Genomic DNA, 127,500 nt, shown 5'->3' with positions numbered 1-127,500 from the left:
AATCCTGTAACATCTCAAACATCCATAGCCAGCTCCTTAGTCTTCATGGATACTGTTAGAATATGGATATTATCAGTGATGGGAATAACCGCGTTACTTTTTTCAGTAATGAGTAATCTAACAAATTACTTTTTCTGTCGTTACAATGCCTTTACTGTTACCAACACACATTAGTGAAGCTACTCACTGATGCTGTGATGCTTGGCTCACACCATAACCGTGACCCAATTTGAAGGGTGCAGCTTCTGAATTTTATTACTTTTGTATAATGACAATAAAGTCTTTCTACTGTATTCTATTCGATTCTACTCCGAAGGCTGGTTTTAAGGCCGCATACATCACTTCCAGTGAAACAAGGCCTGTCCCGTTGAAGTGTTTTAGATGACACAATTTGATTCTGTCAGCTTCTCCTGGAGGCAGCCTGAACAGAGGATGTTAAGAAAGAGGCTTGGAGAGTTAGAACAGTTCTCAGACATGTCTCTTTATTGGTTCAGGCAGGTACAGCTCTCAAGATTCAAGTTGATTCAGCATGATTCTGCCTACGCGGCGTCTCTGTGTGCGTCGGTCATCCCTCGACAACGCGGTCGGCGTTCCCCCACTTATGCACAGAAAAACTGGGTGCCTTTTATACCAGCATAACTGTTGAGTTAACATCTTCATGGAAACATACACAGCAGTTTTGTCCCAACACGTGTCCCATAACAGACTGGCATATGCTAAAGGTTGGAGACACACCCCTTATCTGTCCCATATACATTCACAGTCCATATGACATCATATCCCAACCCCATTGACACTCCAAGGTCCAAAAACATACACAGCATGTAACAGGGCAAATTAACATATGAATGAAACTTTAAAAACACAGGGTAGAAGCCCACAATTCCCTCTCTTGATTACACTATCACGTGTAATCACATTTAAAAATTAAAAGAGACATGTCATATGAGTAAACATCAACTTTAGCCTGAGCTCTCTTTTATTACAACAGATCTCATCAGAGTTTTTGTTATCATAATGCACTTGAACATAATGCATGATCAAAACATGACGCTCGGACAGCAGAATAAGAGGCAAGGAGCACATACTCAGGAAGGTTTCATCTCTATTTAAGTCAAAAGTTAAATCTGTAAGGTTTTAATCAAACCCAGTCATCTATTCAGACCTGAGAATTGAAATTCAGCAAAGAGTAATAAAATCTAAGAAAACAGGAGCATGTGTCAGAGCAGAAGTAAGCAAATCCATTGTATCTGTGTTCTGAGACATGGGATGATGCAACATCCAATTTAACAAAGTATTTTCTTCAAAATGTGTCTTGTTTCAGTTTCAATTGCTTTAGTTGGAAAAATTAAATCACTCTCTTAAGTGGGCTTATCAGTTTAAAAATGTCATTTGTATGTAGCCTTCAAAATTTTACTTTATTTTCTATTGCAGGGTACAGAAGTAGTATAACTTTGGCAATCCCAGTTGCATAAGTATTATCTCTTTTGTCAGACAAGTGTCTCTTTCAGACAACTTGAGTAATATATAACAAGCTTGTTCCTTATAGCAAAATTTACAAATTTTGGTGTTTCTCTTTTGTTCCTTTTGTGCTCATTGTCTCTTATCATATTGTTGGTTGCCAATTTGTTGTATCACGGCTTGTCAATTTGCTTGTCGGCTGTCGGAGGCCAGTAGTAGTATAGATAGAAACTATAACAGAACAGACAAAACAGACAAAATTAGCATAATCAAAAATAAACACTGAAAATTAACATTAAGAATTTCTCAAAAGCATATGGCCTATACTCTCCTTCTATGTTTTTTCACCCTCTCTTCTCCTCCTTCTCTTCTGGAGTCCTAATGGCGGAATATAGTCAGAGTTGTCTCTCAGGGTCTCCGGTTCCAGCAATGTCTGGACTTGGTTGACTTTTCTCCATCTTCATCCAGACTAGAACATGAGTGACATGCCAGTCACTGCCTCAGTTGGTTCTCCCATTACATCATGGTGTAGGATGGTAGCACATTGAAGCACACTGTCCATAGAGAAGACATGAAGTTGACTTGGTACTGGCCTGGGAAGGCTCCACTGCGACCAGGTGTCAAGCGTGGACATAGAACCAGCACAGGCATCTCCAGTCGAGGCGCTCAGATGGGCGCTCAGTGCAGTTGTGTCGAATGATGTGTCCAAGGCAGAACTGTTGACAGAAGTTGAACATGCACTGTGTCAGCTGGTAACAGAGTCGTCTGCAGAGTGGAACCAGCAAACCACAATAGATCATATATGCAGAGCAATCAGTCACATGCTCTCCACGAAACAGCCAAATCTTGACAGGTGAGTGGTAACACTGGGAATGTCCCCTGACCGTGCACTCGTCAGGAGTGTATCCCCAGAGCTCGTAGTAGGAGAGGAACTCTCCAGATCACAGCTGTATAAAGCTGTCGTAGTACATGGGCAGCAAGACTGGTAGAAGACAAGAACATTGGGTGGAAGACTGGTTGTTGCAGAGACTAGTGCAGCACACTTAGTCAGGATGGGGTTAACAGCACTGTCCAGCACAGTATGAGTAGTGATCACAGGCAGGCCACGTCTCTGTGCAGCATGAATGGCTCTCCTCGTGATGGTGAAACCATCTCGGACATGGATGAACTTCATGTCAGGGATCTGACCTTTGAGCAAAGAGTCATAGACCTGCTGACCAGACTTGTCCTTCACAGAGTGAGCAGTGTCCCATTGCTGCTTGGAGATGGACTGACCCTTCAGTGACTCCACACTGAAGTCGTTGGTTTTAGGGGACATGATGAAAAAGACCACCAGAGTCACATCACTGCAGTGCAGCTTCTGTAGGTAGTTGAGGTGAAACAAAGACTCCAGGCAGATGTCAGCTCCTTTGTTGAAGAACTCGTAGCATCTGGTGATAAAGAAAAACAGAGTCTCGTCCAGGTTAAAGTTCAAATGTCCACAGAAGTGTCCTCACACAACTTCTGGGTTTGCTTTTCTGGTGACGTGAAAGTTCTGGAACTTGTGGATGGCTGAGAACTTCTTTGACATTTGAGACCTGTCAGCCTCTTCTTCAAGCGCTTTTCAGAAAACCATCAATTGAATTAATGAGACAAATGTGATACATTGGGACATTGTGGCATCTCATAGTATTCTTTCATTAAATTGCATTTTCAAATATTATTTACCATGAATTGAATATTGTGTAAGTATTGAAACATCAAGTCTGTTATTTTGGTAGAGTGGTATCAAATTTATTCTCATTTTGCAGTTTGTTTTCTCTTTTTCAAAAATAGCTAGAATGATTTTATTTGAGAGGGATTGTTTCCTTCTCTCATGTTATCACTTCCTGTCCTCAGATCAATTTCTAAAAAGAAAATTTAACTTAGCTGAAATTTGAAATCTCAATTTAGAAGCCAGCATTGCCTCGTTGCAGTTCCAATGAAGATAATTTATTTAGAATTAACAATTTTAGTATTCACTTCTAATAACAGTTAATATCGCAATCCTCAATCCTTAATTAATTAAAGCAGGTTTCATAGGAAAATTCATGCTCATAAGAATAATACTGAGATCAAAAAAATAAAAATGCGAGTGAAGTCCAGGTTTGGATAAACTAAACTAGGAAAAGCAGAAATAAAACAAAGCTAAACCAAGAATAAACTAGGATTAAATCAGAACTAAACTAGTACTAATTCAGGATCAAAGCAGATCCAACTCAGACCTAAACCAAGACCAGATCAATTGTAAACCATATTTAAATTTGGATTGAATTTATAAACCAGCATTGAATCAGAACCAAACCAAGACTAGACCGGGTCCTAATCAGAACCAGAACACTAGTCGCTTCTGTTCAACACTACAAAACCTAAATCTGATCCATGGAAGCTACAAAAATATGAATTCATTTTGGCGGTAAACATTAAGAGACTACATTCAGTCAAATAAACTTCTGTTATGAACCGTGTTAACTGAAAACTTCTAAAACATATGTATAAAAGTAAGAATACACAGAGCAGGATTGGTGCTAAATCCGGATTGAGAATACATTTAAAAAATAGGCAATTTATTAGGTATAGCAGTTTTTAAACAATTCATAAATGTATATCCTGTAGAGGTGATCTCAGATAATAGCCCCTTAGTTTTTTTTATATCGAAAGTGATCTAAAAAAGTGGGAAACAAATTTTTGAAACTTATTTGCCAGGATGTTTCGTCTCCTCTTAGTGGAATAATTCTCATTTAGAAATGACAGTAATTCAAAGAAATCAAATAGAGATGTACACAGTTGACTTTTCCTAATCCTAATTTAAATTTTAATATCACAGAGGATAAAGTAAAAAGGCCAATGATAAATCAAAAGTTAAAAAAGCCACTGGATTTTAATAATTGTCTAATAAACTGCTGAAACAGCTTGGTATGTCCCAGTAATCTAAAGTTTTTTATTTACTTGTTTTAGGTTTTGTACTCTCTGACTGGCAAAAATCTATTATCAAACCAATTCTAAAGTTTTCAACTGCAGATCCTCGAGTCCCCATGAACTACGGAGGCATCAGGCTTACTAGTTGTATGTATAAGTTTATTCTAATGTTCTTTACTGAGAAACTGGTCAGTTATCTGGAATCCTTTAATATATATATTGGCAGAGGAGCATAACGCATTTTAGGAAAAAAAGAACCTGTATAAATCACATATAATATTAGAAAACAAGAGGGAAACCCTACTTTTATTTGTTTTATTGACTTTCAGAAAGCCTTTGACTATGTAAATGAGAACCTGTTTTATTTTCAGCTGTTACATATTGATATTGACGTCAGATTTATGATTCAGTCTAGGCTATATTTAACATTTATTTTGATAAGCATAAACAAAAGTAACACAATGAAACTTTATAAAAAACAAAATTAAGAACATATATCTTAATTAAAAACAGTTTTAGACCTAAGATATTTGTCACTGTGAACCTTATGTGTGTGTCTGTGTGTGTACATATGTGTACATGCTCAGCTGAAGTGTGGGACTTTGCCCCTGGCTCTCCCTCTCTGGAGCAACACACATGCTCTGTGCATTGTCTAATGTGTCTTACTGTCTGTTTACTGTCTGATGAGGAGAAACTGAAGCATTTGTTTAATTGCAATGTTTTCAAATTGGCTTGGTTTATATTGAAAGTCTGGGACCTACATAAGAGGACACTTTACGTTTGATGCGCAAATCTGTCTGCTTATTGTTTTACGTGTCTTATAAGCCCATGTGAGCTGGGCACCAACTACACAGTGTATGACACTAAAAGTAAACTAACTCTAAACTAAAAACTGTATAAATGTAATAAGAGATTACTGCACGAGAGACCTCAACTAATATTGGAACTGTTAAACAATGTACAGATTATTAATTTCAAGAATGTTTTTTCTAATTTGGACTCAAAATAATGACAACATTTTTGGTAACATTCTATCCCAGGATGCACTCATCAACCAATCACATCCACAAAATATATGTCTACCTGCTATCAATCAACACTCATCCATCCTTCACACACTTAAGAAGATGTTGAATTTAATAAAAAATGTTCCATCAACTGATTTCACACATGCCTATTGTTTAAACGTGAAAGACTTTATCAATTTAATCGTAACAAAGGGTTATTACTAAATTCAAGGCAATAATGTCAATTAAATTCAAAGTAAATTGTCACGCCCCTGCCTGTGACCTGAGTCTTCCTTGTGTGGATGTGGGCGGAGTCTGCTGGGAGCACCTGCTCTCCATCTGCAATCAAGCCTGCTACAAAGGCCCAGCTCTCCAGCCAGACTCTGCCAGATTGTTTCGTCTACCTGATGGTGATCTACCAGTCGGCTCACTTTTTGTTCTACGTCGCTTCCTGTTACTTACCTGCATTTTTGTATTTCCTAGTTCCCGCTGTGGAAGACTCCGGCATTCCAGCTCCTGGCTCCTCGCTCCTCCACTGCCTATCCTGCCTCGTCAATAAACCTTTGTTTCCTTTTTGCATTTTTGCCCTCGTTCTGAGTCTGTTTTTGGGGTCCACTCCAGTGGTACACAACATAAATGTTGTTTTATGACTACTCAAAGCTTCTCTTTTACCAATTAACAACATTATTTGGAATTTCTCGACAATATTATGTTTCTTTAACCATAAATAGAATATAAAAGCTACAAGGAATTTTAATCAGTACTAAGTTAATAATACCAGGTTAGAATTTAGAAAAACAAGCAAATTCAAAAGAGGTTAAAGTTACTCTATTACTTGAATACAATTAAACATACTTAATAACTTTTAAACAGAACATTTTCAAACAAATCCAAGGCATTTCTCAAGAGTGTATCAGTCTGTTATCTCCCTACACACCAACTCACATCACACGTCACCACGTCACAAGAACAGCCTCACACAACAGCAGTAAACAACAAGCACCGACAGGAAAACACATACAAAAATGTCCTTACAACCACAACACAACAACGATAGTTTATACTATGCCAACCAACGGGCAACTTAGAATGCATCCCAAGACAAAAATGATATAAAAAATACAGTGTCTTTAACATTTTAGCAATATTTAGTGTTTTATCTAAAATCATAAGGGACAGAAATAACGGTGATTAAATGTAACCTGTATCTAATACAGACTTTTATTTTAGTGGACTTTTATTTTAGCAACTTTATTTTGGAGACTATTTGCTCATAATTCATCTTTGCATTTCATTTTACTTTTAATACATTTATAATAATCAACATATTTGACTGCTGGTTGTTATTATACCCTGTGCTCCTTTAATGAACTTTTATTGTCTTATTTAACATCCTTAGCCTAGCCTCAAAATTAACAGTTTTAAAGCATAGCCAAAACTTCTCTTCCAGATATTTTAACATGCCATATTCATTTTGATCCTTTAATATTTTAGCGACATTAGATTAATTTAGACGGACACAGGTTGACTCAGTTATTTTAGTGTTGGGAGGGTCACTTTTAAAACATATTCCCCTACAGATTACAGATTACAGATTACATAGCCCAGAATTTTAGTTTGTAACGTGACCCTTTTAAATTACTTAAAGTAACTTTATCTGAATACTTTGAATTACTTGATATTATCTTGGTTTTAAAACTACATAAATGGAGCAACCACATCCTGCAAATTCTTTTTTGTTCTCTTTTAATTGTTGATCCTAAATTTCCACAGATGAGCAACTGTTTTCTTATAAAATAACAAGAGACCAGAATATCTTGGCGTGGAATGTTTTATCTACTTGAAGACAATAAAACCTCAGTTTTTCCTTAAGCCTATTGAAATTATTGATAGAAAAATGCTTCCTATGTGAGTTTACTGCCGCTTCACTGTTATTGTACTGTTTGGTATCTTATCTTTGTTTAGACCTGGTCTAGTCCTGATTTAGACTCGGTTCAGTCCCAAATGTAAAAACAGGAAAATACTGCAAGTCATTTATTTCATTTTTAACAAAGTAACTGTAATCCAGTTACCACTCATTGAGACAGTAACTGTAACTGAGCACAGTTACTCATAATTTGTACTCTGATTACATAATGCTGGTACTCGTGAACTGGTTACTTCTTTAACTATTTCATGGTTATATCAGATTCACTAATAACATTTATTAAAGTTATTAAACTTATTTGACTTGTTTCTTGTAAACGTGGCTTTTAGTGCTACAAATTTTAAAGTTAAGACAGTTACAATTTTTAAAGGTTACTTATTTCTTAGTTGCTCATGTGTTGCCAATGGGGAGGGCGACACACTCTCTGCTTCGCAGGGTTCACTTGTTCTATTGACCTTCGGTCAATTGTCATAATTTCATGTTCATTTGAACAGGCTCGTTTCTTTTAGACCTTCGGTCATTTATAATTTCATGTTCATGTTATATTTTACTTGAACAGGTTCGGTTTCTTTTTAGAGCTCATAATTTAAATAAAAACCACTAATACTTTTGTCATAACAATTTAGATTTTATTTTACAGTAGGCCTACTGTTTTTTAATCGGTTCTACTCTTTTGTCTCTATATTAAATCTGACTCCTTTCCTCGCGTTCTACTTTTTGTGCGCAACTTAAGTTTTTTATTCTTTTTTTAATATAAATTCCATTAAAAGTTTTGTTTTTCTTCTGCGAAAAAGTTTAACCACAGACATATATTTTCTTATAAAACAGCCTTTTTTCTCTCTTCGTGAAGGCATTTTCCAAACACGGGACTTTATCAATTACTAACTTTGTTAATTATGCTTTATCTGATTAAAGCCTAAACATACTATTAATTTTGTTTTCAATCTCAATTAACATACTTCTGGCTTATTTTCTATGTGAAGCCTTTTAACACGGATTCCAGCTTTGCTTTTTTTGGTCCATGAAGCTTAACATGCTATAATTAGTCTGTATTATTTACTCAAATTAATATTACCACAAAAGTCCCAATAAGCACATCACATCAATTCAAGAGACTGAAATTCTGACCTTTTCCTTGAACCGAGCGCTCTCTGTCACGTGCGTATTAGGATTTCCGTGAAGGGGAACGTCTTGACCTTTGGCCTCCAGGAGTCTCTTCGGAACCACATCAGGATCACGTCGCGGGTCACCAAATTGTCAGCTTCTCCTGGAGGCAGCCTGAACAGAGGATGTTAAGAAAGAGGCTTGGAGAGTTAGAAAAGTTCTCAGACATGTCTCTTTATTGGTTCAGGCAGGTTCAGGTCTCAAGATTCAAGTTGATTCAGCATGATTCTGCCTACGCGGCGTCTCTCTGTGCGTCGGTCGTCCCTCGACAACGCGGTCGGCGTTCCCCCACTGATGCACAGAAAAACTGGGTGCCTTTTATACCAGCATAACTGTTGAGTTAACATCTTCATGGAAACATACACAGCAGTTTTGTCCCAACACGTGTCCCATAACAGACTGGCATATGCTAAAGGTTGGAGACACACCCCTTATCTGTCCCATATACATTCACAGTCCATATGACATCATATCCCAACCCCATTGACACTCCAAGGTCCAAAAACATACACAGCATGTAACAGGGCAAATTAACATATGAATGAAACTTTAAAAACACAGGGTAGAAGCCCACAATTCATTAAAGGGTTAGTTAGGGAAGTTAAGATAGCAGCGGTTTCTTTGATTATGATCGAGGAGAACAACCCCAAGTTAAGTCACAGTTCTTTTTACAGGGACACCATACATTTCAGAATAACCAGACACCTCTGAGAAATCTCTGACACAATTAATCAAAACAAATTGGACCAAAAAGATCATAAATTGGTCCTTTTGAGATATGTCATTTGTAAAAGTGAAAATGATATGGACTGACCAGACAGCATAGCTTTATTCCTCGTTGGATGCTAATCCTGGGGGGTGGTGCATATAACATTTTGACAGAACTATTACAGTGTTTGTATAGTGTTTGGATTGCAGCAATAAAACGCTTTCCAAAGGGAAATGTTTCCAGACTTTTTATCATAAATTGGTGAGTGACCATGTCAAACGCCTTATAGAAATCTACAAATAAAACAAGAATGACCTCTCTGATATATTCATTATAGTCCATCAGGTCTAACATGAGTCTAACATTATTTGATACTTCTACCTGTGTAGTAGATACATGTTATACCTCGTGTAGACCACTAGGTGGCAGTATAGGCTGAAGGTTGAGAAAATGTGTCAGTTGTTCCCGGTTACTGTTGAACTGTGATCGAGTAACGTTCAGTAAAAAACAAAGTCATCTACAACCTGTTGTCCGCTCATCCTTCATTAACAAGGATATTACAACCTGTCATAAAACTTGACTGTTCTTCAACAGTGTACCTGCAGTCCTGACTTAAGCCTCTTGGCAAAGATTGATGCAAATATTTTGGTGTCATTGTTTCACAGAGTGACTGGCCTCCAGTTTTCTAGATTTAGTTTATTCGTTTTGGGTTGAATAAGGCTTTGGGGGGCCACGTGATGCAGCGATGGTAGACAAACGCTAGTTTGGAGCCTCTCCGGTAAATTTCCTTTGAAAACACTTATACAACTTTGTAATCGCGGTGGTCTACACCTGTTTACGTTGATAAGCTGCACAATGGATTTGAGATTGAAAAATAAGCAAGCTAACTCCACAAACGTGAGCGATCCACCGTCCGAAGACGACTTGCATCAAGACGCTAGCAAGATGGCTCATGAGCACGTGTTATTACCTATGGACATTACACTTGTACTCCAGGAGATACGTATTGGAAATCAAGCCCTGAGCGACAAACTAGACATCAAGAAGACAGAGATCAACGATTCAGACGACAGAGATCAAGGTCACTTGATGTCATGTCTTATAGCTTGGTATGATGTAATAGGATTACATGCGATACTTGCCTCCATGGATAGGAATGTCACAAAATAGTTGAAGCGTGGAAACTGCTTGTGCTCCAGTTGATACTCTGTGGCCTTTCTGTTCCATCTGTTACTTAACCAGTCCGGTAGTTTAGCAGCAAGTCTTTGGTTTTCTATTCCATCATCAAGGACGTTCAGATTATTATTGTGAACCATTTGCAGATTGAAAGCTTTGTAAAAAGTCCACAAACTTTCTTAAATCTGCACTATCTTTGCCTGTGATCTTTGGCCAAGAATGCAGCTTGTCTCTAAATGCATTTGCAATGACAAATGGCTCACCATAATGTTCATTGAGCATATGCCATGCTGCCTCATATGAGTTTTCAGAGCCCAGAAGAAAATAACCATCTAAGGCTTCTCGAACAGATCCACCTACATACTTCTGTAGAAAGAACATCTTTTCTGTGGTGGGAATGTTCTTTCTCTTTATTAGAGTCTGAAAGGATCATTTCCAGTGCTTAAACTTGAGTGGATCTCCACTAAATATTGAAGGCTCTGGAATAGGTAGTCTATTTGCTGACATAGCTTCTGCCAAAACCTTCACTAGTTCACCTGTACTCTCAGGAGTAACATCAGAATCTCTTGGTGGGTGTAAGTAGTGCTCTGTTACCTCTTTTTGTACAGGATGAAGGTTATGAGTGGCCGACTTTACTGAAAAGTAGTCTTCATCATAAACTTGGAGCCTGTCTTTAGCTGCATTGAGTCTTTTCAGGTTTTCCAGACGTTCTACTTCTCTTTTCAAATCCTCAACTGACCTTTTTCTTGCAGTACTCTCTTCTTGTTGTTTCTTTAAAATAGCTGCTTTCTGTTGTTGTCTTTTAATCTTGCATTCAGTTTCCTCCTTTTCCTCTTGGAGGCGCTGTGACAGTGCAGTTATTTCTTGTTCTGCAGTTATGTGCTTGTCTTCTTCAAGCGCTAGAATCTTCTCTCTGTGTCTCTCTTGTTCTGACATTATTTATAGTACAGCCTTTGTAGCTTCATACTTTGCAGCTGCTTCTTGTCTTTTTACAGAAGATGCTTGGGAGAGTACTGTACCAGCTGAGAGTGACACACTTGTGGTAGAGGCTGCAAATATTGAGCCGGCATCAGGCCATATAATCTTTTCTTCCATAGCTCCTTCAATATGAGGTTTGGTGTTCTGCAAAACAATCTTGGTTACTGATGTGCACTTGTCTAACCTGGAACGCATTCCATAAGGTGGACCATCAAAGGAGCGATATTCGTCATAAACAAGGTTCAGTTCGTCCAGTTCTTTGAATAATGTTCATTTGTGCTTGGAGAACATCATCTGGATCCTTCTTGAGTACAGATTTTTTAGCAACTTTACTCAGTGCCTTCCATCTGTCATAAATGCTGTCAAATCGAAGTTGCAGTCCTTGTTACTTATCTTTGTGGAATTCTTTTCCCTTTTCTTACAGTGTGCGAGGCCTTTCACTTCTCCGAGGCTCCATCTGCACAGTTGGCTCTAAGCAAGTTTCATCTACTGACTCTGTCTTTGCTACCTTGTCTGCAACAGTTCCTTCATTTTCAGTTTCACTTATTTCAAACATGTTTAATCTTCTTAATACTTTACAAACTTAATACTTGTGGTTTTTAAACTTGTAAACTTGACTTGGGTAAACTTTGAACTTGTTATGCATGAAGTCCACCTTTATTATTTTGTTGTGCAGTTGTTGTCTGGCTTAACACAGTTCCTTGTAGTTTCTCCTTAATTTTTTTCCCTTTCCAAACATAAACTTTAATGTCTGGCTTCTTGAACGTCTTCATGAAGAGGAAACTACGGTGGCCGACGGGGGCCAAACGCACTGCAACAGCTCAATGCGTCTCATTTAGAGAAAACAATTTCAAGTACAGAAACGATGCAAATTCACAGGGTCAAACACAAGTTTAAACGAGGTACAAACAAAATACGTGGTACAGATGAAAAAAACGCGCTGCAAGAAACAAAGACAAATGCATCGTCATCAAATGCGCTGCAAATAGAGAAACGATGCAAAACGATGAAAACCAAGAAAACACCTGCAAAAGAAAAACGCTGCATAAAGAGTCGCCACAACGGAAGTGCTCCAAACCTGCAGGGGGCGCGCTCAGTAGCAGTGTCCGCGGACCCCAAAGGCCGTGCTGAAATGACACAGGTGTAGTTATTTTATTAGATGCTAACGCTAATGCTAACAACACGCACCACGCAAATTACGTACACGAATCGGTAAAAACATTACTCAAACTGTAGGAGATCAAGTTATTCTAATAATTCTCATCCAAATCTTATGGTTAAAAGCGAAAACTTATGTTTAACTTTTGCATAAACAAAATGGCTTTATTTCTGGAATACATCTAAAATAGACTAAATGACCTTAAAGTTTCAAAAACTGTGATGGGATATGCATTATGAAGTCTGTTTCTATTGATAAGGGATTACATTTATACCGGGCATGCATTTACGTCGGTTTATTAAAAAAGACATCTCTCCTTTGAGAAAAGATGATTTATTAAACAATCATAGGAACTTCTGGAAATAGTTTGTCATAATGTGAATAGTCGAACATTAAACCCATTACGCACACACTGCATTAATAGGTTTGTACAAACAACTGTATGTCAGTGTACTCTCAAATTGTTACCTTTTTACTGAACCAGGTGATAATTCAAAATGGACAAATTATCTGCATAACTGCAGTACAATAGTAAATTCTTATAGTGCATGTAATCAGTTACTACCAAAAAGAGACACTAAATAAACGGCACATTTCACCATGAAACAAATGTCAGTATAGACGAAAAACATCCAGAAAAACTTATGAGTAAATGATATGTTTTCAGTTTTGTCTCACACACTTGGTAATATCATATAAGGCCACATTTATCATGGTACACTGCCTCAGTGATGAAGTTGTTTAGGTGCTCCTCAGCTAAGATGAAAAGGAACCACCATTTTACTGTTTTACTTGTGCAAGAAATTAGAAGTTAAACCTAAACTTTAAGGACACATCATTATTAACACACATTAGAGACAGCAGGAGGAAGGCCTGATGCAACCAGAGGCCCTACAGATCTGCTGCAGTCTGGACGACCTCCTCCTCAGTGAGTGTGGACATGGACAGTGAAGGCATGAACCAATGTACTTGGGCCACTCAGTCTAATGTATCTCTCGTCTTCTGGAGGAGGAAGAGCAGAATGGGCCTTATGTCTGATAGGTTCAAAGTCAGGTCCTGCAGAGTGAAAACCAGTAATGACACACACATTAGGAAAACTACAAAATGATTACAGGAAAATATATAAATTGAAACAGCTAAGTTAATAGAAGAATCCCACACATTTGAGAAATGCGTATTTTTACTCTTTGAATCATGATTTCAACATGAGCATGATTCATTTGCAGCCCTTATTAATACTGGAGTTTTCAATGCAACATGCACCATACCTAATCTGTGGCAGGAGTCTGGTTCAGCACCTCCAGTGCAGTGTGGGCTTTACTTTGTCATCTGCATTTGACCCATTTCATGAATCATGAGTGTCTCATCAGCCAACAGTTCTGTGGCCCCAGCAGTAAGTTGTGTCTTCATACAGGAGTCTGCAAATGAGAAAAGAAAATGAATATGAAATATTTCAAATAGTTTTCTCTTTACCGTTTTCTCTGTTAGTAGTAGTTTACTACTGTACTTGCTTGGATGTATTGTGTTTAAGTAATAGTCAAAAAAGAAAAAAAATCCTTACAGTCACCAATCAAGGATCCCTTCAGAATACGTCAACTACCTCTGATATTATTATTTGCCAAAAATATTTCATTAATTATTGACTGTGAAGGCCCGGACTAGACCAGGTCTAATCTTGGACTTGAGAGAGAGAGAGAAACCGCAAGCCCATGGAGGTGTCCGCAAAGCACGATCAGACGACAGCTGCTTTAGCGCCGTGGGGCGTGGAGCTCTGCGCCAGTCCTTTTGCCCACAGTCACCCACACTCAGTCCTGATTCAGTTCTGGTTTAGTCCTTGTCTAGTCCGAGCCTTAGTCCGCGTGTGTCACGCCTTCCCAGTGGCTCTTTGGCGCTTCCCAGGGAAGGCGAGCCTCACCTATTGAAAACCGCTGCACTAAAGTCTCTCTCAGCCTGGTCCATCGTTCCAGGCAAAGACCCAGAAATGGCACTTATTTGCAGGGCAACGACGCTTTCTGTCCAAATATGAAAGTTTGAGCGGACTTTTCATCGCGTTAGCTCCAAATCAGTAGCTAAACTTTTAGCTCAAAGCTCCGAGGTTCACACAGTTAACACAGTTTAAAACAAACTTATTTGACAGTTTTGTGGGTTATGACCGTAACACAGTAGATGAATATAATCAAATAAAAGCCACATTACCGTAACAATCATAAGTCCCCGCTGTAGTTTATCGTCAGTCAGCTGTTTTCTGTCTCTCAAAGGCAGATCCTTTCTCTCTGTCCAGCCGGTGTGTCTCTCCATTGAGCTGTTACACTGAGCGCCCCCTGCAGGTTTGGAGCACTTCCGTTGTGGCGACTCTTTATGCAGCGTTTTTCTTTTGCAGGTGTTTTCTTGGTTTTCATCGTTTCGCGCTTTGCATCGTTTCTCTATTTGCAGCGCATTTGATGATGATGCATTTGTCTTTGTTTCTTGCAGCGCGTTTTTTTCATCTGCACCACGTATTTTGTTTGTACCTCGTTTAAACTTGTGTTTGACCCTGTGAATTTGCATCGTTTCTGTACTTGAAATTGTTTTCTCTAAATGAGACGCATTGAGCTATTACAGTGCTTTTGGCCCCCGTCGGCCACCGTAGGGAAACCGATGAACATGTGTCTTCATTCACAATTGCAGCAGCAAACTCTTATAATGATGGGAAGTCACCACCAGGAGGCCGGGAATCATGCAGGTCCGAGTTCGACTATCACACCACCTCCTCGTGTAGTCAATAAAGAGTTCTTTTTCTTCTTGCTTAATCTTTATTGTGGCTTGTACAATCTTGAGACTTATTGGTGGCATCAAAGGCATCCTATATCACCAACGCCACCGTCGAACTAAAATAATTAACATAAATTACAATTAGAAAAGGTATAATATAGAAGACACAAAACATAAATAGAAGAAAATAGAAGACATGAACAACTACAAAAAACACACCTCACTGGCTGACCCATACTTTGGAGGTAGAATGACCTTTTAACATTTTAACTTTATTCACTTTATTTTAACTTTAATTGACTTCTTTGCTGACCCGCCACACTACTGTTTCTTAACCAGGTGTGTCTCTATCAATAACAGTTCCTACCTGCTGACTACCAAAATAAAAGCACGAAATCTTCTTATGTGTATATAACATATTATTCAAGAATTAAATAAAAAGTAGATCAAAATTATAGCAGTAAAATCCATGGTAATTTCACGTAGCCTACATGAGGTGGAGGACCTGAGTGTACTGTCCACTGCTGTGAGGATAGACCACTGCTGCTGTGAGGACAGACCACTGCTGCTGTGAGGACAGTCCACTGCGGCTGTGAGGACAGTCCACTGCTGTGAGGACAGACCAATGCTGCTGTGAGGACAGACCACTGCTTCTGTGAGGACAGATCACTGCTGCTGTGAGGACAGTCCACTGCGGCTGTGAGGACAGTCCACTGCGGCTGTGAGGACAGTCCACTGCGGCTGTGAGGACAGTCCACTGCGGCTGTGAGGACAGTCCACTGCGGCTGTGAGGACAGACCAATGCTGCTGTGAGGACAGACCACTGCTTCTGTGAGGACAGTCCACTGCTGTGAGGACAGACCACTGCTGCTGTGTGGACAGACCACTGCTGACTGAGCTTCTCAGCATGAGCTCATCATCAAGGCCAAGGTGCTCCTACAGTGCTTCCTCGGGCTGGCGACAGGGGGGTAGTGTAGTCAAAAACTGTTCTCTAGTAAAAGTACCAAAGTAAAAGTACAAAGAAGTGGTCCAAGAAATTACTCAGGTAAGAGTAGGCAGTATTTGGGGAAACAACTACTCAATTTACAGTAACTTGCAGAGTAAATGTAATATCTGATGTATAATTTATAATATTTTAATATATAAGTTAATGTAAGGACAAAACATTCAATAATGCACGCAAAAATAAGAGAAACAAAATCATATCTGAAGAAGAAACAGACTTACTATAGACTTACTGTAGACTTACTCACAGTGCTGTGCTAGAAAAGTACCCTGAACAGTACTTTCAGTAATGTCTCTAAAAAAGTGGAATAAATGTAATTGAGTACTACCCACGTCTGACAGTAATAGGATTTAAGTAGCAGAATATCAGGCATAAAAAGAGATAAACAGATTTGACTCTTTTTTTTATTTACGTTTTTTAATTACTTGTTTTTTTTTTTGTTGTTGTTTTAATTCTTTGACACTTTGCTTCTTCTTTACAAAGATTTCTTATTGAGAGCATTAAATGTGTTTGTGCGTGCAGTCGGCCATGTTGGACGAGGAACAGGAGAATGAAGAAGAGCCAGGAGTCTTCTACAACAGACCTGCAGCACAACCTGGCTCAGAGGAAAGACACCAAGCACTGTATGTCCCTGTCAGCCAATCACAGCCTTTAAGGAGAGATTCCTCCCCTCTTTTTCCTTTCTGCAAAATCATTGACCCCCTCAGCCTGTCCGGCTCTTCTTCACCACAACCAGTGTCTGCTCTGTGTATGAATCCATGTTTGTGTGACAGTGTTAGTCTCTCCTGTTAATGTTTTTTTTTTTCTTTGAAAACATGTTAGTGAGTTGGAAGCTGAGGCTGGTTCAGAAAAGCAAATGATGCAGTGAAAGGCTGCACGGCCACAGTGAAGCAGCTCTCACACTGAGGAGGTCCACATCCAGAGAATGAGCTGGTGGACAAGCTGCAGAGCAATGTCAAAACCAACAACAAACAACGTCAAGATGGATAGAAAGAGATGTTTTGTTATGTTCCTGTATTTGGACTGAATTAGACCATTTTGAGTGTGTTTTGAAAAAGGTAATTCTTTCTTTTTAGTTTAGTTAATAGACTGTATAAATGGACATAACTAACCTGCTAGCCACTATGTTCAAAGTATGAAGTAAGCATGGGGGTGCTCCATCAACTCTCACTCCAATTCACTTTGTATTGGGGAAAAAAAGTTACCCCTCAGTCTGTTACTGCTGCTGTCATCATTTTGAACTTAAAATATTTGTATTAGCCTGCTGTACATGAGCCTGGAGGTTTTTATTTTTATTTTGCTATTTTGTCTGTAAATCAATAGTTCCAAATTCGCCTCTTTAACTGCTGTGGTGGTGAGACTGGAGTTGAACGCTACGGGTGACATCTCACTCCCTTTGTGCACTTCTTTATACAGTCTATGGTTTAGTTTAACAAAGAGAACAAGGTGGAGTCCTTGAAATATTTTCATACAAATAAGGGGCCGCTCGTCTCAAAAGGTTTGAGAACCCCTAACACAAAATATTCATAACGTTTTATAAAATAAATAGTAACATGAAAATAATATCTCTGGTTAGTGTCTAATGCAAGTGTGGCCTTTTGGTACACTAGAGGGCGCTGTTTACTAGATAATCAAGAGGATGACGCATGATGGACTTATTGTAATAACAATAATGCCATTGTAAAATCAAATAATACAAAATAAATGTGGATGTAATTTGAGAACTCATGGGAACCAAACACAATTAACTTACATTTCAACAGAAAATTATCCATGTATGAAATCCTGACTTGCCAGAGACCTCAATATTATAAAGTAACTAGAGGTGGGTAGCTTTCAGTTATTTACAGTAACTTTTGAAAGAAATTGTACTTTTCCGAATACTTTTCAAGCAACATACTTTTACTTGTAACAGTAGACCTACTCATAGTAAAAGTTTTGGTTCCCCTTCCCACTGTGAGTAAGCCTCCAAGTGACAAAAGCTTTATGTTGACATGAAATTATTTGATTTAGTTTGTCTCATTTTTGTGTTTATCCACAGAAAGCACCAGATTTTGTGCAGTATTTGATGTTTACATTACGTTCCCTTTAAATTATAAATCAGATGTTACGGCCCAGCAGTAGGCTACTCAATCAGTTACTCTTACTTGAGCCATACCGGCTTATCAAAGCCTGATCTCGCCAGATCTCGCCAGAAGCTAAGCAGGGCCAGGCCTGGTACTTGTTTGGGAGAGTCATCATCGTCAGAGTTTATGATAGAATCTTGCAAACCCCTCTGTACACAGGCATGTTGACATTCCACAAAAACCTCAGCCCACGTGAAAAAGTCAAGTTACATAAAATGAACGAACTAGTACTGGGGCTGCGTACGTCTCACAGCAAAGAGAAGCGTAATGCCAGTAGACTGGAAGAAAAATATAGCCTGCTAAATGTTGATTTGCCAAAACTATAGTCACACAGTTCTAGTTTAGACTTAATGCTATGGTTGGATAGTGCCCTACGTGGTTTTATTTTGTAGCGTGTCGTACGTTTCCTGCGCGCTTTCCCTTGCTGGGTACGTGTGCTTGTGGTGCGCCTTCAACTCAGCCCAAAGAGCGCTGGGAGGCTGCAGACACAGACAGGCGTGGACAGCCCTTGCGTAAAGACGAACACAACTCTGTGCTAAACGATCCTTGCGCGTCGCCTCTGGATCTCTGTCGCGACACTTGGACACAACTTTTACGGACTACTTGTATGTTTTAGGCGGAGAGAGGAGGCTTACAGCGCGGGTCATGTCCGGATCTTACTGTCAAAGTTTGTACCCGTTCAGCGGGGAGCAGCACCAGCAGGGTCTGAGCTTTGACGCCGGGGATGTGATCCGTGTAGTGCAGGCGCTTCCCGGAGGATGGTGGGAGGGAGAGAAGGAAGGAGCCCGCGGATGGTTCCCGTCCAGCTACGTACAAGTTTTGGAGGTAAGAGGAGAGGTTAAGGGCACCGGTGAAAGGGCCGGGGCATTGTCCGGGGTTGGGACCGTCACTGGTGTTGATCACAGCCAGTGTTGGGAATAGATATAAATGTAAATACGTACTCAGAATACTGACTTCAAGTATTCTGACTTTAAGTATTCGTCCCATCAGTGACCACTGCCTATCCCCGGTCACTTGTTAAAAATACGTGAACACTGGGAGTGCTTCGAACAAATATATGTAATAAATGTATTTCGTTGTTTAAACTGCCATAAAATCGTCAAACAATCATCTTTTTCAAACTTTTTTTAGGTGCTGTTTTTGCAACATACCACCTACTGCCAATGTGAACAAAGTGATAATTCCTTTATGGGCGTTTTCTTTTTTTTTTTTTTACTCTACTATGACCAGTGTAACTTGGTCTATCAGTGTGGATGTTCAGTGTAAATTTGTGAATTTTTGTTTATGGGAAAAATCAATTTGGAAAAAAAAAAAAAAGTCACACTGGGCGTGTTTTGTACAAATTGTGCATTTTGGTTTTTAAAACTGCCATAAAATTAGCAAAGATTAATCGTTTGCAAAAATTATGATTTTATTTTATTTTTTTTCAAGAAGTGGTTCTCTTTTCATTGACAAGTTGATTCTTTACATTACCATAAATGATTAGCCCTTTATTTGCCAGTTTGTGCCCAATACCACGTACAGTAAATTTGAATTATAAGCAATAATTCAATAACAATATATGTACCGAGTCGCACTGATAATAGCCAGAGGAAAGAAACTGGCTATTATCCGTGCGACTGGTTAGGGTTAGTGTGAATTCTTGGTGAGAAGATTGACTTTGGTGCTTTTTTTTGTTTGTTGCTCCTTAGACTCCTATTATAAAATGCCCATTTTGACAACCCCCTTTTAATAAAAGCCTAAAAAGGTTTTGGGCTTTTATTTTATGTTTTCCTGTTAAATTTGAATTTACAATTATGTAAAATGTAAGAATTTTCAAATTTTTTCACAAAATTACAAAATTTTCCATGAGCCCTTAAATCCATAGCTGAGTTATTGTATAATGTGATATACTGTCACTCCATAACTCAGGATAACTCCTGATATCCTTGTGACTGACCCACCCAAATGAACAATCAGTGAGAGGATTGAATTTGTTGCATTTTTTTTGTGTTTTGGTATGCTGTCATTTTAAACAAAAAGGGTTTTCCCATGCTGATTTCTCCCATAATAGAAGTCTATGGGAAATGTTTTATCTTGCCAATAATTTATAGAGAAAATAAACAGTTTTTCTTTTAATGGATATTTTCTAGCAGAAATAGTCTCAAATTTTGTGAAACTGGAGAGATCTTTACTTTCCCAGCTCTAAATAGGTTCCTAAATGCATGTTTTTGATGAGAAGTTCATTTTCACATACATTTCCTGTGCCCATTACACCACTCCCACACAGCCCCAAACCAGGCTATTTTGGACTAAACATGCAAATTATTTTCACCTTGATTTAGAATATAGCCAGAATTGGGAATGAAACTCACACATGTCTAAAATGCTGTAAAAGTACACGTCACTGTGAATTTTCATGGCAATCGAACAAACACAGCCAAAGTTGTCTTGATAAACGTACCTTCAGACACACAAATTTCCCTTAATAAGGCACCGAGGTTAACTTGTAACATTTGTTAGTTGCTGTCCTCAGTGTTTTATGCTATTTTCTAATCTCTGTTATAATGTTGTTTCCTCATCACAAACATAGCTGGAATTGTTTTTGTTTCAGTCACACATGTTTAACACACAAACCCTGCATTTTTAGAGTTCTTCTCTCAAACTGAAAACACTCAGTTCCCCCATGTGGTAATACAGGAAGTGCTCCAGTGCTCTCACTAGAATCATTTGGGTGATTTCAGCCTTGCAATTGACCATCTCTAATAAACATGAGCATTTTGAGCTTTGGAGTTGTAGACAGACTAATAATGCAGGGTTACTCAAACATGGGTGAATGAAAGAAAACACAACTCTAGGTATGTTTTTAGTAAAATCTTTGTGGTATTAGGAGGTCCTTTGTAACTCTTTACTTGCATAATGACAATAGGCTGTAGACAATAGATCAGTCTGAATGCTGCTGCATTTAGCATGGGGTTGTGAATGAGTTATGAACCCTAACCCTTTTTTTTTTTCTTCCAGATGACTTAGGCCTACTTTAGTAAATAATAGTAACAGCAGGGTGTACCACATGCCTTAAAGCAGAATATCTTTAAGAGTAAATGTTTCTGACCTCCTTCAGTTTTGTATGGTGGCTTATAGATGGTGTATGTATATCTGATGTATAGATCACAGCCCAACTTGTTAAATCAAACACAAAGGGCTTTACAGTCATTAGAAACAACAACAATATGTAGTGTGATTGTGGTGGAAGTGTTCAGCAGTTGGGTGCTGCCCTCATTTTAAAGTCTATGTTCTGGTTAAGCCTGTCACGATAATTAATTGTCTTTTTGGAACCATTTTTAGGGGGGGTCAGTATTTATCATGTGTATATTTTCTTTGCACAACTGGGAAATGTTGGGTTGTTATTTTATGGCTATACTATAAGATCTAAGCTATAAAAGTTTGAAACTTCTATGACTCATTACAGATGCAAACTAAGTACTTAAGTGTCATTCTACTGTTGATTTATTACAGCTCATTATTTTTTTAACAATATTGTAGATTTAGAATAGTTATTTTTTGTGGTTTATAGGTTTATATCTGCTCTTGTTTGTGTGTGTGTGTGTGTGTGTGTGTGTGTGTGTGTGCGTGCTTGCGTGCGTGCGTGTGTGTGTGTCAGTGGTACAAATTAGTTTATGTGAAATAAATATGTGACTAATTGTACTGTTGCTCCAGTTAGAAAGGGGCTATTATGAATGATGTCCATATTAGAAAGAAATTCTAAACATCTTCTATAAACTAAAGCTGAAAATAAAGGTCCTATACTACTCCAATAGATTCCTGTGAGCTTCATAATGTTGTCACCTCCTCAAAAAATACCCGGTGTTTTGTTTCATTCACACATTTGAGTAATCCTGCATTATTAGTACATCTACATCTCCAACTCTCAAAATGTGTTCCACGTTGTGATGTCATGAAGCTGTAGTTTTCTGGTTAACAGCTCCTTTTACCTTTTGTTCAGTTGAGATTGACAGTTACAAGGGTGAAATTATCCAAATGATTGTAGTGAAGGTGTATGGAGTTTAAAACACAGTGGTGCACTTTCTGTATCACAAGGTGGAGTGTTTTCAGTTTGACAGAAGAACTCAGCCTAAATATGCAGGGGTTGTCTGTTAAACATGCGTGAAAGAAACACAACCCAATAATAGTAAGTAAGTAAGTCTTTATTTATATAGCGCTTTCACAGACATTTTCTGTCCCCAAAGACACTTTACACAGCATTATTCATTCACTCTATACCCTGGTGACGGTAAGCTACTATTGTAGCCACAGCTGCCCTGGGGCACACTGACAGAGGCGCGGCTGCCATGCCACTCGACCACCACCATCACTCACACACACACACACACACACACCACTTTCATAATAGGCAATGTGGGTGAAGTGTCTTGAATAAGGACACAATGATTGAATTGATTGTATTTAACTGACCTTGACTATTAACTGTTTTATGGAGACCTATGTAGCATGTTTTGGGTTGATGGGGGAAACCAGAGCACCCGGAGGAAACCCATCCAGACACGGGGAGAAACATACAAACTCCACACAGAAAGGCCCAGGCGACCCAGGGATCAAACCCAGAACCTTCTTGCTGTGAGGCATGAGTGCTAGCCACTCAGCCACCGTGCCATCATATAGTGTAATATGGGTCCTTTAAAGATTTTCAGAGAGAGATATTGTTGAGACAAAAAAATATTAAAACAGAATAGTTGTATTTTATGGAGTATAAATACTATTTAATACCCATATTTAATCTATAAATTGGTATATTTGATGTATATAAATACTTCTATGTTTCACTAATTAATACTAAAACTAGTATCAAAACTAGATACTCATTTTCTGGTATCAAAACTAAAAAAGTCCCAACCCCACGAAAGTAATGAACCTTTCCTGAATATCTTGAAAGGCTGAAAGCTTTCCAGAATGATCTTGAGCTGTATCAAAACAAATATAAGACCATAAACACTAGTATACGCCTTTGGACCACTATGGAACCTACCTGGGATTACACAAATATGAGGACACATGGGAATAGAGAAGAAAGTACTACTGAATGTTGAAAATACATACTATTGTTTATCGAAAGAGGGGTTTTTTTTGGAATCAGTATTGAGTATCAAGTCTATTCCTTTCGAAAATCAAAAATTGAGTTTGAAATTTTACTATTGTGACAACACTATGCTTATGTCAATACAATGAGCAACTACGTGTGATTTTGTGATGTCAGTGTATAGTGTAAGTTGTTGTTAGACCATGGGGAAGGACTTTATACTACAGGGGGTCACCATAGTCCTTTGTTATTGGGAATTTTATTTGATTTTGTATTTTCACTTCAACTAGATGTTTAACTTTGAATGATAGTAATAGCAGTTTGCTTGGACCCCATGTTGAGGACCACAGCCTCAAGCAAAATTCCTATAAGAGCAAATGTGTCTGACCTCCTTCTGTTGTAATTGTGTTTCCCAACCTCAAAGACTGTTGTCACTTTGCTGTCAAACATCATGCTAGAAATGTCATTGGTAGTGAGAGTGCATACTGTGACAAATCATTTAAAGTATATATTTAAAGTTTATATTTAAATATTACACTTCTATGGAGTATAAAGTGCTAGCACATAACATACAGACCACCATGTTACCTTTTATTACAATGTACAAATTGGCTCTTGAGAGCTCTCTTTCATGTTATAATGTGTAACTCCTCATAAACATACCCAAAGTTCTGTTTTATTTTATTCACACGCAAACTCTGCTTATTTAGACTGAGTTCTTCTCTCAAACAGAAAACACTCTGTTCCACCTTGTGATGTCATGTTTTAATACAGGAAGTGCACTCCACTGTATTTATAAACTCCATACATCTTCACTGGAACTATTTGGATTATTTCAGCCCTGGAATTTCCAGTTTCTACTAAACTAAAGGTAAAAGGAGCTATTAACTTGAAAACTACCACTTCATGACAACGCATGAACAGAACAGAAGCATTTTGAACTTTGGAGATGTAAACAGACTTAAAAGTAGAGGCACAAATGAAACAAAACACAACTCCAGATATATTTTTGATGAGCTAACATAATAACATGGCTTAATGTAAATTTTGCAAAATATAGGACTTTTAAACTCTAAGGGAGCACCCAGCCACCCTGTGGGAAAAAACTCATTTGAGCTGCCTTGTCCTTTCGGTCATTACCCAAAGCTCATGACCGTAAGTGAGAGTAGGAACGAAGATTGACCGGTAAATTGAAAGCTTTGCCTTTCAGCTCAACTCCCTCCTCACCACAATGGTCCAATACAGCGACTGCATCACTGCCGATGCTGCACCGATCCGCCTGTCAATCTCACACTCCATCCTCCCCTCACTCGTGAACAAGACCCCGAGATACTTGAACTCCTCCACTTGAGGCAAGAACTCTCCACCCACCCGGGGAGGGTGCTCCCTTTGAGACACGGGAGGAGCTCAGAGTAGAGCCGCTTCTCCTCCATGCCGAGAATAGCCAACTGAGGTGGCTCGGGCATCTGTTCCAAATGCCTCCTGGGCGCCTCCCTCAGGAGGTGTTCTGGGCATGTCCCACTGGGAGGAGGCCCTGGGGAAGACCTAGGACATGCTGGATGGACTATGTCCCAGCTGGCCTGGGAACGCCTTGGGATGCGGGGGCAGTAGTCTGAGCCCCTGCTCAGGCTGCTGCCCGCGATAAGCGGAAGAAAATGGATGGATGGATGGATGGGAGGACTTTTAAACTGTCACACTTGGCTGGGGGTTCTGTGTGTGAAAGGCTTTTATTACTTCACATATGGATGGCACATTTGAAGCACTGACTACAGCATAGCTGCCTTTACTCCAAGTGACCTCTGTACCCTGTTGTAAAAACCCTCACTAAAATGGAGTACTCCTATAATACATTGCCATTAAAAATCACAAAAAATGTGCACACTTGATTTAACAATAGTCTCGCAAACCAAAGTAACTCTCTCTCTACTAGAATTTTTTTACTATTTAAAAGTGAAGGGCCAGATTTTTTCCCCATATATTTGGGCAAAATGTGTCTTGCCCCAGTACAGATATATCTGAGCATTTTTTGCACAAGAATTCGGAAGGGTGCTGTTAGCATGCTGTTTGCATTATCCTGACAGTAATAACATTGTCAGGATGAAAAAAAATTCTAACTCGATTTCAGTTTTCAACATTAAATCATAGTAGTTGTGGCCTTATTGTATGAGTAACTCTCAGTGGTCCAGGTAGGTTCCATAAAAAGGCAGTTTGACAGTGTGCGTTGAGTTGATGCAGATCTATAAAAGTCATTTTTGATTTATGGATCTGTGTCCAGATCTATGCTCTGTGAAGTAATTCACTGCCACAACCCTTCATGTACACAAAATGAAGAGGGAAAGCAGAGTACAGCAGATGTAAAGAGGATCAGTCACAGCCCTTATTGTCTGTGGCGCTTTCCCTTGCTGTTTGTGTCGTAGTTACAAAATTTCAGAGGTGCACATCAGTTGACATAGGCGCAGTGCGGAGGGGGCTCAAGGTGACACAGTCAATTTGACGCTGTTACAACCCAGGTTTGGGGTGAGGGAAGTAACAAAAAAAATAACACCAAGATGTAAAATGGAATAAATTAAATAATGTTTAATTAACAGGATTGTAAAGGTAAATTAACAACACAGACTAAAATATACAGAATACAACCTAAACTAAGAAACAGAACAACAAAATAAACAGTGTTTTGTGCCACAAAAGGGGTCATGCAGGCTTGCAAAAAATGAGTGGTAAAATTAAGGGACACACGAAACCAAAACACAAGTTCCCCAAATTAAACCACATAAGCCCACAAACAGAATCGAGTGACCAAATCAAAAAAGGCACAAAACAGAACTAAACTACACACACGAAACCAAAATGGCATACTGGCCACCAAGGCTAGCAGCCCCGAACATGTGCTGGTAATCTCCTTAAAGAGGGGGAGGTGGCTGCAGGTGAGGTGGGCGTCGACCTGCCCCACCAATCACGGACCAGGGCTCCTGCAGCAGGAATCAAGAGAACTTGGTAAAAATCACACAAACAAATTAGATCCAAGGCCTGGGGTCATAACAACGCACAACCATAAATTGGGCTTAAGTGGTCCATGGGTGTACTAGTCTCTGTGCTCTTATACTTATTCTGACACAGCTCAAGATCATTCTAAAGCTAGTGCATGGTTAGCATGTTAGTTGTTATTAGCATTACTAGCACTGCAAAACTCCACTGTGGTCTCTGAGAGTGGTGAAAAGCACGTCAGTATATACTCATCCCTGTGAATAATTAGGATGCTAAGTGAAGAATAACTTCTGTAAACTGTATGACCACTATAAACTGTTGAACAAATTTGTTTGTTTGTTTTTCTGTTTTCAAAATGAGCTACAGAGACTTTAAATTATTAGTCATTGCCCAGGCCTACCTCAGATGCCCTCCCCTGCAGTGGTGATGTGTTGTCGTTCTCACATACTTCCTCATTCCATTCACATTCCTCTCACATTCTCAGGTGGGATCAGTGTGCATGACTGCACCCCCTCCCTCCCCCATTCTCTCAACACGTCTCTGTCTTCCCCCTTTCTCCACTCTCTTCTTACTATACTCACTCTCTCCATACTTTCTATCTCCACTTTCTCTCCCTCCCCCGTTCTCTCAACACTTCTCCCCTTTACCTCCTGTCTCTCTCTCTCCCCCCCACTCTCAATCTCCCTCTATCTCCCCTCTCTTATTATTGTTATCACTCACCCATTTCACCACTATCTTCTCTATTTTCCTTCCATCCATATCTCTCTCCTGCTTCAATCTCTCCCTTTTCACTCTATCCCAACTCTCTCCCCCTTTTCTCTCTCGCTCTTTCTCCTCCCCCCTCTCTTTCATCTTTCACTTAACCCTTCTTCCCCTTGCCTCCATCTCTCCTCCCTCCCTGCATCCTTTACCTTCCTCTCCTCTCTCTCCACACTGTCTCTCCGTCCTTCCCTTGCGCCCCCCACTCATTGCCTTGTCTCCTCCCTTTCTCCTCAAATGGTTGGGTCACATGTGCTCACATTTGGAGGCGACTCTTGTCTGTGTGTATCTAGCTTGTGGCTGTTGTTGACACGTGTGTGGATGAGAAGAGAGCTGTATTGGATGTTTCCACTGGGGATGTTCAGACACTTACACATAATGAACTATTTTGGGACATATGATTGCTGGGTGCTTGCTAGAGCTGAATGATTTTAAGAAGAAATTGACCTGCAATTTTTCTGGCAGATATTGTGATTTCAATTTCATCCATGATTTTTTTCAAATCAAGTTTTAGTGCACATGAACATTTGCAAACATCACAGAAACTTACATCACACCAGAGTCCTGTGCCGACGATGACAACAAGGCGATGGCGGCAGTATACACAGTATAATAATATTCACTTTATCTTTTCAACTTGAAAGAATTACTGCTCCATACATTTTTTTTTAGGGATGCACTGACACCTTAACTTGGCTTTCACCAGACTGATATGTGTTACCCTCTGAATAGAGTTCTCCATATCAGTCTGGGATGATCAGAACCAATGACCAGTGCGTTCAATCTAATACTGCATGTTGAGTGGTAGAAGCGCCACAACAGCGTACAATATGAATCAACCCATTTTGAAGTACACCAATGCTCTGAAAGTAAATGTTCCATTGATTATCCCCAGAGATGCTATGAAAATACTCATCAAAGACGCTTTACAGAACACATATTAAAAAAGTAATAAGCAAATAATACAGTAAAGATTAAAACAGCGAATCATATTAAACTAATATTAAGACTTCTGATGCCACAGTCCACTTGCAGCTCCATACTTGCCCTTGGCTCTAGTCGACATTGTATTGAAATTCCAGCCATCTCAGAGCTGCTGTTGTCCTCTGATGGAGACTAGATAAAGAACTGAAGTGAAGACAGAGCTTCTTATCAGATTTAAGCTAGTACACACACACATACACACACACACTAGCATAAAAGGGAAAGTGAAAAGCTTTGAGATTAATCACAATGAAATCAAAATCGAATAAATTGAATGGATGCAGTTAGCAATTCATAAAGGCTACAATTTTTAAAGTTATCATAATTTCCTCCACAAACAACAAAATTTCCTGTCTTATTCTGCATAAAAACTGCCAACCCCATAGTGTAGCTCTGTATAGTCATGTTCTGAAATGTGATTCTTATGATTTTTTTATTAGTTTGTCAGTTCATATTTCAATATTTTTGTCATTTCTTCTGGACGCTTTTAAAATGTGAAGAATATCCCAAAATATCAATCAATATCACTTTATTTGTGCCAAGGGGCAATTTACTACTTTGAACAGTAAAATAAAAGGATAAAAGGAAAATATACTCAATATAAGACTCAATATATAATAATTTCCAAAAAGTAAAACTGGCCTGGCTTAAAAATTTGAAAAACAGAACTACTTATTTTTAAAGAGTTTGCAGTAGTCCTATGTTATTTTCGCACTTACCTTATGCTTTCTGAACATCCTAATTATTCACTGTTGAGTTGAAGTGCTTTTCACAACTTTTCAGGGTGGAGTTTTGCCATTACGGTAAAGCTGGGAGCTTATATGACCTCAAGAGGCAGAGGCGGCGCGACCATTAGGCAACAGTAGGCGGCCGCCTAGGACCCTTAGGCGGGTTCAGGGGTTATTCTCTTGTATTCGAAATGTCATTGCTCCGGCATTGATATGAGGCCACTTTAACGTATGCACCAATTTCATTTTCTTAACCCGTGGTACATGTAGGCTATGGCAGCATTGTATTGCTATTTTGGTGAAAAAGTGAAAAAGCTATATACACTGTAGCTTAACAGCATCATCATGTCGCGATGACGTTTACAGTAGGGTTTTATATGGTTTTTTTTACCGATATGGGTTTTGTTGTGGCCGATATGAAACTGATATAATGGGAGTTGGAGCTGCCGGTAGCTGATATAATCGCCGATATATTTAGTGATGTAAAAATTCACTGTAAATCTTGAATTGTTTAAAAAAAACTTAGGTTTGGCTCTTGTGGATTTTAAATTGGGTTTATTTAGGCAACATTTATTGTTATTCTGCCTCTTTACGTCATATTTACAGACAGTAGGTCGGACTAATGACATTTTTGCATCACATTCTAGCAGCTAGTGATGGGTATTCCAGTTCTTTTTAGAGAACTGGCTCTTTTGGCTCATCTCACTAAAAGCAGCTGGCTCTTTTGGCTCCCAAGCGGCTCTTCAGATTGTTTTGTTGCAAGCAGGACTAAAGCACGACTAAAGCAGGTCTAAAGCAGGACTGAATCAGGACTGAGTGTCAGGACTCAGTTTCTATCTCTCTCTGTCTCTCGAGCCCAAGATTAGTTCTGGTTTATTTATTTTATGCTGAACTACAGCCAAACACGCACATTTTTCTCTCCTATGCACACGCTGATTTCTGAAAGTTTCGTTTTCAGCCGCTGCCGCTGTCAAACTACCACATGTCTGCACACAGCGTGAAGAGAAAAAAGTGAGAGAAAGAGAAAACATGGCTCCCAATTAGAGCCCGACCGATATGGATTTTGTTGTGGCCGATATGAAACCGATATAATGGGAGTTGGGGCTGCCGATAGCCGATATAATCACCGATATATTTAGTGATGTAAAAATTCACTGTAACTCTTGAATTGATTTAAAAAACTTAGGTTTGGCTCTAGTGGATTCTAAATTGGGTTTATTTAGGCAACATTTATTGTTATTTTGAGTCTTTACATCATATTTACATACAGTAGATTGGCCTAATGGCATTTTTGCATCACATTCTAGCTACTGTTACTGTCACTGCTAGTGATGGGTATTCCAGTTATTTTTTTGTTTTTTTTTGGAGAACCGGCTCGGCTCACTAAAGCAGCTGGCTCTTTCGGCTCCCGAGCGACTCTTGACATTGTTTTGTTGCAAGCAGGACTAAACCAGAACTGAACCAGGACTGAGTGTCGGGACTCGGTTTCTATCTTTCTTCTTCACTCGAGCCCAAGATTAGTCCTGGTTTATTCATTTTATGCTGAACTGCAGCCAAATATGCACTTTTTTTTATCATATGCACATGCAGATTTCTGAAAGTTTCATTTTCAGCCGCTGCCACTGTCAAACTACGGGTCTACATGCGGCTTGAAGAGACAAAGTGAGAAAAAGAGAAAACACGGCTCCCAATAAGAAACATGCTCCTGTTGTTCGCTTCAAAGAGCCGGCTCTAAGAGCCGCTTCGATCGCGACCAACCCGTAACTCCTAGCTAGTAAACTATCGCTATTAGCCTTAAGCCATAAAAACGTGCGCACCGCGGTAATTAAATATATGCATAAATGTGAATCATTCACACGTCTATTCACAGCTCATTTACATATCAATGCTGGTCCAGTAGTAAATATACGGCCAATATAATCACTTTACAATAGACCAATAGAAAACAGCCTGTTTATGTGTGGGAGCTACAGCAGCTAATCGCTAACAGCTTCAAAGTCGATGTATTTCCAACACTCAGCGCTCACACAGGCTCCTCCTCACATCACAAGTCTGCACTAATAAATGTCCTTTTAATCCAGACTCAAACCAATTGTCCGAAAAAGAATATAATCTCAGTGTTGCGCACCACTGCAGGTGTAAACAAACACACGCGAGTGAAGTGACGTCACTCTGGTGGTGTGTTCAGGGACAGTACGGACACAGATAAAGTAGATAAATACTGAGCCACATATTAGGACATTTATCTGTCTGTAAATTGGATTAAATGAACATAATGTAGAGAGTCTAAGCTTTATAACGAGGTATAACATGCCCACGTGAAATATCGGCCCATATCAGCAAGCATATCGGCTGATAGCCTTATATGTCTCCAGGTGCCCATATTGGCCGATATATCGGTCGGGCTCTACTCCCAATAAGGATCAGGCTCCCGTCGTTTGCTTCAAAGAGCCGGCTCTAAGAGCCGTTTCATTTGCGACCGACCCATCACTACTAGCTAGTAAACAAACTAGCGCTATTAGCCTTTAGCTGTAAATGCTGCACACGGTAATTAATTATATGCACAAATGTCATAATTCACACGTCTATTCACTGCTCATTTACATATTAATGCAGGTCCAATAACAAATATACGGCCAATACAGTCACTTTACAATAGACCAACAGAAAACAGCCTGTTTATGTGTGGGAGCTACAGCAGCTAATCGCTAACCAAAACTAGCTTCAAAGTCGACATATTTCCTACACTCAGCGCTCACACAGGCTCCTCCTCACATCACAAGTCTGCACTAATAAATGTCCTTTTAATCCAGACTCAAACCGATTGTCTGTAAAAAAAAATATAATCTCAGTGTTGCACATGGATGTTTGTCTGCGAGTGTAAACAAACACACGTTAGTGACATGTGTTCAGGGACAGTACAGACACACACACAGACAAATGACTCCGCAGATAAATACTGATGTGGAACCACATATTAGGACATTTATCAGTCTGTAAATTGGATTAAATGAACAAAATGTGGAGAGTCTAAACTTTATAATGAGGTATAACATGCCCACGTGAAATATCGGCCCATATCAGCTATCGGCCGATATGTCTCCAGCTGATTATATCGACCAACCTATATATTGGTCGGGCTCTAGTTTACAGTGACATCAGCAGTTTAAGCATGGGTGCTTATAGGTCTGTAGTCGATTAACCGGTTGATGGTGTCTTAAAGGTTGTATAGAGGATTTTCCAAGGAATGAGAAATCCAGCGACTGTTTGTCCTTTTTCAAATGTTGGGCATGCGTGAAACCACCCCCCCACCCCCACAGCTCCCGATGTAGAAACGCCTCCTCCCTCCTCCTCCTTACGCCAGAAACAGGTTTGTTTACAGCCGGTGCGCTGCACATGACTTGTACACAACTAACTACAGTGTTGGTTAGGCAAGGTGGAGAAGTGAGGAGCGGGGGGAGCGGGTGTGCGGATATTTCGTGCACGGAAAAGAGGTGAGGAGCAGGGAGAAGAGGGGAGCGGTGCGCGGAGATTCCGTGCGCGGAGATTCTGTGAGGAGCAGGGAGAAGAGTGGAACGGGCAGCGGGGTGAGGAGCAGAGAGGGGTGCAGAGAAGGGTGCGCGGAGATTCCGTGAGGAGCAGGGAGAAGAGTGGAACGGGCAGCGGGGCGAGGAGCAGAGAGGGGTGCAGAGAAGGGTGCGCGGAGATTCCGTGCAATTGAACTAGCTACTACTACAACACGCAGCAGCAAGCGGACTCTTTCCTTGCCTTGAAAATTAAGTTTTCAGACATAGGATATCGCATTCGTGTCCTGAAAAACGTTTGTCTAACTCTTGGAAATAAAGTAAGTTTTCATAATAAGCAGAAGTTACCTGTCCAGGAGTAATTTGGCGACCAGTGTGTCAGTCTTTAGACCCTTCGTCTGCTTCAGTCACGCCATCGCTGGAATGAATCTACAAGAATCACCTTAGTTTGGCTTCGCTGCTTTTCCCCTTGTCTTCTTCTTTCAGCGACCTCAAAAACGGACTTTCTTTTGTGGCTAACTGCTCCTGGATTCTTGTCTGCCATTGCAACAAACTTTGTGCAAACTGCGAGGAAGATATAGGTCAAAAAAGCTGCTAAGAACTGTTGCGTTGGTGGAGTAAACAGCGTCTGTGCGTCTGTGGACTGCGTGACAGGCGTACGTAAACCACGTAACGGCAGCGTGCAGGCAAGTCAGTTACGCTAGAAACGTAGGGAGTTTGATTGACAGCCTATCAACTAACAGATAACGAGGCAGTGTCGTTATCTATTGGCAAATGTTTAGCTGGCCCCACCACGTCCAGAGTTGATGAATTTTTATTCTCTTTTTTTTGGTCATCATAATTACAAGGCTACTGCATCTCTATAATGCTATCATTGACAATTTGAAACAAAAAAAAACCTCCATACAACCTTTAATTGACCAATTATTTTATTTAAATTCTAGGATTTGTATGGGAAGACAGCAGGAAGGAGAAGTTAGGGAGTGGATTAGCTTTTGATTTGGAAGTAAATGATGTGTTTAATCTCTTTTTTTTTTCTTTTTTTTATCTGTGTTATTCCCAATAAATAGTTTTTTCATGAACTCCCTGCAGTTGAGAAAAGGATCTGTTTGACAGTTTTTGTCATGCCACTGTTTAAGTCAGTTATTAATCAATCAGCAGAACATGTCTTTGAATGACTAAGAATTGCCATAGATGCTTGGGCACAACCAGGACACAGTGTGGACACAGCATGAGCATAGCCTGGGCAGACTGACCAGAGCGGGTGGTGTACTTCTCTTTTACGTTTCTGAATGTGTCACTCACTGTGAATACAACCCCATTCCTGTAACTGTGCTGTGGAATCTATCATTACTCACCTTCACTCAGAAAAAAGAAACAAATCAATTTTAGAGAAATATTCCTTTTGTTTTGTGAAAAATGTTAATGTTCAAGGAGCAAAAGTATTACCCTATCCATATATTTAACTTATACTTTTTTTTACTTGTAGATGTCAGATGTGAAACCTGTTCCCGTCTCCCTTCACCTGCTCTCTGGTCTTTTTCTGAAAGGCTAGCAGACAGCAGTAATGTAGATTGCATCTACTGGTAAAGTGCGACAGGGCTGAATCAGCCAATCTAATTACAAATGGTAGCTTTAAAAGGCAGATTTTCCTCATTGTTTTCCATACTAAGTCCTCATTTAACCTTGATTTAATGTTGTTTTTGTATATTTAATTTTTGTTTAATTTATTTATTCATTGTGATAAGTGAAGGCACAGTTTCATTACAAGAGATTGTCATGTTAAAAATACATTTAAATATCACAATGATGCCAGTACTGCAGTAACAATGTCACAACTAGTCTATTCTTTAGCCACAAATAAAATAAAAACATGGTTTGCTTGGTTCATTTATACTTTTTCATATTTTTAGTCCTTGAAAAACATGCATTTTCACTGTGAGTGGGCTTGCATCTCCACAAATCTGATTCATACTTGTCTTGAAAATGTTGTTCCTTTACCTATAATCTTTGATAATATGGAATAAGGAACTATGTGTATACATGGAGAATGTCCCCAGGTAGTTTTAACATTCTATTTCCATGAAATCATGCAAGTAACTTGCCACCTCTAGACAGTTACTCTGTTATTTTCACAAATAAAGTGAATAATTAAGAGCTGTGTGCATGCCATTTGTCATGTGGTTGGAGCTTAAGTTATTGGATCATGTTTAGAGCCAGTGTCCCTATGGTGAGTGTGAAAGTCACACCACCATGACTCATGTTCATGTGTCACATCAGCACAACATTAAGCTAACTCCAAACACAGGCAAAACAGGAAATGTAAGCTGCAGAACTATGGTGTTCTGCCTCATGTGGGGAATGAAAAATATGGTTTACTGGTATTAAGTGAGAATCTTCTCATCTTAGTTCTTTCAGTACTTTAGTTTAGTGGTTAAAAATGTATTGTGAACTCACTGCACCAGCTCAGAGAAAGATATAATGCTGCCAGGTTTGCCTAATTATGTATTATGAGTATAGCAATTTTAATACCAATTTGACTATATAAATCAGGGGTGCGCAATACGTCGATCCCGATCTACCAGTCGATCGCCAAGGTCATATGGGTAGATGGCCGTGTCTTAGTACTCGTCTCGGACTCGATCGCGTTTGGACTCTGTCTTGTCTCTCACTCAAGGTATGACACTCAACAAGTATGATCATATTTCATTATGGCCACTGCTGTTGGTAATAAACTTGTAGCGGGGGCAGGAGCGTGTGGGGCATCTCAGTGCAGCCTATGCGCTCATTTGAAACCCGCGGAGACTCTACGGCACATCACAAATACACACGCTCCCTACCCATATGGAAAAAACAGGGAAAAAAATATAAGAATTTACCACTGTCTTTGTAGTAATCTTTATATAAGGTTAGTATGTGTCATGTGTGGTTTACTCCTGAAAGTCACCCCTTTTGCTTTTTTCTCATACAACTATATTATGAAAAACTAGTAAAGATAAAGTGAACATTTTGGATGACATTTACAGGTAATGTGCATGATAAGCTACATTTTCTGTGTATGTTCCATGTAATGTTTGTATTCTTCATATGTTGTAGTTAAAAAACCTAAACAAAATATGAGTCAGAAGTGGGATTTGAACCCAGGATGCCCATGTAAAAGTCCAATGACTTACCAGTGGAGCTAATCAGCTACAACCTATGGAGGGAACTATAGCAGATATTGAGAACAATTACAAGTACTGTGGTATCACACAAGCAAATGACAACCTCGAAGAGACAACACGGAAAGCGGCTACAGGATTTTGCAGAGTAAAAATCTTTTTACAGCCTGTATGTTCACTGTGATATCAGTGGAAGAGTGATATGTCTTATGTTTTTAAGGTTGTAATGCAATATTTGCATTACTGTATTTACACCCATGCTGCCCAACACACACACACACACAAACACACACATATAAACACGCGCACACACATATACAAACACACATACAAACACACACACACACACACACCCCAACACACACACACAGACACACACTGTGATAATTTTCTTTCTCACTCTCATACACACACAACACATGACCTTTGTCCAACACTTGTGAGGATATTGTTTGTGGGATTAGTGTCATATTCAGCCCTTGTAGGTTACAAAGTTTTAAATGTTTCATGCTGCACATATTTACCAAAGATCTTGTAACTGTTTTCAGTGTCATATACAAATCTTTTAAGATTCAGATAAACCTTTTCCATATGGGTATGCATGGCTTGTCTGCAACAGCGTGTGCCCTCGTGTACCAGCGTGCATCACAGGGCAGGTTCAACTTCCTAAACATCCTACCTGTCCATCTGTCTCACGTCAGCACGCCGCCCCTCGCATTTTCACGCTCTCACTCATTCCTGCGTACAGCGAACACAAGCCCCTTCCACAGTGCGCGCTGATTAGAAGAGCAAGATGAAACCTGAAGCAAAATCGAGTCTAAATTTGTGTTAGTGTTGGCACAAAGCAGGTCTACAGCATAGAGCAGACCTACAGAACAGACCTACTGCCACATTTGGCTGAAGTTTGCCTAACAAAAGTGCACAAATGCATCTGTGTTTGTCACGATTTGGTTTGGTAAACGTGCAGAGGCTGGTAAATATCACTGCAAAACCAGAAAAGAATGCAACTCCAGTTTGGAACTTTAAAAAACAGGTTTAAAAATCTTCCTTCACTTTTTTCACAGTTTTGTGTAAAGTGCCAGAGGAAGTTCACTTAAAGAAGGGCTTCTCAAACTGTGGGTGAGGGTCCAAAAAAGGGGCACAGAGTGTTTCAGTGCAGTTTGCTTGGCTTTGTATTAGGTTGATCATTTTGACTTGGTCATTTTGTAAGTAGCTGGCATGCTGAAAAAGTGTGAGCACCCCTGATATAAATGGTCTAAGGCTACGTTCAGACTGCAGCCTGAAGTGACCCAAATCAGATTTTTTGGCCCCTATGTGACCTGTATCTGATCTTTTAATGACAGTCTGAACAACACAGATCCGATTTTTTTCATATGCGACTCAGGACACTTGGATATGTGCTCCTGAAACCGATACATATCTGATCTTTTGACATGCGACTTCAGTCTGAACGGCCAAAGCGCATTCATCCACCTACACATTATCAACAAGCCAGAAACTTCACTATTCTGTGCTGAAGTAGGCAAAAATTGTTAATGAACTCCGTGTCACTGAAATGAAGCACATTGCCACTCACCACTCTTGGCTCCATCTCCATATCCACACGTTCATTTCAATGGACGTTGCTGCCACTGTCCCACAAAATGACATGGTCAAAAACCTCATCCTTCTCCTTCTCAGTCTCCTCCTTAAAACAAGTAAGTTGTACATGTTCTGGCTCCGGTACGAGAGGAACTTTAAAATTGCCAGGTGCTCAATGCTCATGTCCATGTTTGGACAGCTTCCGTAAACACAGAGCACGCTCGCTGTGGTTGACGTCGTCATGTCTCCAGTGCTCATGCGGGACACTTTTGGGCTGTTTAATGTTCACACTGGAGATTCACATACAAGTCACATTTAACTGGAAATGTGAATGACCTCGCAAAAACATTGGATTTCACACAAAAAATCCGAATTGAGCATTACGTTGAGCGTTACATTACTACAGACTGCCCTGCAGTCTGAACATAGCCTAAGATGGTCATCTTAAACCTGCTTTAAAGATACTCTGAGACCACTTCACACTGATGTCTACCTCCCCTCTCTCTCTTGAGTAATAATTTGTCTCAAAATGTAATATTTGTAGTTTACTATCCAATGTGGAATATTATCACAACATTTATTACATTTTGGACTATTATTAATGTGGCTGTATAGTGTCTCCAACATTTGTTTAATGGCATACTGTGGAACACCACAAGCTATGTAGATAAGGCTGTAGATATCAGAATAGTTACAGTGCACCTTTAAATGCCATATTGCAAATGAGTGTATATTGCCAACGCAATATCTATATCTTAAGAAACTAAATATGATCATATTGTCCATCTGACATATTTCCTCTTTTAAAAATAAAACTCCTTAAAAATCTGATATCTTTCATTGTTGTCTTAATTTTGACCCAATTATGCCTTATTTATCTCTATTCTAAGTACACTGTGATGTGCAAAGTTGGGCCCAACCGATATGGATTTTGTTGTGGCCGATATGATACCGATAAAATGGGAGTGGGAGCTGCCGATTGCCGATAATCACCAATATATTTAGTGATGTAAAAATTCACTGTAAATCTTAAATTGCTTAAAAAACTTAGGTTTGGTAGGTTTGGCTCTAGTGGATTTTAAATTGGGTTTATTTAGGCAACATTTATTGTTATTCTGACTCTTTGTGTCATATTTATAGACAGTAGTTCGGCCTAATGGCATTTTTGCATCACATTCTAGCTACTAGTGATGAGTATTGTTTTGTTGCAAGCAGGCCTAAACCAGGCCTAAACCAGGTCTAAACCAGGTCTAAAGCAGGACTGAACCAGGACTGAGTTTCAAGACTCGGGCTCTATCTCTCCATCTCTCGAGCCCAAGATTAGTCCTGGTTTATTTATTTTATGCTGAACTACAGCCAAATATATGCACGTTTTTGTTTTCTTTTATCCTATGCACACGCAGATTTCTGAAAGTTTCATTTTCAACCGCTGCCGCTGTCAAACTCCCACGAGTCTGCACACGGCGTGAAGAGAAAAAAAGTGAGAGAAAGCGAAAACACAGCTCCCAATAAGGATCAGGCTCCCGTCGTTCTCTTCAAAGAGCCGACTCTAAGAGCCATTTAGTTCGCAACCGATCCATCACTACTAGCTAGTAAAGAAACTACCGCTATTAGCCTTTAGCCGTAATATGTGTGTGTAATTAATTATATGCCCAAATGTCATAATTCACACCTCTGTTCACAGCTCATTTACATATCAATACAGGTTCAGTAACAAATATATGACCAATACAGTCACTTTACAATAGACCAACAGAAAACAGTCTGTTTATGTGTGGGAGCTACAGCAGCTAATCGCTAACCAATAACAAATAACCAAAACTAGCTTCAATACATACATATTTCCAACACTCAGTGCTCACACAGGCTCCTCCTCACATCACAAGTCTGCACTAATAAATGTCCTTTTAATCCAGACTCAAACCGATTGTCCATAAAAAGAATATAATCTCAGAGTTGCACATGGATCTATGTCTGTGGGTGTAAACAAGAGCACGTGTGACTCTGTGGTGTGTTCAGGGACAGTACAGACACACACACAGACAAATGACTCCGCAGATAAATACTGATGCAGAGTCACATATTAGGACATTTATCTGTCTGTAAATTAAATTAAATGAACATAATGTAGAGCAGGGGTGCTCACACTTTTTCAGCATGCGAGCTACTTACAAAATGACCAAGTCAAAATGATGTACCTAATACAAAGCCAAGCAAACTGCACTGAAGCACTCTGTGCCCCTTTTTTGGACCCTCATCCACAGTTTGAGAACCCCTTCTTTAAGAGAACTTTTTCTGGCACTTTACACAAAACTGTGAAAAAAGTGAAGGAAGGACTTTTTGCTTCACGTTTGGTCTTGCTCTTCTAATCAGCGCGCACTGTGGAAGGGGCTTGTGTTCACTGTACGCAGGAATGAGTGAGAGCGTGAAAAGGCGAGGGGCGGCGTGCTGACGTGAGGCAGATGGACAGGTAGGATGTTTAGGAAGTTGAACCTGCCCTGTGATGCACGCTGGTACACGAGGGCACGCTGTTGCAGACGAGCCGTGCATAGGGAGCGTGTGTATTTGTGATGTGCCGTAGAGTCTCCGCGGGTTTCAAATGAGCGCACAGGCTGCACTGAGACGCCCCACACGCTCCTGCACCCCGCTACAAGTTTATGGCCAACAGCAGTGGCTGTAATGAAATATGATCGCACTTGTTGAGTGTCAGACCTTGAGTGAGAGACAAGACCGAGTCCAAACGCGAGTCCGAGACGAGTACTAAGACACAGCGATCTACCCACACGACGTTGGCGATCGACTGGTAGATCGGGATCGACGTATTGAGCACCCCTGATGTAGAGAGTCTAAGCTTTTTAACGAGATATAACATACCCACGTGAAATATCGGCCCATATCAGCAAACATATCAGCTGATAGCCAATATGTCTCCAAGTGCTCATATCGGCCAATAATGTCAGCCAACCGATATATTGGTCGGTCTCTAGTGCAAAGTAGTTAATGGTGTCAAACATGTATACAATAGATCTTTGTACTCTTGTAGAAGCTAAAGTGCTTATTGAACAGGTCCCATGGCTGTGTGTCACCCTGACTGCTGATGCTTCTGAAATTCAGATTTAATCATTGGCCTGAACTGTGACCAGTAGAATTTCTGGCTGTGTCCGAATGTCCACACTCTTCCCTACTTAAGGCACTATTTATGGGTCATGCTATTTTTGGGGGTGTCTGAATATCGAATTGGTAAAAAAGTAGTGCACTTAAAATTTCCCACAATGCACCTTGAAAAGTAGTGGGCATCAGTAGACTGGTCAATATAGACCACACTACATTGAGTCAAGAAAACAACAGCATACAATGATAGGTTTTTACCTGGACACAACACGACTGAATGAGATAAAAGTGCTGGTTTATTGCACTGCTGATCCGTAACTACAGTCCCTGACAAAAGTCTTGTCGCTTATCCATTTTGTAGAAACAAAAGCTTATAACTTGACTTTAAATTAATCGATTGGTTTTAGAAATGTCTGATATGAAAGCTAAAATCCTCCCAAATTATGCTCAATAAACTAAAATAAATTTGCTTCACTGAAAAAAGATTGATCATTTAAAGGTTGTATGGAGGATTTTTTTTGTTTCAAATTGTCAATGATAGCATTATAGAGATGCAGTAGCCTTGTAATTATGATGACCAAAAAAAAAGAGAATAAAAATTCATCAACTCTGGACGTGGTGGGGCCAGCTAAACATTTGCCAATAGATAACGACACTGCCTCGTTATATGTTAGCTGACAGGCTGTCAATCAATCTCCCTACGTTTCTAGCGTAACTGACTTGCCTGCGCGCCGCCGGTACGTGGTTTACGTACGCCTGTCACGCAGTCTACAGACGCAAGCCACACAGACGCTGTTTACTCCACCAACGCAACAGTTCTTAGCGGCTTTTTTGACCTATATCTTCCTCGCAGTTAGCACAAAGTTTGTTGCAATGGCAGACAAGAATCCAGGAGCAGTTAGCCGCAAAAGAAAGTCAGTTTTTGAGATTGCTGAAAGAAGAAGACAAGGGGAAAAGCAGCGAAGCCAAACTAAGGTGATTCTTGAAGATTCATTCCAGCTATGGCGCAACTGAAGCAGACGCAGGGTCTAAAGACTGATGCATTGGTCGCCAAATTACTCCTGGACAGGTCACTTCTGCTTATTATGAAAACGTACTTTATTTCCAAGAGCTAGTCAAACGTTTTTCAGGACACGAAAGCGATATCCTATGTCTGAAAACTTAATTTTCAAGGCAAAGAAAGAGTCCGCTTGCTGCTGCGTGTTGTAGCTAGTTCATTCGCACTGAATGTCCGCGCAACCTTCTCTGCACCCCTTTCCTGCTCCTCTCCCCGCTGCCCGTTCCGCTCTTCCCGCTGCTCCTCACTTCTCCGGGCACGGAATCTCCGCGCACCGCTCCCCTCTCCTCTCCCTGCTCCCTGCTCCCTGCTCCGCTCTTCTCCCTACTCCTCACTTCTCGTCCGCGCACGAAATGTCCGCGCACCCGCTCCTCACTTCTCCACCTTGCCTAACCAACACTGTAGTTAGTTGTTTACAAGTCATGTGCAGCGCACCGGCTGTAAACAAACCTGTTTCTGGCGTAAGGAGGAGGAGGGAAGAGGCGTTTCTACGTAGGGAGCTGTAGGGGAGGGGGGGTGGTTTCACGCATGCGCAACATTTGAAAAAGGAAAAACAGTCGCTGGATTTCTCGTTCCTTGGAAAATCCTCTATACAACCTTTAATGAACACAGAAAGGTCAGATTTTGGCAAGACAAAAGTTTTGTCGACTACAGAAAATTTAACAAATAATTTACTTCAAATACAAAAATATGTTGCATAACGTCAGTGAAATAAGTAGTGGTGCTGTGAGATCCATATTTAATATCTTGTATGACTTCCATGAGCTTGAAGGACTGCATCCATGCGGTTCCACAATGATTCATACAATTTGTTGATGAAGTCATCAGGAATAGTAAAGAAAGCAGTCTTACATGCCTCCCAGAGTTCATCAGGATTCTTTGGTTTTGCCTTCCATGCTTCCTCTTTCATTCTACCCCAGACATGCTCAATGATGTTCATGTCTGGTGACTGGGCTGGCCAGTCGTGGAGCACCTTGATCTTCTTCACCTTGAGAAACTTTGATGTAGAGATAGAAGTATGCGATGGAGCACCATCCTGCTGCAAAATTTGACCCCTTTTATGGTTGGGAATGTAAGAGGTAGCTAATACTTCTTGATATTTTAGGTTATTGATATTGCCTTCCACCCTGCAAATGTCTCGCACACCCCCATACTGGATGGAACCCCAGACCATGATTTTTCCGCCACCAAACTTAACTGTTTTCTGGGTGAATCTTGGATCCATGTAGGCTCCAGTAGGTCTCCTGCAATATTTGTGGCAGCTGTGATGTAATTCAACTGAGGATTCATCTGAGAAATCCACCTTCTGCCACTTTTCCAGTGTCCATCCTTTTAGCAGGCTGTGGGCCTTGGCAAATGCCACACGTTTTTTTAATTGCCTTTTGTTTAGTGCTGGTTTCTGTGCACTGATTCGACCATGGAGGCCATTTCGAGACAGAATTCTACAAACTGTTCAGGTTGACACAGGGACTTGAGGTGACCAGGCCTGGTGGAGCTCTGCTGCAGTGCAAAAGGGGCTGGCCGTGGATTTTCGAATCAACAAACGGTCCTCCCGAGCAGTTGTCTTGCGGGGTCTGCCGGACCTGGGCTTGTCAAAAACATCTCCAGTCATTTCAGATCTTTTTCTTATTCTTTGTACTTGACGCTGAGACACATTGAAGGTGTCAGCCACCTCAGCAGTGGATCTGGTCTTCAGCCTCTTGATAATTAACGCTTTGGTCTCAGGGTGGATCTTAGGCATGTTGTCAGAGGTCAAGTTGCAGTTGATGTGAAGGTCTGGTGTGCTGGGGTTCTTTTTATACACACCCACTAACTGATTGATCAGTAACTGACCACAGGTGAGGCTGTAATCTAGGATTTGGTGCATCATATGACAAGGCGACAAAACTTTTGTCTTGTCAAAATCTGACCTTTCTGTGTTCATTAAATGATCAATCTTTTTTCAGTGAAGCAAATTTATTTTAGTATATTGAGCATAATTTGGGAGGGTTTTAGCTTTCATATGAGACATTTCTAAAACCAATCGATTAATTTAAAGTCAGGTTATAAGCTTTTGTTTCTACAAAATGGATAAGCGACAAGACTTTTGTCAGGGACTGTATGTATAAAATTAAATAAAGTGTTCTTGGTTTTGTTTTCAAAGCATTTAAGTCTCAAATTTTGAAGAATACAGTTGGACTGTAAGGCCAATTTATCGGTCAGTGGTGTCTTAGAGCAGGGGTCCTCAACCTCTGGGCTGTGAACCGGTACCGGGCCATGGGACTTTTGGTACCGGGCCACGAAAGTGCAACCCCCACCTCCATATACCGCTTGGACTGTGCCTCTAAACCAAAACTAAACTAGAATTAAAACCAGGACAAAAAGCAGGACTAAACCAAGACTAAACAAAAACTAAACCAGGTCTAAGCCAGATCTAAAACCAGGACTAAAACAGGATTTAAACAGGATATAACCAAGTCATGCTGCGCGAACCGTGCCACCTCCCATGCATTGTGTCTTCTTGCGTACGGCACGTTGACTGCGCCTCCTCCTGTACGCCGATAAAATAAAATAAAAAACAATAAAATTTGCAGTTTGACAGGGAGCGAGAGACGAGGGAATGAAGAGAGAGACAGACGAGATGAAGGAGCAAACAGCCACAAATTCATCCTCATCCTTCAAAAAAAAAAAAAAAAGACAGGGAGAGGGAGAGGGAGAGAGAGATTTTTGATTTCTCTCTCCCTCTCTACTCCCAGTTAACTGCACTATACTTTTGTGTGGGGCTGAAGTCTCTGTTTCTGTGTACCATGTGTTCCTCTGTGTGTTCAGCTGGAATCTGTTTGTGCTGCTTCAGATTCATATTATTCTGCAATGCTCTTAAAAGGCATTGCACAAAGTAATTCCATAATGAGGCAATAGCAGATCTGTGAGGATGGGCTAACAATCAGTATTTTTGAACCAGGGCATGGCTGGTGAGGACATTACTGCAACTAGGGGACTGTGGTTACTTTTACACTGAAATTGGTGCTGATTTGGTTTGTACTATCAGAACAAATGTTATATTTAGTAATGGTTATTAAGAGTTATGACCCCCAGCTCCATTTTCTACAGTTTACTAACTAAATGCTGAATACACTTTTCTGGGGCACGTAACAGTGTATATGGTATTTTAAGTGCATTATCTACAGTTCCTAGTCATTTTGGTCAACTTTAGTGTAAACTTGGGACATTTGCAGCTTTCTGGTCAAAAAGCCAAAATCTAAATCTTTGTACTGCTTTCACTGGCCTCAGCAATTTCCGGTAGTTGGCAGCATCATACAGAACTGCCTTGATTACAGCCTGGTGTTTTTGATTACAAAAACCTGACTGCATGGTCGGAGTTTGCGTGAATGGTGTGGATACCACACCAAAAAAAAAAAATAATAATAAAAACTAATAAATAAAGTTTTCCCCTACCACTCATACACACTCACTGCATGTTACCCTTAGCGGCAGAAACACATGCACGCGCAGTACCGCTATCAAGAGAAACACGTGTGATGTCCGTGCGCTAAATGAGCATTTACGTTTCACTCATGAATGGTGAGAAAACAGTTGTTTACTTTCCATAACTTGGATTATAAAGATGAGAAGCACCTGAGGAGAGAAAGAGGAGAAAAGATGAGGAGCTCGGGGTCAATCAGAGAGGGAGGGGGAGCAGACCGGGGGAGCAGAGGGAGAGGGACACTGGACTTTTAGTCAAAAGTGTGCAGAATTAAGTGAAAAAAACAACAACAAAGGGACACACTGTGTTTTTGTTTTGTTTTTTTCCTTAAACAAGAGAGTGTAACTCCTCATGAGTGCTTGGAATTTAACTTTATTTAACTAAAATGTACCCCACCCTGAACCGCCACCTTAACGTGGTGGAGGGGTTTGAGTGCCTGAATGATCCCGGGAGTCAAGGGTTCGGAGGTATGTTCAGAAGCCCCTTATGATAAATAAACTCAGAAATCAGTGATGTCACCCGGATTGGCATTACCAGGGCCCCACCCTGGAGTCAGGCCTGGGCTGGGTGCTCGCCAGCAAGTGCCTGGTGGCCGGGCCTCTATTTTTGATGTGGCTGCTCGTGGTGCCTGTCGCAGCAGCAGTCCCCGAACTCGGTAGTGGACACTGGAAGTAGGGGATGCTGTCAGGCTGAAGAAGTGAGTCCTGTCAGGTCTTGTTGGCTCGTGGGACTCCTGAAGCAGCTGAGGGGTTCGGGAGGGCCAAGCATGCTGTAGCCCATGTGGTCCAAGAGGCAAAAACTTGGAACTGGGAGGAGTTCGGGGAGGCCATGGAGGAGGACTATCAGATGGCTTCAAGGAAATTCTGGCAAACCATCCAGCTCCTCAGGAGAGGGAAGCAGTTCTTCATCAACACTGTTTACAGTGTGGGGGGAGAGCTCTTAACTTCGACTGGGGATGTTGTTGCGCGGTGAAAGGAATACTTTGATGATCTCCTCAATCTCACCATCACGTTTTCCGAGGAGGAAGCCAAGGCTGGGGATTCGGAGGCGGACTTGTCCATTACACTGGCTAAAGTCACTGAGGTGGTTGACAAGCTCCTTGTTGGCTCCGGGGATGGATGAGATCCGTCTTGAGTATCTTAAGTCTCTGGATGTTGTGGGGTTGCCCTCGTGGTGTCCTGTGGGGGGGTGCTCTGGGAGTATGGGGTTCGGGGCCCTTTGCTATGGGTTCTCCGGTCCCTATATGACCGGAGCAGGAGCTATGTTTGCATTGCTGGCAGTAAGTCAGACCTGTTCCCGGTGCATGTTGGACTCCGCCAGGGCCGCTCCTGTCACCAGTTCTGTTCATTGTATTTATGGACAGAATTTCTAGGCGCAGTCAGGGGCCGAAGGGGGTCCAGTTTGGGGACCACAGAATTTCATCTGTGCTGTTTGCAGATGATGTTGTCCTGTTGGCTTCATCAAACCAGGACCTGCAATGTGCAGATCAGCTCTTCTGAGTCTGAGGACATGGTTCTCGACTGGAAAAAGGTGGCTTGCCCTCTCCAGGTGGGTGGAGAGTCCCTGCCTCAAGTGGAGGAGTTCAAGTATCTCGGGGTCTTGTTCACGAGTGAGGGGAGGACGGAGCGTGAGATTGACAGGCGGATCGGTGCAGCGTCAGCACTGATGCTGTCGCTGTATTGGACCATTGTGGTGAAGAGGGAGCTGAGTGGAAAGGCAAAGCTCTTGATTTACCTGTCAATCTTTGTTCCTACTCTCACCTATGGTCATGAGCTTTGGGTAATGACCGAAAGGACAAGATCACGAATACAATCAGCCGAAATTAGCAGGGTGGCTGGGCGCTCCCTTAGGGATAGGGTGAGAGCTCAGTTCGAGAGGAGCAGCTGAGGTGGCTTTATGTATGAAATATTGCCATGCGGGAAAATTAATGATGTAGGCTTGTGGGCGGAACTTTGTACAGACTCTTACAATTAACCGTAAGAAGGGTTTGAATAGGGCTCGGAACCACTAACCATTTCAGGCATTTTTTGAGGGAATAACATTATAATAGAGTAGAAAGTCCCAAAAAGTTGATTTTTGCATAATACCCCTCTTTAAATCGTTTTACATCAATATTGTAGTTTCAAGTGAACAAAATGTAAAATAATGATACACCCGTGTCATAGATCATAACTAAACACCAACGCAATATGTCTTGTTTAAATATATTTAATCTGAGAAACTTAATTCTGTTGTATGTTGTATTGTTGTGCTTCCGCCCTTCCCTGGACAATGGAGTCTTGTGCTGAAACAGTTCTGTTTTTGTCTGTACTGCTGAGGCTGGAGCAGATCTATACAGATAAAAATAAGTCTTCTGTGACTTCAGTGAAGAGACTACATAAGGTACCTTCTCTCCCAAACTCTGAGCAGGCTTAGACTGCTGCATATGGCACACTGGTACTGCCACTTTATGGGAGAGTTCAATACCAAAACAGAGGAATCAGTGAGAGACAGACAGACTCAAAGAGTTATGTTATAATGTTATTCCCTCATCAAAAATATGCCTGTCATCAATGCATGTATGAATAATTTAGGCACTATTCGAACTCTTCGAACCCTAAGCCGTAAGATGTGTCCACATGCCTAAATTCTCCCACATAACAATTCTCCGTAAATACACAAACATTATTGAAAACAACACACTACAAATTTACAGACCTGCTACGATGTGCAGTAGTTTCATTAACATCAGTTGTAATGTGATAGCACTCCAGAAGTAGTGACTTTTGACTCAGAGCATCAAAAACAAAAGGGAAACATACACAACAGATATGTTGTTTTCGACAAATATAGCATTTTCACAACAATAAAAGATAACATGATAATCTAAATATACTATGTGTTAGCAGCTAATACACCATAGAGGTCAAATACCCCCACTCCCACCCCTCCCCCACGGCGTTACCTCTATACATTTCTGGTTTTGTCTCCTCAACTCTCGGCTTTTCTATAGAACTCCCCAGCCTGCTCCTCTAGCTTCATATTGGAGGCCCTCTTCATAATGAGAGTGCGGTGATGTCTTTGAGGCATGTTGGAATTCACTATACTCGTCAAACCAGAATACCAGAGTGCTGTATCGTCGTGCCACACCATAAACGCTCGCAGATGCATTCCTCACAGTTTTCAGTGTAGTGTGTGATTTATGGTCTGGGACAGGCAGGGGATGAGACCAGAGCTGTGTGATTAGTTAAAGTTCAATACAGAGGGAAGAATAAACATGAATGTTGGTTAAAATACTAACACTACATTGTTGTCAAAAGGATAAAAAAGAAAAAATCCTAATCAACACTAAAACTAATATCAAAACTAGATACACATTTGAGCAGGTATCGATACTAAAAAAATGACATTCCAAAGGCAGAAATGAACCTTTGCTGAAGCTTTACAATGGTATTAAGCTGTATCAAGAACAAGTATAAGAGCACATAGACTAATATAGTCCTATAGTCCTCTAACCTGAAACCACTGTAATTTTTTTTTTTTTTTTTGTTGAAAAGACTAACTTATTCAAGTTATGGATTAAAGTTACTCTAACTTAAATTATCTTTTAAATTAATCTTTCATGTTTTCATGGACTTACTTTTATTTGTTAGAACAAATAATTTTTTTTTGTTTGTATAAGTTATTACTCTTTATGAGCACAACGCATTTTCTTTTGCTTCTCTGAGTTAGTAAATGTGTTGAGCTAATGATAAAAACTATCACAATCACAATGCATTTTCTTTTAGTTCACATTATTTTTTAATGTTTGCAGAATGTATTTTCTGTCATTTGCAATTGTTCTTATTAACTGAGTATAAATAAAGACATAACCAGCTCAAGTAACAGACTTTATTAATAATTGCACAACTATTGATGCAAATTAAGATGTAGAGTCCAAAGACAAATTGCATGTGCGGAAAAATTTGACTTATTAGAACATTTCTTCACCATTGTTAACTGTAAATGGAACTGATCACGATGCAATAGGTGTGCACAATTGATATCATAAATACATCCAACCAGAATCTTAGGAATAGGCTGCTTTCTAGAATCTAATTTCAGATTCTTAACAGCTTTGAAAAAAAAAAAGAAAAGAAAAGAAAGAAAAGGGTAATAATACCTTAATGTAAAATTGTTATTTGACATCTATAAACTTTTTTTATAGATTTTTTTTTTTATATTTGTGCATATGCTATGGAAACTTTTTCACTGTCCAAGCTAAACCCAATATTGGACAGCAATGTATGTTATTTTACCTACCAAACTAACAGATTTCACAAAGTCTTTGAACAAAGCAATGCAATTGTATTAATATAAGCAATGAGCAATGAAATGCATTTCTATCAAAGGACTTTAGACTAAGAGCTTAGTTTTTAAGCTTCTCACTCGCTGGGAGCAAGTAGGAGTCAGTTCCATGAAAATGTGTTGAATAGCTCAAATGTGTACCTGTGCTCCTTTGGAAATTCCATATGTAGTCCATAAAGAAGTCCAAAAAGATAGGCACAGGCAGTGGGAAGGTCTGGCAAGTCAGCGAGAATGATGTTGTCTTCTAACACAAGACCAATGTTGACAACAGTGGGCTCTGAAGCAGGTCCAGTGTAGTCTTCCAGAACAGCAAGAATGCCCACCTTCACACCTTTGGTGGCCCTCTCAACTGGGTCTGTGTCCTGTTAAAACAAAAGGATTACAGGATTACAAGATAAGGACAGACAGGGGGACAGACAGCGAGACAGACAGCGAGACAGACAGGGAGACAGGCAGGGAGACAGACAGGGAGACAGACAGGGAGACAGACAGGGAGACAGGCAGGGAGACAGACAGGGAGACAGACAGGGAGACAGACAGGGAGACAGACAGGGAGACAGGCAGGGAGACAGGCAGGGAGACAGGCAGGGAGAAAGGCAGGGAGACAGGCAGGGAGACAGGCAGGGAGAAAGGCAGGGAGACAGGGATAGACCTACCTATACTTACCCATATTTACCTATATATATCTATATAACAGTTATAGCAACTAAGTAAATATTTTAACTCAATTTAGGCATAATTTGTGTGAATTTTAACTCACCAAGCAGGTCAAAAACAGTTTGCGCTCAGTGTCCTGAACAAATATGGGTAATCCTTCAAGACAAATGGTTCGCCGATGCTGGACTATGTTTGACACCTAAAAGAAAATTAATATTAAATGAGACCCAGTCAGGCCCAATTCTCAATCTAACTCTTACAATAAATTATGTTCTCTTAAGTTCAGAAGCAGGGCCACACCTCATGCCCGCACTATTCCTATTATACCTATTGGTTATCAAACCTCTGTAGGAGGAGATCTCGTTCTGTGGGTAGCTCACTAATGTCCATCAAGTTACAAAGTGCATTGTCAAAATCAGGATCCTCGTATTGTATTGTGAATTCCTCCTCAAGTCCCAGCTTTGCATCTTGAAGATGCTTTACAGATTCTGGTAGAGTGGTCAACTTGATTTTTCGGATGAGTTTTGTATTGACTCGCAATAATAGTGCCAAAAACATTCAGAACAAATTAGAAGAGCAAAAAAAAAAAAAAACACGCTGTAAGCACCCATAATAATGCACTTACCATGATTTTCTCAATTCAGCAGGCACGTAATGGGGGTCACCATAAATTTTCCAGCCACACAGTATGCAGTCAGTGGGTGGTGGTCATTTAAGGCTTCTGGTTCAGTAGTTGAAGATCTGTGTAGCTGCTGTCAAGCTGATAAGATCTGAAATGTTCCATAAACCAAGATGAGAGCTTTCCAGCGACAAAAGACACTTTCTCTGAGTCAACCAAAATGTTCAGTATCTTGTAGAATTCAGGCAGCCCACTTAATTGTCCTGCAGAAATAATCATGTCCTTGGCATACTCGGCCCCATGAAAATAAACACACTTGGCAAATGAAACAGTGTCCTGATGTGGATATTTCTCTTTTATAAGTTTCTGGAGTTTTTCTTCCAAGCAACAGATGTCCATTGTGTCAGCATTACTAACTTGCAGCTGTGGTTTGAACAGAGTTTGTCCATCTAGAAAGTACCCCATCATTTGCTGATGCTTTGAGGAGAGTGTTAATAAAATATTCTTAAAGCACTGGACATCATGCACAACTCTCTTTAAAAAAATTGTGCTTGGATTCAAATCTAATGGTCCACAGGTCAACTAAGGGTCCAAAGCAGCGGACAAGATGGGAATAGTGTTCAATAAAGTGATGTTTGGGCTTTAACTTAAAGTTTGGAAAAGTCTCAATGAGCAATCTATAATGGTCCAATATTTTAGAGTCCAAGTAAAAAAGTACGTCCTCCGTTACAGTTCTTGATACTACAATCTCAACAATGTCCATCAGTATTTCCCATGAGGGCTCATTTTCAGGAATTTTTCAGTGCACAAGGACCCCTGACACCACAGACACCTTGCAAAAGTCCCCAGGCCAACCCGTATGACCAAAATGGTCGTTTGTGCATGCGTGCACATGTGCAGTAAAGGTTTTTCAGCTCAACAAATATCAAACTGTGGTTTTTTTTTTCATTTTCTCAACAAAAAATTTGATCTGAGGCCAACTTCTGGTCATGAATGCATTTATATTTCTTGAGACAAATAATATAGTATAGTTTGTATGACAATGTACATTTTTTGCTATTGTAGGTCAAAAACTTTAGTTGCTTCAGCAACTTCAAGTTAGATTTTTTACAGTATACCTGGACGACTGAAGGATTACACAGATACCAGGCTACATGATAATATAAAATAAGATATTACCATTTAATTTTGAAAATCACATTATAATGGCCAAATTTTCTTTATAAAACTATCACCGTTGTATCAGAATCAGTATTGAGCATTGAGTCTATTCCTTAGCATCGAAATCAAGTTTGAGACAACACTATAGGGCAGTGTAATTTCTTTCTTGTTGTGACTCCCATTAGACTGCAGCTTCCGTCTTCAGAACAGACACAGCAGTAAAATGTATCAGATCCATGGTCTGAGCTGGGGGGCATTTTGGATCCTGCTTTTCATGGGACAGTATAAAACATTACATTATTCACCAGTGCACATGGCCCACAAGCTGCTGCAGACATCACATTCTCAGCTGTCCATGGGAAAAATGCACTTAGATTAGATTAGTGTCATAAATATTCCTACATATTTTTTAGTCTGGGAGCCAGACTGTTTCTCTCTGTGTAGACTCTACAGAAGATCTCTCTGGTCACTGTCTCCTCTATGTTCCTGGCCAGACTCAGACCGAGCCATCCAATCAGGATTATCGATTATTTCAGTGACAGAAAGAAAACAGAGCTCTTTGGTAATCTATTATTTATTCATCCATCCATTTTCTTCCACTTATCTGGGGCCAAGTCGTAGGGGCAGCAGTCTAAGCAGGGACTCCCAGATTTCCTTTACCCCAGACACTTCTTCCAGCTCCTCTGGGGAGACCCCAAGGTGTTTCCAGGACAGCTCAGAGACCCTCCGGTGTGTCCTGGGGCTTCCCTGGGGCTTCCTTCCAGTGGGACATGCCTGGAACACCTCCGGAGGGAGGCATCAGAACAGATGCCCAAACCACCTCAGATGGCTCCTCTCAATGTGGAGGAGCAGCGGCTGTACTCCAAACTCCTCCCGTGTGACTAAGCTCCTCCTGGGAATGCCCAGCCACTCTGTAGAGGAAACTCATTTCGGCTGCTTGTATCCGTGATCTCGTCTTTTCAGTCATTACCCAGAGCTCTTGACCATAGGCGAGGGGAGGAACGTAGATTGACCAGTAAATCAAGAGCTTTGCCTTTTGACTCAACTCCCTCTTCGCCACAACAGTCTGATACAGCGACCACATCACTGCCGACGCTGCGCAGATCTGCTTGTCAGTCTCACGTTCCATCCTCCCTTCTCTTGTGAAAAAGACCCCAAGATACTTGAACTCCTCCACTTGAGGCAGGGACTCTCCACCATCTTGAAGAGAGCAAGACACCTTTTTCCGGTCGAGAACCATGGCCTCGGATTTGGAGGAGCTGATCTTCATCCCAGCCGCTTCACACTCGGCTGCAAGCTGCCCCAGTGCACATTGCAAGTTTTGGCTTGATGAAGCTAACAGGACAACATCATCTGTAAACAGCAGAGATCCTGTGGTTCCTAAATTAGACCCAAGCCCTCACTGCGCCTAGAAATTCTGTCCATAAATACAATGAACAGAACACGTGACAAAGAGCACCTCTGGCGGAGTCCAACATGCACCAGGAACAGGTCTGACTTACTGCCAGCAATGGGAACACAGCTCCTGCTCCAGTCTTAAAGGGACCGGACAGCTCTTAGCAAAGGGCCACAAACCCCAGACTCCCAGAGTACCCCCCATAGGAGACCATGCGACCATCTCGTTCACCGGGGTGAACTGCAATACATGGTGGCTAAGCTGTGGGGAAATGAAACTATATCATACAAACTATATCTAGTCTGTAACGCTCAACCTCCCACACAAGCTCAGGCTCCTTCCCCCCCAGTGAGGTGAAATTCCGTGTCCCCAGAGCCAGTCTCCATGTCCAGAGATCCGGTCGTCAAGACCCTCGCCTTCGACTGCCACCCAGATCTCACTGCACCAGTCATTTATGGATCCTCCTGCGGGTGGATGGCCCCACGTTGCTCCTTCGGGCTGTGCAAGGGGGAAGTCCCGGCCACCAGATGCTTGAAGTCGTAACTGGCCTCGTTATTGTGCTCATCATAAAGGGCATTTGAACCGCTCTTAGTCCGACCTGTCCTTCAGGACCAGTTTGCCTTGGGTGACCCTACCAGGGGCATGAAGCCCTGACAACATAGTTCCCGGGATCATTCAGGCACTCAAACCACTCCACGACATTAAGGTGGCAGTCCAAGGAGGAGGGTCATCTATTATTTAAAACAAAATCAAGGACGTAGTGTTTTGTATACACTCACACTCTGATTCTGCTGAAGTCAGTGCTGTTCAGTAATTTTTTCATTGTAATATGAGTTAGAATTAATCAGTATTTAAACAAACTAAAGACAAATTTGTGGATCCAATTAATAAGGTTTTTCAGTTTAGATATGTCAGAGTAGAAATTGCCCATCTGTCTTCCATCTGAAAATATATATTCGGAAGAGGGCTGCACAATTTATCAAAATAAGTTAGAATGGCTGCAATTATTAAATTAAAAAGGCATTAATTATTACAGGGCTTATAATAGTGAAGTTGTGTGTGTGCATGTACAGGAGCTACCACTCTGTGCTTTGGCCCACCTCCTGTAGTTTTTCTATCATTACTGTGTGAAATGGCTCCAGCTTATAAAAAAAAAAATCACAAAGAGCGTTAATCTCGCAGTATTGCAGTACTACTTTAGATATTTTTTATTGAAGTGGGAAAAAGTTTTTCCACTGTAAATAAATATATATTTTCCCCATTGAATATACTGTAAAATCAATCACAAAAAGATGACATACTGTCTGTAGGTATGTGCAGGTGATCTTCCATGTGTTAGGAAATCAGGTGAATCATTATCAACATGACAACATCAAAAAGAGCAGGGCAACGAATTAATTCATTTTACCAATTTGTGGCTTTAATAACAGAAACTCTAAAATTGAGGATTATTATGGAACAATTTTACTTCTGGCTTTCTTACTTGCAAAGCATCACTGTACCATCAAACTATTGCTATTGTAAAATGTTTTCATTTAAACTGTTAAAATGTGATTACATATATATAAAAACAAATTTAATTGAAGGCAGTCCTTACTCTGGATGTAATCCATATCCTATTTCATTCAGTACATGCAAGAAAAAAATCTAGATTTTAATTGTTTGTCATATCGCTCAGCCCTACTAACAAGTCACAGCAATCAAATATCTGTATCCGTTAAGAGCAATTAAAGGTGATTTGCTGTGAAGGAAATTTGAGGTGTGCAAAGATGTGACAGAGAAATTAAATATCAAGGTTTTTTTTTTTTTTCAAAATTTTTCGAAGAGGATCAATTCCTGCTTTCTAACAAGTTCTGTTGTTGTGTCCTTGTGTTGAAGGTAGTCAGAGGGGCTTATGGCTCATCATCAGTCCATCCCAAGGCAGCTGTGTCAGAAGTATCTTAGCACCACCAAGAGTGGAGTGAATGAATAATGCTCTGACAGAGTATTGGCTGTAAACCTCTCCATTAAAAACACTCAAGCTGATCACTGACACTTCACAGAAATTATTGATGTTAAAGGTGCATTTTATTGTCCCTGTTGGGGCTCTTGGACCCATCTCAATGATCCTAGTCTTGGTCACAACTATGTTAGTTGGAGGATCGTACCTAATGTACATGTTATTAATGTACATGTTATGAGTTGATGGGGGGAGTACAGAGTGCCCAGAGGAAACCCACCCCACATCCAAACCCCACACAGAAAGCCCCTTGCTGTGAGCCACCATGCCACAGACTGAATTTGCATCTCAAATAGTCGTTACCTGCTCTGTCCTGAGTGGTGGGAGAAGTTTTCCCTGACTCAAGAGCCAATGGCATCATTTATACTAAAACAAATCACAGCACCAACATGGTTTATAGAGAATGTCACTACAGTATATGGAAAAGAACCACACATACGTTGTATAATCTGGGGAAGTCCTGCTTCCTGTTGTTTTGTGTCAGTGTATATATATCACATTATACATTATGTGATATTTTGGATATAGTTGTGATTTTCAGGTAGGGTTGTGAAATCGACACCCAGAGCATTAACATCTGAAAAAACACCAAAATATAAACTGATTAATACAGGTCTCCCATGCATTTCGGAACATTGTTTGTAAAGATCTAAAATACAGGGTTAGCAGCTTTTACACACATTTTCTAGCTAGATAACTTAAAGGTTTCCCTCTCTGTGTCCTCCTGTGTGTGCATACATACAGAGCAGGGTTGAGTCGGCGGGTTAGCATTAGCATTAGCTCTGATGCTGTTTGGCTAACCTTTGTAACCTCCTCCAGATGTGTGTTGCGGCTGGGGCAGCTGGGGCCTCTCTGCTCCATGATGTCACTGCACTGTACTACAATAACACCAGAACTTAGACTATAGAGCATAGCCTAAATGTTAAATGGAGATCTGAAGATGCTAAATAGTGTTATAGTAATTATTCTGAGGTAGCATCATAGGCAGTTCTCTTTCCAATCTTTCCTAACCACATGTTTGCTTGGAATGCCTTGTGTTTCTAGTATTTTTTTGTCAGAGAGTACATTAACTTTCTGATAAAAAATGCCTCAATCTAAGTGTGTACTGCCTGCACTGGCCTCTGCAATTTCCAGTTGTTGGTGACATCACAGAGGGCTGCCTGATTACAGCCAGTTGTTTGAGGTGCGAATACCTGTTAGACCAATCACACTGTTCGTTTTGTTCAAGGCTGCGCCCCTCCTGCTCCCACCTCTCCTCTTTAGTGCTCCAGACCGCCTGCTTCCTCCCCCCTCACTCTCTCCTTTAGTTCTCCAGATCCCACCCCTCCTTTCTTCTTTAGTCCTCCAGGTACTACCATATAGTGGAGCAGTCCAGGCAAAACAGAGATTTTCCTTTGATTAAAACCTTTTTGTTGTAATTGACATAAAATGTGTATTTTGTTTATATTTGCAAAGGCTATTTTGTAGGGATATTGAACAGTTTTTATGCATATATGCAGTTTAATGAAGACAGACTTTTTGTAGCCCAGTGAGTACAAGGGTGGGTGTTACTAATCTTAATATACGTATATTTTTATTGACTTGATAACAATAGTAAGACCATGTTTTTGCAATCCATTAGAAATTCCCTAAAACATGCCTGTAAATGTCTTGGACTGTAAAACTGATTTGAAACTATCCCACAGAACATCCTATTTACAGCCACATGAGTGGACTCCATGTGCTAATGTGTCCTCTGTCCTTCCCCAGAAAAGTGGCTCCATGAGCCAGCTACCCGGAGAGGAGATGAGGGACGAGCTGAAGGATGAGCCCCTGCCCCCACACTGGAGCTGCTACATGTCCCCACAGGGACACAAGTACTACGTCAACACCACCAGCAACGGTGAGAGGGTCTGACAAACGTTAAAAGGGCTATATTTAATTACTAAAACTGCAACTATTAAACAATAATTGTGATGTGTTGACTATTAAGGAGGGGTATTATGATAAATGGACTTTTTATACCGATATATTGGTTGGCATATACTATTGGCAGATATGGGCACTTATTGGCTATTGGAGACATATTGACTATTGCTCTAAATCTAGGAGATATCTCTATATTACATCAGTTTAATCCAGTTTACAGCCAGATCAAATGTAGTGCTGCATCGGTATTTATCAGAGGAGTAATTTGTCTGTGTTTGTGACGTCATACTGCATCTGAATGCACCCCCAGACACTTGTTTACTTTTTTACACCAGTGCGTTTTCACTATTCGCTCTGAGGCAACACTGAGGCACGGGCTTTAAATGCTCTTGTGTCTGATCCAGCAGGGTAGTTACGTGGTGGCCACAGGGGCATGCACTGGGCATGGGGCAGATACATAACAGTGCTCTATTCCACGCTATACCTGCATTCTCTTTGAAAACCTTTGCTGTGTCTGTCACTTTTAACTCCATCTGGACTCATTCAAGTTCAGTCGGTGCAGAGAGAGCGAAGCGGTCTTTCTAACTGCTCTACAGTGCACTGATTGCTAGACTCTGATTCAGTCGTAGACTATTCCACTGTATAACCACCTCAAATAATGGACTGGTCTATGAAAGGGACTCGGAGTCAGGATGCAGTATTGCAGCAGACACAACACACAGCAGCGGGACATGGCACAGCTCCTAAAGCAGGCTCCAGTACTGGGCTCACGCACGAGATATTTGCTCCTCTGTCTGCATATCTAGGTCTTACAGGACAAAACATCTCATAAAGACCTCACAAAGAACTACAGTTCAACCGCATTACATTAAAATTAAACTATAGTACTTAATGCATTGTGTCTTATTGAGCTTATCTCATATCTCCTTGTTAAGACATGTTTTTTTTTTCAAATGAATAAATAAAATCCACAGAAAACATATACAACAACTCTTGGCAGGTTCTACTTTAGTTTTTAGAGTAACTAATTTACTTTACGTTCCTCTGCTGTAACGCCATCAGTGTAACAGGGTTCTTTATGAGTACTGGCTCGAACATCCCCCTGGCTTCAAAGTCCCAGCTTCAATGTCCCATTCTCTTGGCTTGAACGTCCCCCTCCTCCCTACGGGCACCCGCTTCTCTTGAGCGGCAAACTGCTGTGCTCGGGAGAGGGGGGGCATTCTTGCCGGCCTTTAGTTGGCTATGTCACGCACTGTGATGTATAGAGTTAGAAAATCAGCATTCTGCATCATAATAAAATTAAATGTGAATGTAGTGAGACCAAATGTCGGGCCTTGTTTGTCATTTTCCCAATCTTCCCTAAGTGGTGCACTTTTTTTTAGTATGTAATATCAATATAATCCTCATTTGCTCACTGAAGTTTACTATGAAATTGTATTTTTTTATATTTTTTTATTGTTCGTCACCATGTCCTATAGCATCTGTAACTGTTTGGGAAGAAATATAAATTATTTCCTAACCTGCTTCCATGAACATAATTTCTAAGCAGTGCAACACAAGAAACTTAGAAAGTCCAAAAATCATTCAGAATCACTTTTAGGAAAGTCTTAACTATGTGTTTCAATGAAATATGTAAGATAAAATCCTGAAATAGTTGCAGCACAGTTGAGACCAGATAATGTTTTTTTTTTTGCAAGTCTTTATTGTGATCATACACAGTATAATGAGATGCAGAGCTGCTTCTTCAAAGTGCAAAAAATAAAAAATAAAAAATCAACAGTTCTCAGTGCAAAGTTCAGTTCAATATGGTGACAGCTTTGGGATAGAAGCTGTCCCTGAGTCTATTTGTTCAGGCTGGTATGAACCTGAAGCGCCTACCAGAAGGCAGCAGAATGAAGAAATGGAAGCCGGGGTGTGTATTGTCTTTAATGATGTTCCTAGCCCTGCTGAGACAGCCGGAGTTGTAGATGGTGGATATGGGAGGCAGAGGGCAGCCAATAATGTCCTGTGTAGTGTTGGTGATCCTCTGTAGACGCTTCCTGTCAGCCTCTGTGCAGCTAGAGTGCCACACTGATACAGCATATGTCAGCAGGCTCTCAATGGTGGAATGATAGAAGGTCACCAGCAGGCTTGTGTTTAGCTGCTCCTTCCTAAGCACCCTCAGGAAGTGCAGCCGCTGCTGGGCCTTTTGGACTGAGGTGTTGACTGACCAGGAGAGGTCAGCAGAGATGTGAACCCCAAGGAATTTGAAGGACTCCACTCGCTCCACACTTTGGCTGGTGATGTACAGGGGGGCAGGGGTAGCTCTGTTCCGCCAAAAGTCCAGGATGAGTTCCTTAGTCTTGGTGATGTTCAGTGCCAAGTTATTATTTGCACACCACTCGCTGAGTTTCAGGACCTCATCTCTGTGGGGCGCTTCATTCCCCTCTGTTATCAGCCACACCACCGTCGTGTCATCAGCAAATTTGACTATGATGTTCTCTGGGTGGGTGGGACTGCAGTTGTGAGTGTAGAGCGAGTAGAGGAGTGGGCTCAGCACACAGCCCTGGGAAGAGCCGGTGCTGAGAGTGCAGGTGGATGATAGGTGGGGACCCAGTTTCATTTGCTGGGGTCGATTGACCAGAAAGTCCTTAATCCAGGAGCAGGTGGATGGTGGGAGCCCCAGGTTGGCCAACTTGGGGATCAGGATGTCTGGTATTATTGTGTTAAAAGCTGAGCTGTAGTCAGTGAAGAGCATCCTGACATAGCTCTCCCGTTTCTCCAGGTGGTTTCAGCGCAGAGTGGAGGGTGATGTTATTGCATCTTCCGTGGATCTGTTTGACCGATATGCAAACTGATGCGGCTTTGATATGCCTTAGAACCTTTTGCCTTTCTCTAAGCACTTGGTGATGACTTGGGTAAGTGCTATGGGGTGGAAGTCATTAAGGTCGGTTGTGGATGCCTTTTTTGGGACTGGGATGATAATAGCAGATTTTAAGCAGTCTGGAATGACTGCTTGTTTCAGTGACAGGTTAAAAATGTCAGTGAAGACCTGTGCTAGCTGGTCAGCACATGCCTTGAGCACTTTCCCTGGTACTCTCTCCAGGCCTGTAGCCTTCCTGGGGTTAACTGCACAGAGCACCTGCTTCACATCCTCCACCTCAACAGTCAGTGGGGGGATGTTGGAGATTGATTGTAGTGCGGGTTGGAGTGGTGTGACTGAGTGCTGTGCCTGTGCCTGGGATTCAAAGCGGGAAAAGAAGCTGTTTAATTCCTCTACCAGTGCCACATCTGAGTCTCCTGATGTCACAGCACAGCCTCTGTAGTTACTGATGGATTGTATGCTCTGCCACACCTCCCAGGGGTTGTTGAGTTGCTCCTCTACCTAGCATCTTTGACGCCTCTCCTCAGGTTGGTGCGAGTGGTGCTGTATAATTCTCTGTCACCTGATTTGAAGGCTAGGTCTCGAGCCCGGATCTTTACCGCAGTAACCATATCAACGCAGAACTTGATGTAAGACAGTACTGTATTTGTGAATGTAGCCAGGTCTTCATGATGGAAGGCTTCCCACTGTGTTCAAAGCAGACCTGCAGTCGGAACAGGGCGTCATCAGGCCAGGTGGTAACAGACAGTCTTTCTGTCTTCTGTCTTTCTTTCTGTCTGCTGAGTGGGGGGAAGCAGGGGTGAGAAACAGGGAGAGACGGTCCGACTGGCCCAGGTTGGGGAGGGGTATGGCTCTGTATGCATGCTTGATGTCAGAATATACATGGTCTAGACTAGCTGCGCCAAAGTGTCGGGGATTTGTGCGTGTAACCATGTTTCTGTTATGATAAGCATACAGCAAACTTGAACATAGCAGTTACCAGCCAGCTGTAATTCCAAATCATCCGTTTTACCATGGATCTAGCGTTTGAGAGATGTGTTGAGATATATTGTAACTTGCATGTTTACTATATATATACTTACTTAGTTTCATAAAGACTACAGTTCAGGGGGACTTTTCAACCAGCACGACTTACCAGCTGGTTCCCCTCTTTATTTTACTGAGTCACAGCTGTGGTGACAGATCAGACTGCGCTCTCTTGTCTCATTCAGAAGAGCTGCTAAGTTGCAAAGAGCTGCAGGGACAGCTGTTTGCCCTGTGCTGTTGTGATGATACAGTTGTGTTTTTGAGCTCTGTGGAGGAGACTAGCTTGTAGCATATAACTCTGGCTCCTGATGGATTTGGTGATTTGTAGGGCAAATTAAGACAATTTTAGCTCATCTTTACATGGAAAAAGCAGCAGCAGAGTATTTGATTTGTACTTTAGCAGCAATAAGTTTTAAGAAGGAAGTAAAAAGGGTTGCACCTGTCCTGTCTGAGAAAAGTGTATAAAGTGTGTGCTAAGGGGTTTTACAGCCTTAACACAGATAGAATAATTGTAAAATATAAACTTGACTACTTCGCGGATTTCACCTATCGCGGGTTATTTTTAGAACATAACCCCCACGATAAACGAGGGAACACTGTACTCTCACCTCGCAACCTGTGCACATGGCCTCCCACTTGTCCCGACCGGGACGGAAAACGGAGAATTTCTTGTACAAGTCATTGTTAATGTGCATGTGTGCTTCGGTATGTTGCAGACTGACCGACTGTTTGTGTCTGCTCGCTCCCGGACATGACGCAAAATACGGACATGTCCGGGGAAAAATGGACGTTTGGTCACCCTAGTTACTTACGCAATTACTTTGAGGGAAAAGTAATGGGTAACTGTAACTACTTACTTGCCCAACACTGACATTACTTTGAATTGCTTTGAGAAACACAAGGAGCATGTGTTGGTGTTGACCAATCAGACGTTACAACAGACGTATTTGTTTATGAGCACAGCGGGTGCTCGTGCAGCCTGAATGCAGAAAGCCCCGCTGTCTGTGGGTAACATGAAGTTGCAACAGTAGCTAGCGCTGTTGTGAGCACACTAAAACAGTTTATTACCGTGTGATAAAATACATTATGATACTAGATTAACATTAGTGAGTGGGATATGTCTTAATGAACCATATGTGTTAAATGCAGTTGAGTGCATAAATGATGAGAAGAATTGGCTCAAAGTTTAGTAGCCGGACATACTTTCATACCTAATCGATACAACTAGCCCCGACCCTGGAAGAGCCTGAAATCTGCTGAAATCCTACATAATCCAAAGACACTGATATGATACCAGACAGGTCAGCGGCTCTTTCTGCAGCAGATTGCAAAGTGACGTCGTCTGATAATCCCTTTATAGCTCCTCGTGTCCAATCACAGGGCTGTTTACTACTGATCCTGGGTCAGTTTTAAAGTGCACTAGGAATATGGAGGGTGGCTCTGAGTCAATCTTTAAATTTCTTGATTAACCCCGGTCGGTCCTACGGAAGGCTAATGAATGAATAACAACAGAGCTATGTGCTATAGGAGTTATAACGAGATCAACTTAAAGTCAAAGTTTGTTCGAGGAACAGTTTTTAGGGAGTAATATGTCTTCTCGTCAGCGGGACCCTTCTGCCAAGCAAGAAAAGATGATTGCATTTGGCTGTGTTGGAATCCTACAGCACTTATTCTGATTAACACACTGGCTAATGGTGGCTTGCAATGGTCCCTCTAAGCTGTGCAACTGCGCAATTGTGCACTGCTCCCACACTCTCAGCATACAAGGAAACCTATGCAGCACACTACAAATGAATTAGATCTATAACATTTTTTTTCTGTATCATTTTGCTGTGTAACTCAGTGAGTGACAGGTGTCCAGCCAATCATACAATACGATGCAATTATGTTACGCAGCCAGTCACGCCATTGACAGTACTTGCACACTTGCTCTGCCCATATGAGCTATATAACAATAATAACAGTGTGGCAGAGTTAAGTGACGCTAATGCTAACCCCTTATCATGGCGAAACAAACGGGCAGTGAATGTGATACGTTCACTCACCAAACCAAAGTAAAAAAGAAATACGGTTTGTAGCACCCCTCAAGGAATGAGCACGAGGTTTTTTAACAGGGTTTATTCACTCTTCAACCCGTGAGAACTGGCAGCAAAGAAAACAATAAATAAAACATCAAAATTAACTCTGCACCTTACAATATAATACAATATAATAATAAAGCACACAAACCTAATTGTTAATCTTGCTTCAAATCCCTTCGCTATATACTAAATAAAAACAATAAACAAGTGTTTACATTGTTATTCCCATAAAATTTTATCTGACTTATTCTCATCTTACCGGAGATATTCACATGTCCGCAGCAATGTGTTGACAGCAAGGTGCGCAGTTAATTAGGTTCGGGCGGAACTTTCTATTATACTTTGTTCCACATTGTGATTGACCACTAGATGGCGCAAAGTAAAATATAAAGACAAACGCGAAATTATATATATAAATATTTGGGACCGTTACACGGTTCTTTTAAGATGGAATGGCTATATGCAAATAGAAGAACAAGCGGTGAAACTGGGTGAGATTTTTTTCTTTTTCGAGTAAGAAGGTCTGCTCTGCAAAACATGCAGCGAAGCTAAAGTAGCAAGCGAGTTTTCTGAAGGAAAAATATGGGCTAAATGGAAGTTGGACTACCTCCAGCAACACATTCAGCAGAAAAGTTATTTGAATGCCGTTGGAATTGTACAAAGACTCAAGATGGGAAAAGGGATTGGTACATTATTGCGGGAGAGTGCAAACGACCAGGAGAAAAAGAATGAGCTGTCACACAAAAAAAAATCTGACCCTGAGCAAGTTAAAGTTCTCATTGACAATATTTTACTTGCCATCAAAATGAATGCATCAATGCTGTCAGTTCAATAAATCCACGATCACATGGCAAAGTATGTGAGTATACCAGAAAGCTGGCGAAGGAAAAATGCCTTTGAATTTGTGAACCCAATCAATGAGATAGTGCAGAATGAGACTATGGCTACGTTTACACATAGCCGGTATTTTGAGAAATTAATATTTCCCTCCCTCCGTTTTCCAAAATAACATCGTGCACACAGCATCATTTTTCAAAAAAGTTTTCATTTACCTCAACCCGCATAAATACGCCATCGAGCACTGTCATAACTACACCGAGCCTCTGGGAACACCTGGATTAGATTCAAATCTGTAGCATTTATTTCATTACAGTTGTAAATATTACTCACAAATACCTTGAAAAATGTGCATTAGTGAGCGGGCTTGCCTCTCCACAGATCTGATAAAGAAGTGGTAAAATCACTGACCTCCGAGCCCTGTCTCTGGTCATGGATTTGATCCATCAGCTGTGTGTGCAAATGCAAACACATGAAAAGTGTTTCAGCAAGAAATAGATGAGCTGAAGCGGGGACTGTTGTCCGGCGCCTCCATCTGAGAAGTGCTTTCCCCAGAAAAAAAAAAAAAAAAAAAAAAAAAAACATGCTCAGACGGACCGCTCAGCATATAACGAACCAAACGTGATTCATGCTTCTGTGCGGATACTGCACCACCTCAGAACCAGCCGCAGTCGAGCGCGGAGGACCAGAGCAGCCCGCTCGGACCTGTGGTCCACAGCGCATTCTCGCTTTTCCCACACGGAACCAGTGCACAGATGACAGCACTGAAGCACTCGGACGCAGACCTTTGCGCGCTGGTCTTGCTCGCCCCCGTCTGGAACCAGGACATGGAGGACAAAGCCTCTGGACAATCTGACCAACACTGATCCCCCAGCCCCGTCTTGAGGGGCTGCGCGCTGAGTGCACCCATGTGTTTGGCGCTGCTGCCCGAGCTCAGAGCTTCTGCTGATGATGTGCTGTGAGTTTCGTACAAAGTTCTACATGCTGCTGTTTAATGAGCGCTCCTATGCTCCTAAAAATCCATTTATCTCGGTCCACTCTGAAGAGGGACAAATTGGAGGCCCTAGCAAAGATTCTTGATGAAGATACACTGTCATTCAGCCCTCTGAATGAAGTTTACCCTCTTGTGGGCCACGTTGTGTCACGTCATGCCATTTCATTTTCCGGCCACTAGGAGCATCGCTTTGCGATACTAATTGGCCCTTTGCCAGCCTCTGGCGCTTGGGCCTAATAATTCGAGCAAAAACAATATATCCAAAAACATTGAAACTGCATATATATATGTTATACATTTTTTGAAAGCTCTCAACCTTCCCCATGTCACCATGGGGTCATTGGTGAGTGACGGGCGTGTCTGCACCATCTCATCGCGGTCGCCCATGACCTCCCATTGATTTCCATTCATTTTAGCAGTAGTAAATATGGCTCAGGTCTTGGGCGTGGGTTACTGGGATACTGCTGTTCATGCCGGGGGCAAACAAGGACGAAGTTGCATGTCGTCCTGTCACATTCGGCCATGCGCTCGTCACTCCCCATTCACTCCTCGTAGCGAAAGCAATAGGCCCTATGCACTTTCAGGGCTCGGGCCTAATAATAAAAAAAATAATATTTTTAGCAAAAACAATATATCCGTTAACATTGGAACAGCACATTATACGTTTTTTGAAAGCTCTCAACCTTCCCCACATCACCGTGGGGTCACTGGTGAATGACGGGCACTGATGCGCTCGTCTCGTCGTGGTCGCCCCCTGACCTCCCATTGACTTCCATTAATTTTAGCAGTGATAAATATGGCTCAGGCCTTGGGCGTGGGTTACTGGGATACTGCTGTTGATGCCGGGGGTAACCAAAGACAAAGTTGCATGTCGTCCTCTTGCATTCGCCCATGCACTCGTCGCTCCCCGTTCGCTCCTCGTAGCGAAAGCAATAGGCCCTACGCCCTGTCAGGGCTCGGGCCTAATAAAATAATAATAATTCGAGCAAAAACAATATATCCAAAAACAATGGAACAGCATATTATACGTTTTTTGAAAGCTCACTGATGTGCTCGTAATTCACCATCTTGTCGGGGTCACCCATGACTTCCCATTGACTTCCATTAATTTTATCAGTGGTAAATATGGCCCAGGCCTTGGGTGTGGGTTACTGGAAAACTGCTGTTCATGCCGGGGGCGACTGAGGATGAAGTTGCATGTTGTCCTCTCTTATTCGCCCATGCACTCGTAGCGAAAGTAATAGGCCCTACGCCCTGTCGGGGCTCGGGCCTTATAATCAAGAAACCGACAAAGAACAATAGCCCTTGCCAGTTACTCCGTTACTGGTGAGGGCCAATCATGTGCAAGATGCCCACAGTAGAACATACTATTTATTTATTTATTTATTTGCACTTGTAATATAGCACCTAGCTTGAAAATAGGGCCCAACAAAGGTGAAGTAAGTCCAGTTAAGGTCTTACTATCATATGAAGTCAATTTTGGAAATTAGTAAATGATGGACTGACCTGTAGGGCTGTAGATAGCTAGGCCTTTAGTTGTTGAGTTGATTCATTGGTTAAGTTATAGGTGACCAAAATTTGAATTAGTCGACTAATTTTCTTTAGATTATAACAGTTTATGTACTCAACAGCAGGAAAGGGTGAATTTAAGAGGCCTTTTTACATAGAAGTTTCCTAGTACTTTCTTGTAGTTTTCATATGTAATCGTTTTGAGAGCTTTTGCCATGCCCCATTTTTAATCAACCGGCAGCACATGTCTTTAGTCCAACAAGAATTTATTTTGTTGAATACAGTCCTGCTGATTAGTGTTCAAACATTTCTAAGAGCCTGCATTTGACATATCCATTAGTGAGAATTAAAAGTGTCACAGTAGATTTACATATCTGAGTTTAGCTCAAACCTTACTGACCCTGACTTACGTTGTCCTCTCTGTCTCACAGAAACCACATGGGAGAGGCCCTCTTCTGTTCCCGGGACCCCTAAGACCCCTCAGAGACACAAGAACTCCCTTCCAGCAGGTGCTCTTTTGTCCCTATGTCCCACCTATATCCAGTGTCCTTAGAACACGTACTCAATACCAATACTTAGTGCTGTAGTGGTAGGGTTGCTCACTCTCTCACCCCCCAAAATAGGATACATGTATTTAGCAAAGTTTACACACTGTAGTATTTTGAGATTGGGATCAGTCCTCTTTAGCTTTGATTCAGTCAGTGGCTTGTTATTTAGCAGATTGTACAATCATTACATTAACAACAGAGGCTGTCAGTAAAATGTGGGGCAGCATCAAATTCAGACAAATAGCAATATGTTCCTCCCAAATCGAGATGATTGGCAATCCTATGCATTGGTATTCATAGTTTAAAATTATGTATATTTAGGTTACAGCCCAAAATGATAATTGCAGTTGCCTCTCGGGGTTGCACAAAAAAGTTGATTTAACCAACAGAAAGAAAAAGTGACAGTGAAACAGTGAAACAGACATGGTCAAACACAGAAAGGCAGACTAACGAACATCAACGGGAAACAAGCACATAGAGAACTGTCCCAGAGCTCCCCCATCCTGAGACCTTCCTTCTGCAGGAGCATTTCCAACATACCCAGTGGGAAAAAGAAAATCCTTGAGGAGAGCCACAGGAATTATGCATCACCGTATCTTATAGTGCCAACCAAATAGCTCCACTACTGGGTAATGGCACCACGGCTTTCAGGGTGCAGTCACAGGGCATACACTATTTGAAGAGTAACAGAGCACAACCTTGCATCTAAGAAATCCCTCCCTGGTCTCTGCTACTCCCTCCTCCTCTTCCCCCCCCTGCTCTTCTCTCCTTCTATCTGCTCCTCTGCTTCTCTCGCATGCCAGATGGAGAGGGAAGAGAGGGATGGCACAATAAGAACGATTGATTGATTGAAAAAAACAACAACAACAAAAAAAAACATACTATACTATCTTAATCAAAAATGTTCATGCAGAATATTGGTATCTTTAGACCAATACCCCAGTTTAAAGTTTATGATCTGAGGTTTGTCATTGGTAGGCATGAGGCAGGGACTAAACCAGGACTATACCAGACAGGTCCCATGGGCTCCTCCATGTTTAGTTAGCATGACACTAACATGACAGAGATGTACTGTACTTGGTGCCATTAGCACAAGTGGTTTACATCACAATTATGATTAAGGGTAGGATCAGTCTCCAGGAAATGGATGAAAGCCAAACTAATGTCCTGGGAAAAGCATGTGAACCTGAGTGTGTGTATGTGTTTTTGTGCAGTGAATGGGTTCCACTCAGGAGGCAGCCCTTTGCTTTATCAGCACAACAGTGTGGTCCGGAAGACCAGCACAGAACCACAGGTGAGACTGCACCCTGACTATTCTCACAAGGTACACCTTGAATACTAGGTAGGTAGGTATACTAGGTTCTAGCATATTAAGCCAGTATAAATGTATTGACTGAACAAGCACTGAAACCAGTCAATGACTTTACTGACGTTTATGTGGAGAAAACTATGCCACCAGCTCCTCTATCCTGCCCATGCTCCAACTCTGCAAGGATAATGTTTTGGCCGTGTCAAATGAGGATGTCCAGTTAATAAACTCAATAAAAACTGGAATTCTTGCCAAGCTGGAGGCAAAATATGACAGCGATTCAGTGCACAAGTTGATGCAGAAATGCACCTTCCTTGACCCTCGGTGTCACGGAGAATACGAGAGTGATGCAGAGATCTCTGCCTATTGTCAGGAATCTTCATTCAGGGAGACAACTACCCGCTTCTCTGGTGGAAGTCTGATGGAGCCAGACATTTTCCACTGATGTCAAGGGTTGCCCGATAATGCTTGTGTGTTTGTGCTACAAGCTGTCCATCAAAGTGAGTCTTCAGCACCACAGGTAAAGTTGTGCATCCACTTCGTGCCATGCTCAAGCCAGAAAAAGTGAATATGCTGTTTTTTCTGGCAAAAAACCTTCAATAAATTTGAAGCATATGATATGCTGCACTTTTCAATATTTTTAGGCATGTATAATGCTTGCTATTCTTTTTCTGAATGATATAGGCCACCAGGACTAAACCAGATCTAAACCAGATCTAAACCAGATCTAAACCAGATCTAAACCAGGACTAAACCAGGACTAAACCAGATCTAAACCAGATCTAAACCAGGACTAAACCAGGACTAAACCAGGACTAAACCAGATCTAAACCAGGACTAAACCAGATCTAAACCAGGACTAAACCAGGTCTAAACCAGGACAAAACCAGGATTAAACCAGGATTAAACCAGGACTAATACTGGAATTGAGAGAGAGGGAGAACCCTCAGAGCAGGGTGTCTGCAAAGCGTGATCAGGCCATGACTGACAGGTCTGGTATGCGCGGAGCTCTGCGCCGGTCTTTTTGTCTGCGGTCATCCGACAATTTACGCAGGTCCACCTTTGAGCCCATTCTGACACTCAGTTCTGGTTCAGTTCTGTTTTAGTTCTGGTTTAGTGCGCATGTGTTGTGCCTCCCCAGTGGCCCCCCTCCAGGGGAGGCGGGTCTCACCTATTGAGCTATTCACCTATTACAAAACAATTCTTAATTGGTCACAGTAATACCGTATACTCCGGTAAAATGCTGAGACTGTTTGACGGTATCAAAATTTGGATACTGCCCAACCCTATCTCCTTATCAAATCTAAAATCACTGTGTAAGGTGACGCCAAGGCAGGTGACTGTGGGAGACACATGATCTTTTCAAGGTCCTAACCTGACCAGGGAGCTACCAGATCCAAACGTCACTTAGACAGTCAGTAAGGGATAACAATTAGCATATAAATCTGACAGTCATCGGCATAAAAATTATATGACAAGCCATGACTTTTAAACTGTGAGGAGGTACAATGCAAAGAGAATTGGACCAAAAATCCTGGGGAACTCCACTGTACAGAGGAGCAGAGGACAAGGTGGAATCTCCCAGCCTTAAAGTGAAGGACTGCCCAGACATGTATATCCTAAACCAGTCCAGGGCAGTCTCCTTGACACCCACACAATTTTCAAGATGTTTTAAAAGAGTTGCATGGTTGACTGTGTCAAAAGCAGCAGTCATGTCTAAAAGCACTAAAATTTCAAACTTCACCAGCATCAGTCTTTAAAAACCTTTAAAAGTGCAGATTTAGTGCTGTGAAATTCTTTGTAGCCTGAGTGGAAAGTTCCACAAGTGAATCAGCACTTTTAAAGGTTTTTAATGACTGATACTAAAGTTCCATTTACATCTAAAAAAGTAAAAACACTTTTCTCTAAAATTTTAGCCACAAAAGTGGCTAGTGGCTGGTAATTGTACAAAATTGGAGGGTCAAGCCCAGATTTCTTTATCAGTGGTTCAACAACAGCCATTTTATAGAAGGAGGAGATAATGCCAGAAGATAGACTGATATTGATGATCTCCTAACAAAAAGGCCAATAGTTCCACAAATCTCTTTAAAAAAAAATAAGGTGGGACTGGGTCTGTGGGGGCAGGACACTGGTTTTAATTTATCAATTATCCCTGTGAACACAGACAGTGACACAGGCTCAAACTGACTAAAAACAGCAGAGCACTCTGCAGTTAGGCCAATGTTAAAAGCAGACACATTGTTTTAAAAAATAATGCAGGGTTTGTTGATTTTCTCTACAATCAGGTCTGAGAAATATTTCATTTTTTCACTCTTAACAGTGCTTTGATACTGTCTCCAGCAATCTTTAAGAATTTATTAAAATACTTCCAAGTTACCACTTTTCTATCTGCGCTCTGCTATACAGCACTCAGCCTTGCTGCACGTGTTGCGTCATTGAGCCATGGTTCTTGTCTGGGTTTGAGGTACATGGTTTTCAGTGGATAATGTTAGCCAGTATATATCAGCAGGTCGAAATGTGAAGTTAGCAGTGGTCTCTGGCTTTATAAAACGTCTCTGATACACAGGACCAAGCAGACTCACATCACTGTGCATCTTAGGGGCATGTCTGGAAGAACATATCTGAGGAGCATGTCTGGAGCAGAAGGTTGAAGCCTTGATTTGTATTTGTAGTTATTTATTAAGGGACAATGCATATTAAAGTTGAGATAATACAAAAGAAAAACATGTTCTTGTAAATATGCAGGATTGTAGCCAAAGCTAATTTCCATGCTTAATGCTGATGGTTTCTTCTGTCCACAGACGCCTGTGTCCACATCCCCCACCAGGAAACAGTACAAGGAGACCACAGTCACGGTGAGGAGCATGGACTTACATTTTTGTTTGAAATCAAAAGGTACAGGGATTTTTGGGGGGCAAGACAAGTGAAGTGAATGAAAAATATATTAATTTGTAACTCTAATTATAGTTTTTGTAAACAGAAGAATTTACTTTATTTAGTCAACTAAAATAAGGCAAAGCACTAAACATCATTATTTGATTACAGTTATGTATATATGTGTTTATTAATTTGATGGTCATTCAATAGCAATCCAGTTCGACGAACCTGAGGCAAAGTTTGCAGCGGTTCACAGCAGGGTGCAAAAATACATCTCCATCTCTCTGTTTGCTCTGTGTTAGACACAAACATAATTTATGATATTAACAATATTATTGTATTTTGTGACCTTTTGTTGATTAATTTCTTGTTGTATAGAAATATTTTAAAGGGCCCATATTATGCTATTTTGTGATCTGTTCTATTTTAGTTTTCTTATCACAAACAGACCTGGAATTTTGTTTTGTCTCACTCACACATGTTTACACGCAAACCCAGCATATTTAGACTGAGTTCTTTCAAACAGAAACCAGCCCACTACCTTGTGATGTCATGTAATAAAACAGGAAGTGCTCCGCTGTGTTTTTAAACTCCTTACACCTTTACTAGCATAATTTGGATAATTTCAGATCTGGAATTACCAAGCTCTATTAAACAAAAGGTAAAAGGTAGCAGTAAAACACTGCTTCATGACATCACAAGATGGAAGAGAGTTTTTTCAGCTTTATAGATGTAGACAACATGTGCAAATGAAACAAAACACAACCCCAAGTATGTTTTTGATGTGGTAGCATTATAATTTAAAGTTCACAGGAATCTTTTTTTTTGTGTAATATAGGATCTTTACCTAATTAATGTAATTAATTCAAATGAAATAATATAACAGAAAAAGTTTCCTTTTTTTCATCAGTAGCTCTGGAAATGGAGACTGGTTTCCAGTCTACTCTAATCTTGGTTTAGTTCTAGTCATATCCTACTTTAGGTTTATTCCTTGTTTAGACCTTGTTTAGTCCTGGTGCATTTCTGGTTTAGTCCTGAATTCTGGTTTAAATGTTGTTTACTAAAATGTATATTATATATTTTTGTTATTGTTCCTGAAGTCAATAACTGAAGAGATACTATGATTCTAACTCTAACATATGAGAGTCCTAACTATACTTAAGGTTACTGTGTGTTTGTGTGTTTGTGTGTGTCAGGTGAACTGTGTGACCTTCCCTCTCCCAGCCTTCATGTCTGAGCAGCAGCTGCTCAAGCCAAACGAGTGGAGCTACTGCGACTACTTCTGGGTAAGGCCTACTCAGATCCATGCACTAGGCATCCAACAGCTACTCTGTTATTAATTTCATTGTAAACAAAACTAGGAAAAGACATTTTCTCGCTTCTATTTTTGTCCCACGCATTTCATGTTTAGCTCAGTCATTAGATAAGGGCCCACATTACTATTTTCTGAGCTACGTTATGTTTCCTCATTAGAAACATGCCTGGAGTTGTTGTTTTGTTTCATTTACACATGTTAAACACACACACCCTGTATATTTAGTGTGTGTTCTTCAAAATGACTCACTCTGTTCTATCTTGTGATGCCATGTAGTAATACAGGAAGTGCTCCACTGCTCCACTTTATTGCCAAAAGTACAAAATAACAGGCAATTTACATTAGAACAAACAATAACAAGTGTCGAGATTGGGCTCTTAACTCCAATTATATGTAAATAAATACAGTAGTCAGGTAGGGCTTAAAAAAAAACAAAAAACACACAACTCAGTCAAATAAAGATGGTACACGCGACCATCGCCTTAGAAAAATATCCATTTTGAGTTGAAGCTGGGCAGTCAGACACTCCATCTGATAAACGTACTTTAATTTTTGTGTCCATTCAGCAATTGTTGGTGGGACTGGCTTGAGCCAGTTCAGGGTCACTATTTTTCTTGCCACTAGTAAAAGTACATGTAAAATGTACTGTTGGTCCTCAGTGAGTGAGTTGGGATATAAGTCAAGCAAAAACAGTAGAGGGTCCATTGGAATATCTGATCTAATTGTATCTTCAGTCTTCTTTTTGATACATTCCCAAAATGTTCTTATCTTTGGGCAATCCCAAAAGACATGGGTGTGGTCTCCAACCATACCACATTCTCTCCAGCACTTCTTAATCATGAATGTCCTTAGCGGAGTTCTGAAAAATCAGATTTTTGTTTTCCAGTCAAACTCTCTCCAGTTTTGACTTCCAATTCCTTTGTGACAGTATAAACACATATCTTCCCATTGCTTATCTGTTATAATCACATTCATCTCACGTTCCCATTGATGTTTAACATGAAGCGTATTATCTGATATGTTTTCAGATAGGTTTTTATACATTAAAAATATACTTTTTTTCATTCTGGTTTCTTTTTCAAACAGTTTAACTAAATACTTTCTATATTAGTGGGCTCTCTCATTACAACATCCCACTGTGGATGTTTTGTCAAATAATCTGTAATCTGCAAATACCTATACATGTCATTCTGGGGCAAGGAAAATTGCTCTTGTAATTGTGAGAAAGATTTAAATGTTTGTCCACTAAATAAATGGTGAATAACCACCAGACCACTGTCTGCCCACCTTTTAAAGACACCATCTGACATAGACGGTAAAAATTCTATATTACCTGCAATGGGCATAGCCCTAGAAAGCCCTGGCACATCTCTAGTTTGTTTTTGAATTACATTTCATACCCTAAGTGTTTGCAAAATCCAAGGATTATCAATTTTACCCTTTTTCAATAAATTCTGGCCCATAAATGGAAGAGAATGAATTAATAATCCCGGTACAGAGTTCTGTTCTATAGAAATCCATAAAATCTGAGGATCATTGACCACCCAAGCTGACAATATTCGAAGTTGAGATGCCCAATAATAAAGTTTTAATTCAGGGAGTCCAAGCCCTCCTTTTTCTTTCTTTGTCATTAGTATTTTCGGTTGTGTCCTTGGTTTTCGATTTTGCCAGATAAATTTGGATATACATTTTTCAAGTGTTTTAAATGTAGATTGTGGTACTGAAGTAGGGAGAGATTGAAATAAGAATATGAATTTTGGTAGAATATTCATTCTAATAGATTCTATTCTGCCCAGGAATGATAGGGGTAGAGCATCCCATTTGTTTAAGTCTTTTTTAACATCGTTAATAAATTTTTCATAATTATAAGTAAATAGTTGTGAAATTTTAGGTGTGAGATTGATTCCAAGGTACCGAAATCCCCTGGTTGATTTTTTAAAATGTAACCAGATCATTTAATTCAGTAGGCCATTCACCAACAACCATCACTGCCTCTGATTTACTCGTATTAATTTTATATCCAGATACAGAATTGTATTCATTAAGTCCCTGTAACAGAGGTGGGATGGACGTAAGCGGGTTTTCCAGAAATAATAAAATGTAATCAGCAAAAAGTGCTAATTTGTGTTGTATGTTAGCCTCATCTCTTATACCCTGTATACGAGGATCCATCCTAATGAGCTCTGCCAGTGGCTCGATGCTAAGAGCAAACAGACATGGAGAAAGCCCATCGTCCCGCGCCCTAGAGGGAAGAAGTTTGAGCAGTGGCCGTTGACTCGAACTCTGGATTTGGGATCTCTGTAGAAAATTTTTAGCCATTTAATAAATTTTTCATTAAAACCCATATGTTTAAGCGAGTGCTCAAAAAATGACCAGTCCACCCGGTCAAATGCTTTCTCGGCATCTAAGCCAAGAAGCATTGCTTCTCATTGCTATCACTTGTAAGTTTAAGGCTCTCATAACATTGTCACATCCTTGTCTATTAGCAATGGAACCTGTCTGATCAGGCTTTATAAGAGTCTTAATACATTTCTGGATTCTATTTGTAATAATTGAGGTAAGAATTTTCATATCTACACCCAGGAGGCTTATTGGGCGGTAAGAGGCGCACAACGTTGGGTCCTTATTCTCTTTTGGTATTACACTAATCACTGCCTCTGACCATGACCCTGGTGGGTCTCCCTCAGCCAAGGTGTAATTATATACTTTACTTAACACGGGTACCAAAACACCGACAAAAGCTTTATAATACAGTATTCCCCTGATAGCCCATCTACCCCCGGTGATTTGCCATTTTTTAATTTAAGAATGCCTTTCCTTATTTCCTCCTGTGTTATAGGACATGTTATTGAGTCAGCTTCTTCTGTGGTTAGTTTTGCTAATTTGATAGATTTTAGAAACGTCTATCCTATCTTCCTTCCCTGGCAGGTGTTCTTTCTCATACAGTTTTTGGTAATAGTCAGCAAATGCTTTAGCAATATCTTTTGGTTGTGTGAGCATCTGATTTGTCTGATTACATTTTATCTTGCTTACTATTCTGTTAGATTGAGCTTTACGTAACTGGAAGGACAGCAGCCGACTGGCTTTATTTCCTTGTTCATAATATTTTCTATTTAAAAATCTTAGAGCTCCCTCAGCTTTATAAGTTAATAGATCATCTAATTTTTTTCTGTTTTCTGTCAGTGATGCCAACACTCTTTTTTCACGAGTACGTTGGAATATTAACTCCATTTCTTTAATTCGATTTTCTAGCTCGTTCTGTTCAGAGAGCCTCTGCTTTTTTAGTTTTGCAGAGATGGCTATAATTTTGCCCCTCATGACAGCTTTACTCCCTTCCCATAGTATTGAAGGTGAGATTGAACCTGTGTCATTAATTTCAAAATATTCTGTTAGAGCTGTCTGGAAGTCCCGTTTAATGTTTACATCATTTAGCAGTGACACGTTAAGTCTCCAATATTTAAACTGGTAGGTCCTAATTTTAATTTTAACAAAACCGGTGAATGGTCTGAAATTGATACTGGTTCAATTTTACATTCACTGGCCCTAAAGGAGTCACTGTTTGAGATTAAAAACATATCCAATCGAGAGTAGCTACCATGTACCTGTGATCTAAAAGTAAAATCCTTCTCTCTCGGATGCAAATGACACCAAATATCTGTTAGGCCTAGTTGTACCAAGAGTAGTACCAAGAGTAGTTGTCTTTTTAGATATTGGGCCCCTTCCCACAGGCAGTTTATCTAGATATGGTTTTAACACACAGTTAAAGTCCCCCCCAATCAAAATAATTCCCTTTGCATTGTTTGCCAACTCTGACGCTATACCCTTAAAGAATTTGGGACAGTCTTCATTCAGGGCATAAAGATTGAGCAGTGTAATCTCTGTGCCTGCTATCTCACCAATCACCATTACATACTGACCATCTTTATCTGTTAAGGTTTCTCTATGAGTAAAATTAACATTTTTATTAATAAGAATGGCCACACCTCTTTATCCTGCCAAAACATGAACCATATACCTGATCTACCCATTCTCTCTTAAGTTTAAGATGCTCACTTTCAGATAGATGTGTTTCTTGAATCATTGCAATAGAACATTGTAATTTTTTCAGTTGAGTAAGTATTTTTTTTTCCTTTTTATTGGAGTGCTTATGCCCTTAACATTGTAGCTGATACAGTTTAGATTACTCATGTAATAAACATTAACTGTTGTATTGTTTCAACTTCCCTGTTCTGTATATGACTGAAAAATAAAGTAACAACCTTACTTGTCTGTATAAAGTAGCATAATGCAGTAACCCAGAGCCAATCCCAACACTGAACGAACATGAAATAAAATAGAACATAACAAATGGCAAAACCTTCCATATAACCCATTGGAACTGAAATACACTTTTACAAGTTACCGGTCCAATGGTCCCACCGGAGGGTGGTGTTTTCTCCTCCGTGGTGATCACAACCTGTGCGTGGCTGCATGCATCCATCTCGCAGAGCGGGTGCTGCAGCTCCGAATGCGGCTTAATTGCTCGAAATAGTCTTCAGATTCCGTCCGATATCTTTACGCATCATGTTGTTAATCTAACATTATTAATGTTGGAATCAAACCACACAGTAGGCATAATCAACATTCAGCTGTTAAGCATCACTGTCAAAGAACGCATGAGCATCCGCGTTGGACAGTTTAGCCATGTTTCTCGTGCGTCCCGCCGTGCTCCATCGGTAGCGGGCGAGCTCGTGTTCCATCTTCTCTCTCTCGTCCAAGCGTACCTGAATTCCAAGCTCCCGCAGCGTCAGCACAGCCTCCGTAAGCGATGAGTAGGTCTTATCTCCTCCCTCTGACTTGAGTTGCGCTGGATAGATGCATTTGGCCCTAATGTTTTTCTGCTTCAGCTGTTTAATAGCTTCTCGTACCTGAGAATGCCTCTTCTGAAGTTCTGGGGAATAGTCATGGTCAAAGAAAATAGGGCTGCCTTTGCAGAGCACCTGTCTCTGGCTCCAAGCCTGTCTCAATATTGAGTCTTTAACTGAGTAGTCCACAAACTTTACGATAATGGAATAGGGTGCAGAGTGGCTCTTAGGTTTAGCCGTGACCGCTCTATGGGCTCGCTCGATTTGCATGTTAGCTTCTGGGGGTAGCTGTAGCGTTGTTTGAATAAGATCTTTCACAAAGGCTATCACGTCCTTGCCTTCACTGTCCTCGGGCACTCGATATATTCTTAAATTGTTGCGTCATGAGCGATTTTGCAGGTCCTGGTATCTGGCCGTCAAATCAATCTCCCTGTGCAGCAAATATCTGATCTCTCTCTCGTGTCTCTACGCCGTATCTTCAGCGTTGCTAACACAGTCCTTTACTTCTGCGGTTCTCTTTTCAAGTTTTTTCATGTCATTTTTCATTTCTTGCCAGTGCATGGTTTGGGCATGTCCTTCCTTGTTTTCTTGCCGTAGTTTCTCCAGTTCGGCTAGTATTCGGCTTTCTGGGTTAGCTGGGCTAACTTCAGCGTTGCTGGACATGGCCTGCGGCAAGGTTAACTGCTTTAAGCTGTCGTTTCTTTCTTGCATTACTTCTTGTTTGTTGGTATTTTTGCTTCTTAAAGATGTTGCCATGTTGAGTTTCGTTGTTATGCCGGAAATAAAGGTTTTGTTAGGTTATTTACCTTTATTGGACGGAGCTCTTCTCTTATGCTGTTGCCTTTGGCATGGCATCACCAGAAGTCTCCACTTTGTTTTTAAACTCCATAAATTCCATAGATGTGTTTAGATAAATGATTTTGCCACATATACAGGTCAAACAACAAAAGAGTTTCCGGTGGGATGGGGACAGTTGTCTCTGCTCAGCTTTACATTTGTTAATGACTTGTCTGGATCATGGCTACCCATGATCCAGACAAGTCATTAACAAATAACAAACAAATCACATTCATTTACACAAAGGCAGGCTATGACAGAAATATTTTCTTCATAACATAGATGTCCATAAATTTCCATCACATGAGCAAATATGTTTGAGTTGCTGTCCCCCAGTCGGATATTTCTGAGGTCTCCCAGTGAGGTAATTTGTAATCCAGCTAATCAGAGAAGTAATTTGTTTAGTTTTTTCAGCAGCAGAGGTTGGGAAAATAAATAAATAAAAATTAAATCATCATTAGGCCTGATCCTGAAATAATCAAAATTATTATTATTATTATTAGGCCCAAGCGCCAGAGGCTGGCGAAGGGCCTATTAGTATCGCAAAGCGATGCTCCTAGTGGCCGAAAAATGAAATGGCGCGACGTAACTGGCCCATAGTGACCAGGGACCCTCGCCATGATGTAGCAATGCACCAGAGGTTTCCGAAAATGTATAATTTGTTGGCCAAAAAAAGCGGAACATTGTTCTCGTATCAGAATATTCTTCTTCTTTCTTTTTTATTATTATTTTTTTCCTAACCAACTCACCCATTTTTCACCCACTAAACAATGACGAAAAGTCCTGAAATTTTGCCATCTGGTAAAACTCGCGCTTCCCTACGTTTTGGCTATTTCCATTTTCCAAAAATAAATAAAATGGCTCGTCAGCGCCACCAAACGACTCAAAAATGCATTAGGGAATACGAATGACACAAAAAAAAACTTGCACGTACAATCATGAAATTTGACACAGAAGTCGATCATGTCAAGACAAGGAAAAAATATTATTACGCCAACACCGTGTGCTCCACTAGGGGGCAGCAATATTGGCTTAAAATTTGCTAAGCTGTTACGAACTCCTCCGAGGGCGTTCACCCGAACGAGCTCAAATTTGGTCCACATCATCTCAAGACGTAGAACAATAAAAGTTATCCAAATTGTTCACACACGTCTTACGATCTCTGAGCAGTGAAGCAACAAAAAATGCACACCATTTTGGACATTTACAAATTGCTCCCATTTGCTCAAAACGAACTCCGATTTCAATGAAATTTGAAAACATTTGTTAAACTCTCTCTGCCCTGAAGCTACTTCATGTGAAAATTATGAATTTGGTGCATTAGCGCCCCCTATAGATTGAAACAAAATTTAATATGGAAAAAATCATTTGTTCCCAAATAGTTGCTCAAAAATTTCTGAAATTTTGCACAAAATTCCCTTTTGGCATCCTGATCCAAAAGTCAATGACACCCATGTCATATTTTTTATGGCGTTGCCATAGCGATGGCATAAACTCTCCATCTTATTCCATTGGTAAAATTGACAAATTCTGGCACAAACTTGGCGATTTCACTCAAATTTTAATCGTGTACATTACTACTGCTAAAATGAATGGAAGTCAATGGGAGGTCATGGGCGACACCGACGAGATGGTGAATGACGAGCGAGTCAGTGGTGGTCACTAGGCACCAGTCACTGACATGAGTGCCATTGAGTGTTTGATAAGGGGAGAGTGCTTTGCGCTCTGTTTTCACGGGCACTGCGCGCACACCTTCCCACAGTGCTTTGCACTCCTGAACAATAACAATAGGCCCTACATCACCCATGGTGCTCGGGCCTAATAAAAATAAAATAAAATAATAATAATTCGAGCAAAAACAATATATCCAAAAACATTAGAACAACATATTATACGTTGTTTGAAAGCTCTCGACCTTCCCCTTGTCACCGTGGGGTCATTGGTGAGTGACGGGCACTGATGCGCTCGTCTCATCGGGGTCGCCCCCTGACCTCCCATTGAGTTCCACTCATTTTAGCAGTAGTAAATATGGCTCAGGTCTTGGGTGTGGGTTACTGGGATACTGCTGTTCATGCCGGGGGCAACTGAGGACAAGATTGCACCACATCATCTCGCATTTGGCCATGTGCTCGTCAATCTCCATTTGCTCCTCGTAGCGAAAGCAATAGGTCCTATGCCCTGTCGGGGGCTCGGGCCTAAAAAAAAAAAAAAATAATAATAATAATAATAATTCGAGCAAAAACAATATATCCAAAAACATTAGAACAGCATATTATACGTTGTTTGAAAGCTCTCGACCTTCCCCACGTCACTGTGGGGTCATTGGTGAGTCATGGGCGCGTCTGCACCATCTCATCGGGGTCGCCCCCTGATCTCCTATTGATTTCCATTCATTTTAGCAGTAGCAAATATGGCTCAGGCCTTGGGTGTGGGTTACTGGGATACTGCTGTTCGTGCTGGGGGTGACCGAGGACAAAGTTGCTTGTCGTCCTGTCGTATTCGCCCATGCGCTCGTCGCTCCCCATTCACTCTTTGTAGCGAAAGCAATAGGCCCTACGCCCTGTCGGGGCCTAATAATATTCTGAAACGAAAACAATGTTCCACTTTTTTTGGCCAACAAACTATACATTTTCGGAAACCTCTGGCACATTGCTACATCATGGCGAGGGTCCCTGGTCACTACAGGGGAGTCACATCGTGCCATTTCATTTTTCGGCCACTAGGAGCATCGCTTTGCGATACTAATAGGCCCTTCGCCAGCCTCTGGCGCTTGGGTCTAATAATAATAATAATTTTGATTATTTCAGGAATTTCTAATCTCTACTAAACAAAAGGAAACTGATAACTTGAAAACCACCACTTACTGACATCACAAGCTGCGGAGCAATTTATCACATTCACAAATTATATGAGATGTTGTGTCCAACAGTTACTCTTATAGTTACTCTTACTGGAGTCAAATACCTTTTAATATTATACTTGAGTAATTTCTTGGACCACTAATTTGTGCAGTACATAAATATACTTACTAATATACTTTACGTGTGTTTCAGGCGGACAGGAGAGATGCCCAGGGGAACAGCACCCTCACAGGCTTTGAGGTGTTACTGCACAAACAGCTGAAGGGAAAGCAGATGCAGAAGGAGATGGCCGATTTCATCAGAGAGAGGTGTCCCCACTTACTGTACTACTGGAATTATGTTATTTACTGGTAGATATACACCAGGTCCCCCTCCTTGAGCTGCCACCTTAACATGGTGGAGGGGTCTGAGTGCCTGAATGATCCTGGGAGCTATGTCGTTAGGGGCTTCATGCCCCTGGTAGGGTCACCAAAGGCAAACAGGTTCAGGGGGATGAGTCAAACTAAGAGCAGTTCAGAAGCATTTATGATGACTAATAGAACAAGGCAAGTTACATCGCCCAGATTGCTCAACATTGAGTGTCTGGTGGCTGAAGGAGCAGCGTGGGGCTGTCCTCCCATGGACCCACCACCCGCAGGAGGATCAATAAGGGGGTGGTGCAGAGAGATCTGAGCAGCGGTCAAAGGCAGGGGCTTCGATGACCGGATCTTTGAACTTGGAAACTGGCTCTGTGGACATTTACCTTGCTGGGGTGGAAGGAGCCCAAACTTGTGCAGGAAGTTGAGCGTTGGTCTCACCCCCACGCACATAAATGAGTTATTGCTTATCTTTTTCTGCCAAAAGTGTGGTTGTAGGTGTTGTAGTCATTTTTCTTATATATTCTTTGTGTTAATAAGTGCTATGCATCACTAGACATCCTTGAGCACCTTTTAGCCCCCAATTTGCACCTGCCTGGTTCTCTGACCAGCCGCAGACTTGGACAAGAGTCTGACAGGTTTCAGGGCAAAAAAACATTTTAATTGGTTTGTTTAGGGCATTTGGAGTTATCTGAGCTTGTCAACATAGTGAGTTTAATTTTTAAAAAGCCTGTTTCTATACTTCTCCATTCTTAGCTTGGCTTTTCACAGTTTTGGCTTCAGCAGAACTCAGGACTAAATATATCTAAGCTCAAGGGAGTGCCATCAAAAGTGGGCAGAGGAGCCAAAAGAGTGCTGTTTATATGACTCAAGTTAAAATGCAAAGTAGTTGTCCAAGAAATTAAGATTAAGATTAAATATTTGCATAAAACAGAAGCATGAACTGATGGACTGTTTTTATAGGAAAATGACTCATGGGGTATTCAGTTAAAGTTTGAGGAGTTTTGCTTGAGAAGAGAAAATCTTCTCAAGCAGAGGTCTGGGACATCATAATGTCTAACTTGTGTTATGATTGTGATACAGAAGTAGCCTCGTTTTATCATTGTCTGAATGTATGAACAATAGACAAATCAACGAATATACACATTAAAAACATTTCAGAAAAATCTATTGTTAACACTGAAACACACAGCAGGCCTACATTAGATATAGGGCTGCAGTTTAAAATGAATTAGAGAAAATAAATAAAATGGCTAAATTCTGAAAATTTGTTAAATTTAATGTAAAAATTTATTCAGTTTATTCAACTTATAAAATGAACTGCATTTAGCCTAGTGTGAGAAATGCTACAGTCGGACTAGATCCAAGCCAGAGTCCTGAACCAGTGGGAGCAGCTCCAGTTCAGGCCGGGCTCAGATGAGTTGGTGCATGGAGTGGTGTTAGGTGCCTCGGCCTGAGAAGCGCTTTCTCCAGGAAGAACCAAGTGTGCGGATGAACCGCTCAGAACAAAATATAACGAACCAAAAGGGATTCACGCTTCTGTTCGGATGCTGCACCACCTCAGAACCAATCCCAGTACTTGAGCACAGAGCACAGGAGCAGCCCAACCAGACCTGTAGTCCACAGTGCATTCTCGCTTTCACCGCACGGAACCAGCGCACAGAGAACGGCAGGAAACAGCTCAGACCCAGTCCATTGTGCACTGTTCTTGCTTACCCCCGTCTGGAACCAGGACATGAAGGATGGAGCCTCCGGACATATCTGACCAACACACTCAGAGGACGGCACAAGACCAAGGACCGAACCCTCAATCGCGTCCTGAGGAGCTGTGTGCTAGGGTGAGTGCTTCCATATCTTTAGCGCTATTGCTGCTGCTGTTAACCAAACTCAGTGCTTCTGCTCCAGGCTGATGTGCGGTGAGTCGCGTTCAAAGTTCTAAATGCTGCTGTTTTATGAATTTATGGTGATAACTTGAGATGAGGACGGTCCGCAGTTTTAATGGGGAACATCGATACCTTTCACAGTTGGAGGAACGGGGAACACTGAGCTGACCCTGTTCAGGTCCTTATGGGATGGCATCTGGGTCCGGACTCGAACTGTGGTCAGTCAGTTAGTGACTCCTGAACTATATCATATCTGAATATAAGGTACAAGAAAAGCAATATTGTCACTAACTCTAAGCTTTTGGTAAAAAGTATTAATACTAATACTATATAATGGTATTTGTTTATTATACCACATGGTCTTACATAAGTTGTGATAAAACTCGAGGTGAAACGCTTCCAGAAAGGTCCAAATTTATCATATTTTTCAGTTTCAAAACCTGCATATCTAGTGTCGGTAGTAGTTTTAGTATTGATTAATGTCTGATTTTTGATCTTTTTGGCTACACTGGAGCTGGGTCACCTCTCCACAGATGTACAACTTGGTCTGGTGGTGTTGTTTACATGGAAATTACTAAGTTAGATTCTGTACTGCAGAAAATTCTAAGCAAAGTGAAATCTCCATGGCAAGCGCAGCAGACCCTCCAATGGAAAAGTTACATAGTGCCCCTTTAAAGAAATTCCAAATCAGGTCTAACCGGAGCAAAGTAAGTTAATTAGAGCTGCCAGTTGTAGGTTCACGCTAATAGAACCTCCATTTGGACTTGTCTTCTCCAGTGATTACATTTGGTTGAGTAAATTTTTAAAGAAATTGTACTTTTCAGAGTACTTTCAAGTAATGCTTTTATACCATTTGAAGTAATTATTGAGATAAATGTACAGTTACTTGGGTAAACGTTTTGGTCCCTCTTACAAGTGACAAAAGCTTTCTGTTGACAATATGAAACAATATGAACATTTGTGTTTCTTGCAGCACTCCTTCAGAGATCTAATTTTTGTGTCTATCCTTCGAAAATACCAGATTTTGTGCATTATATGGGCATATGTTTTGTCTTTGAAATGACATTAATTTCTAATTATAAATCAGATGTTACATCCCAACGGTTACTCTTGAAGGTAATCTCACTTATTATTTTTCCCAAACACGTTTTTGCTCTTATTTGAGAAATTTCTTGGACCACTATTTTGTACTTTTACTTGAGTAATATTTTTTTTGAAGTAATGGTACTCTTATTTGAGTAAATTTTTTGGCTTCTCTACCCACCATCTTCTCAGAAGATCCTGCTTCTATAAAAGTGCACTACAGGAAGTGAAACAGCTATGGAGCAATATCAAACATTTGTGTGTGTTTATCCAATTGTCACATAACACAGCAGGTCACCATGGAAACCACAGCATTAAACCACAATACTTCCTGTTTGGGCTTATTCATCTGCATCACCGCGTTGCCCAACACAGGAAGTGCGGATGGACTAGTTCTGTCAAAAAAATGTGCTAATTGTGCTAACTGTGCTGTGTGTATCAGGATAAAGATAGAAGAGGAGTACGCCAAGAGCCTGTCACGCCTATCGCAGAACTCCCTGGCTGCGCAGGAGGAGGGGTGAGTGCCTCCACATCACGGTATCTCAATCACCAGAACACAAAGTGCATATGACAGGTTAAGACTACTTATTTAGTAAATATATGTTCTTATATTTAAATGTCCCATATTATGTGATAATGTTGTTTTCTCATCAGAACATACCTAAAATAGTGTTTTACACATAAACAAACCCTGCATATTTAAGATGAGCTCTTTTCTCAAACTGAAAACACTCTTGCCTTGGAAATTGTCTGTAAAATAATACCAAAACATACAAGAAGACTGACGTTTGCACCAGTAACAAACGGTCCCACTTCTGATGGACAGAATTTCTCCCAGCAGTGACAACACTTAAATACTGTTCTGCAATCCAAGCCCTTCCCCAAGAACAGTTTGCTTTTAGGTCAGTCTGGCCATTTGGCTTTCTTAGCTCAGAAATGTCACACCTTACCTTACATTAACATAGATCAAGGCATAGGTCAAGATGATCAAACACTTAACATGTAAAATAAACAGCAGACGCAATTGGAGTTGCAATGGCAAACCCAAAGGTACCTATAACCTTCCAGTCAGAGAAAGGATTAGACAAAGAATAGTGTGGCTTTTAACACTTCTTAGAGTGTATCTTGGACAACAAAAATAACAAAACCCAATACTCAAATTTCCACCTCAACTCTGTATCACCTTGTGTAGTCATGTGGTAATACAGGAAGTGCTCAAATGTGTTTCTCCATACAACTTCACTAGAATCATTTGGATGATTTCAGCCCTACAATTGCCAATCTATACCTAATTAAAGGTTAAAAAAAAAAAAAAAGGTGTTAACTTGAAAACTTCCCCTACCCCTTATCCCATGCTGCCCTTGTGTGTGTCTCATTGAACACGGTGGCACCCAAAACTAGCCCTGAGAATACAGAACTCATGTCAAAAAAGGACAACTGGCTCCGTTACATAGAGATACTTCAGTTTTAAGGCGTTGGAGGAATAGCAGATATGTGTCTACTGCTGTAAATGCTGAAAATTAGTGCCAACCAAAGCTACTAGCACCAATTACCTTTTCCACCATTTACAGACAAGGCCATCAGCAGCATATCCTCTGTCACAGAAGGCGTTTTCAGGTCGACAGGGAACCATGCCGGTTCCGGTTCCCGCACCTAATCTTGAACTGACACACGTGTTCACGCTGGAAATCAGAAAGTTCGGGAACCAAAAAGTTGGTTCCCAACAGGAACCAAGTTTTACTTGTTTTTTCTAAGCGAACCATGACGACACAGAAGACGTCAGCACGTTCATCCGGGTCACACGCTGTAAAATAAAACTTTTAATTTAATACGTGATAGTTTCAATTGCTCTTTGTTTAAGTCTACATAAACTATTACCGTACAGTACCATTCGTTTTGCATGTATCCGTATCTTTATGTGCTTGGCGCACATAAAGAATAACTTAACTTAACTTACTATAAGTACAAATGCTCGTTGGTGTCAATGATGCAATCCATGATTGTTATTTTCCTCTCTGTGACATCCGTTTTCATATGGCCTTGTTTTTATTTGGTGATAAATCCACAACCTCTGTCAATGACGCATTATGGGTTCCCGTAAATGGTATGAACGCGGGTTGTTCACCAGTGAGCACTTTGGTTCCCAGTGGAACTGGTGCGGGCACCGGCACCGATCTGACCTGCCTGGAAACAGCTAGTGAGAACCAAAGATGCATGGAGAGAACACTCATATTCCACTGAGTCGTGTCCTTTAGTCTGACAGAAGCTAAACCCCGTCAGCGGCACAAGGATCAGGCTGTTTTTAGTGCTTTATAGTTTATGCAAATAAGCCATGTGGTTTTAAGATTCATTTCTATAAAACATAAACAAATGTTTGCAAAGCTGCATTAAACACATTATAATTTGAAACGGGCTGAGGTGGCTCTATAGTAATGCTTTATACATTGTAAAGTTTAGTAATGTGTTTATTTATGTAGAAGATTTAATAAGATAAGATTAATAATCTGCTGCAGTGTAACTTGTACAACGGTCAGTTTGGTCTGCGCACTAGATTGTGGGAGACCTCGTAGCTCCTTACCGCTGGCTAGGAACATGGATCTATTACAAAAAGGAACCTCCCAAGCTTCCAGTGCTTAAGGAGGTCATGCTTATGGTTATCATATGGTTAACAGAGTTAATGCAAAGATGAGTTTGAGTTGAGTTGAGTTGTTTTAATTTTGAATGAACTTTATTTATAGTTAAATTATTATTTTTGTATACAGGGATGTTCTTTTTCTTCTTAAGGTCACAGAAGCACTTTGTTCCTAAATGAACTGCCTCTTTGCACACACATTGTGGAATTTGGCATATTTGTTTTTGCAGTAGTTTTTGGTTATTTTTCCTGTACAGATATCGAGATATATATTGTACATCAAGATATAGCAAAATATATCGAGATATATTTTTTGCTCCATCTCGCCCAGGCCTATTTGACACCCAGTGTTTCCTGCAGCACTTTATAATTAAGGAAGCCTCTTTGACAACAAGGTTGCCCCCGCCTTGACTACGTCTCTCTGAACCATATGAATCCTCACAAAACTACAGTCATTGCATGGAATCTCCGTGCACCCCCACGCCTCACTTTTTCTCCGTGGATGGAATCTCCGCGCACCCACCCGCGTGGGAAACACTGACTATACACTATATTTTTTACTCTTTATTATATGATATTGTGATGAGGGAAATACTGTTGTCTAAATAATTCTCCTTGTGGATCAAAAAAGTTTGCCTAAGTCTAATTGTTCTGCTTTCTATTTTCATGGAATTATGCAGGTGATGTGCCTCATCCAGAAATGTACAGAAATGTACACTGTGTTGCTTTAAGATTTTATAAGATTTCTAGTATTTACAAATCTTTATTAAAAATTTCTGAACATTTAGTTGAATTGTTCAGTTCTATGAGAAATATCCCAAAGGAAAATCAATTTATTATTTTGATGCCCCAGAATTTGCCATATTACAACACAAACCTGCAAATGAACAATATTAACTTTATATGCCCTCATATCCATTAAATATTAGAACTATAAAATAACATGACATCATTTGAAATTCTGCAATAGTCCAAACATACATTGTCCAACCACACCACATCATGCATGCTACCTCACACCACTGAATTATGAAACAAGTAATTTGTCCTACGTCTGTATCAGTTAAAGTGTCCATAGCAAGCTGGACTACAAATTTTACCAAAACACACTAAGATCATTATATGCAAGAGTAATAATAAAGAGTTTTTACACTAAAAGTGTAAAAAAAAAAAAAAAAAAAAAAGTAATAAATAAATAATTAAATTAATAATAAAATAAAAAATAAAAATAAAATCCCCAGTTTGGCAATCTATTAGCTTTTAGATTTTACTTCTTGGTTGGAAATCATGACACCACACTAGAGAATTCCATGACTGTTACCTAGCAACCATGCTGTACACTCATCAAAAAACTCCTCTAACGTGCACAGAAATTCTTATTTGACTAATAAAATGATAAGAAAACACATTCATTTTGAATTCAGTTTAATGTATCAAAAAAAATAAATAAAAAAATGTCTAAAACTGTAGAAATTAGAGAATCGTCAAATCCTGTCACAGTCACACACTTTGTGTAACATTTAGTAAGGTTTAATCAGGAACTCAGCAAAACAATACTGGGCAGATGACATCGTATTTATTTATTTTAAACATTTCATAACATTATAAGTAAGTAGTTGGCTTATCTGGCACCAATGGACATTTTAAGAACTTCTTGTTTCCGTAACACACCATGATTGTGCTGTGTAGAGCCAGTTTAAGTTGTAGTTGTGACTCAGAAAACAGAAACATCTATTGCTAATAAACAACTGACATGTTTTATGTTTAGAGTAGATTTTTTGTATTTTGGTGAATTAAGCACTTATTGTGCAAAACAAAAAAACAAAAAAAAAAAGAATAAACAGATCCACAAGAGCTGTGCAATGTCATTAAAATAAACATTTTAACGAGCTGCTGTGCGAATCTGTTTTTTCTTTTGGACAGTTTTTGTCTTTGGGCCCAGCATGCAGTCTCAACTTTTGTTGAATGTGCATGTCTCTTTCTACAAATATAGCACTTTTTACATACTATAGGGTTACTATGTGTTATGTGCTATGTTAAAATCTGGGGCATTTTATATTAATCTGAAGTGAACAGCAAAACCTAGGCTGAACAAATTGAAAACGGGGTCAGATCTAAGTTACATATCAGATCTGTAGAGAGGCTTTCACTGTCTGACTGGAGTACTGTTTTGGACAGTCTACAGTCCTAGTTATCTCCAGTATTGGTCCGTTGAGCCGGACTACTTCACCTAAGCATCAAAATGGACACCAGAAGAGCAGTAACAGACAGAGGAGCAACAGGATGGTTGCAAAAGCTTCCTGTGCCCCTCCAGATCAACCAGGTCAGGTTTCCTCATTCCTTCATACCTTAATCTGCCTCTCATCAGGATGAGAGCATAACAGCCAGTGTTCACCAGCTCAATGTAAAGACCAAGTCTGCAACAAATGATGGCCAGCTACCTACAGCACTTGGGTTCTCTTGCTTTCTATCCTCAGCTGCAGTCGATAAGGTGAGCCAGTGGAATACAGAACCACAAGTAAGCACCCAACCCAGCTTTCCAGTGATGTGTGGAGGAACCTCATCACCTGGCACAAGTGGATACAGCATACAAGACCAGTCATACCATACAGCCTATATAGTTCAACCAGTTAACAGTCTTGTATATCAGCAGCTGGCTACTATGCTGCCAGCTACAACACCTTTTATTCCTTCTTTTTATGTTCAACCCGTACCAAGCCTTTGCAGCAACATGTGCTATTATGTCTAACCTCTCAACGACAACCAGTTTGTTCCTGTCACTGTGAGTATCGAGCGTGGTAGCACAACAGCATCTATGCCAGTCCAGTACCAGGCCACATCAGTTGGCCCAGTGCAACAACCTATGCCAGTTGTGACAGCACCAGTGTACCAGCCCCAAGCTCCAGTCACACCATTCCTCAGTCGAAACACTTAGTAAATATGCCCCATGGTGTAAAAAACCCAGTAGCAACTCAGATGTCCATAGCCAATTCCTTAGCCAGCCTCTTGCACGGTCTCCATGGATATGGAAAAAACAAACAGCTCATTTCACAAAATCTAAAAGTCCCTTACTTGTGTCCTTTGACCTGCATGCTGCACTACTTGGTTAAAACCCCATGATATGATGTTAAAAACATTAAACAAGAGAGTGTCAAAAACTGCTGAGTGTATGAGCCAGGTAGCCACTAACCACCAAGCAACCACCCACTCCATTGCCATGGTGTATCAATAAAGGTGATGCAGTGCTCTTATCAACAGATACATAATACCCCTTTTCACTTCACAGAGATCACACTTGACTTGCACTCAAGCAGGTAGCAGCTTTACACATAAAACTAAACAAAAAAAATGCTTCTCATACTACCGACACGTGAGTATACATGATATGCTGCTATAAGAACATTTAGAGGAATTTTTCCTATTCAGAATATTTTGTTGTGGATTGTTATGGCAACTCTGAAACCCACAGATAGTTCAAAATTTGCTGGCCAATATCCAGCTCCTCTTCACAGTCCCCAGGTGAGTGAGCGATTGTCAAACCAGGAAGTCTACAAGTTCATGGATAAAAGAAAATCCCAGAAATCCCATACAATACTTAGTTTTAGACTTTTACTTGGAGTGATAGCAGAGCAGTGTCTAGCTGGGAGCGTCTTTTGTTCCTATGAGGACACCGTAGAAGAGCAGGAACAGCGGGCGGTAGCAGCTTTATTAACTCCTCTTCAGTGGTACATTCCAAAAGCTGTGAGGGAAGAGTTACGGAAACAAAAGACGGAAAACCAAGACCTGCTTAAGAGGAATAGTGACCCCTTCATGACAGTAACTGAAGTAGCCACCACAATTTGTACTCTCTTGAGAGAATTTGTACTTTTTATATATATATATATATATATATATATATATATATATATATATATATATATATATATATATATGGCTTTGTTGATAACATTGTTGCTTATCTTGCATAGTATTAGTAACTTCCCTGCTTCTTCCAAATTTGTTTTTGACTATTGAAAAATACATAACTGCTATGAATGAGCTGCTGTAGGAAGAATGGTTCAAATAGAATCCAGATTGTGCTAGTTGTCTCTGAATACCACAGCACACAACACTCTGGCTCTGTTCTCCTGGGACAATCACCCATGTGTCCATTTTGTGTCCACTCACTGTCCAGGCTCTCTCCACTCTGTTCCTACTCCTCAGTGTGTCTTTGTCTGCTGTACACTCACCATAAGGCATGTAACGCTCCATCAATCCACACTTTATCTGAGCCTAACTGGGAGGCCATGGCAACAAATTCAGCTTTGGGAAAGCTGTGGAATAAAGTCTGGGATTGGTAATGCAATGATATGACATGGTGAAAGTGCATACTGTTGGTTTTTAGACGCGACCTACAAGAGTCTTAAGAAAGACGTCCTGGAGATGGAAAGGTCCACGTATAGGTCTCTTTATTTTAGCACAAGCAGTTACAGGACTAGATTCGAGTTGATTACAGAATTCAGTCACAAGAGTCTCAAAATGACAGCAGAGTAGTCAGCCCTTATACATACCATCCTGTCAAATATTAACTTATTGAATAACTTGTTTTTGCAGGATAATTTACAGAAATATTTATCAAATAATTCACAAAAATATTGATCAACTTGTTTTGCAGAATAATTCTCAGACATATTGATCAGGCTGCCTGGTTCACATACACCCCTTCTGGAACTTGACTTGAGACAGTAACCAAAAAGAAAACATAACAAGGAACATTTTGATATGATTAAAATGAAAATGAAACATTAACACATAAGGAAAATAATTCTCACAATACACAGGTAAGACATTTCACTAAAACATAGGTTTTTCTAGCATTTTGACTTTGGTGCATCTGCTGGCCCTACCTGACAAGTCCTCCTATTAAACTGCACTGAAACCTTTGACTGAGACACAAAGGCAACAGAGAAGCACAGTGGAAATGCTGAAGCAAAATGGCAACAGTTTGCTGTAGCAACACTTGAAATTTCCTCTGAATTTCCTCATAATTTTTCGCTCTCTCTTTCTTTCTAAAATGTGCTATAGAAGACACTTGATCATATGATCACTTGTTCATTGTAGACATATGGAAAGTAAAGTATTTTCTCCTGTTGGTTGTGTAGGACTCTGGGAGAGGCCTGGGCCCAGCTGAAGAAGAGCCTGGCTGATGAGGCTGAAGTCCACCTCAAGTTCTCCTCCAAGGTCTGCTCCACTTCATGTCTCCTCTCACCTCTCTTGTCTCCTCTCACCTTACTGTCTCTACTACTACTGGACCTTATCTGCAAGTCTATAGCAACAATCTATAGTGTGTAAAGATGCACTATGTAACTTTTCTAGGGAAGGACCTTAGTAATAATAATAATAATAATAATAATGCACCAGTTTTATATAGCGCTTGTTTGGACATTCAAAGACACTTTACAGATCATTATTCATTCACTCCATACCCGGTGGTCCCACTACTGTAGTCATGGCTGTCCTGGGGCAGACTGATGGAGGCGAGGCTGCCAATCTGCGCCATCGGCCCCTCCAACCACTGCCATCACTCACACACATACCATTTTCATACTAGGCAATGAGGATGAAGTGCCTTGCCTAAGGACACAACAACAGTTTTTTTACAACTGGTGTCCCACTGTGGCACCTGATTTTCCCAGTGGTCTCCCATCAAGTACTGACCAGGCCCCGCCCTGCTGAGCTTCTGTGATCTGACGGTATCAGGCTTTGACAAGCCGGTATGGTGACACGAGCCATAGTCAGCCTTATTATGGGTAGAGGGGTGGGGTGAGTCATATGTCTTAAATCATATCACAGTTTTATAGACCCAGCAATCAAATTGAAATTTGATAAAAAGTAGATCAAATGAATATTAAAAATGGGGCTTTTTGGCTAAAATGAAGGAGAAGAAAATGCAGATGATGTGGTGTAGTGGCCGCTGTGTACGAGAGGAGGCGCGCCTTTGGTGAGTTGCGGATCACCAATCTCCATGCAGTGTTGGCCCCAAATAGCCAAACGCTTTAATTTGTGCACGTTTTGTCCCGCTAATTCAGCTGCACTATAATGTGTCAAAAACTCAGCATTTTCGGCGGTTCTAAAGGCTAAGTTCTTCTTTAGGCATTTTTGTATTAGTCTGCATTAGGCTGAACTAGGCAATGTGCACAAGGCTTGTGAGCATATAGGCGTTTATCTACAATGAGCAAGGTGTAAAGATGATGATTAAAAAATGGGAAATTGTATTCAATGACTGAAGAAAAAGCTACAGACATAGCAGTGAGCATAAGTGAAAATCCTTATTTTCTGTAGGTCTATGTGGGCATACAGAGGAGAAACAGTGCAATGCAGCATTAACATATCAGAATTGTGGTGGAATAAGAGGTGCAGTTTCTAATGAAAAATCAGGTGCAACATGCCCACAAATAGCACATAGATTGCACTTGATTCTTTAGAGTTGGGACAAAACATGTCCTCTTTAAAACACAGCAATTTCAAAATATTATAATTGGCATAATTATATAATTAAATCTAAGGGAGAGCTGTATACTGGACCTATTTATTTGGAAAAAAATATTTGAATATTTGTAACACTTTAATAACAATTTTAATATAAATGGAAATGGAAATTTTGAAGTCAGTATAATTTTTGTGTCCTTTCCAGGGTTCAGATATTTCATCTGCTTAAAAAAATATTGATTAAAATTAGACTTTATTACCTTAAATTAGATTAGACTTTATATGTTTAAAAAATAATTATGGTAAACTTTTGAAAATATTTTTCTTTAAAATTCAGCTTCAGCATGGTGTCCCATTTTTCTGTCAACTCTGCCAGACTCTTTCAGAACTCATTAAATCAGGCCTAATATAATTAACTAAATACCTGAGGGCCCTAATTGCTACTCTTACTCCACTGAATGCAGCACTATCAGACACAGCCTTGTCACTTTTACACAATTTCATGTTTAAGCCAAATAATGTTTTTTTAATTTATTCATTTATTTAAATTACATTTACAAAATACACTTAACAAATACTACATTAACATGGACATTATATTAACATACAGCAACATCACATCGACAAATTAGGCTCTTTTTGTTTTGCAGAAGGTTGGGTTAGTCCAAATATGTGTAAAATGGCATGGTACTGCAGTCTGCTGACTATATAATAATAGTAAACATTTGTTAGTAAAAGTTTTTAGGCTAATATGTGGAGGTGTATCTTTCTATACATTTTTTGAGACACATGAATGTAATGATTTAAACCAGGTATCGGATCGGATGGTTTGGTGAGGAGAAAAATCATATTTATTTTAATTGAGCTTTTCTCAATTGAGCCCTGTGTTTCTTCGATGTCACAGGCATGCATGGAAGAATATTCAAGGAAATTGTGAGTTTAAAAAGGCATCAAAGTTTGGAAACTTTGGAATTGAGTTTTGCGAGCCATGAAATTCGTACACACATTTGTCATGTGAAGACAAACAAAAAATGTTATTATGGCCACGCCCCCTGACAAACCAGAAGGCGGCCATCTTGGATTGAAATTTGAGTCCGCATTTTCGTTGACGTTGCGTTTGAACGAACTCCTCTGAAGGCGCTTCACCCACAGGGCTGAAAATCACCGTACATCATCTAGACAAGTGGAACATCTAAAGTTAGCTGATTTTTTTTGATAACTGTCACGGTTTACGTGCGGCGAAGCCGCAAAATTTGGTCAAAATTTTGGCGAATTTCAAGGTGACATTATTTGCTCCTGTTCGCACAGACTTAGTCCGATCGTGCTGAAATTTGAATCACTAATGTGTGATCTCAGTCTGAATATAATACACTATAAAACATATGAAAAAACACTATAGCGCCCCCTACCATAGACATGAAACGTCAACATTATCAGATCTGCACCAAATTTGGGAATTAAATTCTATGCATAATTACGAGCAAAAAAGTATATTATGGACATGGCGAATTTTTCACTGTTGGCCAGCAGGGGCGCAAAAACTCCTCCCAAAAATATTAAAAAATATATTACACGCACATGCTTAGTCCGATCATGCTGAAATTTGAATCACTAATGTGTGATCTCAGTCTGAATATAATACACTATAAAACATATGAAAAGTGAACACTATAGCGCCCCCTACCATAGACATGAAACGTCAACATTGTCAGATCTGCACCAAATTTGGGAATTCAATTCTATGAACAACTAGAAGCAAAAAACATATATTACTGATATGAGGCATTTTTCATGGTTGGCCAGCAGGGGGTGTCAAGACTCCAAAAAATATATTTAAAGGTGCACTATGTAATTTTTCTGGTGGAGGATGTCTTGGTGCACAAAGTTACAAAAATGGATGGGTTAGGTGAGGAGTTATGGTTAAGGGTAAGGGTTAGGGTTATAGTTGGGGTTGGGGCTATGGTTAGGGTTACGATTACGGTTATGTTTAAGGTTAGGGTAGAATTTAGGGTTGAGGCTAGGAATTCGAATTGAGATTGGGGTTTAGTGTGGGGCGCAGCATTTGCAGGGCGTGGCTTTTGGCGGGACGTGACGTTTGCGAGGTGTGGCATGTGCGACAGGCAAGGGCTGTTCGACGCTGCTTGCGGCTTTAATTATTACTATTCTTCTACCAAATTTGGGAATTACATTCTATTAATGACTAGAAGCAAAAACATGTATTACTGATATGGGGCATTTTTTATGATTCGCCAGCAGGGGGCACAAAGAACATTTAAAGGCGCACTATGTCATTTTCCAGTTTGTGGGTGTGACGTTTGGTGGCGCAGCGATTGCAGGCACAGTGTTGGCAGGGCACACCATTTGCGGGCGCGGCGTTTGCGGGCGTGGTGTTTGTGGGCATGGCATTTGAGGGCGTGGCGTTTGCACAACTTTCGTTCAAACAACATGTCAGAAGAACAGTGAATAAAATCAAATATAATTTATAAAATGTTTCATCATTATAAGAAATAATCTAACGACAAACTCGGCAATTATGTATTTAAATTCAATGATTTTGCCGTGCCTAAATTATTGCATTACTAGTTGGACTCTGACAAGTAAAAGTACTCTAAAATTAGAACTATCTATAAAAAAGCACTTAAGGTATTAGACAAGCCCACAAATTATCACTACTGCAGAAAACTTGACAAATACAAATTCCTAAATTGGGACAACACAATCAAATATGCAGATTTAATTTTGGTATACAAAGTTGTTCATATTCTTGCTCCACCTCCTCTAAAGGAGTTTGTGGAAAGAAATTCAAATCGCAAGAGCAACTCTGTGCTGTTTAGGAAAAGTGCTTTTGGACAACTCTCTTTTGCTTATCAAGCATGTCAAACATGGAACACAGCACCTGTTCATATGCAAGAACTTTCAACACTGGCAGCATTTTCTAAATCTTTAAAACAGTGGTTGTTCAGTTTTTATATTGAGGGGTTGTTGGTTTAACTCTTCCTTTTCTCTGTTCCTTTTCTCTGTCCTGTAAATGATTTCACATCAACCTGCCGAGATACTGAAGATGGAAATGAGCCACGCTGGCTATAATCTTTACATATTTAATTACATTTTAAATGTTCATTAATATGTGCTGTCCCTTGACAAATAAATAAATAAATAAATAAATAAGAAATATGCTAGGAACAAAGGGGGAAGTTAGTTAGTTGTAAGGGCTATGGACAGAAGAATAGGATACAACTCTCTGGGAGGTAGATCAGTAAAAACATGAGAGACTGAATATTTACGTTTAATGGCTATTGCTGTATATTGATAGTGCAAAGAAGGTGAATAAACACATTATATATAGAATACAGTATTTACATCTGCAGATACGATGATCAGTTCGGTCAGTCAGTCAACTCAGTTCGAGTCAAGTCAAGTTAATGCAAGTGCTCACAATACAACAATAGCAGCAATAGTGGATAGAGTGCAAAATTTGAAACAAAACGGGTAATAGTCACTTTGCTAGTGGCTTTATCATAGTCCATAGTTCAGGTGAGCAATGTGGGTTTAATGTCCATAATCTAAGTCCATAATCCATAAACAGAATGTGTGTGTAGTAATTGTCCATATGCTTATAAGAGGGTTTGCGTTGGTAGTGAAGTGTGGGGAGTAGACTGGCTGCAAGAGCCTCTACCAGACCATAGAAGCGTGGAATATTTGTGAGTTGTAAATAGGTTCCCTGGTTTTCAGTTCGCCATCGGGATATGGTTGTACCCTACTGGGCATCACCTGGCCAATTCCCTCGTTTTACACTTTCACGCAGTCTATTTGTCTTCACATGATAGCCTTAAGGGCTCCTGTAAGTTAGCATGAGGTATTTTAAGTTTGTGTAAAGAGATGACATTATATAAACAGCAAAAATAGTGATAGTTGTTCCGGTACCTGTCATCCTGTCTCACCTCACTCCTGAGTGTGAATGGAGGGAGGGGAGTAGTGTAAGAAGCGCTAGAGTGAATTCAATTGGCTGTCTCTTTTTCACGAGTGTTGCGCAAGTGAGTGGTGTGTTTACTGACTGGCAATATTCATAATATTTTTTATTAACTGCAGTTAGACATATTTTAACTTGGGTTACACATGTATGTAGTGACATGTTTGTGATTGTTGACTGTTGAGCAGCTGCAGAGCAAGGTGGAGAAGCCCTTCCTGACCTTTAGAGAGAACTTTAAGAAGGACATAAAACGTCTGGACCATCACATGTCTGACCTGAGGAAGCAGCTGGTGGGACGCTACGCTGCCGTGGAGAAGGTACCAGAGAGCACACTGTTAACACAACTCCATATTGGCTTATAATAGGGTATAAAGCTAGTGCTCTTACGGGTTTAAAAAGGGAATACAATCACAACTGAGTCTGATTTGCCTTAAAGGGCTGTACCTGATTTTTACCATCTTCAGAATCATGAAAAACAGAATTATTTCATTTTAAACTATTTGAATTGGCCAAAAGTTATTCCTTATTATGCATTTAGAGCATCCTTATTATTCACAGTAATGAGTTTCTGAGTCTTCTTCACAATTATCAGGGACCAGAGCAGTCATGGTAAAGCAACAGTGCACTTCCTCATTTAGGTCTCCAAGTAGTTTTAGTTGTAGGACCTGGCAACCTAAAGTCTGCTCTCTGCTCTCTTACTGAACAATTGTCTTTTTTGTAACTAAGATTAAATCAGCATTACAACTGAGACCAGAAAGAGCATGATTTGAACATGGTGACAAAGATAGGATGTGCTTATAAACATGAATTTTGAAATAAAAATCGTAAACCCTACCTCTAATCCATGTCACAAGAAACTAAAAATGTATCATTAATTGTATGTTCTTGGCCCTGTTAGAATAGAATGTGCTCTATCAATCTCCATGGAGACAAGAAGTGACAACACTGGGCTAAACTATGGAAGGGCCAACTTGTAAAGTTTCAAGGTATTATGTAGCAATAAAAGGGTCCAAATAAGAAGTGGTTTGCCAACATATCGATATATTGATATATTGTGATACTAAATTTGGTGATATAGTATCGTTATCGCCGGAAGCTGCATCGATACCTAAATTTTTAATATTTTTTGGTATGTTTTTGACATTTTTATTGGGAATGTACTGCAATGTGTTGCTTATTTAGTGGAAAGAAACTTGTGTATGTAATACACTTGACATATTCACAATTTGTATGACTAAAATAGATGTATTTTATATTAACTTTGCATATGTAATGGTTTAGCAAAGAAATATTGTTGCTAAATTGTATTTAGTTCTTAAAAAACAGCTATATATCGCAGAGCATCATATACAATATATCAATCATAGCATCACATCTTCCTGTAAGACCTCCCAAATATCTATCAAATATCTGAGTTGCCACAATTATTAAATCTCACAATGTTTTGTTGTACCTGTAGTTTAGACCTCTACAAACATGTTTTGAAATGCATGAGATCCTTGTATTTGTTTGTTACTTCAGATTTAGGTAATTTGAGGCATTTTTTAATACAATCGTCATAATTAGACAGCGTTTCTAATATAATTCATCTGTGTTACTGAAGGCCCTGTAGCTCCCAGCTGTAATGTGTGATTGTTGTTTGTTTGTTTCATTGTGTCATCAGGCGCGTAAGGCTCTGGCCGACAGACAGAAGGAGCTGGAGCTCAAGACACAACAGCTCGACATCAAACTCAACAGCAGCAAAGCAGAGGAAGACATCAAGAAGGCACGCAGGAAGTCCACACAAGCAGGTCAGCAAAGGGCCAGGGAGGGGCTATCGAGGGACCAGGTAGGGGGTGTGGGCATCATCAGGGGGGAAGGGTATGGGTGCATAGCCAGAGATTAACACCTTTATTTTGTTAGGGGAAAAAAATATTGTTAAATACATTAAATTGCATAAATTGTCCCTGCATTTTGGATTTTTTTTTTCTTTTTTGAGTTTATTTTTCATAGGGACTATCCCACCAAACAACAGTCACACCACACCTATCATTTAATTTATTTAGTAAGTCTTTATTTATATAGCGCTTTTCACTGACATATGTCACAAAGACACTTTACAGCATTAGTCAGCATTATTCAGTCACTCCATACCCAGTGTTGGTCAGCTACCAGCTAGCCACAGCTGCCCTGGAGCAGACTGACGGAAGCGCGGCTGCCGTGCCAGTCTGTGATTGGAGCCCCCCTGTGGCACCTGATTTTCCCAGCAGTCTCCCATCCAAGTACTACCCAGGCCTGGCATGGCTTAGCTTCTGAGATCTGACAGGATCAGGCTTTGACAAGACAGTATGGCCAGATATTTATTTATTCTGATTTCTTATTGTATTTGCATATTTTTATTGAAGGTAAAAATACTGTGCGAGGATAGCAGAATAGAAATGTAGACCTATAACTACTGAACTAGGTTTAAAAACTACAATGCAGTGCTAAACTAGACAGTGCTATATTGTATTGTACTGTAATGCACTAAGAGCTAGAACGAAACCAGGTTTCAGCTGAGACAAAACTTGAAAGACAAAATTAAACCAAGATTGATACTGGTCTACAGTGGCGGGTGGTATAATTTTTTTATTTTTTATTTTTTTGGGAGGGGGAGAGGCCAAAATTATAAATATATATTATTAATATATGTATTATACATAGACTATATAGTGTTATAACAAATGCCAGAAACTGACAGTCATTTTGGTCTTATTGGCTGAACTATCAGAGCACAACCCACAGCCAAGCTCAAAATTTACGTAGCAGCACAACCTGATCCACCGCTCACGGCCAGCCCCAACAACACAACATAACACACCACTCACACCCAGCCCCAACAACGTCAGCAAAACTACAATAAGAGGCTACGGTCACAACATGAACACACGGCATCAGCACCGCTCCTCCGCACCCATAAGCTCATTTACACACAATTTCCCTCCATCCTCAGACTTACCCAAAACTAACGAAAACACGCCTCTTACCTTTTCCAAATGACTGATGCTGAGTGTTTCCTCTATCCGCTGTCCCCTTGGTTCTGTCTCCAAAAGTGTATTGTCCACAACGAAGAGATGAAACTGGTCCAGATCCTGGTCCAGTGAGGTCTGTGACGCGAGGTCTGGGAGCCGAATGCACGAGCTGATTGTAAACTAGTCTTAATCTCACTTCCCACTTAAATGTGAAAGTTACAACAGTCCATATTAGCACCAGGACACCAGGTGGACTTAGAGCAGCGAGCAGTGCAAATCAGAATAAGAGCCATAGGATCTCACTGCAGCCAGAAGCACTCATTCCATCTTAATGCTTCTTTTTTTCCTTCTCTGAAGAGAAGATATTTTACTCCCTAAGACTGTTCCTTGGACGTACTTTGACTTGAAATTGAACTCGCCATAATTGGATCGTACACAGGTCTGTTGTTCTCCATTCATTAGCCTGTAGTAGTAAGATGCCGTCAGTGGAGAGTTGGGGCTGAGCGACAGCTGAGTGACCACACCACCACAATAGGTCAACGTGTGTGTTACTGTTTATTCAGACCAATCTCTTGATTTCATGGCACCCCCACCCAAGCAACATAATTACGTCAAATTTTCTCAAAACTTCAGGCTCTTCCATAGATCTCCATTAAGTCGCTCTGACTCACTGCACTCAAATTCCAAACACATGATTCAAATAAAGTGATATGAGCACATTTAACATGATAAAAATATGTCTATGCAGATACACGTTAAATTTTAAACAAAATATTAAAGATATAGCCTAATACAAAATAATAACTTTTTTTTTTTTTATATATCTAGGTCAAATTAGGGAGTGCGGCACACTTGCTCCCTCTATTGACCAGCCGCCACTGCTGGTCTAATTCCAAAAGAGCAATTTGGAATTTTCAACCTTCTAAACAATTAGCTTGTTCCTACTTCTGTCAGACTGCTGTACTTGGAATATGTCCTGAGCTATTTTGAAGTAACTTTACTCTTATTATCAACAAGTTAGACTAAACCAACTGGACTTACTTAGCTTTTGAAACTGATGTTTCGCAACCAAGCAGGTAGCTTTATCAGGGCTTGTGTTGGTGACTGTGACTCACACTAAACGTAACAGTGCTGACATTTTAGTGATGTCAGCAAGAAAATCCTGAGCATCCTTTGTATGGCTCTGTCACAGGCTTTGGAGTGTACTAGCCTGGAACATCTTACTCTCCAGGCTAGTACATCGCAAAGAAAAGATCCCAAAAGGTAGGAAAGCAGAAGTAGTTTATGTAGTAATGTGCAGCACAAAGGATTGTATCAGCATTTACATTGGTGAAACACCTAAGCCATTTGAGACGCGCCTCTATCAACACCACCACAAAACATTTTCTGGTCTGAACTATGCTGTGTACTTGCACATGGAGGAGACACGCTACACTTTTGACAACAGTGACACTTTTGGATCAGGAACCTCTGTGGTTTGAAGGAGGCTGCATATGAAAGATCTTTGAGGCCAGCCCTAAAGAGAGATGGGGGACTGCACTTCCAGCTCTCACACCTAAGACAGAGCCATACAGATACAATGGCCCAGGTCTTTCTTGGTGATGTCACTGAAATGTCAACACCGCTACATCTTACAGGAGTCACAGTCACCAAGACGAGCCCTTATACTTGGATGTACCAAAATTTGCATAAGTTAACATTACTCTTATTTATTTTTTACTTTTTTGCTGTTTTACCTACCTATGAGTGTCCTACCTGAGCTGCGCTTCCTCCTTAGCACATGTGTAACATATGACTGGGACTGTGCTGTTGAACTCTCATGCATTTGATAATTCAAGGACTTGGGACAGACCTGAAATGTTCCTATGGCACCACCCTGAGACATTTGGCCTTGTGCTGTGATGGACACTCCAGGGAGGGAAGCTATTTTTAATAAACCCGGAACTCATATTAAAGGAGTTTGACTACTCATTAAAATTGTTTTATTTATATAAATGTATATATATATATATATATATATATATATATATATATATATATATATATATATATATATATATATATATATATATATATATATATATATATATATATATATATATATATATATATGGACCAGTGCATTATCCCGATGAGCTCCTCTTTGTCTCTGCTCTTCTTAACTGAATGTGTGCGGTGTAGAAACATTTGAAACTACAACGTTTACATGTAATATCCTCCCATCTACAGTAAAGCACAAACTGATTTTAATTTACAACAGGCTGTTGTAGAAAAAGTTCTTACTAACTGTATTATTTTTTTGTCCCACAATGCATTGCAATCTACAGTTATGACATGTAATTTCTGAAAGCAAGAAGCAGTTGTAAAAGTTACTGTAGAAACTACAGAAATTTGTTAGAGTGCACAGAGAGGGAGGCTCTGTGCTGTAGGCTAAGGAAGCACCATGGGCATCTACAGCACAGGTTCAAGAACACATAAACAAACTTTACTTTTTTGAACTTTTAACCATAATATAGTTTTTCCCTCATCACAAACATACCTGGAGTTGTACTTGATTTATTTGCACTTTGATTAATCCTCACTTAGTAAGTCTGCTCCTCCTAAGCCCTATTAAAAATATGTAACTTTGAAATTCCCAGTTTTGTGATATAACAAGTCTCCTGGGCAGCTTTCGTTTGTAACATTTTCTTTCAGTCACTCTCCATCCATTTTCTTCCGCTTATCCGGGGCCGAGTCGTGGGGGCAGCAGTCTTAGCAAGGACTCCCAAAATTCCTTCACCCCTCTAGCTCCTTCAGGTGGACCCGGGGTGTTCTCAGGCAAGCTGAGAGACATAGTCCCTATGGCGTGTCTTTCCTGGGGCTTCATTCCGGTGGGACATGCCCAGAATATCTCCGTAGGGAAGTGTCCAGGAGGCATCCGGAACAGATGCCCAAGGCACCTCAGCTGGCTCCTCTCAACATGGAGCAGCAGCTCTACTCTGAGCTCCTCACTCTATCTCTGAGGGAGTGCCCAGCCACTCTGCAGAGAAAACTCATTGTCCTTTGTCCATTCAATCATTACTCCAAAGCTCATGACCATAGGTGTGGATAGGAACGTCGATTGACCAGTAAATTGAGAGCTTTGCTTTTTAGCTCAGCTCCCTCTTCACCACAATGGTCTGATGATACAGCAACCACATCACTGCTGTTGCTGCACCAATTCGCCTGTCAGTCTCATGCTCTATTCTCCCCTTCACTAGTGAACAAAGACCCCGAGATACTTGAACTCCTCCACCTGAGGAACTTTCCACCCACCTGGAGAGGACAAGCCACCTTTTTCCTGGCCAAGAACCATGGCCTTGAATTTGGAGGAGCTGATTTTCATCCCAGCTGCTTCTCTGCCCCAGTGCATGCTGCAGGTCCTGGTTCAACGGAGCCATTAGAACATCATCTGCAAACAGCAGAGATGAGATCCTGTGGTCCTGGACCGCCCTTAGCAAAGGGCCCTGGACCCTATACTCCCGGAGCACCCCCCACATGACACTTCTCCAGTGCCCTGGAACAGACCTTACCAGGAAGGCTGAGGAGTGTGATCCCACTGTAGTTGGAACCTGCCCTCCATCCCCCTTTCTTAAACAGAGGGGCCACCACCCCGGTGTGCCAGTCTAGAGGTAATGTCACCTTCCGCCACACGATGCTGCAGAGATGTGTCAGCCAAGACAGCCCCACAGCATCCAGAGATTTAAGATTCTCAGGAAGGATCTCATCCACCCCCGGAGCCTTGCCACCACCACCAAGCTTGCCAACCACCTCAGTGACTTCAGCCAGGGTGATGGATGACTTCGCCTCCATGTCCCCAGCCTCGGCTTTCTCCTGGGAAGACATGATGGCGGGATTGAGGAGATCCTTAAAGTATTCCTTCCACTGCGTCCCCAGTCTCCCCCAGAATCTGAGAGGTGTGAGTTGAAGGTCTTCTTGATAGAGGGCTCTGCCAGATATTCCAAACTGACTTTAACTATATGCTTGGGTCTGCCAGATCTTTCTGGCTTCCTCCTTTGCCAGCGGACACAAATCACCACCAGGTGGTAATCAGTTGACAGCTTTGGCCTTCTCTTCAGTGTCCAAGACACGCAGCCGAAGGTCAGATGACACGATGACAAAGTTGATCATCGACCTCTGGCCTAGGGTGTCTTGGTGCCACATCCACTGATGGATATCCTTGTCCTCGAACAAGTGCTTTTTGTAGCATTTTGTGTTGAAAAGCACTCTGTAAATAAAGTTTGGTTGATTGATTGATTGAACATGATGTCCGTTATAGACGAACTGTGATTAGCACAAAAGTCCAATAACAGAACACCCTTCCCAATCACCCTGATCCCGATCACCCCGATCCTGATCACCAATGACAGTGACATGTGTCACAGTGACATGTGTCATGTGAGAGACCTGTCCCCTGATCCAAAGGCGCAGGGACATGACCCTCTCGTTCAATGGGGTGAACTCCAACACATGGCAGCTGAGTCCCCCACAGCTCAGTCTTAAACAAACTGTGCTAATCCAAGAACCTGTAGAGAAATTATTTGACACAGTAGTTAAAAAAAAATTGATTGTTCTTAATTAGTGATTTATTTGAATTGCAGCATTACAACAACAATAACATTAAAAAATGAAATTAATGAAAATATAATTCTGAATAAGGTAAAGTATAATAGTTAAAGGCCCTATATTACACTATTTTCAAATGTTATATGTTGTTTCCTGATCAATAAACATACCTGGAGTTGTGTTTTGTTTCATTCACGCATGTGTAACACTCAAACCCTGCATATTTAAAATGAGTTCTTCTCTCAACAGAAAATGTCCCATGTGGTACTACAGCAAGTGCTCCACTGTCTTTTGAAATCCGTACACCTTCACAAGAATCATTTGGCTGATTTTAATCTATGGAATTGTCAGTCTCTATTGAACTAAAGATTTAAGATTTATAACAGAATAGAGCATTTTGAGTTTTGCAGATGTAGACAGAGAGCTCATTACTCAAACGTGTGAATGAAACAAAACACAACTCCAGATATGTTTTGTGTAAAAGGAGGTAACAGCACTCTAACATGGCTTAAAATTTACAAGAGTCAGTTTTGTGCTTGTGCTACTTATATGTGTAGGGGTTTATATATTTATTATTTTGTGTCACATTTTTATGTGTATAATTATTTATTCAGTCAAAAAATAATTAAGTGAAGAAAGTTTGCTTTTATCTTTTACCCACTTAGTGAAATGTTCTCTATACTATACACAGGCAGTGATTGTTACAAGCCGGGGGAGACTGAGTGGTTCCTCTAATTAAATAGACTTGGAGATCACAGGGACTTCTAGGACAGTTACTGTTATGTGTGCCTAATATTTACCCAGGACACACATTTTTTGGTAGTTTTTATGGCATGTGTTTTGTGTGTTTGTGTGTGTTTAGTGCTGTTATGTGCTTTTATTTGTCAAAGCAAAACTATTACGTAAACTTATTTGCAGTAGGGTTGCGAGGTTATTACCTCAATGCATGTCCAACAGTGAAATGATAAACTTCAATATAATTGACAAACTAGGGAAATCTCGGCTATTTTGCTAAAAGAAAAGCAAACAAAAAATATAAGTAATTATTTAATAAATATGTAATAATTTATTTTGTTTCAGTTGTTGTCTAGGGTTATAAGTGTAAGGTTATATTATAATAATAAGGTGTAAGTGTGTACTATAATGCCAGCAGCAGATGACAGATGCAGTAGCTCCATCTGGTGGAGGCACTGTGTTTTACCTCTGACCCCTGTCATGTTGTGTTGCAGGAGATGAACTGATGCGATGTGTGGACCTCTATAACCAATTTCAGTCCAAATGGTTTGAAGAGATGGTCACCACCAGCCTGGTAAGTGTGGGTTTACAGTTGATCCTAGTTTTCAGACACTATACCCTTACTTGAGTAATATATTATACAGTCTAACAGTACTCTTACTTGAGTAAGCACAAACACCAAACATCAGTTTAAAATTTAAAGCCAATTAGTGGCACAGTGGCTGAATAGCTAGCACTCTCGCCTCACAGCAAGAAGCTTCCAGGTTTGACTCCCTGGTCAACCTGGGCCTTCCTCTGTAGAATTTGTACGCTTTTTAGTTTTATCATGGTTGCTTGTATTCTTGTGCTGACCTCGGTGCATCCTCTTGTGGCTACAGGAGCTAGAGCGTCTGGAGGTGGAAAGGGTGGAGATGATCCGACAGCATCTTTGTCAGTACACCACCCTGAGGCATGAGACCGACATGTTCAACCAGAGCGTAAGTGCCCGTTACACTATAACAACTAAAAAAAGCAATTTACCTAGTGAGTGGTAGGTGTTAAAATCTGTGTAATACAAGACATCAAATAATGGGCATTGACATTAAGCTACAAGAAAACTAGTTAGTATCCCACCCAAGCATATTGAGGTTAAAGTTCATAAACCCTAAATGGAATTCCCTTGTTTGTCCAGACAATGGAGCCAGTGGACAAGCTGTTGCAGTATGTGGACCCGGCAAGAGACAGAGAGTTGTGGGTACGAGAGAACAAGACTGGGGAGATCCGACCTGTAAACTTGGAGATCTGAAATTATATACCCTCTAGAGATATGAACTGCTCCCACACTCCTGGAGATCTAGTCCTACCCTTCTAGAAGAACTGCTCCTCTTCACAGATAAATCTGATCTAAACTGCTCCTACTCTTCAGAGAGGCCATCCATGGACATATGATGAACCGCTCCTGCTCTAGAGGAGATATGATCTGCTTCTACCCTCCAGACTGGCCAACCATGGAGATATGAACTGCTCCTACCCTTCTAGAGCTCTGATCTGCTAATTTTGACAGATGGGCCAAGAGAGCCAAATTGTTCCTACCCTCTGGAGATCCAAACAGCTCCTACCTTCTGGAGATCTGAACTGCTTCTTATCATCCTGGAGATCAAATCTATACTTTTCAGATTGTTCCACCTACAGATCTGAACTTCTACTCCCCAGAGTCAACAACCAGGAGTTATGAAAAGCTCCTAATCTCCTGGAGTTCCAAACTGCCTCTAGCCTCCAGACTGGTCAACCATGGAGATATTAACTGCTAAAATCTTTGGGACTGGTCATCCATGAAGATCCTGACAGATCAACCTGAAAGTTTAAACCTCTATTACTCTCCTAGAGATATTATCCTCTCCTACATTCCAGACCAGTCCACCTAGAGATATGAACTGCTCCTACCCACCTAGAAATCTAGATTGACAGAGGAATGCCAACTGCTCCTTCCAGTCTGATCAGCATGGAGATATGAAGAGTTCATACCTTATTAGAGCTCTGAACTGCTCTTGCCCAGCTCTCCATGCCCAAAGGGGCTGGTTGCGCATAAACGGTGTATTCAGATGCTGTAGTGAGGGGGTGTGGCAGGTGCCAGCTTTAAATCAGAGGTGCTATACCTAGCTCTGCTTAAAACTGTTGTTACAATTTTTCATAACTAACACTTTGTTGAACCTTCTCACTCAATAGATACAGGTTCTACTCATTTCTCGGATTAAAAATTAAAATGTCAAAGTTAAAAAGAGTTACATTTTAACTACTTTTTTATTTTAAACAAACATATTCTTCTCAAAGTAGTTTTCAGACATATTTTACTTCTGCGTGTAATATATTATGCTGTGTGTCAGTATTCTTACATCTTACAGTAAAAGTTTGGTTTGCTCTTCCCACAAGTGTCAAAAGCTGATGAAATTATTTTAACATTTGTGTTTCTTGTCTCTCTCCTTCAAATTTAGTTCTTGTTTTTGTGTCTATGCTTTGAAAATACTGAATTTTATGCATTATTCATTGTTTTGCAGTTTAGTTTAGTTTATTTATTTAATGAGACAGGAACAGTGGGCAATATACATTAACCTTAACAGGAGAGTTGCATTGTACTGGGTTATAGGGCCAGTGCTAATTTCCACCTGTAGTCCCTGGGCAGATTGATGTTATAATTCATAAAATCAAACATACAAAGAGAATGTCTTTATGTTTGGAGCATCATAACAATTCTGTATCATCATTCACACCTAGTTCTCTCAGCACCTGAGAGATGAGAGATGAGATACAACGCGTATTGTGTATTACAGGCGGGGAGTAATTACACACGGGTGGGTCAGGACTAAACCAGGTCTAAACCAGGACTAATCTTGGATTTAAGAGAGAAAATTCCGAGCTGTTTGTCCGCAAAGAGCGATCGGGCAACTGCCGCATTTAACTCCGTGAGGTGCGGAGCTGAGCCGGTCTTTTCTCCTGCGGTCACCTCCAAGCCCGTCCTGACAGTGAGTCCTGTTTCAGTTCTGGTTTAGTCCTGGTTTAGTCCTGTTTTAGTCCTAGTTCAGTCGTGGATTAGTCTTCCTCTTCAGTCCTGGAATCAGTCTTGGGTTAGTCCTGGTTTAGTCTTGGTTCAGTCCGTGGCGTAGGCAGCGCAAAAGTTTGATATAATCTCGGGTTAACAGGCAGGTGTGGTCCTGTACTGCTCGGTTGCGTTGTTGTACTGCGCGGGTGCGGTGTTGTACTGCGCGGGTGCGGTGTTGTACTGCGCGGGTGCGGTGTTGTACTGGGGGTCTCCAAAAATGGACCCGTGTGGGACTCTGCGCTGTTGGGCTCCATTACGGAATAAATGAATCTTCAGTTTGTTACATAAAGAAGGAGGAAAATAACACAAGGACGACAGCAGCAACAAGTTTTAAGAAGGAAGTAAAAAGGGTTGCACCTGTCCTGTCTGAGAAAAGTGTATAAAGTTTGTGGTGAGGGGTTTTACAGCCTTAACACAGATAGAATAGTTGTAAAATATAAAGCAGACTACTTCGCGGATTTCACCTATCGCGGGTTATTTTTAGAACGTAACCCCCACGATAAACAAGGGACCACTGTACAGTCCCTGACAAAAGTCTTGTCGCTTATCCATTTTGTAGAAACATAAGCTTATAACTTGACTTTAAATTAACCGATTGGTTTTAGAAATGTCTCATATGAAAGCTGAAACCCTCCCAAATTATGCTCAATATACTAAAAAAAAATTGCTTCACTGAAAAAAGATTGATCATTTAATGACCACAGAAAGGTCAGATTTTGGCAAGACAAAAGTCTTGTCGCCTTGTCATATGATGCACCCAATCCTAGATTACAACCTCACCTGTGGTCAGTTACTGATCAATCAGTTAGTGGGTGTGTATAAAAAGAACCCCAGCACACCAGACCTTCACATCAACTGCAACTTGACCTCTGACAACATGCCTAAGATCCACCCTGAGACCAAAGCATTAATTATCAAGAGGCTGAAGACCAGATCCACTGCTGAGGTGGTGACACCTTCAATGTGTCTCAGCGTCAAGTACAAAGAATAAGAAAAAGATCTGAAATGACTGGAGATGTTTTTGACAAGCCCAGGTCCGGCAGACCCCGCAAGACAACTGCTCGGGAGGACCGTTTGTTGATTCGAAAATCCAAGGCCAGCCCCTTTTCCACCTGGTCACCTCAAGTCCCTGTGTCAACCTGAACAGTTTGTAGAATTCTGTCTCGAAATGGCCTCCATGGTCAAATCAGTGCACAGAAACCAGCACTAAACAAAAGGCAATTAAAAAAACGTGTGGCATTTGCCAAGGCCCACAGCCTGCTAAAAGGATGGACACTGGAAAAGTGGCAGAAGGTGGATTTCTCAGATGAATCCTCAGTTGAATTACATCACAGCTACCACAAATATTGCAGGAGACCTACTGGAGCCTACATGGATCCAAGATTCACCCAGAAAATAGTTAAGTTTGGTGGCGGAAAAATCATGGCCTGGGGTTACATCCATTATGGGAGTGTGTGAGACATTTGCAGGGTGGAAGGCAATATCAATAACCTAAAATATCAAGAAGTATTAGCTACCTCTTACATTCCCAACCATAAAAGGGGTCAAATTTTGCAGCAGGATGGTGCTCCATCGCATACTTTTATCTCGACATCAAAGTTTCTCAAGGCGAAGAAGATCAAGGTGCTCCAGGACTGGCCAGCCCAGTCACCAGACATGAACATCATTGAGCATGTCTGGGGTAGAATGAAAGAGGAAGCATGGAAGGCAAAACCAAAGAATCTTGATGAACTCTGGGAGGCATGTAAGACGCTTTCTTTGCTATTCCTGATGACTTCATCAACAAATTGTATGAATCACTGTCAAACCGCATGGATGTGTCCTTCAAGCTCATGGAAGTCATACAAGGTATTAAATATGGATCTCACAGCACCACTACTTAATTCACTGACGTTATGCAACATATTTTTGTATTTGAAGTAAATTATTCGTTCAGTTTTCTGTAGTCGACAAAACTTTTGTCTTGCCAAAATCTGACCTTTCTGTGTTCATTAAATGATCAATCTTTCTTCAGTGAAGCAAATTTATTTTAGTATATTGAGCATAATTTGGGAGGGTTTTAGCTTTCATATGAGACATTTCTAAAACCAATCGATTAATTTAAAGTCAAGTTATAAGCTTTTGTTTCTACAAAATGGATAAGCGACAAGACTTTTGTCAGGGAGTACTCTCACCTCCAACCTGTGCACATGACCTCCCACTTGTCCCGACCGAGACGGAAAACGGAGAATTTCTTGTACAAGTCACTGTTAAATGCGCATTTGTGCTTCGGTATGTTGCAGACTGACCGACTGTTTGTGTCTGCTCGCTCCTTCTGAGTCACAGATGCTACGAGTAGGGATGGGCATTCGATGAAATTTTCTTAATCAATCGTCGGAAGAATTAACGATCGATTATCGATTAATCATTAAAGTTTTTATATTAAAATGATCATCATTATTATTACTATCTGCACTACTAATCTGCATAAATAAATTCAACTTTACGACATATAAACCGTAATGACTCTAGAGCCACATCAATCCGTTTGACATTATAATGTGTTTAATTCAGTTTTGTGCAACTCTCACAGAAATGAAACTTAAAACCGCATTGCTAATTTGCATAAACTCAGCGAAGATAAAACTCCAGCTCTTGTGCGCTGATGCGGTTCAGCTTCTGTCGGATTAAAAGATACGACTCAGTGGAATACAGGTTAGTGTGACCATATTTGCGTTTGTCAAAATCAGAACACCGTACGGGGGGTGGGAGGTGGGGACTCGTCATCGACATTGCGCGACTCTCACCTGGTAAAGCTTTGTCCACTGCACACCGAAACATATGTTCCTGCTTTGTACACTGTGCACATGGACTCACACTTGTCCCAAATGCAACGGAAAGTGTGGAATTTCTTGTACAAATCATCGTTAAATACACATTTGTGCTTCAGTATGCTGCAGACTGACGGACTGTTTGTGTTTGCTCACTCCTTCTGAGTGCAGAGAGCTACATGTACGGACCCCTGTTTGGTCACGCTACGCACAGCAACCTACATTCGGTTTGTCGATTAAAATTAACGTAATCGATGAAATTCTTAATGATAAATTATCGATTAATCATGCCCATCCCTAGCTACGAGAGACGCTCAGTTTAATGCCCCCAATGAACAGTACTGAAAACCCGGACATTTGCATCACTTTATAAAAAAAACCCGGACGCCGGACAGGACGCAAAACACGGACATGTCTGGGGAAAAACGGACGTTTGGTCACCCTAACATTATGGGCGCAGGTTTGGTTTGAGAGGACTCACTGTTTTGCACTATAGTGTTCCCTTTTCATATGCTTTATAGTGTATTATATTCAGGCTGAGATCACGCATTATTGTTTCAAATTTCAGCACGATCGGACTAAGCATGTGCGTGTAATAATAAAATATTTTTGGGGGAGTCTTTTCGCCCCTACTGGCCAGCAGTGAAAAATTCCCCATGTCCATAATATACTTTTTTGCTCATAATTATGCATAGAATTTAATTCCCAAATTTGGTGCAGATTCGATAATGTTGACGTATCATGTGTATGGTAGGGGACGCTATAGTGTTCACTTTTCATATGTTTTATAGTGTATTATATTCAGGCTGAGATCATGCATTAGTGATTCAAATTTCAGCACAATCGGACTAAGTCTGTGCGAACAGGAGCAAATAATGTCACCTTGAAAAACCGTGACGTAAACCGTGACAGTTATCAAAATAAATTGGATAACTTTAGATGCCCCACTTCTGTAGATGATGTACGGTGATTTTATGTGAGCCTGTTTGACCCTATTTCTTACCTTATTTTAATACTACTGAGCTATTTTAATACTATTTTAATACTACTACTTCTAATCCTAAAAAAAAAAATCTAACCCTACAATACAACCCTTGACAATCTTGAAGCCCCCCCTTAGCCTACAATAACACTATTGCTGCTGCTAGTCCTAATACTGCAACTATTTCTACCATACAGGCCTCATCCATCTTGTAGAACCCCATCCATCTTGAAGCCCCCCTTCACCTAACATGTGAACCTGTCTCAACTCTTACCCTGCCATAAACTTTTTTTTTTTTTTTTTTTTTTCATTGAAAGCCTTGAAAGAGGATTAATCAATATAAGAATTGCGAGTCTGGACTGTCACACAGACACTGGACTGTCACACAGACACTGGACTGTCACACAGACACCTCTGATGTCCCCTGTATCCCTGTATACTATTCAATGTGTGTGGTTATACTTAGATTTTGCCAATGAATCCTCATTGAATATAAGAAAGTCTATGCTCCTTAATTTTAACGTTTTAAAGTTAGTGAGCGTAGACCTTTCCTATAGCTTTGAATGACAACACACATTTTTCATGTTGTTTGGCAACAAACAGTATAGGTAAGTTTTTTTGTATAATTTTACAATATTGTATTGTTGAAGTACAGAACATTTATTTGTTTGTTTTCCTCATAGTGAGATGGAACTTTAAACTGGTGGCTGTAGAGAGGAGGAGTGGAGGAGGAAGCTTCTATCCATGTTTGTCATACAAAGTACAGGTACACTTGAGATGACTTGTATTTGTCCCTCCTCCAAGTGTACTGAATATTTGTGTTTTTTTGCACAAGGTCCAGGCTGGGTCAGGAGGGAGGCTGAGGTCCTGACGTGGGACTGCTGTGTGACTAACTCACAACAGGTAAGTTTTTCATATTTATAGTATAAAGTATTCATGTACAGTACATTTATTTGTGTGTTTTTCTTCCAGTGAGATGGAGAGGAGGAGTGGCGGAGGAGGCTTATATCCATGTATCTTCTATCCAGGGACAGAAATGAAAGGCTTGTGGCTGTAGCCACTGTGAAACGTGTCAGTGATGTTCATGCTTTATCGGTGTGTCCGTCTTGTAATTCAGCACTCATAAACTCAGACTGTGTCAGAGTGACCCTGCACCCCAATTCAGCCTTTATTCCAAAACTGGTTGACGCCTGTACCTAAGTGTGGACACTTTTCAGCCTCCTTCCCACATTTCTGCTGAGCAGCAGCATTCACACAGGTTGTGCCCTGTGCGTGTGGCACATGGCATCCTTTACCAACACTGTAATGCTACACAACACAGTGAACACAAGGCCCTTATGGGAAACCTGAACAATTTCCTTAAACACCAAAATGTAAGTAATGCACTGTTCTACACACAACTATTTTTAAGTGCATTCATTGTGGACAACAAAAAGTGTTCTATTTAATTGTCTTGTGTTCTGTTCTCTTCGAGATTCAGGAGCAGGACCACACCTCAACCTCCCCCTGCTCCTCTCCAGTGAGCCACAGCTCAGCTCAACCACACCTTCAGTTACCCTGAAGCATTTTCTATCCAGGCCTATCCTGACAGCACAGTCTGTCTCTGCTCTCTCGACCCCTTCCCTCTCACCCCGTGTCTCTCGCTCAGCCTGTAGACCTCATCGTCTACAAAGGAGGGGGGGTCCTGAATCGTCTGGGCTGACCACCTGAGACAGAGCCCCCGATCCTGACTCCCCTCCCCGCCATCACACATCTGTCCATCGTCAATAAATATCTTGATCGTATTCCATTGTTGTGGTGTGGTCCTTGCCAGTGAAATACTACTGTGTGGCTGAAAATGAAGACTGTCTGTCTGATATTAAGACATGTGCCAAGTTCCGCAACCTAAACGACCGCAACAAGCTGTTAAGAACTTTAGCAGTCAACAGCATAAGCAATGTTTACTGTTATATGTCGTGTTTGAATAGCCCTTTATTTATTCTGACTATTCAATTATTTCAGTTATTCCACTTGTATTTTGTTTATTAGAATTTTGGCTGAAGATAATAAATCTATTTGCATTTCTACCACCAGATGCCACCAAAAGATATTCAAACTCAAATAAATGTAATAGCTGCAAGATTTGTATCATAGGCCCACTGATCCTGAATCAGGATCCTGATATCCTCGTCCACCACCTAAAGATAAAGATAATAAAGATAATAAAGTTGTTCTCCTGAGTGCGGGGCATCTCTCGGGTCTCAAGTTAAAGGACTAAGGTACTGTACTTAGGTAAGGTACAGATACCCAAAATGTATACTTTTACATTTTAAAGTGGATACTCTTTTTTTCAAACTGTTGTGAATGTCTGACCTGCTCAGTGTTAAAGAGTTGATCGAAAAGGCAAAAATGCCGGAGTTAATGGGACATGGTGATGAAAAAGAAGATCTTCAGAAAGAGCTGAATGATCTACGGATTAGACTTAAAGGAAAAGAAGAAGCTATGCAGCAGATGATAACTAAAAATGACCCTACAACCCAGGCCAAATAGGTGAGCCCGGACAAAGAGACAAGCTCACATTTTCTAGTTTGGTCAGGCAGATTGAAAGCAGACTCATTAAAAGCTACCAAGAACACTATCCTGACTGGGTTGCAGAATGATAATATCAAGAGTGACATGCAGCCCTATCTCCTCCAGGCAACTACATCTGATCAAGTGTTGTTAGAGAAAGTGAAAATAGCATGTGCACATGAAAAAGAACGACCAGATGAGAAGAAACGTGCTGTTCCTCAGCGAGCAACTACAGTTAACACAATTCAGCCTAGTGACACACCAGCCCCTGCCGAGGTGAAGACGGTCCAAAAACAAAGCACTGCTGTTATGCCACCAGAGCTCCTGTCTGAGATTAAGGAGATGTGCTCTGAGATGGTGCTTTTAAAGGAGTTGAGAGCTGAGGTGTCCCAGATCATAGAGACTATGCACAAGTCTACAGCTGCAGCACCCATCTGAGGGGGGCCTGAGAACCATCACCCAGCGCAGACCTTCACGCCACGCCCACCGTACCAGGAGCAACCCTTGCTGTACCGCTGTGAGATAGTATTTTGATCCCAGGGTCAAAATACTATATGGTATGTTGACCCCAGGGTCACCTCACTGTGGGGTCAAAATCCTATACCACACTGGGAGCATCACCCACCGTGCCAAGTGGAGCCATCTGCCAGGACCTTCTACTCCCAGCGCACCCAAGCAGCTCTTCAGATGTATCACACTTCCTCAGGTTCAGGAACAGCGAGGGGGGGCACCAAATTCCAGCAGAGCTTTGCCCCTCAGCGGTACCATATGTCACGCCCACCACCCAGGTGTTACTCTTGCTTTCACACAGGGGAAGAGTTCTGTCAGCACTGTTTTAGATGTGGAAGTGGTGAGCATTTTAGGGCAGGCTGTAAAGCACAGAGGCCAACAAGACAAGCCAGGGGTAGTACTTTAAACTAGCAGGGGTCACTCCAACGGGACATGGTGTGACCATAGAGACAGTCAGGTCCCAGTGTTACGGTTGTACTACTAAAAGTGAGATTCACACCCAGTCAGTGTTAGAGCTCCTGATTGACTGTTTAGTACAGCCTCCTGTTTTAGGTTTTCCTGACTTCTCACAACCATTTATCCTACATACAGATGCCTCTAGCCAGGGATTAGGCGCTGTTTTGTATCAAAGGCAAAATGGCAAAATCCGTGTGGTAGCTTATGGATCAAGAACACTCAGCAAGTTTCGTGATTACTTGTACTATGCACCCTTCTTTACAGTGTATAGTGACAATAACCTGTCGAAGTTTTCACTTTTTCATTGGTTTATTTAACAATAACTGGCAACGTCACAAGGGGGCAGTACAACAATAATAACAACATTGTAAAATTACTGCATGACAACATTGACCTTATAACAGTCCCACTTAATTTTACAATACCATTTGTATAAGATTTTCCCTTTTGAAAATAAAATGAAAAAACATATTTACGCCTGACTAACAACTAGGCATAATAAACACTTAATAAACTGAACACAGGCCAATCTCTTCTCTGAGATGCTCAAACTTTTGCTTAGGCAAGGGTTTTGTTAGAATATCTGCCCTCATATGATCTGTTGAGATATACTGCAACTGTATTTGTCCATTCTGCACACATTCACGAATGTAGTGGTAACGAATGTCTATGTGCTTGGTTCTTGCATGATCAACTGGATTCTTTGCTATTGCGATGGCTCCTTGATTATCCTCCAGGATCACAGTCGGTATGGTCTCCATTCCAAGTTCAGTTAGTAGTCGTCTCAGCCACGTTCCTTCCTGTGCAGCTTGGCTTAGTGCGACATACTCAGCTTCTGCAGTTGAAAGTGCTACTGTGGCTTGTTTCTTACTCAGCCAACTTACTGCTCCTCCAGCGAGTAGAAAGATGTTTCCTGTAGTTGAACGCCGATCATCCTGATCACCTGCCCAGTCTGCATCTGAGAATCTAAGTTTCTAACTAAGTTTCCTGTCTCTGTTCGCTTATACTTGAGTGCAAGGTTTTGCGTCCCTTTCAAGTATCTCAGTATTCTTTTGACTGCAGTGAGATGTGCAGTATTTGGATTTGCATTGAACTTTGATACGGCACTCACTGCTTGTGCGATGTCTGGTCGCGTGGCCATAGCAGCATACAGCAAACTTCCTACCATGGACTGATAGGCACTCTGGTTCACTGGCTTACTGACATCATAATTCTTTTTTAGCTTAACATTTGTGTCAGCTGGCGTTGCCACTGGTTTGGCACTGTCCATTCCATATTTTTTAAAAATACCCTCAATGTATTTTTTCTGATGAAGAAAGATGCACTCTTTATCTTTGTCTTGAACAACAGAGATGCCCAAGATGTAGGACAGCTCACCCATGTCCTTCATTTCGTATCTTTTCTTCAGAGTTTCTTTCAGCTTGTCCATACTCTCAGCTGACTCTGTAATCAAAATCAGATCATCAACATACACAGCCAGTATTTCTAGTTCCTGACCTGTTCTAACACACACTGATTTGAGGTACTCTGAGCAAAGCCAGTGTCCTTCATAAACTCTGTGAAAGCTTTGCTCCAGCAGCGAGGTGACTGTTTTAGTCTATAGATTGACTTTTTCAGTTTGCATACCATACGTTCTTGTCCTTGTTTTGTGTAACCTTCTGGTTGCTCCATGTAGATTTCCTCTTGTAAGTGTCCATTTAGAAATGCTGTAACAACATCCATTTGGTGCACATGGAGATTGTTTTGCACAGCAAACGATAACAATGTACGGACTGAACTGAACCGTACCACCGGTGAAAAAGTCTCATCATAGTCTGCACCATAAACCTGTGAGTAGCCCTTAGCAACAAGTCTACACTTGTATCTTTCAACTCGTCCGTCACTGTGATGCTTGACTTTAAACACCCACTTTGATCCTATTGCTTTGTGTTCCTTTGGTAGCTCCACCAGGTCCCATGTGTCATTTTCCAACAGCGATTCATATTCCAGATCAGCCGCTTCCTGCCACTCCTTTGCATTTGGACTCACCATGGCTTCTTTCAGTGTGGTTGACTCTAAAACACAACACATGTTAGCATAATGCTCAACAGTTACTACATCAGCAAACTCCTCGTATCCAAATCTCTTTGGAGGCTTTCTGATTCGGCTTGACTGTTTAACAAGCTCACTATCTGTAGTGTTCTTAGTATTTGTTTGCTTTTCATCAGTGTTTAGTGTCACTTCATTTTCTACGTAGTACTCTCCTCTTTTGCTCATCCCACAAACGATAACCCTGTGCATTGCTTGCATAGCCTATGAAGCGAAGCTTTACTGCTTTTTTGTCCAGCTTCCTTCTTTCTACATCTGGGACATGTGCATAAGAGACACAGCCAAATACTCTCATATGACTAATGTCTGGCCTTTTTTCATACCACCTAATGACGTTTCCCTTTTGAGAACCGACGTGGGCAACCTGTTCTGTATATAGGCTGCAGTTGCAACAGCCTCTGCCCAGTACATGTTTGGTAGCTTTGCATGAGATAGCATACTTCTGGCTGCTTCAACTAGTGTCCTGTTTTTTCTTTCTGCTAAACTATTGCTACTTTTCCCCCACTGTTTATGTCTTATCCCCATCTGTCAGTCCATTATATGTAACTTATTTTGCACCTTAGCTTTGTGAACTTATCTACCACTGGATGCCTTCTTCTTGTTCTTCTGTAGAAATGGAACTTTACTTTGGAGATGCTTCGGTCAGAAATGTATAAATGTATATATTTAAAGTATTCTAGAAAAAACAAGTGGGATTTTGAAACCTTTTGCTTTTGCAATGGCATAGAATAATAATTTGAAATAAAAAATGTACAAAAGTGCATGTTGTCTTGTGTATCTTAATGCAAATTCAAAAGTATTGTCACTTTTCTGGTGGCAGCCTGCTTGTCTCTATGAAGATGTTAGTTCTTTGCATGGAATAGTCCACAGTATGGTATTGCATGTATTATTCTTGCATCAGTTTAAATGGCAAATACTTTTATGGCTCAAAATATCTGGAAAAACATGCATTTCTACTGTGAGCAGGTTCCAATCTCCTCTGATCTGATTGGGAAGTCGACTTGTTTTCTCATCTCCATGGAGATAGATAAGTTCAGTGTAGTGTTATGGAATGTTCTATGGTCACAGCAATTACATCGCCATGGAGACAAGCAGCTTGCCAGAAAAGTGACATAGTGCACCTTTAATTCTTCACTATACTGTAAGCCTCATATCATCTCTCTCTTTTTTATTCCACATCCAAAAAAGTCCATCTAGTCTTGGTTTAGTTTTGGTTTAGACTGTTGACTGTATAAATAAATGGACATAGCTAACGCACTAACTACAGCCTTCCAAATAGGACGAAGTTTGGCTCCAATTTACTTAACATTTAAATCTGTCACCCCTCTCCCTATAAATGCTGCAGTAAGCCTTGGCATTTTAGTTTTAAAATGTTTATATCAATGTGCTCTACAGAATCCTGAGGTGTTTTTACTTTGCAGTTTTGTCTGTTAATACTTTTATATTTCTGTTATGGATCTTGGCTCCAAATTTGCCCCTATAAACACTAGCCTTGTGAGTGTAGGGAAAGGTGCCTGTTCAGGGCCTGCTTCCCCCATTCTGACAGAATCCACAAACCAGGAACCTAGAGAAGTCGGTTCTGCCTGACTGCCTCTTGGTATTTACAACCCCAAGCGAACCGATCTTCGGTGCTTTCACACCTCTCTTTCCCCACGCCAAGTGGGACATGAACCAGAATGGGAAATTGACATGGCTCTGCTAAAGTGATAAGGACTGTTAAATAATGACATTCCTCATTTTGCTTTGAAGAAACAGACCCACATCATCTACATACCAGACCATCAGGCGCCAATGCTTGGACCGGTTAAAACCGCGATGGACTGTGGTTGCCACTTTTGGACACTAGAGAAGGACTGGATTAAACGCATCTCGATAACTAGTTAAAAATGTTTTTAACTGTGTTCTATATAAGGCTCATGTTGATACAAGACAAGTATGCCACATTGCTTAATTCATGTGTTCATAGTCTCTTGTGTGTATTTCATGTCATGTTCCCGCGGAAGTATTTACGGTAACTTCCGGCGTGTTTTCAGACAGATATACCTTTGATTTCTTTGTATGAATCGTCGGCTAATGTTATCGTAAACAGTTAGTACCTGAATGTGGGAAGTTATCAATTTAATATTTGCAAATGATATTCCTACAGGGACTAGTTCAGCTCAGACGCGGGCGTGCCTTAAATTTGCATATAACAACGCCCACCAAGCGCACTGACCAAAACGAAGCCTCACGCGCGAAAACTTTGCTTTCGCTACGCATCGTGCTTTCGCTTCGCATCGGGCTTTCGCTTCGCATCGTGCTTTCGCTTCGCGCTTTCGCTGAGCTGAGCTTCATTTGTCACACTCCCTTTGACCATTTCTTAATACAGCCTATGGTCCAGACCTGGTTTAGTCCATCTCTAAACCTGGAAATTCATAAACCAGGACTAAACCAGCATCAAACTAGAACCAAACCAGGACAATACACCTTTCATTAGTCCTTCTAGTCCTGGTTTAGATCTAGTTTAGACCTGTTCTAGTTTAGCCCACCCACTATGTTTAAAGTATCCTGGTTACACCCCCTACTTGTTTTCATGGGGATAGAAAAGTTGAATGAGTAACTGTGAGACATTATAAATAACATCTTTATGGAGACAAGCAGCTGACAAACCATCTACCAGAAAAGTTGCATAGTGCACCTTTAATTCTCCAACGGATTGCAAGTCTCATATCGACCTGGTGTGAAAGAAGGACAATTTTTGGGTTACATTTCTCCCCATGCAAATCTGTCAAGTCTTGTTTTAGACCTGGTTTAATCCTAGTTTAGACCTTGAGTAGTCCTGGTTTAGTTGCATAGACCCATTCTAGTTTAGCCCACACAAATCCTTGCAGTATCTTTAATGCACGTTTAAAGACTTGGAAAATCACTTCTTAATGAATGAAGTGCTCTTCTTGTCTTCAGTTCAGTGACTCCATTTTCACATTTAACATGTTCTGAAAATAGACCCAGGATCTAAGTAACTCTGCCTGAGCTCCTTGTGTCAGCCGCTGTGATGGACAGAGATTCATGTTTTACACAACAAAAATATTATATAAATGGAAGAATGACTTTATTTCTTCAAAAAGAACAGGCAAATATACTGTATACATGTGGACTAAATCAAACTGATGGTTTAATGTATGATTTTGGAAAGGAAAATGAATTGGATGATATCATAGTTGAATTTGCTTTAGTTCTACTTATTGCTTTTCATTTTTTATATTTTTGTTTTAAGAATACATCAAATATATAAGAAATAAAGACTACCCATTCTTAAGAAAAAGTACTAAACCAGGTATAGTCCAGGTTTACAATTGTGGAACAAAAATGTGTGTGCTATTGTCTGGAACCGTGCAGCTGGTGACAAAGAACAGCATCATCTGTTTTTTAAAGGAATTTCTTAAAACTGAAAGAATTCAACTCAACAGATTAAAAAAAGACCTAATGCATGTGCTGGTGCTTTATTTTGCTATTTGGTCCGCAAATCAATTCCTATTCTTAATTCCAAACGGGCTCCAAATTTGTCCCTATAACTTCTAACCTCTGTGAGCTTCCACCTGTTTTGTTTTGACAGTGTACTGCACAGACAGTGTGTAAATATCTCATTTTGACCAACAAAAGTGACTTCTGTGACTTTTAAACATCATTGTAAAGCGATGTTTGAGAAGGATGTAATGTGTACAGTTTGTGAACATCAATAAAAGTGACAGAAAGCTCACATTTTCTCCCTCCTTGTTCTTTTCCCTTCATTTATACAAAAAAAAGTTGTGATTATTCTTTGTTCTTGAACTTCCACTGTTCTGGTAGAATGTGTGCTGTGTGACTTGGATCTGGCAATAATGAAGGCTCCTCAAATTTCAGTACAGCCATTATCTGATATGATATAATATGATATATTATATTATAATACAATATAATATGATATATTATATTATAATATAATATAATATAATATATTATAACATAACATAACATAATATAATATAGATTCAGTCAAACTCTTACATTTCTGCTGTTAAACAGTGAAACTGTTACCTGAAGCCACTTCATATTGGAACTCATTGCACGGGGAGATTGACTGGAGCAGGGCTTGGCTGGTTGGCGAGAGGCTCTGCATTTATAACATAATTAAAGAAGTTAATTTCAAAATTCTCAATTCTCAAAATATTTACCCAGCCAAAAAAACGTTAGATTCAAATTAAAGATTGATTACAACTGTGACTTCTGTCGCACCGAAATAGAAACAATCACTCACCTGTTTTACCACTGTACATACAGTAAGAACATTTGGAACCATATACAACTCATCCAAATCAAAACCAAACACTCGATCAGCCTGAAAGTGAAAGTGACATCCTATTCTTTTTCACCAGCCCCTCCATCCCCAAAGATCTTGAACTCCTCATTCATCCATCCATCCATTCATTTTCTTCCGCTTTTCCGGGACCGGGTCGTGGGGGCAGCAGTCTAAGCAGGGACTCCCAGACTTCCTTCACCCCAGACACGTCCTCCAGCTCCTCCGGGGGAACCCCAAGGCGTTCCCAGGCCAGCCGAGAGACAAAGTCCCTCCAGCGTGTCCTGGGTCTTCCCTGAGGTCTCCTCCCGGTGGGACATGCCCGGAACACCTCCCGAGGGAGGCGCCCAGGAGGCATCCGGAACAGATGCCCGAGCCACCTCAGGTGGCTCCTCTCGACGTGGAGGAGCAGCGGCTCTACTCCGAGCTCCTCCCGTGTGACTGAGCTCCTCACCCTATCTCTAAGGGAGCGCCCAGCCACCCTGCGAAGGAAACTCATTTCGAGTGCTTGTATCCGCGATCTCGTCCTTTCGGTCACTACCCAGAGCTCATGACCATAGGTGAGAGTAGGAACAAAGACTGACCGGTAAATCGAGAGCTTCGCCTTTCGACTCAGCTCCCTCTTCACCACAACGGTCCGATACAGCGACCGCATCACTGCAGACACTACACCGATCCGCCTGTCAATCTCACGTTCCGTCCTTCCCTCACTCGTGAACAAGACCCCGAGATACTTGAACTCCTCCACTTGAGGCAAAGACTCCCCACCCACCCGGAGAGGGCAAGCCACCTTTTTCCAGTCGAGAACCATGGCCTCGGACTTGGAAGAGCTGATCTTCATCCCAGCAGCTTCACACTCGGCTGCAAACCGCCCCAGTGCACATTGCAGGTCCTGGTTCGATGGAGCCAACAAGACAACATCATCTGCGAACAACAGAGATGAGATCCTGTGGTCCCCAAACCACACCCCCTCCGGCCCCTGACTGCGCCTAGAAATTCTGTCCATAAATACAATGAACAAAACCGGTGACAAAGGGCAACCCTGGCGGAGTCCAACGTGCACCGGGAACAGGTCTGACTTACTGCCAGCAATGCGAACACAGCTCCTGCTCCGGTCATACAGGGACCGGACAGCCCTTAGCAAAGGGCCCCGGACCCCATACTCCCAGAGCACCCCCACAGAACACCACGAGGGACACGGTCAAATGCCTTTTCCAAGTCCACAAAGCACATGTGATATTGTGCAATGTACACATGTACATTTGATATTTAATGTTTGCTGACGACTAAGACAGGAAAGCCCAATAGTTCCTGGAGGGACATCTGCTTGAAGTATGCCCAGGGCAAATTCCACTTTTCAGCTGGCAAACGGCCAGGGGCCAAGAAATGGAAAAAGGCCTTAGAGAGGATTGATGCTTGCCCCTGCAGAGCCATGCTAAGGATCTGTTTGGGAGAAGCCTTCAGTGTACCTGTGGGTTCCACAAGGTAGGTGAAATTATTTACTAACTTATTAGTAAAGTACAAAAAGAGACAATTAAAGAAAGCTTTATTTCCCTCTTTTTGTACTCCCCCCAGCCAGCAGATCTGTCATCAGGTGCTGGGTCCAGTGAGGCAGGAGGAGTTGAGACGGAAGCAGGGCGAGTCCAAGTCAACACGGAGGCAGGGAGAGGAAACACGGACACAAGGAGAGGAGACACAGAGACAAGGAGAGGAGACACGGAGGCAGGGAGGCAGGGGGACACGCACAGACAGAAACACACATGCACAGACAGACACGCACACACAGAAACACACACGCACACACAGAAATGCACACAGAAACACACATGCATACACAGCCACACACACAGACACACACACACACTCAGAAACACGCACACACAGAACACGCACAGATAGACACAGACAGACACAGACATGCACACACACACAGAAACACACATGCAACAACAGACACACGCACACACACACAGAAACACACACGCGCACACCGACACACACTCACACGCACAGACACACAGAAACACACACGCACAGACAGACAGACAGACACACGTACACATACAGAAACACACACGCACACACACAGAAACACACACGCACAGACAGCCGCACACACAGAAACACACATGCACAGACAGACACACGCACACACAGAAACACACACACAGAAACACACACACAGAAACACACACGCACACACCGACACACAGACACACACATGCAAACACAGAAACACACACAGAAACAGACACACGCCCACACACACACAGAAACACACACGCACAAACAGACACAGACACACACAGACACACACACGCGCGTCCCCACACACACACACACAGAAACACGCACACACAGAGACGCAGACAGACAGACACAGACGCACACTCAGAAACACATGCGCACACACACACACACACACAGAAAAACAAACGCACAGAAAGACACATACACACACACACAAACAGACAGACACACACACACAAACAGACAGACATGCACACACAAACAGACAGACATGCACACACAGAAACACACAGACAGACACAGATGCACACACACACAGAAAAACAAACGCACAGAAACAGACAGACACACGCACGCACAGAAAGACACATGCACACACAGAGAGACACAGACACATGCACACACAGAAACAGACACAAACACATAAACACACACGCACAAACAGACACAGACACACGCGTACAGACACAAACACACACAGAAACACACAAGCGCACCCAGAAACACACACAGACAGACACAGACACACACATACACAGACAGACACCGACACACACAAAGAGACACACAGACACAGAAACACACACGCACAGACAGACACACGCACACAGACACACACAAACACAGAAACACACAAGCACACACAAAAACATGCACAGACAGACACAGACACGCACAGACAGAAACACACACACACATAAACACACACGCACACACAGAGACACGCACAGACACACAGAAACTCGCACAGACAGACACAGACGCACACACACACACAGTAACACACGCGCACACACAGACATGCACGCACAGAAAGACACCCAGAAAGACAGACGCACACACACACAGAAAAAGAAAGACACAGACACACGCACGCACACACACACACAGAAACACACACACGCACACACCAACACACTCTCGCACACACAGACACACACGCAAACACAGAAACACACATGCACACACAGACACACGCACAGACAGACACACACACAGAAACACACACGTGCACACAGACACACGCATACACACACAGAAACACACACGTGCACACAGACACACACGCACACACAGAAACACACATGCAACAACAGACACAGGCACACACACACAGAAACACACACGCGCACACCGACACACACTCGCACACGCAAACACAGAAACACACACGCACAGACAGACACGCACGGACAGAAACACACACACACAGAAACACACTCTCGCACACACCAACACACTCTCGCACACACCAGCACACTCACACAGACACACACGCAAACACAGAAACACACATGCACACACAGACACAGACACACGCACAGACAGACACATTGTTAGAACTATTTGTATTCAATGTGTTTTTTTTTACCTAATTAACAATGGTTGTTTTTCACAGGAGTGTCTTCAGTGACCAAGCTCTTCCACCCATGGAAGTCTGCAGTGCGCTCAGACAGTTTTCATTTTGTGAGGCGCTTCAACTGTGGCCTCACTACAGAACACCACCCTCTATATGGCACCTTTTGTACCAAGCTGTCATCCTGCGTTTTTGAATGGGATCAGGAGGATGTGCAACGCCTGAAGGAGGCCAAGAGAGAGGAGTGGAAGTGCAGCCACAGTGGACATGTTCCCACTGAGGAACAGCTTATGGCCACCGTCAACCCAGGAGAACTAAAGAAACACTGCAGGAGGAGGACCCGTGGAGTGGAGGAGATGCGCCGTATGATTTCAAGGCTGCTGGAATCAGTGTGGGACCTCACAGACACCACAGGGCTGTGTTTGGTGAGCCATGACAGCATGCGCCACATCTGGGAGATGCAGCAGAAACAGCTGGAGTGCTTCCAAGACCCCCCAGGTCTTGCACTGTATAGAAAGGTGGGGACATTCCAAAAGGGCGGGAAAGAGCTAGACATCCTCAAGTGTGGTGGTCCTCCTCCCTGGAGAGTTTTCACTGGCACCAGTGCGCTTTCTTTGCAAGTACATTTGCCTCAAGACATACTGTATGTATATATATATATATATATATATATATATTATATATATATATATATATATATATATATATATATATATATATATATATATATATATAATATATATAATTATTTTGAATGTTCTTTTCTCTTATGACAGAGAATGTACTGTAATTATTCAAAATAACACAATTACTTAACACTCTTATGTATTCATATGGATTCACTTTACAATAATGGTGTTGACTGAAAGTATTTTGTTTCTTAGGCTGGCGGTGCAATGCTACACATATGCAAATGTACATGCTGGAGGGGCTATCAAGGTGGAACATGGGCGGGGCCAAGGAGGCAGTAGCTGTGGAGGGGGCCTCGACCCTTAGAAGCTTCGATGTCCGCCCGATGTCCCACCTCAACAGCTTAAGCTAGCGTGTCCGTGGTTGTAATCTAGTGGCAGAATTCCCCCCACCTGGGAAACCTACTGGTAAGACTTTGGATTTCTTGGGTGCAAAGACTGTGCTATGGAGATGGATGTGTGTATGTATGTCCTTCTCTCATCTTGTGTTTATACTGGTTACAGATGAGCGCATAGTGGTGGACTATTTATTGGGCCAGACCAACAGAGGGGACCTGCTTGCGCCATGGCATGTCCCTGAAATCCCATCACAGGTGCTTGAGGAGGAGTGGGACGCAGATGATGCAGATGTCACTGTAGACATGTCTGAGGAGGGGGCTACTGGTCCTTATGACCAGTCTGTGGAGGGTGACACTGATCCCGAAGTCATCGTCACAGAGGTAGGTAACATTTTCTGTAACACCTTAGCCTACTCAAAAACACAATACTTACCTGAAATAAATGTGGTTAAACGAATAAGATGAATGAATGTAAAATCAGCATTGCTCACATAATTAGGAACAAGAGTGACCATTAATTTGCTTGGTTTTTCTTTTTCGCACTCATCACTTTCCAGACTAGCCCAAGTGACACGAGAGGGGTTGT

General features: G+C 41.0%; 1 protein-coding gene, 3 long non-coding RNA genes and 1 pseudogene across 7 annotated transcripts; 3 read left to right on the top strand and 2 right to left on the bottom strand.

The window, feature by feature from the left end:
- Positions 1–2,001: 2,001 nt before the first annotated feature.
- LOC129407886 (glycogen [starch] synthase, liver-like) lies at positions 2,002–3,084 on the bottom strand (annotated as a pseudogene).
- Positions 3,085–12,171: 9,087 nt separating this feature from the next.
- On the bottom strand, positions 12,172–15,131 carry LOC110173965 (uncharacterized). 2 transcript variants are annotated; one of them, XR_008631765.1, is made up of 4 exons: positions 14,715–15,131; positions 13,787–13,936; positions 13,369–13,574; positions 12,172–12,486 (listed from the first exon to the last, which is right to left on the bottom strand). It is a non-coding gene; the product is annotated as an uncharacterized LOC110173965 (long non-coding RNA). The 2 variants fall into 2 exon arrangements; XR_002319173.2 differs by lacking the exon at positions 12,172–12,486 and having other exon boundaries at positions 12,590–13,574; positions 14,715–15,124.
- A 3,726-nt stretch (positions 15,132–18,857) lies between these two features.
- Positions 18,858–107,932, top strand: LOC110173964 (growth arrest-specific protein 7-like). Of its 3 annotated transcripts, XM_020939987.2 has the most exons (14): positions 18,858–19,226; positions 56,736–56,868; positions 66,636–66,713; positions 67,967–68,046; positions 70,863–70,916; positions 72,135–72,224; positions 80,988–81,103; positions 84,560–84,634; positions 91,891–91,969; positions 97,376–97,504; positions 98,851–98,977; positions 105,991–106,070; positions 106,375–106,473; positions 106,668–107,932. In XM_020939987.2, exons 1-14 carry the CDS (start codon positions 19,047–19,049, stop codon positions 106,779–106,781), a joined length of 1,434 nt encoding a protein of 477 aa, XP_020795646.1. In that variant the 5' UTR covers positions 18,858–19,046; the 3' UTR covers positions 106,782–107,932. The 3 variants fall into 3 exon arrangements, with proteins under 3 accessions (XP_020795646.1, XP_055006412.1, XP_055006413.1); XM_055150437.1 differs by lacking the exon at positions 66,636–66,713; XM_055150438.1 differs by lacking the exons at positions 66,636–66,713; positions 67,967–68,046 and having other exon boundaries at positions 19,086–19,226.
- A 4,714-nt stretch (positions 107,933–112,646) lies between these two features.
- LOC110173966 (uncharacterized) lies at positions 112,647–116,462 on the top strand. The gene is made up of 4 exons (XR_002319174.2): positions 112,647–113,130; positions 113,200–113,267; positions 113,337–113,737; positions 113,839–116,462. It is a non-coding gene; the product is annotated as an uncharacterized LOC110173966 (long non-coding RNA).
- Positions 116,463–125,912: 9,450 nt separating this feature from the next.
- LOC129407887 (uncharacterized) lies at positions 125,913–127,500 on the top strand. Its single transcript, XR_008631766.1, has 4 exons — positions 125,913–126,385; positions 126,772–126,984; positions 127,081–127,295; positions 127,472–127,500. It is a non-coding gene; the product is annotated as an uncharacterized LOC129407887 (long non-coding RNA).

This window comes from Boleophthalmus pectinirostris, unplaced genomic scaffold (assembly GCF_026225935.1).
Source record: "Boleophthalmus pectinirostris isolate CB_2022bp ecotype Guang Dong unplaced genomic scaffold, ASM2622593v1 HiC_scaffold_14, whole genome shotgun sequence".
Taxonomy (NCBI): domain Eukaryota; kingdom Metazoa; phylum Chordata; class Actinopteri; order Gobiiformes; family Gobiidae; genus Boleophthalmus; species Boleophthalmus pectinirostris.
Note: the sequence above shows the minus strand (reverse complement) of the source record. Positions and strands in the feature narration are given on the sequence as shown.

Coding starts and splice junctions, on each gene's coding strand:
- LOC110173964 (XM_020939987.2), top strand. CDS start 19,047: ATGTCCGGATCTTACTGTCAAAGTTTGTACCCGTTCAGCGGGGAGCAG. Junction 72,225..80,987: donor GCTACTGCGACTACTTCTGG/GTAAGGCCTACT, acceptor CGTGTGTTTCAG/GCGGACAGGAGAGATGCCCA. Junction 106,474..106,667: donor CCGACATGTTCAACCAGAGC/GTAAGTGCCCGT, acceptor TTGTTTGTCCAG/ACAATGGAGCCAGTGGACAA.